We start from the raw sequence: 113,094 nt of genomic DNA, 5'->3' as shown, positions 1-113,094 counted from the left end.
AAATCCTTGGTCCTCTTTGGTCTTCAGCACTCTGGTACACTCTCTAAAAGTCTAAAATAAAACAACAGCAAAAGTCTGTTACTGTCAATATTGATACAATCTACAGATTAGTATCATCCAAGGCTAATTATTAAATGGACTGGTTCTTATATAGCGCTTTTCTACTACAATACAGGATTTTTTTTTTAACTGTTCATTTTTTGCTTGTATTAATAAAGTTTTACTGCTTCCTTTAAGTTAAATGAGAAATGTATGTTTTGCCAAGGTGCCTTGTGTCTTAGCAGTGCTACTTCATATGAAAAGGGTTCCTGAAGTCTCCATGATTAGAAGTTGGCTCTATGTGCAGATGTGAAATAAGTCAAACCTCAAGTAGTCCAAAAAAACAACAAAATAAACCCAAAACTAAAAGTGCTTTAAAAATTCCAGCCCTTTGCCCCTGTAGTAATGAATAGTAAGAATGTATATTAATATCAAACCTTTTTTATAAGGTAAGCAAGTGTGTGGGTTGTTTAATAAGAAATTCATTTTAAGGCTTTTCATTTTGCATTACTGTAAAATAATTTTGTTTTATGCTAAACCTACAAAAAACTAAATTTTCAAGGCCAAGCAGTAATTCAAACCTGAGCTATTATGATCCAGCAGATGCACTTTTCAGCTGAATATGTCAGAAGTCACTGTCAAGGCTGTGAGGCCATCAGCAAAGGTGGACCCAAACGCAGAACCAACAGAGACTGGTGTCAAGTTTCACAGTCTTTACATTTACACACAAAACTAAGCGTGAAGGTAAGTAGCACAGGTACACAGACAATTTTTTCTGATTACCACTAGCAGCTGTAGACGTGGGCAGAACGATCCAGATATCAATACCAAGATTGGTATCTGATCGATACAGCGCAATAGTATCGATACTTAGTTTCTATCCTCTCGGTTCAGTATGTAGCTCACTGGTGCAACACTAGCAGCTGGTCTGTTTGAACTGGAGTGGATAAACTTGATGGCAAACAGGTGCTACGACCGAAGAACGGGAAACTATAGAACTCCACCCTAAAGGGGAGGAGAAAGGCAGCATGCCCTCTTAGGTTGGAGGAGAAAGAAACTGAAACTATGACAGCCATGAAGACATTTTTCTTTCAGTTTACTGTATGATAAGATGATCTTTTTGATTTTTGCTTTTTTTAAAAAACACAATTTATTTTTTAAATTGAAATAAAAGTGTCAAATGAAAGGAAATCCCTTTATCATTGAGCTTTACAGGGAGGGGATCTGGTAAGTCTGTACTGTTGGTTTTGCAAGCTTTTTGTAAGTTTTGATATATCTTCTTCCTGTCAGTTTGACTGTGCCTCCATTGAGCAAAAGGGCTGATTTAAACAAAACTAAAATATTGATATTATCTGATATTTATGCTTTATTTAATGTTAATAAAGTAAAAACAAACAAACAGTATGATTGTAAAGAAAACAGCTTAAACTGAGAAAAAAAGTGTTTAATTGTATTTTTACTCCAATTTATAGGTACATATAAATAGTTTCTACAGCCACTGCAAACAAAATTCACCCTTTTGTGCTGCTTCACTTTTCCCATTAACTGTTTGAGAGGCAAACTTGACTCTGTAGAAGTTCACAAGCAGTCGAGAAGACGGCCCGGTCCATTTTAGCTTCCTGAGGAAGTACAGCCTTTGTTGGGCTTTCTTCACAAGGTGCGATGTGTTCAGCCACCAGGTCAGGTCAGATGTTATGTGGACACCCAGAAACTTGATGTTGTCCACATGCTCTATTCCTGCAATCCACAATGGCCTCCTTGTTCTTGCTGGTGTTCAGGACGAGGATGTTGTCTAAGCACCACTGTGTCAGGTGTTGGATCTCCTTTCTATAGTCAGTCTCATCATTGTCTCGCAAACTTCACAACTGTGTTAGTGAAATGAATGGGAGAACAATTGCGAGTAAAGACATTGAATAAGGCCGGGCTGAGCACACAGCCCTCTGGGGTGCTCGTCTTCAGGACCAGTGTGGAAGATGTCCAGCTCCCCATTCTTACCGCCCGAGGCCTGATGGAGAGGAAGTCTCTGATCCAGTAGCGCAGCGAAGTCGACAGACCCAGGTTATGAAGCTTCAGAGCCAGCTTATTCAGGATCACAGTGTTGAAAACAGAGAAGAAGTCAACAAACAGCATCCTAACATAAGAGTTGTGATGTTCCAGGTGGGTCAGAGCTTACATCCTGTGTTGAACTTTCCACCTGTATGCAAGCTGATGTCTGTCCAGACCAACATGGATGCGCTTGGTCCTTGATGTGCTTCTGAACGATCCTCTCACAGCACTTCATAATTGCTGAAGTCAGGGCCACAGGACTATAATCACTGAGGCAAGAGACAATCTTTTGGGTACAGAGGATTTAAGGCAGACAGGTTGAAGATGTCCAGAAAAACTTCTGCCAGTTAGTCAGGGCACGCCTTCAGAGTCCTGCCTGACAGCTAACACGAGAGTGAGTTTAAATGTTTTGTTAATAAAAACATCCCCGTCTGATTCTGCATTATATAACCCTCCGGGGCTGCATGTTCACATCCGTCCGCTAGAGGGTGCTGCGGGCCCTCATTGTAGAGCCACCCTCGTAGGCTCCTGACCCGCGTTCACCCGTACTGTACAGGCATGGGGGAGGACCGAGCATAGAGAACTAGTAAACGCTGTGGAGTTCCCTGTGCACACCGTGGCCATGACTTTGACAGTACCGGCTAGCGGACGTTGCTCTCCCGTCTCCAGGCACCTGAAAGCGGACCGGTAGAGGAGGCTACACCGGAGGGAGAGGCATTAGCTGACGCCGGCTCGAGTCGGTAAAGCAGCTTTTATTTGATTTTTTAACGTGTTTGTTGAGCTTGTTTCTTCACGTGATAACTCTGCCGCTCCTCGTTCAGCGGTTTTACGTGGACGCTACCGGGAGGCGTTTTTATTTGAGCGGTGGGGTGCAGTTGAGTGAAACAGTTTGACACTTCCAGCGAAAACAGGCTGCAAGCTTCTCCTCGGGGACGCCGGTGCAAGGTGAGCGCTGTCCTCACGTCAACCCCGGGCTGCGCCGGCCTGCTCCCTGCCTGCTGTACTCCAGCGTTAGGGAAACGCGTCGTCGTCGTCTGGCCAGTGCACTGCAGCTCTGTGACGTCCCCACGTTCACCTACACCGGCTTCCTCTTATTGTCACCGCGCTGTGTGAAACTAGTTACTCTACATTCTGCAGTCAGAGGTGAACGAGGAAGGGGGAAAGATGTGACAACTATGTTGTGTCTGCGTGTGTATATAGTGTAATCTTCACCGTCACTGTTCGCTCCTTTGCTGTGACATGTCCCCATAGGTCGGTCTGTCCGTGGGCGCTTGCGTGCCAAAGTTTGCCTGAAAAGCTGCTGGAGGATTCAGAGCCATACATGTCTCATAGGGCGGTGTCATGTATGAAATGTGGCTCCCAGCCAATAGCTGCTTCTATAGGGAGAGGCCTGGTATGTGTGTTTATGCCATTATGCACTGGGTTGCACATATAGGTATTATTAGCAGTCTGTTGTACTTCTCTGGAGTAAGAGTGTGCGTTTGTTTGTCGTTAATGTGCGGCCTCACAATTGTTATTGCCATTAGTATTCATGTGACCGCCCTCCAGGGTTCCCTGAGTGTTTGCTAAACATGTGGACCAGTCAAAGGGGGGCTCAGTCACTTATTTTCTATCCAGAGTTGTAGTTCCAGACACCTTTAAGTCAGGGATGTCAATGTCCTTTTCTATGGTTTGCCACTTACAGCCCACATGATAAATGTGTAAAACTGGAGAAAAAGTTCTCACAGCTGAAAATGTAAAGTTTTCATAATATTGTATGTAGAAAATTCCCTTTTTTTCTTTTTGTTTTTTAAACTGTGGACTCACTGTAAAAAGCTTTATTTTTTATTGATATCAAGTAATGTTATTAGTGTTACATTAATAGGCTGTAAACCTTATCTTGAAAAAAGACAGAGTAAAACCTGATTTTGGCTTCTTACTGATTCACAAGGGGTTACCACAGCAGGTAGCTCCACATAAAAATTTTGTTAAAAAAAATGTATGTTTGCCAAATGTGTAAACCACTTCACTGAAGAAAAGAAATTACTCAGTATTATTCTTTTATATGTAATGTAACATCCGCCTTGAGCTAATCAGTGATTCATAACTTTGTAAAGTTACCTGCTTCAGTGACTACTCAGTGCCTAGCAGAAGCTCCTGGCTACAGCTGCCTGTGTCGGCACACCTGTCAATCACGGCAGCCACCCCTGTCTTAGAGCCTTAACTTAATCCAAATGGGTATGTCATAGAAGCATCTGAGGTTGTTATAGTGGAGGAATTAAGATGATATTCCTCCACCGTATTATCATCATTAAAATCATATTACAGTATATTTAATCAAAGTATTCACTCACCCATCCAAATAATTGAATTCAGGTGTTCCAGTTCCTCAACCACAGGTGTATAAAATCAAGCACCTCGGCATTTGTGAAGGAATGTGTTGCTCTAAGGACCTCAGTGAAATCCAGTGTGGTACTATGATAGGATGCTACCTGTGCAACAAGTCTGGTCAGTACACTCAGTGACAATCAGTCGCTACAGACCTCCAAACTTCATGTGGCCTTCAGATTAGGTCAAAAACCGTGTGTAGCTTCATGGAATGGGTTTCCGGGGCTGAGCAGCTGCATCCAAGCCTTACATCACCAAGCACAACGCAAAGCGTCAGCTGCAGTGGTGTAAAGCACACCACCACTGGACTCTAGAGCAGTGGAGACGTGCTCTCTGGAATAACATATGGCACTTCTCAGTCTGGCAATCTGATGGATGAGTCTGGGTTTGGCAGTTGCCATGAGAACGATACGTGTGACTGCACGTAGAGGGGGAATTATGGTGTGGGGGTGTTTTGGGCTCGGCCCCTTTATTCCAATGAAAGGAACTGTTAATGCTTCAGCATACCAAAACATTTTGGACAATTTCATACCCCCAACTTAGTGGGAACAGTTTGGGGATGGCCCATGAAGATGGATGAGTGAGTTTGGTGTAGGAGAACTTGACTGGCCTGCACAGACTCCTGACCTCAACCTGAAAGAACACCTTTGATAAATTAGAGTGGAGACTGTGAGCCAGGCCTTCTCCTCATCCCCTTACAAATGCACTTCTGAAACAATGGTCATGAATTCCACAAAACACTCCTAACCTTGTGGAAAGTCTTCCCAGATGAGTCGAAGCTGTTATAGCTGCAAAGGGTGGGCTGACATCATATGAAACCCTGTGGATTAAGAATAGGATGTCACTCAACTTCATGTGTGTGTATGACAGCAGATGCTTTTGGGAATATAGTGTATCTGTTGTGACTTGTGTGTCTGCGGTCCATTTTCATAGATTTGTAGGACTGAATGTGAGCTTGTACAAAGACAGTGATGAAGAACTGAAGGACTATAGGAATTTTTTTTACACATCTTTATTCATTTATCATTTTAAATAAAATACTGTCAGAGCCACAGCTGCGTATGAAACAAATTAATTAGTGTGAATGCTTGAAAAGCATGTGGCACTGAATCTTTATTATTATTTTTCCGTACGTTTTTTGGACTCTATCTCCTTCAAAACCGTTCAACTTAGAAAAACCATTCAAACACCATTAGATTCCTCTTCTTTTGGACATGTGTGCTTGTATTTTTCTCATTTTTAACATTTATATTTTTAAATTTATTCAACTTTGTTTCAACAAAATTTCCCATGTATTCAAGGGAGATCCTTCAAATTCTCCTTCAACTTACTCCTCTTTCAACTGTATCTACTTCCACATACGTTGACATAGAGCCACCATTCAAACTTTAAAACGAAGCCAAGACGTTCAACTATTCAACTTGTATTTATCTTTTCAATATCTATTATACTTTTTCTTCAGTTCCAGTTTAAGTTTCATGATGTTTTTCATCCGTTTCAGAGTTTATAATGGGTGTGTATGGGACGGAATGTTGGGGCTAGAGTGAGACAGCTCAACTGCTAGAGTGAGAGGAGGGGGGGAATTAATCTTAAAATCTTTTCTTAAAACTGCTGCTGTGTCCACAATGTTCGCTCTACAGCCATCATTTTACCCTCAAAACGTAGCCATCGCTGTCCTGTTTCATCCAATGTGTTTATTATTGTAATAGGTGTTATGGTTCTTTCATAAATGTCACCAATGCACAGCCTCCTCCCTCCAACTCTTCCATAGACTCCAATGTTAAAATGGCTCAGAAGGTTTGTCTGAAAATCAGAAGTACAGGCTGTCTTTACACTGTCACCACATCCATATAATAAACTCCACAGGCATGAAAATTGAGAATTCAGTAGACTAGACATTGCTGCCGCTCACTGTGAAAGAATTTTGTCAATACGACTTGTACTTTTCATTTGGGAGCGATTTGTTTCGGGCTGACTTTTCTGTTCATTTTAAGCAGCAAAAGTGAGGCGCATGTCTGTGTGCGTGTGTATGGAGCCATTGGGTGCAGTCACTATAGCAACCAAGCTTACACCTGCCTGCCTAACGAGCTCTGTCTCTCACTCTGCCAAGATTCATCTTAAACACTTCAACTACTTTCAACTGCTGCTGTGTCCACAGTGTTTGCTCTACAGCCATCATTTTACCCTCAAAACGTCGCCATCGTTCTTCTCTTTCCAACACCGTGTCTTTCAAAGCTCAGACATTTAAACTTTTTAAACTGTGTGGATCCAAGTGGAGGGATCACATTTTAGTCATTCAGTGATTTAAAGAATATGAACTTTTAATATTAATTCAGATGTTTTCTGACTCTAAATTTTCTTTTCTCATTTCTTAGGTTTTTCTAATTTACATTTAAAACTTTTTCAGCTATTTTCCAACTTCTTCTGTGTGGATGTCAGCTTTTAGCAGTTCAGCACTTTTTTTTTTTTCAGGTGAAAACTTCTGTATTTTTCATTTCATTCAAAATTTTTAACTTAAATTCAGCAATTAATACATTCAGATTCAAGCATTCACACTGCAGTTTCTTCAGAAAATGCACTTTCTAGTATGGAACTGAACCCCCCCCCCCCCGAGTGCAAAATCCAGACCTACATACAATTACATAGGAAGCACTCTTGAGTTCCTTCAGTTATGAATTTCGTAGCTGGTGTTTTTTTTATTAGTTTTCAGCAGCCGTTTGAAAATGTATTTGTCTTCAGGAGTCTCCCCTCAGCTTTGGTTGCACCTCAGTGCCAGAGCTTAATAAATCCTTTCCAGGGTGCTTTTCATATATTTTTTCTGTGTACAAAGCAACTCAGAGGCTTTCTTTTTACAAAGAGTTGTTTTTTTTCTTTAAGGAATATTGCTGTTCTTAGTCCTTGTAAGGGAATTACAATGAATGAGTGGATGGAAGGAATGAATTACAAAGCAAAGAAAGGCCATGTAAGTTTAAGCCAGCGTACACGTACAAAGCTTTAATCCCTGCCAGCAGCTACAGGTGACCTCTTTGTGATATCCTCGTTCTCCCTCCTCTGCTGCAAGGCCTGCGTCCTTTTTCTGAGGTTCGGGGTTAATGTGTAGCAAGAATGGGATGGAGGCGGAAGTGGCATCCCCTCCATCGCCTGTCCACCCTTCACCCACTGATCCAGTCTCAGCGTGAGGGTTGCTGAGTGTGTTTGTCCGACCTTGGTTACATAATGTGTGGAGGCAGCCGTTGCCCCAGTCCTCTGAGGTCCCTCTGCACGCTCGCATCACACAGATGTAGACAAGCGTGTGCGTTGGAGGGGTGGGGTTAAGTGTCAACATGGACCACAGGAATGTTGTTGAAGTGCTTTTAGATGTACATTTAGAATTTCACTGCAAGTAGTATTTAGGTGGACAAAGTCAAGGCTGATGTGTTTCAGGCAAGAAAATGTTAAGAAAAGCGACAACTTGAGTCAGTTTTGCCCTCTGCAATTGTAATTCAACCTAGGACTGGGCGATATGGCCCAAAATTCATATCTCGATATTCTTTTAGCTGGATGGCGATATACGATATATATCTCGATATTTTTTTAAAGCCATAAAGTAAGAACAAAAAGAGAGTTCTTATTTAAAGCTGTGTCCCAGATGTCACACAGGCACTTTTATTAACATACAGCGTAGATGTACATGAAAAAATTACTCAAAAAGAAATTATGAGCATTTATTAAATAATGATGCTCCATAAATAAAAGAAAACAATGTTGTTTTTGTGCATAACAAAGAGCTCACAATTGTGCAGTCAAAATGTAAACTAACAGACGCTGAGCATAATAACATAGACAGATTTCACAGCTGCTCTGTTCCCAACTTCTACTGCGTGACTGACAGCCTGGAGTTTGAAATCCGCTTCGTAACCATGTCTCTGAACAGGTGCCATTTATGGTCCTTATACACACACAGTACGGTAATATTACCTTGAAGCACAGTACGTATCACTCAGCGAGGCTCCAGACTACGGTAGCCGTAATGCTCCGACAATCCATCAAGCGGTGCAGCTCCGTAGCTTACCAAAGTTGTACTAAATCATTTATTGACGTATTGCTGAGCGCCGTGTATCACATAAAATCGGTTCGGGGTCATCAAGCACAACCAGAATTCATACATAAGGCGCACTGTCAACTTTTGAGAAAATGAAAGGATCTTAGGCCGTGCAGCCCTTGTGGGGTGCATGGCGTTAGCGCGGTTAGCTCGTTAACACGTTAACACGTTGACGCCGTCCAGCCCCATGCACGGGGCGATGCGCGGTAACTCGTTAACGGAGATTTGCCGTGTCCATCTTGTCGCTGCCTGCAGGTGAAGTGATGGGGGAGGAGGGGGAGTTGTGTTCAGTGAAGGAGAGAGGCGACGAAAGAGAGGCAAACTTGGGGCTCCACAAGTATAATTATAACGTAACATATACTATATCAATATAAACGATATTGTCACATCTTATATCTCGTATAAAAATATATTGATATTTTTAAAAAACTCGATATATCGCCCAGCTCTAATTCAGCCTGGGTAAACTAGCCTGTCTTCTCTAGGAACTCTCTATGTCGACATTTTAGTGCAAACAATGGCAAAAAGAAACAGTTTTAAATAGCTCCATATAGCATTATGGTGACTTTAACCTTCAGGTCAGTGTATTGACCTTGAAGGAGAGGTCAGAGGTCAAAGGTGACATATTTTAGATCTTTATACAGTGCGTTCTGTATGTTTATGATACACACCACTCTTGTAAGAATCACATTTTCCAAGTTCTAAGACTTTTTGTCAATATTTGATCAATAAATAAGTTGATCCTGAAGAGCTTGGTGGGTGTAAGGCAAATTGTTAACATGACCCACTCCACACCCGTACAACGTTGATCAGAATGACTTACACGTACCAAAAACATAACCTCCTTGGCAGACGTAGTAAGTTATTAGCAGCTCTGATTCTTAGTGTACTTTTTCTGGGACCTCTACAAGCATTCATGGGCTTTTATTTAGAGATCACGAATGTTTCAGTTGTCCTCAGTCTAAACGTACATGCAGATACAGCTGGCTGATAAAGTCAGATTTCACCTATGCAATCATTCTTTGGAGTTCGTTTTAACTGCAAAGGTGTTTGTACATTTTATTGTCAATAAATGAAATGCTTCCATTTCTTTACAGCAGAGTACTTTTTCTCAACCCCAAAAGTTGTCAGTCGTGGTTTAGTTCAGCTGGAATGATTAAAAAAACAAGAACTTGGATCAACAAGAACCATCAAGAGGATTTGATTATTCCTATGGGGGTAAAGGATAAGATAATTATAAGCCACAAGGCTTCAGCCTATTCCTTTTTCGGTTATTGTTTGATTGAGTACTTTTATGTAAAATGATAATCTGTTGTTGTTGTTTTTGACCAAAATAAATATTTCACATTTCAATTTTCAAATTTTAATTTCAAGATCTTTCCAAATCACCCCCTAAGCAGGGCTTAACCCCCCGTGACCACTCTCATCTCTCTCTGTCTTTTTAAAATTAATTAATTAATTTTTACTCTGTGATGTTTATGTAAATAAGTAATTATTTAAAACAACCGAAATGACAATATAGAGCCGAATAATCGTGATTATGTTCCTTGCTGTAATGGAGCAGCATTCACATGTATTACAAAAGCTCACATTTGTGTTTTTTGTCACTCACAGAAAGGAGTGTAACACGCCCAGACACGGTCAGACGACTAATAGTTTTATAGTAGTTTCAGTGCCTTTTCCCTCCTGCAGAATGTTAATCCCTCATATAAGAAACCATATAAACCTCCAGCTTAACTTTCTCATACAAACCTGTTGAAGGGAAACACTAACATACTGCAGATGGCTTTGTTCTCTTGGAAGGATAAAGGAAAAAAAATGGGTTGCCAAATAAACTTTGGCAGCCATTATCATACCTGGGCAGCAGCCCAAGTAAAAATCTGTGTGGGGAAACATTTTTCTAAACTTCATCAATCCTAGTTTGGCATTTTTTACTGCAGCTGTTGTTGCTTATTTACCAGCTTGTACATTAACACTGATAAATCTGCTAATCTTAAGTCCTGGCTGATTGACTGGTGCATCTAGAGTCCAAAGTTTGAACACCGGGTTCTCCCAGGATAATAAATTTAAGAGGTCATTACGTTAGCATTCTTTCCCAACAGTTCCCATTTAGTCTGAGCTCTCGATGAGTGCTTTTCTTAAACCCTGTGGTTCAGCTCCGCCCAAGCCATCTTGGCTGAGTTGAGGTTGCTAATTGCGGACTGCAACACGGCATTGCTCTGCTTTTTGGTCAAAGAGGCCTTACAAAGTGTAGAGATGTTTGGTCCAGCTCTGCTTGGACTTTAAATGCATTAAGAAGGCAACAAAGGAAACCGATAATTTTTAAGATGCCTCACCTGTTCACTCAGAACCATTCCAGGGGATGACATATGACCCTTTATCATTATTATTATTATTATTATTGTTATTTTATTTTTATTTTTAATTGATTTGAAGTCAAGTTTGAAGTGGTGGTTAGCACTGTTGCCTCACAGCAAGAAGGTTCTGAGTTCAATTCCACCAACAGGGCAGGGTCTTTCTGTGTGGAGTTTGCATGTTCTCCCCGGGTACTCCAGCTTCCTCCCAAGACATGCACTTAGTGGTGATAGATTAATTGGAAACACTAAATTGCCCATAGGTGTGAATGCAGGAGTGAATCTGAGCGAGACTGGTTGTCTCTGTCTATGTGTTAGCCTCACAACAGACTGGCGACCTGTCCAGGGTGTACCCTGCCTCTCGCCCTATGATAGCTGGGATTGGCTCAAGCGCCCCACGTGACCCTGAAAAGGATAAGGGGAAGCGAATGGATGGATGGATGATTTGAAGTCAGTTTTGTCCTATGATATAAGAACTGTAAGCACTAGTTAGTGTGAGCGCACTTTTTACAAAAATAGCTGTAATGTTCTCTTTTATGGTTGTTCACCCACAGACTCAGGTGATTATTGGTACTTTTCCACAGCTTTTTTGGAATCATATTTTTCTGTTAAAGCAGCTTCTGTTTAACATGCCACATTCACATAAGTACTTTCTTCTATGATTTTAAGTGCTTATTAACTAACATTCACACACTGATGGATGCATCAAAGTGCAACCTAGGGTAACATCTTGCCCAAGGATATTTGGCACGCAGACTAGGGGGAGCCAGGGATTGAACCACCAACCTTCCGATCAGTAGATGGCCTGCTCTACCTCCTGAGCTACAAACACCCACTGTTGAACTGTACTTTATTGTTTGTACTTGAAAACCAGTTGTTGACTGTATACAGACACTGATACAAAATATACTGCACTGAAATGAAATGCATGTCAGTCTGGACCTTTGTTTGAGGAAATTCTCTCTAACTGGAGTTCCTATAGCAGTGCTATTCAGTGTGAGTTGAATACCACTGGTGTTAGCTATGGTAAAATGTGAGCACAGCCCAACTTTGTTCAAATAATGTAAGCCCTGTATATTTTTACCTATTGTGATTAAGTACATAAATGAATGAAACTTGGTGTTAGTAGTGTGAAGCTGGGTTGTTTAACAAAAAACTAAAGAAAAGGGACTTATTGTTAGTTATTGATACTCTTGCCCGATGTTGCATTATTTGACACCTGGGAGAATCTTTCAACAGCGATGGGCACAAAGGAGCTGAACTTGACAAATGTTTGTCTGTCTTTGTGCCACAGCTAATATTTTGCTCACTTTAATCAGCTCAAACCTTGGGGAAATCATGCATCTCATCCATGTGTTTCCACATTTGCTGTTACACAGTGATTGGTCAAACGGGGGCATTTATGTCGGTCGTTCATTTCATCAGTTGTCATGTGACAGCCCCGATCACCAGTGCGGTTCTGTTTTCCTTTGAACTGCACTGGTTGGCCTGTTGCTGTGTTCAGTCTTCTCCCTCCATCCTTGGAGCTGTTGCAGCACAGTTGCTGCAGCTCTCAAGGGCTTTGTATTGTTTCAGGGCAGAGGAGGAAAACCAAAATTTGAGTGAGATGAGAGAGATTTTATAACAGGCTTTTGTCTCCCCAAGGGAAGTTCTCGCTGACACAGTTACTTAAACATTGTCAGTGAGTAGATGCACGTGCATGTAGTAAGCCACACACACACGCCCACATTCACTCTCTGGAACCAAGACTGGCATCAGGAGTGGCCACAACGGGAAGTTGCCCCGGGATTAGATTAACAGGACAAGACTCTCTGCTCTGAATGAACTTCTGCAGTGAGCCAGAGGCCTTTGCTCCTCCCTCTGAGGATTTGAGCAGTCCTATACAGTAAAGTTCACACTGTGAGTCTTGAAAGAATATTTTTCAGGCAGCTTGCTGTTTTCAAGATCAGAGACACAAAGAGAGAGAGAGAAACTGACTGCACAGCTGGGAGATCAAAATGGGAGGAGATGGGAATAAGTGCAGGAAAGATCATGCTCCGCACGTGGATCCACGGTGCTGGAAGGATTTGGGGTAGCTCCCCAGCCCCAACTCAAAGAACTGCTGTACTCTGCTGGATTTAGTGAATGTTATCAGTTGCACCATAGCAACACTGTTGGATATTTTAGGGTCACTAATTATTTCAGCTCTATTCAAAGATCATTCATAGAGGCCCTGTAGGCCCATCTGTCCACCAGTTCTTACAACTCGTTGCAATTCTTCCTGAACTTCTAACTCCATTTCTTATACACTAACAGGAGTGTGTTGTAGTATTTTAACAGTTTTGCTGTGGAACCTCAGCCTGACAGTGCTGTCTTTATAGTTCAGGAATCACCATAGGCCAGCAGCTTTGCACGACTTCTCACCTATGCAATATAATGAGCTGCTGCCAGTTCACCAGTTTGTAGATTCAGTGTGTTTTTCCGCTTTGGGTCGACGCCGGCAGCAGCTATTCAAAAGGAAGACTGAGGAGAAAAGTGTTAAGGTGGCTGGTAATGCTCCCTGATATCAGAGCCATGTGATCTGACTTGAGGCACAACCTGTAATAAAGAGCCTTAACTTCCAGAAGATCCATGGATTTTTCCTCCCTTTTTTCTCCTTTTTAAAAGAGAATTTAAACAAAATAAGCTTAATTAATCGTGTACACACATAGACAGTGGTGACCTATATGTTCTCCAGACTTGCAGAAATTTAGTGAAACATAATTAAAGCAGTGCTTTCTGGTCAATTCAGTGATTAAAAAAAATCCAAATTATAATCAAACTGCTCAGTTTCACATGATTTCTATTTCCAGAACACATAAGAAAACATCAAACTGAAAGTATTTTAAGCCTGACTGTGTGTTGTAATTTGACACTGGCTGTCTGTTACTGGTCTACATAGTGTTAAACACAATACTGTAGGCTAATAATAAGGTTTTTATATCTCTATGCAAGTGTAGCACAACTTTAAACTAATCTTTGAAAGGACTCACGATGTTTTCTACTGAGCATGGGTTTACGGGGTCCCAGACACCAAATATTTGAACTCTTGAAAGATCAGGATTTCTTCTATGCAAGTGATTCAAACCATGCTGCAAAATATCACTGACTGTCCTCGTGTTGTGGATGGACTCATCTGTCTGATGTTTGGTGCATTTTGGCGTCTTCTTCCTGCCTTATGGTAGCTTTTGTCTTTGCTGATTGGGAACGCTGGACATGCTAAGTTGTTATTAAGAACAACTGAACTTGCAACATAATTACTGCTTTTGCCACTTCACCTCAACGTAAATGTGTTTCCTTACATAGAGAAATGAGGTTGGAAGTATGCAGGTTTATTCAGATTTCCTGTCTGTTTTGAATTATTCTAATTCATTAACACGGTGGTTCCCAAAGAGCCATTGCATGGTGGGCGCGGTATGAATAAAAAAAAAAAAAAAAATAGAGTGCTTGGACACTGCTAGCATAATGGACAGTTTTTTTTGACGGGGCTCCCACACAAACGCAAAGCAGAGGTTGAAGCATCACCAAATATGCTTCCAAACCCACTTCCTTCCAAGCCAAAGACTAGAACATGTGATGAAGCGTATCTTGCCTTTGGCTTCACCTGCACAACAGCTGTCATGCCAAGGTAGGTCTCCCCGACAGAATTCGTTTCTCCTGCGTCGGGAGCACATGCTGGGCTCTCCAAATCACGGACAAACAGTATCCCACATTCTTGATTTGTAGTTCACAAACACTTCTTATAACGACTAACTACTCCTGAAATTTTTGGAGATTTTGGAGAAATTTTGGAGCACATACAGGGGACATCCCTGAATGTGCTCCTCTTATTATTGATCATTTTTGTGCATTTTATGGGAGGTAATTTACCCAAAAAACATGCAAAGAATATTAGAACTTCACGATATTAGAACTTCTCCTGCTAGCCTCAGAAATGACAAGCAAGCCATCTGGAAATACTGGAACAAAGAAGACTAAGCTGGCCAAACTAGTTACTTTTGCAGTTGGGATATGCAGCAACCAATGAACGGAAGATTAAGGAGATTGAAACCACTATTTTGGAAACCTGGGGGGACGTGGCCCCCTTAAACACTAAGAATACACGCTTGCAAGGAGGGACGTCACAATACCAGAAATTTAGTAGTCACTGCCAGTAGCGTCATTTTGAAACAGTAACGCAGTGGTTGATCATTTATCTAAAATGTTAAAAATATATGTTTTTGACAAGCACATGAAATGTTATCATAGTTGCCAAGTAGCCTTCTAATATTATAGTTGCATTATGTTCGAATAAAGATTTAATATTGGCTATTAAAAACATTTTAGCCTGTGGAACAGAGTGAAGGAGCCGCTGGACCCAGACATAGATAATCACATCAGACACAAGTGCATTCAGACAAATGGCATTTAGCTAGTCAGCTAATAAAGACTTTAGCCATTTGAAACTGACAAAGTGAAAATTCACTCTGTTATTTTGAAAGGCAAAAGGACATCTTCCTGTTTCTCCCAAATTAAAAATATGACGAGTGGTGTTGCTGAACCTCATTTTTTTTTTTTTAAACCATCTATCCAGATGCAAATTTGAAATCCTTCTCCTCACATACAAAGTGTTGAATAATCGGGTCCCATCTCATATGTTAAAGACCTCATGGTTCTGTATCAACTCACCTCAATAGAGCACTTTGCTCTCATACTGTCGGCTTACTTGTATTTAGAGTATTTAGAAGTAGAATGGGCAGCTTCAGTTTTCAGCTTTTTAGGCCTTCACAGCTCCCAGTTTGGATTCAGAAGTCAGACACCCTCACTACTTTTAAGATTAGGCGTAAAACATTCCTTTTTTTAATAAAGCTTATAGTTAGGGTTGGATCAGGTGACCCTAAATCCTCCCTTGGGATTTTGCTTTAAAAGAAAACTGGTGATAAATTGCAATATATGTTGTTGCAATACTCTGCATATTCAGCCTAAAAATTACAAGAATATCATATTGTGGGGTGTCGGTGGTGTTTATACACCACTCTGCATTTGATCATTAATTATTAATAACCTATGGCTCTCTTCCTCAGTGTGTCTTTTGTCCTGCCTCCCTCCCCTCAACCGTAACTGGTCGCAGCAGATGGCCCCGCCCCTCCCTGAGCCTGGTTCTGCTGGAGGTTTCTTCCTGTTAAAAGGGAGTTTTTCCTTCCCACTGTCACCAAGTGCTTACTTGGCGACAGTGGGAATTTTGGCCTCTTCTCTGTGTTATTGTAGGGTCTTTACCTCACAGTATAAAGCACCTTGGAGGTGACTGTCATTGGGATTCGGTCCTATATGAATGGAAGCATAAAAATTGGTATTGTATAATATTTGTTAATGGAAAATAATCATCATGAAATATTTCTGTTAAATGCATTTTGCATTTTTTTCTTCTTTTTTCCCCCAGATTTTCTGTGAAGGAAGACGCTTTGCCACATGATGTTTTCCAGTAAATATGTTGGTGAAGAAAGCCGGCCTCCATCTTCATAGCAGCAGGTGGGTTGTCTGTTATTTCGTCTTCATAGCTAAACCGTTCGCTCAAATTCATGCTGATGGTTGAAATTACTCATACTTTGTGTGCCAGTAATTGCACCAACACAGTGCTATTCTGTAATTTTGTTGAAGTCGTTTCTTTATAATATTAAAGATGTTCTGAAACCATGCACCTGGATGTTAAACTGATTCCTACTATGCATGCTGCAGGGCCCAGGCTCAGGAGTGAAATCACATTAGATTGCATAAAACTAAGGAAAAGCAGATTAAAGAACGTTTAAATAAAATACATAATTGTCAGCAGCTCTTTTTATGTCGCCTCTGTATAACTGTGACACAGTCTGCTGGTATGATTGGTGATTTCCAGCAGAAACTGGAAGTGAACTCAGTGTGTGACGCCTTCAGGGCAGAGGGCTGAGCACATTCAGACTACAGCTGAGAAAAGTTTTTGCCATTGAAAGGTCTCAGAGAGAACTTTTTAATTAGGTTGTGAGATGTGTTTTTTTGTGAACCGCTTCACCTTTTTAGTGTTTTCCTTTTCTGCAATAATGAGCATGCTCGTGTTGTAGTGTCAACATACAAAGCAAAATCAAACCAAGAAAAAAGAGGAATCAGAATTAAGATGAGTCTTTGTTATATTTGTTACATCAGCTTGTCTGCATACACTGTAGCTTTGTCTGGCCTGTGTTATTCCTAAAGATTAAATTACACTCAACTTTCTTTCACATTATGAGAAGTCAAAACATCTCCTAAAATATTTTTTGCATTTTAAAGTCAATTATTCTGATATAAATGTAAAGTTTCCAGTTCATTTTAAATAAAATGCAGACAAAATGTAAAAAAAAAAAAAATGATAAAAGACTCGAACTTTCTTACTCTGATTTTCATTCTGATATTTCTGTTGTTAGAGTCCAACAATAAAAATATATAACAGCAAATAAGCAGAATAGGTTTTCTTTAAAAAGTGAATGTCTGCTAATCAAGAATAAACTCTCTAATCTGTATATTAACAGAGAGACCGTAATTGTGATAGGAGGAAAGGTGTTTTGCAGTGCAAAAGAACTCATACAATAATATTAAGGTTGAAGGTAATCAAACTGTAAAAGTCTACACAGCATAGATTCCTCATCTTTCTTGTGGGTGTGCTGTTTCACCTGCTCTTGTACTTCCTCGTTAGCTCTGCTGAGTGACTGTGGGGAAGGCAGAGCACAGAGAGCAGTGCAGCAGCAACACTCAGCCAGATGTTCTCTGATGTGATTCCCCACAACAGGACATATTGTGATCTGACATACTGTGTAATTGATGTGATTTTTAATTTTAGTTCTCACGTAGCCTCAAATCATTTTCACACCACTGAGTCCCCAACGATGCAAATTTACAACACACATTCAGCCCTTCCTGTCTTCCCATTATCATAATTTCCTCACAAGCAACCAAAATCTCATCCAACTGATGTGCCAGCATTATTCAGGAGTCAAATGTAATTAGGGTTTGCCTTGAAAACGCTCACTCACCACTAACAGCAACCCAGCTGTGTGGCTCATGCTTTATGCAGAAACTGCTGGACTGTGGTCATGCAGATGTGGGATTATTGGAACTCTTCCCTGAACAGGGAAACGCCACAGTCAAGTATGGGTCTGAATTTATAAATGTCAAGCAAAGCCCTAGTTGACATATAAAGTGTGTATGTTGATGTTGGTTGTTTCTTTTTTGTTTTGTTTTGTTTGCATGCATTGAAAGCAGTAGACAGGGTGAGCAAAGCCCCCAGCACAGAACAGAATAGGCCTCAATGAAATTATGATCACCTGCCTAATGTCGTGTCGGTCCCCCTTTCGCTGCCAAACCAGCTCTGGCTGCTGGACTCTACTAGATCCCTGAAGGTGTCCTGTGGTATCTGGTACCAGGATTTTAGCAAGAGATCCTTTAATTCTTGTGAGGGTGTACGTGGTCTGTAACAATGCTTAGGTAGTTGGGACATGTCAAAGTAACATCCACATAGATTTCCAGGCAGATAATTACTTAAAACATCACATTATCTCTGCTGACCTGCCTTCTTCCCATATTGTGTCCTGGTGCCAGGTGTTCCACAAGTAAGCAGTTAGAATCAGACAAGGCCGTCTTCTCCCATTGCTCCATAATCCACTTGTGATGCTCATGTGCCCATTTTTGGTGCCCTTAGTGGGGAGCAGGAGTCAGCATGGACACCCTGACTGGTCTATGGCTACACAACCCCATACGCAGTTAACTCTGATGTGCTGTGTAGTCTGAAGCCTAGCTCGTCTGTTGGATTGGACCACAGAGGCCAGCCTTCGCTCCCCACGTGCATTAGTGAGCCTTGGCCACCCATGACCCTGTTGCTGGTTCACCACTGTGCCACTTTTGATAAATGAATTTTAAAGCTGTGACAGTGTTTTGCACCCTGAGCTAAATTAAACCAAAGGTTTAATTTATGGACCTTTCTTGTTGATTAGTTAAGGGAAACCGTCTTCTTCTTTTGTAACACAACAGCAAAAATATTATTTCTGGGGACATTTGAATCGGATATCAGTCGGACCTTACTCACAAAGCTAGATCAATAACAAGTTGGTCTATATTTAGGAAACCTATACTAAAGAAACACAGTACAATTAGTTCTACACTGTTTATGATGCTGACAGATGGTAGTTTCAAATTTGTCATCTATAAACACAGACTGTAAGATTTATTCTCCTCTGAACTTACAGTGTCCTTTAGTGTTGCATATTTTGGTTCTGAGGACTACATAAATGTGCGAACTCAGACCCTGACCCAGTGGCAGAAATGCTTCAGCCTATATCAAAGAAGATGCACTACTGCAGATTTATAATTACATTCTTTTGTATTTTACCAAGTGCGGAGAAATAAAAGCATGGCCTACTTCACTCTCAGGCACATGTTTCAAAAACCTTTGAAGGTTACCACGTATACAGACAGCTGCACTCTCTAATGGTCATGGTAACTACCTGGATGTCAAAGAGTACATTCATTTCCACACAAAGGCTACGTTCACACTGCAGGCGAAAGCGCATCAAATCCGACTTTTTTGACCCTATGCGACCCGTATATCCGATCATGGTATGACAGTGTGAACGGCACAAATCCGATATTTTCAACTGATCTGGGTCACTTTCGTATGTGGTACTGAATCCGATACATATCTGATGTTTTAGAAAGCGACTGCTGTTTGAACGGTCATGTCGCATTAAATCCGTCTTTTACGTCACTGACACAAGACAGACGCCAATTATCAGCGCCGGAGAAGACATCGCGAACGCTTCCTGGCCATCCAGTGTAGATGTCAGTGAAACTGTTGGGAAGACAGTATGAACATTTTATTTGTACTGTATAATCTGCAGATTCTGACAGAAATCTGCAGCTATCCTTTGAAGCACCGCTCCTCTAAAACAGCAATAAGGATCATTATTAGGTTATCTACATTATTATGTAAATAACAAAATAACTTAAAGCAAAAATTGGGAAATCTAAAGTCTGAAGTCTTTATATTAAGGGCCATCAGTCAAACAATATTGTTTGCTCTGGGTCTAAACAGAGCGCGTTGTGTGTGACATCTTCTTTTGTGCATGCGGGCCGCTTTGAGCGTTCACACTGGAGCGCGTTTGCTGTCGCATTTTATTTGTAGTGTGAACAAGCAGACAAAAAAATCGGAATTGATCGAAAAATCGGAATTGAGCATTAAGACCTGCAGTGTGAACGTAGCCTAAGGGTTCTTTGCAAGAGCTTTTTTTTTTTTTTTTTTTTTTTTTTAATAAAACCCCCACATTACTCAGAGTATGTCAGGGAGCTTGTCAGGTGGTCCTTTTTTCAGCTTCTTCAGATTCTTTGTCTTCACCCATGCTGCCCAGCCTCTACCTGTAATAGCCTGCTAATGGGCGCACATCCTGCATACAACCTAAACTGTCCTCTGACCGTCTCGGCTTTCTATACTTTTCGTTGATCCACACTGATTCAGACATTGTCTGTTAAGTGCAGCTGCTGCAGAGTTATATAGGGTTTTTTTTTATGGGGGTCAGTACACATATATATATATATATATATATATATATATATATATATATATATATATATTATTACACTGTCACCTGTAAATTGATGTAAGTAAATTGTTCCACTAGCCGGCACATACTGGAGCTTTGGCCGGCTCCAATTGGACAAGGTAACAAGCTTGTCCAGTTAGACATCTACTGCACTGCATTGATGGGGCCTTTGTAAATGTGGCTCCATTTCTCATTTTGTTTACTAAAAAAGAAGAAATTAGTGAGGCTGGTCTCTGCCTGTGCAGCTACCCTTGGAAAAATCCAGAAACTATGAGTAATGACCATCAAACCACAGCTTTACTGACAAATACTGAGGCGTCAGAACAGGTACAGGGGAGGCTGTTAAATGTTATCTTTCTGGGAGAAAGAGTTAAAGCTGGTTATCTTTGAATTTGTTGGACAAATGTATAAATGACAAAGAAGCTGAATTATTTTAGAGTCTGACCAAAAAAAATCTGTCTTTATTCACAAAGCTAAAGAAATGTAAAACAAAACTGGAGATCAGCTTGATGGTGTCATTTGTTTATGCTGTGTGATCGTTTCCCTGTTGTTATTTTGCATGAAATTAGTTGCAATTCATTTACATTTTCATTTGCACCTTCCGCCATGTATAGCCTTACCAAAGAAGACACGGTCTTTTCATTTGATTAAAATCCATCTGGGTTTTCTCACATTGCACATAAATTAGATGAAGCTTTACAGTCACTCGCTGGAAGCTGTTAATGCCTTTGAAGCTTTTTCATGAATGCCAAATATCAGCAGGGTTCTTTCTGCACAAGCTAGAGAAGATTCTACATACTGTAAAATTGCAAATTGACTTCATTATGATAAGACTTTTTTTTCCACACTGGTGAGAATTGGTATATTTCAGCATTGTTTGATGTACTTCATTTAGCCTAATATGTTTAGCAGACTGTGTGCTGTGTATGAGTTTAGTTCATCCTAAAGTCATGTGATGATGCCCCCCCATCGTCAGCTGATTGGCTGAAGAGTAGATATGAGATTTGTTTTTATTATCTGTGCATCTTATTTACCTCATTATCCAAATCTGATCCACTTTGCTGCCAAAATGGGGGAAAAAAACCTCCTTGTTGCGGCCACAATGACTCCAATAGGAAATAACTCCAACAAGTAAGCACTCAACTACTTGGGATTACCAGAAGTATGGGTGATAAGTAGCACTGAAGCAGGAAACCAATAGCACTTGCCATTTTGTCAATATTTTTGTCTGAAGTGCCTACATGAGCCTGAATCAATAGAAAATTATGTTCATCACACCACAGTTGCAGGAAGACTGTTTGTTTTGTTGACAGATCTCGGGGGTTTCTCACTATAATGTCATTCACAGGCAGCTCCAGAGTACATCAGCATTCTGCGTGAAACCGCTGAACAGAATCCCTGTAATCGTTTTTTACCTGGGGGATTTCAGTTGCATGAGCTGGTGTGTTTATTCAGTAATCCCTCCTATTTCCTGAGCAGTTTTAAAAAATAAAAACAATCTCAACAAAGAATTGTTCAAACAAAACGCGTATTTGCACACTTGATCACACAGGAGATCAGAGCCGCCGAAGACAGCTTCTGCCCATGGGTGATATCCTCATTCACATTTCTCTGTTTCCAGTGTGTGATGTGATTAGGGCCGTACCCCAGCTGTGCATCAGAATATCCTCAGGGGAAACTTGTTGGTTTTTCCCAGCATGCTTTAGAGTGGTGGTGGGGGAGGGAGGGTGACACTGTGGGGGTCCTCACAGAGCAAAAATGTTTATATTCCAGGAAGGAAAAAGAATTTTAGTTCTTGACTCTATTCTTAATGAACACTGGAAAAAGACCTATTGTACTCATTTCCAGCTGTACATTTTTTTTTTACACTTGGACTCTACTAGAGTAGCTTTGCATGAGTCATGGTTCAAAATAATCCTTATTTATCTTATACTGGCACTTGGTGCAGGAGCTCAGTTCAGCTGCTGCGTTGGAGTGGTCTCAAGCTCGGGGGCCAGAATCAGGTCAGTGAAGGAGTCAACTTGGACCACTGGGGAAAAAAAGGCTTTTTGGAGGAGTGAGTGCTGTATGGCGGCTTACTGGTCCGACACTCTTGGGCTGTACGGGCCCCTGCAGCTAAACTGAGTTTGACAGCCCCTGTATAAAACAAAAGAATCAGACTTTATGCTTTTCTGAGTAGACGGACGTTTATCTTTTGGAAGGATTTTGGATCTTTCATCACACCAATGGAAACTTTGGTGTCATTTTTATTTGCATTTGGAGATGCAGCGACAGACTGCGATCATTGCTAGATACATGGCTGCGTGACAGAAAGCCCATCTGACTCAGGCTGACAGTCCTTTCCGTTTCTCCACATTCTAAATCCTCAGCAGTGACTTTTGCGGCTTCAGGCGCGTCTTTGATTGCTATGATTCGGATCCATTTTCTTGGTTGCTTGTGAAATTGGAAACAGCTGGCAAACACCAGAACAGAGCAGCGCATGTGGCTCTAATATAAATGATCTGCTGTCACCAGAGACCCGCGAACAGGAAGAGACAAGCTGTTGATCTCGTAGAATATCAGAAGGGTCTGCCGCTTGTGAAATTGACAGCATTGCCACTTGATATGTCCATCTCAGTGATTTTTCCGGGGCTGCCTCATGAATATTAATCATCTCAGCTGTTAGTCAGCGAGTGGAATCTCAGTGTGAGATTGAGATGAACCCAGAGAAACAATTAGCAAATTAAAAAAGATGAGCTTGTTTGTTTTCTCTGGCTAGTTGCTTTTTTCTTGGGTTATCTGGGGAGTCTCAAATATTAATAAGCATAAACAGTCCATGAATGTGAAAAGAAAGTGGAATAGCAGCTTGAGGCGTGAAACTTTTGTTCGAGTGTCATTTTGTTTATTTTGTGTTTGTTCTAAAAGAAGCACTGAGTAGCACCAGAGCCAACGCAGAGCTGTAAAAATGAGAGAACATGCATGTCTGCAGTGGTGGAAGGCTAGCTATTGCATTAGCACAATAACTAATTAGATACAATTACAGTCTATTACACTTTATCCCATGGAGGTTTTATTCACATGCTAATCAGGGTACTGTGTTTCAGCATGTACTGACATTAATAGCTGTAAATAATGATATATTTCAATAAAAGATTCTTTTATGGAATACAACTTTACATTTGCGTTATAATAACATCATGTGTTTGTTATGAATATTTATGAAATTAAAGAAATACATTTTAAAATGTGTTTACTGTGCCATGAAAAAGGATTTAGCACTACCTGATTTCTTCTTCTTTTAGCTTCTTTTGGGTTGCCACAACAGATCATCTGCTTCCGCCCTGTCCCCTATCTTTCCTCTGCATTTCCTCCTTCACTACATCCATGAAGCTCCTCTGAGGTCCTCCTCTTCTCCTCCTGCCTGGCAGCTCCATATTCAACATCCTATATCTGATATATCCACCATCCCTCCCCTGCACATGTCCAAACCATCTCAGCCTTACCTCCAAACTGCTCAACCTGAGCGGTTCCTCTGATGTACTCATTTTTAATTCTGTCCATTCTTCTTACTGCCAATGAAAATCTGAGCATCTCCACCTGGACCTGCTGTCTTTATGTCAGCAACGCCGTCTCCAAAGCAAACTCGCAGCAGGTCTCAGCACCATCTTGCAAACCTTCTTATTCACTCTGCTGCCATCTTTCAGTCAGAAATAAAGCCCTGACACTCATCTCCACCTTGCTCACACTCTTCCTGTCCTCTCTAGTGCACCATCTCTTACTTTAGATGGTTGTCCTTAGGTGTACAAACTCATCCAACCACTTTGTCTCTACTCCTTGCAGCTTCACCTGTCTCACTCTTATTTACTCCTGTAATCCGTCTTGTTTCTACTGACTTTCATTCCTCTTCTCTCCAGATCATACCCCCTCCTCTCCAGGCTCTTTTCCACCTCCTTTCTACTCTCACTGCTGATCACAATGTGATCTACTATCATAGTCCTGACCTCATCAGTTAGCCTGTCCATCACCACTACAAGTAAGAAGGGGCTCATAGCCGATCCCTGATGTGATCCCACCGCCTTGAATCCATCAGTCACTCCTACTGCGCGCCTCACCACTGTATCCGTCCTGCTCCACCTTCACATACTTCTCTGCCAATCATGCAGTACCACACTTCCTCTCTTGGCACCCTATCATATGCTTTCTGTTGATCCACAAATACACAGTGCAGCTCTTTCTGACATTCTCCATACTTCTGCAAGAAGCCATACTGCCCATCACTGATCATCACCTCTCTTCTTAAGCTAGCTTTATCTTAACTTGGCTTCATTCTCAGCTCATCAACTTTATCCCAGTTGCAGTAACTGTAACTGTGACACTTCAGCAGTTACTGCAGCTCTGCACATCACTCTTGTTCCTGAAAATTGTTACCAGTATAATTCTTCTCCATTCCTCAGGCATCCTGTCACACTCCCAAGATTGTGTTTAAAAAGTCCTCTGTCCTCTGTCCTCTGTCCTACACTCTCGATACCTCTGAAATCATGTCATCTGGACCAACCATCTTTCCACTTTTCCTCACTAATCCGATTCACTGGCTGTCCTTTTTTTTTTTTTGTTAAAGAAAAAAGGATAAAAAAACCCCCATTGATGAGTGCTGACAAGACGAAACATTGTTTGCATTTCTTGATATCATGCAGAAATATATGAAAGTTGAAAGAAATGTTTGTCTATCCTTCTTATTCCTGAGCCTGTAACCTTAGTCTGTTTGCACCATCTAAGCATAGCCAGCTATTGTTTAAAAGCCGCTACACTGACATTTACCATGCAGACAAAAGCACAGTGAGATGTCATGCTCCTTTGCTTCCATATCCCTGTGAGTAAGTAAAAACTGACCGCTTTACGTCGTCATGTGTCATAGTTTCCCTTAAAATGCACAACGTTTGTGCTCATCAAACTCATCGTGCCATATTTTTCTGCACTTGGACGAGGCGTGACTGAGGCGCCGAATGCTTTGACAACACAACAAACACCCCAGCTCATTTAAAAAAAACATTCGGCAGCATGAAGAATTAATGAAGCAGATCTGGGTATCCAGTGTCTTTGAGCGATGCCTGCTCATCTGTTCCAGGCCTTGTTTACAAAACCATAAAGTGCTGCGGGGTAGTTCTGGATACTGGCTTAAAGCCCAGATGATACGGGTGAACTGCAACACAAGAAAAGCCTTGTTCCCATCTAAGGGCGAGGCCCCCAACCCCAAAAGAAAAGAAAATATCACTGTTATGATAACTGTCCCCCTTTTAGCTTTTGGATCTCTCTTTTTTTAACTTATTTTTTCTTTTCTTTAAGCTATCAGAGAAAGAATCTGTCATCAGGCTGCGGTCAACCTTTGGGGAGGTTGATGCTTTTCCTGATTACATCTGTCCAGCTGTGATTTGACAGTTGCACGGACAGTATCAAACTTGGCTGAGTTGTCACGTTAAATCCAGACATATTGCAGTGCTGTTGTTAAAGACGCACTCATAGGTGGAAAAGACAACACACAGAGTAGTGAAGCTAATAAGTCAGACATCCTAAGTGGGTCATTGGCTGCTCAAAAACACTGACGCTTCACTGCTCGTTTCTGAGAGTGTGGACATAACAAGAGGCAGCGAAGCTGCCATGTTTCATGAACAGTTCCCTGGGCTTGCTGAGAAAAGTCATTGAACAGATTGACATAGATGCATTGGATGGAAGTAGAAGATTTGATTTGCTTTGATGTTTCAGATATCGCCCTCTAATGTAGCTCAGTATCAAAAAGACCTCAGTAATGTTATGTAAAGCTGCCTAACTGAAGATTTTTCTCAGGGAGCCTTATCTGTGACAGCAAGTTAATCAGTCACTGAATTAATGACAGCAGCTGTATCAGCAGTGCTTTCACTGCAGTGTTCCATTATATTATACAGTGCATTATACTGACTCTGTAATCAGAGTAATGCCTTTGAGTGTTCCTGTTTGCCATCAGCTCTAAAAAAAGATAAACGGAACAGAAAATGGCGTCTGAGAATGGAAAGGGATATGATCTTCATCTGGATTTTAAATACAAGATGTTTTATGGCAGCAGATTAGCAGTTATTTGAGCTCTGCATAAATGGAGATCATGGTGTGGAGGTTTGGGGTTTGGTTGCTTGATGAGTTAAGTCAAGGTGAAAAAGTTTTTATTGGCGTTTCCATTTTGAAACAGTGCTGGAATTTGCTTACAAAACTGTCATGTCTATTAAACTGAGCTTCAGGTCAAAGAACAATAAGATGACCATTTAATGACCCTGTTCAAGTATTCAAAAAACCCTTTGTTTGCTAATGACTCCGGATTCTTACCTATCAAAATGCAATCAGCAGCATCTCAGCTTACACCTTGCCACCACAGTAGCAGTCACACTTTTATCTCTTTTTAAATACGAAGCTCTTGAGATATTCAGAACTTTCAAAAGCTGCATTTGAAACTGAAGGGTGGTGACAGTCGTTTATAATAATGCTTATTTGCATAAATGTGTTTTGTGTTGACATTCCAAATTTTTCATCTGGAGAGCTCATACTCTTCAGACTTTTCCCAAATTATTCAGTCAGTTGCGCCCTTCCGTACAGCTCTACCGGGTCATTTCTACCAATGCTGTGTGGAAACTGCTTTAGGGTTTATGAGAAGTATAAACCAAGCCAATAACGTATCAAGAGCCCTAAACTAAAGCCCCATCTACATATCAAGAGATTCTCCTGTTGTGCATTGCTTTGTAGCTGACACTTGGGCAGTCGTGGATAGGGCAGTGCAATACTGCCAAAAATATTTATCACGATATATATTAGAAAATTTGCGATAACGATATTACTGATGATATAATTGATGCAAGACAAAATACTTTACAACTCCACAACTTTATTAGTGCAGAAAACCCCCATTAATTTATTTTCACTTAAACAAGCAGCTTTTTTATGTGCATTAATGCTATATAAAACTTTAACAGTGCAAATTCCTTGCTGACAGTTTAACCAAAAGGCATTTCCAGTGAAAATGGGCTGACATATCCTCAGCATAACCATGTATAATATCCACAAAAGTTAAAAAGAGGCAACATGAAACTGCAGCGTGCCAAATAAACAAGTCAAATACTTATTTTTCGGACCATAAGGTGCACGGGATTAAAAGGCGCATTAAGCGAAACAAAACAGTCAGATAAGTCAAACTTTACTCAGCTCATTCTTCTTGCCTCCTCCACCTCCGTACCATTGATTCATTAATGTTGAATTCTCTCGCAGCTGCTCTATTCCCATGTTCTACTGCGTGACTGATAGAGTTTGAAATCCGCTTTGTAGGCATGTCTCTTAACAGGTGGGCTCTTTATACACACACAATACGGTAATATTATGTTGAAGCACAGTACGTATCACTCCGCGAGGCTCCTGATTACGGTAGCGGTAATACTTCAAAAATCCATCAAGCGGTGCGACTTCGTAGCTCACCAAAGTCGTTAAAAACATTTTTTTTAATATTTTTGAGCTCCGTGTACCACATAAAATGGGTTTGAGGTCAGTAAGCACAACCAGAATTCACACATAAGGCACACCGGGTTATAAGGTGCACTGTCGATTTTTGAGAAAATTAAAGGCTTTTAAGAGTGCCTTAAAGTCCGAAAAATATGGTAATAACGATGGCTGGCTTGCATGTTCTACAAAAACGATGTGCTTTGGTGGGTATCTGACGGACAAACACCAAACCAGTTCCACACCACTGAAGTTGCACCATTTTTACAAACCAATTCTGGTTCATCTGTTTCATTCTGTTTTCATTCAATCTTTCGCCCTTCTCATTCTCCGTTGCCACCATGCTTTTTCTGCCATGTGCGTATGAAAACAAAGGCACTGCGTATGCACGTTTTACCCATATTCTATCGCAACATTTCATTTTCTTATCATTGCCTAACAATATACCGGTATTACCGTGAACGGTATAATATGCCCCAGCGCTAGTCATGGACATTGCATCATGAAGCTGTGTTGGTAGGTAGCTCGCTTCAATTGTTTGCATCAAAAGTGAGAGGAGCTTAACTCTGTACCCACTTAGATCGTCTCGCTAATGATTATTATGCCATTCCATCATCTCTGGTATTCAATTCAGTTCAATTCAATGCAATTTTATTTGTACAGCTCCAAATCACAACAACAGTTGCCTCAAGGTATATATATACCTTGAGGCAACTGTTAAAATATTCCCTACAATAGACCCTACAATAATACATAAAACCCAACAGTCATATGACCCCCTATGAGGAAGCACTTTGGCGACAGTGGGAAGGAAAAACTCCCTTTTAACAGGAAGAAACCTCCGGCAGAACCAGGCTCAGGGAGGGGCGGGGCCATCTGCTGCGACCGGTTGGGGTGAGAGAAGGAAGACAGGATAAAGTCATGCTGTGGAAGACTGAGAGTATTGTTTCAGTTTCTGTAGTCACAATGTCTCCTGCTTTTTTCCATCATCCACCTGGAGCTAAACATGTTTCTCTATACAGAATAAGAACTGAGTCATTCTGTTTCATAACAGTAGCAAGAACAAAATTGGCCGGTTTGCACGATTCAAGAATCTGATAGTTTGGTTTTTTTGTGCAGGGTAAGAAAGGGTAAGGTAAGTTTATATTTTTCAGTACTTTTATTCATTTTATGTTTCTTTTTAAATGATGGCTTAAATAGGAGCAGCGAGCTTTTGTAGTGACACTGCTTTGACACCTTGTGTGACTTCAATGAGCTTTCTGTGGAGAGAATGCTTCACCGAGCGCACAACAAGGAAAATAAAACGGATTTCAGTGTGGATTGATCCGTTCGGCAAATGGGAGCAGATCTGTTACGTGGGATGAGTGATCCTTCTAAAAACACTTTCATCATGGCTCGATGGGAGACTTTTTGTGGCTGGTTTTTCCCCTCGGCTGTGTGAGTGTCAGAGTGACACTTAAGAAGCAGACAGAGATGAAGTGCTCCCACTCTACAAAGTGCAGTCTCATTATCTCAGGCATGTCAAAAAGCCGCCTCTTTCTGAGGGCTTCTAACTGCTGCCTTTATGCATTATATTTTTTTTTTCACACCAAAGCGACGGCACTTTAAAAACCCATTTAAAGCAAAAAATGTTCCACAGACGTGACTGATGTGGCACCCGCTCCTTGCCATTAGTTATGCTGTGGAGAGAAAATGACTGGCTGAGTGGAACCCAGCCTTGGATCTCGAGAGTATCACAGCCACGTTCCACTTGGTAAATTACAGAAGGGCATATTTGCATTTAATAAAAGCGTCATTGATGTCGCCTCAGAGCTAAATGAGATAACTTTTCGTACATGCCTTAACCCCTTAAGCCCAAGGCTATTCTCAAAGCTACCTGGAAAAGACATCCCAGCATTCAGCCAGGAAGTATGAGCCCTGAACAGGTCAATGGATATGATAAATGAATCAGTACTATCCTGGTAGTAGCAGTTGTAGTATAAAGGTGAATCAGCAACCCTTTAAAGTAGTACAGCTTTAGTTCATACTAACCCTTTTTGTAATTTCCTTGTATGTCTGGATCAGATTTTTATACAACTTTAAAGCACAAAAACAATATATATATTTTTTTCGACAATAACACATAATTCAGCATTATTGTTTTATGTTAATGAACATAAAGTGTTATGAGTCGTCCCACCATAGGCTCACATAACCCCTTCCCTCTTTCCCCCTGCACTTCAAGCTCGCTCAAGTTTTCCTCAAGTTACAGGGCTAGTCCAACAAAAACTCAGCAGTAGATGACTAGTTTTGCAAGGTAAAATGACTGTTTTCAGTGGAGTGGTGTCATGGCTTTACTTGGTTGTCAGAAAGGTCTGCCAGTAAAACTGAAAATAATCTAAAGATGGTGCATGATTAAGTCAGAACTGATTCTTTTAGGTGCTAAAATCTATGTATCTGCTAATCATGTCCACAGCTATGACTGGGTCAAAGCATCTCCAAAACTGTAGCTCCTGTGGGCTGTTTCTGGTCTGCAGTGATCCAAGGAAGGAACGGTGATAAAGCAGTGACGGGGGTCATGGGTGGCCGAGACTCATTGATGCATGTGGGGAGTGACATAGGCTGGCAAATGTTGTCCGATCCAACAGACCAGCTGCTATAGCTCAAACTGCTGGAATAGTGAATGTTGTCAGAATATACAGTGAATTACAGTTTGTTGTGTATGGCGTTGCATAGCTGCCGACCAGCTGGGTTACTGACCCCTGTTCACTGCTGAAAGCACCAAAAGTGGACATGTGAGCATCAGATTTGGACCATAGAGCAATGGGACAATGTTGGCTGGTGTTTGCTTTTTGCTTACTTGGGGAACACCTAGCACCAGGATGCACTATGGGAAGAAGGCAAGCTGGCAGAAGCAGTGTGATGCAGTGGTCCTGCCATACATGTTGATGTTACTTTGTCATGTACCACCGAGCTAAGTGTTGTTGTAGGTGATGTGCTGGTATTTCCTCATGGCTGTGGCCTCTTTCAGCAGGATAAGGGACCCTGCCACAGAGCAAAAATGTTCAGGAATGGTTTTAGGAGCAGAGCAACGAGTTTGAGGTGTTGACTTCACTTCCAAATTCCCAGATCTCAATCCAACTGAGCATTTTCGACTTTCCAAAAACAAAATTCAAGTCAATGAAGACACAATATTCGGTAGATGGTCATAATATGTTTTTGTTTTTTTGTTTTTTTGTAGTCATCCACATCTGGAAGCTTCGCAAGGTTTGCATGTGCAAGTTAACGTGTGTGTGTGTGTGTGTGTGTGTGTGTGTGCGTGTGTGCGCGTGTGTGTGTGTGTTGCACATTTGGGAGAATTATTTGGCCTTTGAGCGTTTGAAAAAGAGAGCTGTATGTTTTTTCCCCTTTTGGCAGATTGAGCTCTGTTTTCAAATAGTTGCTATGCAACCATTAGAAGAACCTCTCCAGCTAATTCATATACATTTTACATCTACGTCCACTCTATTTTCCCCCTCGTCCTCCTCATCCTTACCTCTGTTTCTTGTTCCGGGCGTGTACCGCTTGTTTTCTTCTTGTTCCTATTTGCTTTAGGAGAGCCAAATGATCCGCCCATCCTTTGGCTCTCCTGCCTCTCCTCCTTTCTCATCTTTCTGCCAGGCAGCTCTGCTCTCTGTTTTGATACTGGATGCTGGTGAAGCATCCAGTATCAGTTTGACGGGGGGGCCAGTGTCAGTATATTGCATGATGGTGTGGAGCACACACATCTGTGTGTGTGGCTGTCCCCTTATTGTACGTGTGGATGTTTGTCCTGCTGTGGGCTGCTTGTATAACTATTCTCTGTTCTAATGGAGGCACAGATGTAGAAAGCTCCGTGAAACCGACTTTCTGTCTGCATCAAAACTCGTCACTCAGCAAATATTGACCTCTGACTCTGGTTCAGAATGTAAGCAACGGATTGTCATCATAGTCTAAGCAAAGAATGGAGTTTGAGTCTATGCAAGGTACGTTATCAGTGATTATTAGTTCAGTAATCCTTTTGTACACTCTATGTATAAATCTGTACATGACAGAAATTACATAATACATCGCTGCACTGTTAGAAATGACAAGAGTCTAGCAGGTCAGACTAGCTTCCAAAAGTATTTGGACAGTTTTTGAAAGTAATTATAATTATTGATTAACTAATGAATGATAATATAATTCAATATAATGACCAATATAGCCACCTTTCTTTGCAAGGACACTCAAAAGCCTGCCATCCATGGATTCTGTCAGTGTTTTGATCTGTTCACCATCAACATTGCGTGCAGCAGCAACCACAGCCTCCCAGACACTGTTCAGAGAGGTGTACTGTTTTCCCTCCTTGTAAATCTCACATTTGATGATGGACCACAGGTTCTCAATGGGGTTCAGATCAGGTGAACAAGGAGGCCATGTCATTAGTTTTTCTTCTTTTATACCCTTTCTTGCCAGCCACGCTGTGGAGTACTTGGACGCTGCGTGTGATGGAGCATTGTCCTGCATGAAAATCATGTTTTCTTGAAGGATGCAGACTTCTTCCTGTACCACTGCTTGAAGAAGGTGTCTTCCAGAAACTGGCAGTAGGACTGGGAGTTGAGCTTGACTCCATCCTCAACCCGAAAAAGGCCCCACAAGCTCATCTTTGATGATACCAGCCCAAACCAGTACTCCACCTCCACCTTGCTGGCGTCTGAGTCGGACTGGAGCTCTCTGCCCTTTGCCAATCCAGCCACGGGCCCATCCATCTGGCCCATCAAGACTCACTCTCATTTCATCAGTCCATAAAACCTTAGAAAAATCAGTCTTGAGATATTTCTTGGCCCAGTCTTGACGTTTCAGCTTGTGTGTCTTGTTCAGTGGTGGTCGTCTTTCAGCCTTTCTTACCTTGGCCATGTCTCTGAGTATTGCACACCTTGTGCTTTTGGGCACTCCAGTGATGTTGCAGCTCTGAAATATGGCCAAACTGGTGGCAAGTGGCATCTTGGCAGCTGCACGCTTGACTTTTCTCAGTTCATGGGCAGTTATTTTGCGCCTTGGTTTTTCCACACGCTTCTTGCGACCCTGTTGACTATTTTGAATGAAACGCTTGATTGTTCGATGATCACGCTTCAGAAGCTTTGCAATTTTAAGACTGCTGCATCCCTCTGCAAGATATCTCACTATTTTTGACTTTTCTGAGCCTGTCAAGTCCTTCTTTTGACCCATTTTGCCAAAGGAAAGGAAGTTGCCTAATAATTATGCACACCTGATATAGGGTGTTGATGTCATTAGACCACACCCCTTCTCATTACAGAGATGCACATCACCTAATATGCTTAATTGGTAGTAGGCTTTCGAGCCTATACAGCTTGGAGTAAGACAACATGCATGAAGAGGATGATGTGGACAAAATACTCATTTGCCTAATAATTCTGTACTCCCTTTAATAATACTAATAATACTGATAATAATAATAATAATAATAATGATAATAATGATAATAATAATGATAATAATAATAATGATAATAAACACAGCTTATCTGGCCATCAGTTTTCCAATAATTTCTAATAATGTTGTTGAAATGGAAACTTTACTGACTTCTCATAATTCCTCAGAAATGTTGCTTTCTGTTATGAGATGTGTTCAGTTGGTGGTGAAGTGCTGTGTACCTTTCTGAATTCAGCCCCAACACTCCTACCTATGAGTTGTTTCCTCCTTGTTTTCAATGGGCTTCCCCCGGAAGTCACCTTGAGGAAACCTACCTCCGCTGTCAGGCGGCACAGAGGGCATGGAGAGATGGGTTTCAAAATGGCTCCGAAACACAAAGGCCACATTTTGGTTCAGAACTCAGTGTAAAATGGTTTGATTTTTAGTTCTTTTTTTAACTAGTTACCGTGGATCGCCCGTGCGTGGGACTGCACGGCGTCAATGCGTCAACTTAACGCATTGACTAGTTTAAACTCCTTGTTTTGCACAACGGAATACGGCCACCCGTCAGCAGCTAAACACCCCAATAGCTTTTGTAATAGCTTTAGCCCGGTCGGATTGGGCAGCAAAGGGCTGCTTAAATACCGCAAACTCCTCTGCTCCTCCACTTGGACCGCTAGCGCTGACCATAGCTATCGCTTGACAGACTGACCACGCACACCATACACATACTTTTTTCTTCTTTTTTGAATCTTTGGATCACGTGCGTGCCGAACTGTGGAGTGGGATTGGTTCGGATTACGGATCAACCGTGATCCGTTGCACCACTAATGTAAATTAACTCATTTTTAATCTAATTATTAAAGAATCTGCTGGTCCAGCTATGTGATATTTCTTTATCATATCAGGATTTTGCTTGCAGATCAGATGTACCGTCTATCAGACAATGTGATAGAGCTGGTCTTTAAATGAGCTGCCCCTTCTTCCTGCCAGATCAACACCTGTTATATCCTATATGCATTTCTTTCTATCAACAAAATCTATGTGGATGTCTTGGAGAATCGAGTCATAAAGTCAGCTCTTTACGTGCCTAGCATAATAACGTTTTTTTAATGGAGTCAAGTGAAATACAAATGGATACCATATTGATCTCTGCAAAGACTTGCTCAGTTATTTTCATCTACCAGATCTAATATCTATCCGTAACCATGTGACTCCCACTCCTTTTCATCCCAGACCTTTGCTAGATGACATCCAGCTATCACTGAAAAATATGCATTTCAAATAGAACCAGCCCAAGTCATTTGGCTGGAAACCAGTCATTTGTAAAAAGGAAGAAGGGGAAAAAAGCCGCAGGTGCATCTTTTTTGCAGTGGTTCATGGAAAAGATGATCAAAAGGAGTCAGAAGTGCTCAGTCGATTTTAATGCGAAGCTTAAAAAAAGATAAGAGTACAGATGAGAAATGCGGCTTTACTCAGTCCCAGTGGCACACAGGCTTAGTAGAAAACCTATTTCCAATCAGCTTTTATATAAGCATAAAACATGCAAATATGTACACACATATATGCATGCAAGCAAGAAATACAAAAGCACAAGACTTACATGCCTTTAAAAATAAACTTTAAGCCCTGAAAAACATTTGGTAATAGATCGCCTGCACATAACGTAACATTTCCTGAAGGATTCTGGGTAATTACATGAAAGGGGAAGAAGCAAACTAGAGTACATAATTACCTCCTCCAAGGAGGAGATGTAGATGTAGCTTTGGTGAGCCTGCATGCGTGCCGTCCTCTCTTATAGCTCAAAATTTTGAATTAATTCTGATACATTGTAGGGGTGTACAGTGTGGACATGTTAAATATCTTTTTGTGTCCTATCTCCTCGTCTCACTCTCAGTCAGTCACATCAGGAAGTTTGTTCCTGTTTAAAGGGATTTTTTTCCCCCCACTCTTGCCAAATTCTTGCTCATAGAGGGCGTCTGATTGTTCGGGTTGTTTATCTTACTTGACCTTACAATATACTGTAATGTGCCTTGAGGTGGGCATCATCACATATAATTGAATATAATTTCATTGTCAACATATAGAAAGTGCCGTATAAAGCTTTAAAATATAATGTCACATGTTTTCTTCAAGGCCTTATTACTTATGGTCTAGGTCTTATTACTATATGCATTGCAAGTGGAGGGTATACTTGTGTTTACCTGCTTTTCCAGTCACAACCGCTCATTTAGTTCTTTTAGTTCTTTAGTTTCATTTTGATTTTTTTTCTGTTCACTTTGGTTTTTCGTCCAGAATGTGTGCTCACATTTCACTACTCCTTAAAGCTTCTATTGTTCAAAAACGTGTTGCACAGGAAAAGCCAGACTGAGAGTCTCAGCTGTGCAGAAAAAACAAAAGCCAAATCTCTAATATTTCACGTGTTTCCTGTTATCTTTGCTCCGTCAGCTGCAAATATTTCTATAAACTGTGTCCAAATAATACAGTTTATTGAATAGTCTCTGATGGATAAACTACAAATAAACAGCACACTATTTTATTTCTCATCCAGTAAACTTCCTTCCAGTGAGGAGAAAACCCCGCTAAGTGCAGCCACACACACTGTGACCTGCCGTGTGTGTTGTGAGCGGTCGACTGTTTGAGACGTGTAACCCGTTATGAACGTACTACAAATGAGTATTCATCTATTTGCATCGTTACTAAAGCTCAACATGTCAAAGAATGGACACAGTTTCACATCTTCATATGAAAAATGAATCATTTCTATATAAAATTGTGTTTTTCTTTATAATCATAATTTTTATGTATCAAAGCCTCCTTTACAAACACAAAGAAGTGTCACAGTCACAGTTGTAGTTTGGTTTTATTGAACTACAATAACCTTGGTCACTAATCACAACACTGATTTCAACTTCCAAGCATATTTAATTCTAATAGGTGAGGGCCAGTGTTACAGCATCGTGCAGAAAACAGGGTGACACACTTGCACATGCACCACTGAATACCCACAGTGTTCGTAGGCAGGGCAGTGGGCTTTTTCTAGGCTCCAAATCCGCCCACATCCAAAAGTGTAAGAGTCGTGAGAAAGACTCAAATACAGTGTGAGCTTATCACCAACTGCTGCCAGATAGAGACAGCTCTTCGTCTCACTGACTCTGTCACTGTGACACTCTGAGCAGTAGAAGTGCAACTCTGTGACAGTCAGTCGATGGCTTAAGGAAAAGCTTCTCTTGTTCTGTTTTCCATCATCTGTATTTCTATACAAAGTAGTTACAGTTTTGGTGATGTGGCTTTTTGTTTACTGAAACAAAAGGATTACACCCTTAATGCCCCTTAACTGTTTCTGCTGGGTTTTGTAGCTTTTAGCAAATATTAGTCAAGAGAATGAAAATAGTTTATATGTGGCTCACTCGAAATCCACAATAGTTCTTGATGCTAAATAAGAGACCGGAAATCACTGAAGAGAAAAGGGAATCTCTCCCTCTGAAACATAAATCTACTTCATTTTATCAGCTTTCACAATCAGTCTAGCAGACGCTGAGATATTAACCCCTTTACCCTGCATTATTTTACCGTAAACAATTTAGTGCCGTTTGTACTGTACATCTGTCAGTGTAACTGTTGCTGGAGGGAAGCCATTTTTCCTCCTTTGTACAGAATGATGCATGCTGTATCAGCTCGCTCTTCCCTCACGCCTGCTTTTGCCTCCTTCCGTCTTTACAGGATTAATCTCGGTGTCTCTTTCATTTCATGTTTCCTGCTGCTGGGTAATTAAGCCCTCTGCTGATCTCTCATTTGTTTGCTGGGGAAGCTCGTGTGTGTGTGTGTGTGTGTGTGTGTGTGTGTGTGTGTGTGTGTGTGTGTGTGTGTGTGTGTGTGTGTGTGTGTGTGTGTGTGTGTGTGTGTTAGAGACATGGGAATCGTAGGGCAGATGTTGTTACCACGATATAAAGGTGGATGAGGGGTGAGATGAAGCATTTCTAAAAGAAAAGTCAGTGAAGAAGCAAAGCAAACAGATATTTTGAATGAGAGTAAAGAGAGGGCAGAAAGATGGACAGCCATCATGATGGGACACAAGTCTGCAGGCTCTGTGGCTGTGACTCACTCTTACTGTGAGTAATGTGAGCGAAAGCAGAGGTTGTTTTTTAAACGCTCTCTTCCACCATGAGAGTAGAGCGTACCAGCGATGGACCATGAACCACGGCTAAACTAGTTCAAGTTGATGTGCTGAGGCACACAGCAAGTCCAGGTGTGCCTCAGTATTTTTGTGTAAACCCAACTTATCATTAGACCTGCACAAATCACATCCGTCTCCATTTTCTTCTGCTTTTCCAATTCAGGGTTAGAGGAGTCTGGAGCCCAGTAACAACTGTGGGTAATTTACAATCACCAGTTAACCTAAACCCACTAACTGCATGTCTTTGGCAGCAAATGTTGAGTCATCTTTTAGTTTTAGTCAGAATTTCAGCATCTAAATTTGACTAAATATTGTAAGATTATTGTAGACTAAATCTGAGTGGATTCAATTAACTGTAAAAGTTGGTGAGTGGGAGTTGCTCCACGCATTTTACCAAGTGTTTTATTTTTCGTGACATCAAATGCGAAATGTGTTGTCCGTATGTCTGACTCTTCTCTTCCTGTGTTGACGTTTGGTTGCGTTTTATGAGAAACAAGAAGCATCAGAACAATTGTACCGTTTCCTCTGCGCAGATCAGCGAGCGTCTGACCTCACGAGGCGGTTCTGCTCGGCTCACTTCCAAACTTGCATCGCTTTTCTACACAGATCTAATCTCACTCACTGATGAAAGTGCCAGTACATTTCATCATAGTTTTTTTTTAATTATTTTTTTAGTTGTCGTCTTGTTCTTGTCAGGATGAAAAATGGTCATTGATGAAAACTGTGGGTCAACAAAATTAACTCCGGTCTCTGGACTGTGGGAGGAAGTCCCCAGTGAGACCCTGTGTAGAAGAACATGCAAACTGCACACTGATAGGCCCAACCAGATCATGGATTTGAACCCACGACCTTCCTGGTGTGAAGCAACAGTGCTAATTACCATGAGTGTCATGCTCGGTGCAGATGCTACAAATATGCAAAGATATTTTCATCTGACAATATATCTGAAGAAGAATTGGTGCTGTTGCATGTTGCAGGCTGTTTCCTGTCAGAACATGAAAAGGTCACAAAAAACAAATCTGTTTCCCAAATTTCTTAGCAGTATATTTGAGATGGAGTATATCTCGTGTTTGCCTACACCTTGGTAAGATGTAGCAAGAGGTGCATTTGACCTCAAAACCTAGTCAAGTTGTTTTTAATGCCTAAACTGAACCGAGCAATGCAGCTTATATTAATAATGCACTGAGAGTGATTACAAATGCAGGGTGAAACTCAGTGATGTGTGTGACTCAAACTTAAAAATCTGGTTTGGGGGGGTGAAGTGAGCCCCTCTGAAATATGTCTTTATTTATGATTTTGTTTACATCAGTGGATCCACGCTGGACAGATGAAAACTCACTGAGGGACACAGAAAAACATCCAGATATGTGTTCAGAAGCAAGATGGAGACTGTGTTTATTTCAGGAACTGCTGTGAGACCCCATTGTTTCTGCAGACATGAATGCACAGGGCACACCTTTACATATTTGAAATTTTTATACATAAGAGGAACCTGCTGGCTGGCTGGAGGCTGGAGCTTTTCTGTGTGGGGTTTCCTTCTGTGGGGCTTTCCCATGCCTGTGTAGGTATCTGATTATACAACACTCTTTAATTGGTTTATTTTATGGGAACGAGAGAAATTGAAAAATATAAAGGTAATACAAATAGAGAAAATTAAAGGCTGTAATTTTAATCTGTGTGCAGTCTGATGGAGGACCCTCAATAGAAAAAATAAAATGTGGCTCGAGTTTCACATTTTCTCTGGAGAGAAGTGGTGACATGTGTCTTTAGCATGAAGTTGACTTGCGTTATTCTAAATGAGCCAGAGAGTCACACAGTGAGATGTGTGTCTGACAGAGAACCCAAGGGCAGCTCGCACAGATGGAGGGAGATTAACAGGGAATATGTGTGTGTGTGCATTGTGTGCATTTAAATGCGGGGTGCCTGTAATAGACTTTCCACCCTGTAGCTGCTTTGCATACTAAATAAGTCCTGTAGCTCTCGCAGATGCAAAATGACCTCCATACATTTGTTGCTTATGAGCTCTATCGACACTACAGAGAAGCGCTGACGTGTAAGGAAGCATGTCATTGCATACTGCTGCTTTGTTTTTTTCTGCTGTGCATGAATCACCGTTCTTGTTTAACATGTCTGACATGAACAAATGTATGTAAATGCAGCCACTGTTGAAACGTCTTGATTATGCTTGAGAGCGTTTCCGTGAAGTACTCTGCCACTCCCAGCGCGCCTTCCTGCTGTACAAGCAACTCAGGGGTTTACACAGGGTTGGAGTTATGGAGTGTAGCCTACTGTACCTTTACCTCATTGTATTGTGAGCTATACTGGTAGCACCTCCTCCCCCACACTTTGGCTGAAAGATAACTGTAGCACCCACACGGAGCTCTTCTTCAAGCTCAGAACTGGATACGCTCCACAGGTACGTAGCAGGGTTATCATGGCTGACTAAAGCAAAACTAAAACTAGATGTGAGAAAACATTCAGACTTTTGAAGTAAAACTAACTAACTAAAAATAGAAATCTGTTACTTTGATTAAACTATTATTATACATTTTATTATGTCACTGAGTCGGTGACAGATGTGTTTAAGACTCTGGAAGTCTACAAGACTGTGAGTCAGCTGCTTTCAAATAGAGCAGTAACACCTGTGCTGATTTTCCTATAGGCCCTTCACACAGTAACAATTAAATGGATTTGTTCTTATATAGTGCTTTTCGACTCTCACTGAGCACTCAGAGGATTTTTTTATACGACTTGTCTCATTTACACAAGTGTCAAACCGCCAAACTTCAAATTACTAGATGACTCTGAGATACAGCCACCCCTAAAAAGATCAATTAAAAAGACTAAAATGAACACTGAAGTGATTAAAACGAAGCTAAAACTAAACCTTTTTAAACAATAAAAACTAAACTGACAGAAGAATGAATTAAAAAAAATGATTAAAATGAAATAAAAATAAAAACTTATTAGAAATGACAAAACTATAGTACCTACAAACAGACCGAGTCAGAAACACTGCCTTTACACTGGGGATCGCTTATTTGAAAAAGTAACTAAGCAACTGATTACGCGACTTGCATAACCAACCCTGTGGCTACACTCATTGTAATGCACGCAGACTTGCAGAGGATGGTGCGATATTACACTTCAGCTAGAATCAAATGAAAGCATCCAACAGTGCTAAATTGTATGTGAGGCACTCTTGACCTCTTTAAGACCCCAGATTCTGCTAATGGGCCTTTCTGCCCGACCTTATAAAGCATTTCCTATTGCCACAGTGACTTCTGACAAAAAGGGTTTGCTCTGTTTGTTGCTCTAAGAATCAAGATCAATGCACAGCTGAACAACAGCCAAAACAAATATTTATTGATCTGAATATTTGTTGCCAAATCTTAACGTGAGAGAATATAAATTTGCCAAAAAAACAAATTATAGGAAATAAAATGTAGCAAATAAGAGCCCTGACCTCTGATGGTGGAGTTCTTTTTTTTTTTTTTTTTAAATCTATTTGACTTAAAGCACTTGGCAAAAACACTTGGGCACTGTGACTATTGTGGTTGTTGTGGTTTGTTTATTTATTTAAACCAACATACTGTTTAAATTAAAATGGCTAAAGATGGATATGATTGGCTTATAAGACGTTACAGTCAGTAGTTAAAGTAAGTGATATATCAGGCCATACTCCACACAGATTTTTCTCTTAATATTTACAACTAGTGGTGTGTTATTTTATACCAAGCTACCTGTGCTGGTAAAAACAATTAGGGTAAGAAGTAGTTGAATAGCAGCAGGAAAAGCCCAGTTCAAAGAAATGTTTTTTTTCACTTGATGCTAACAGTGGAAATGTTGCCAGTCGAATGCACGAGGCCTAGCACAACTGCTGTTGTGATTTTAAAAATTCTTAGAAATGGTCAAAAATGATGGCTGGGTCAACAAAACGTCACTTTAACACTTGAGTCTAGTTTTTCATTTTATCCATTGGGTGACATCGCTGCTGTGATCTTTCCCAAGAAGATTCTTCACCTGTACAGACCTAATCCTCAACCATAGCAGCAGCCCCGATAATCTGTCTAATCCCCTGTCACACAAGCCTAGAGTCCAGTCTTTGAGTAAAGTGTTTGCTCAAGGTTGCTTGCAGCTTCTAGCATGAAATTGGTTGCAAGGAGGTATACAGGTCTGTACCAAAACCCTCCTTGCAATTGCTTTGGTTAGTAGCTGGTTGCTGAGGTTGCCCGCCTTGCAAACCAATCTCTAAGCTAGGGCTGGGCGATATGGCCTAAAATCAATATCACGATAAATTGAGCAGTTAACCTTGATAACGATAAATGGACGATAACCACCCCAAGTGCCAAAAAAACAAACTTTTTTTTTTTTTTTCATTTGATGGGGCTGTGGCAGGCAGCATAGTTCCTCCAGTTATTTTGATAATATTATTCCCCCTAGACCTATTCATTGCAATTATATTATTACCATTTTAAAGGACTGTAAAATGTCACTGAAAATAAATGAAGACAATAGTAGTAAGTACTTTTAGTGGTTAAGATTTATTAACTGAACAAAATAAAAAGTGTAGGATACAATATGTAACCATGCTCTCTAAAAAATGTGTATCCCTTGTAAACAAAATAGTTTAATAATAAATATGTTTCACATTGGCTATTCACAAAGTAAACAATGATTGTGCAAATGTAATGCCATCATGGACAAAGGCCTATCTCTGCTAAGGCCTTGAGGTACTATAACTTGTAAACAAATAATGTCACAAACACAAATGTCAATTGAACACAGAAAAAACTATAATAAATACTAAGCACTGCCATGTGACTAGTGAAAACTATAAACTCTTGTGCTGCAGGTGGTGGAAGAGGTTGGTTGTGTTACCTTGACTTGACGCAACAGTCTTTTTGCAGAGTTTACATTTAACAATTTTTTGATCAATATCATCCTTGTTGAATCCAAAATGTTGCCAAACGATTGATGATGCATTTTTTTTGTTAACAAGCGTCTCCTCTTCCTCCTCCACCAGCTCTACCTCCGTCGCTGCTGCTTCAACATTTAAATCGTCCTCCATTTGTTCACCCGTGTCTCGTCTTGTTACAGGTAGTAGAGTCATGTGACTCCACCCCGTCAAGTCTGTAACGTAGCACAGCGTCTTAAAGGGACATGAACATCGCCAACCTGCACATGCCTTTTTTTTTTCTTTTTTTTTTAAATACCGAATTTACCGACATGGGCAAAATGACGTCGATGAGAGTCATAAATTTTGGTAACGATAAATTTTTGATATATCGCCCAGCCCTACTCTAAGCTGCAGTGAACCTGAAGAACATTCGCCTTCAAAGTAAAAAAATAGTTTTATGAAAAGCGCAGGCGACTGTGGAAATTTGTCTCCTTTTTTCTCTGCTAACATTTTATCTCCTTCCTAGTCTGGTTTTAGGAAATTGCACAGTACTTACTGTCCATTTTTGTGCAGATGATACAATTTATTTTTGCAGCACGGTGGCACGGTGGTTAGCACTGTTGCCGCACAGCAAGAAGGTCCTGAGTTCAATTCCACCATCAGGCCAGGGTCTTTCTGTGTGGAGTTTGCATGTTCTCCCCGTGTTTGCGTGGGTTCCCTCCGGGTACTCCGGCTTCCTCCCACCGTCCAAAGACATGCAGTTTGAAGGGATAGGTTAATTGGATAATCTAAATTGTCACTAGGTGTGAATGTGTGAGTAAATGTGAGTGTGAATGGTTGTCTGTCCCTGTGTGTTGGCCCTGCGACAGACTGGCGACCTGTCCAGGGTGTACCCCGCCTCTCGCCCTATGACAGCTGGGATAGGCTCCAGCGCCCCCCGCGACCCTGGAAAGGAATAAGCGGAAGCGAATGGATGGATGGATGGATACAATTTATTGTTGTGCTTGCACCGTCCACATGGTTTTTGAACAGTTACAACTAGCTTGTAATTATGTAGAGTCCCACCTCTGTCAGCTCAGACTGCTTTTAAATGCTCTTCTCAAATAGGAGAGTGTGCCTGCAGTACTTCCCTCTCTTGTATCTGCTCAAGGCATCTATTGAAACCGTGACCTCATACGAATACTTGCGTATTGTGATCTTTTCTAATCTTTTCTTTTGTAATTTCTTTTGTACCACTTTTTTACCCCTCCTGGATTACGGTGATATAATTTACATGAACGCCTCTGCTCATTCTCTCCATCTTTTGGACTCTGTTTATCACGGGACACTTAGATTTATGACTGGTTGTAAACCTTTAACACATCACTATACTTTATATTCTCTGGCTGGCCCTCATTGGCCTTATGCAGGATGATTCACTGGTATAATTCTATCTATAAATCTATTTGTGATTTACTCCCTGCTTATTTATCAGATTACATGTTACATAAACATCTTAGTCATAGTCTGCAGTCTCAGGACTTGATTACATTCATCGTTCCATCAGTTTGTACAGAACTTGGAAAACTATGGGCTCAAAATGTGGTCATAAATATTTTGTACTTGTAAATCAGGATTTGTATGTGTAAAAAGAATTTGTGCGTCGTAAAAAAGATTTGTATGTGTAAAAAGATTTGTGTGTGTAAAAAGATTTGTATGTGTAAAAAGAATTTGTGCGTCGTAAAAAAAGATTTGTATGTGTAAAAAGATTTGTGTGTGTGTAAAAAGATTTGTATGTGTAAAAAGAATTTGTGCGTGCGTAAAAAAGATTTGTATGTGTAAAAAAGATTTGTGTGTGGACTTAGCCAAAAAAAACCCTGCAAGTTACAAGTACAAATTTTGACCCTATTTTTCTTCCTGTCATCTGATTGGTCAATGTCATGTCAATCACAAATGTAATAATCCAATCAGAGAACAGATGGGTTTGGCTGTCGGAGGGCACTTTTTGAACTGCAGGTCCTTGAAGGAATAAACGCCTTTTACATGCCAACCCAGCGTTTTCCTTCATCACCACGAAGGAAAACAGTCTGTGGTCGTCCGAGTTTGGTGATTTTTGTGTCACAGGTCTATGTGCTTAATACAGGGACTTCCACAGCCTTTTCAACAGCGCTGCGGACCGCGGGGGGGCAGTGTTTTGGAAATGACAGTCTTCATTACAAAGCTTTCTTCGTTATGAATTAGCATACATGTTTTTATTGAACATTTGAAGAACTAGCAAAAAACCAGAAACTGTTGTAGAGGACATAAAGTCAGAGATAGAAACGACAAGGAGCAGGTGCATCTAGTACAGGTAGAGCTGCTGCAAAACCCACAGAGCTCAGCAGCCAGCGCAACAAATTCTGGATCCTTTGCTTTTAGTTAGCAGTTAGCATTAGCAGCACATCCTGCGTCCGATGTGAAAGGACCTTTATGCTGCGCACTGTGACTCACAGCAATGGTCTACTTTGTGTTAAACTAATCCTAAAGTAATAATGGTATTTCTAACCACTGACATACCACAACTTTATCCTTTCAACAGCTGCTGAAAGTAAGGGGACCTAGCTGCTATCGGATATTTATATAGAGATCCTCCAGCTTCAAACTGTATTACCCTTCAAGGACCTGCAGTTCAAAAAGTGCCCTCCGACAGCCAAACCCATCTGTTCTCTGATTGGATTGTTACATTTGTGATTGACATGACATTGACCAATCAGATGACAGGAAGAAAAATAGGGTCAAAATTGTACTTGTAACTTGCAGGGGGTTTTTGGCTAAGTCCACACACAAATCTTTTTACACATACAAATCTTTTTACGCACGCACAAATTCTTTTTACACATACAAATCTTTTTTACACACACACACAAATCTTTTTTACACATACAAATCTTTTTTACGCACGCACAAATCTTTTTTACACATACAAATCTTTTTTACGCATGCACAAATTCTTTTTACACATACAAATCCTGATTTACAAGTACAAAACTGAGTTACAAGTACAAAATATTTATGACCACATTTTGAGCCCATAGAAAACAGGCATTCTCGTTTTCTGCTCCATCTTCATTGAAAACATTACAGAAGGATTTGCAGCTCTCTGTTGATTTCACTTGCAGATGTAAAAGACGTACAAATGACCTTGTAAAATCATCACTAGGAACTTATTCCTGTTTCTGATATGACTATGTAAACATTAGACTATTTCTTATATTTGCTATTTTATTGCTGTTGCATTTTTGTTGTCATTTAATATGTTTGTCTCTCTTGTAAATGAGACATTGAGTCTAAATGGGGCTACCTGTATAAGCAAAGGTAAAATAAAAAATAATTTCATCATCTAAATTCTGGTAATTTTAGTCTAGTTTTAATTAACTAAATATAATAAGATTATTGTAGACTAAATCACAAGTTGGTTCATTTGACTGAAATTTAAGGTTTGTTGTGTTTTTACCGGTAAAAGTTGCTCCATGTGGTTTAAACAGAGTCGTATTGTTCTTGGCATCAAATGCAAAATGTGTCCATATGTCCAAGTATTTTTATTTAACCTCCCAGGACCTGGCGTCCACATATGGGGACATCACATTTTGGGTTGTCTAGACCACAAACTAAATTTTGCTCTTTCAAATGAGCCATATGGCTCAAAGGGACACAATTGTTGCTTCACATTTTGTTTTTGTACTTAGAAAAAATGCTGCTTTGTTCAGATACCAAATGAAGACATTTGAGTAAAGTTCCTTTGACATTTGAGTAAAGTCACATTCCTCAAATGTGACTTTATGGTGTACTATCACAGCGGTCCCCACGGACGGTTTATGCCCGACAATATTTTCATGGACCGGCCTTTAAGATGTCGCCGATAAATACAACAAAATAAAGCCAGTACTGGTACCAAAAAAAAGAAGATATGTTCATAACACACGGGAAAAGACCCAGGGAAACAGAGTTAACTATAAAAACGATAAAAAAAAAAAACCCTGATTAAAAACCCCGAAAACCATAAATTTCACACCCGAGCCTCAACTCTCGTAGCCCGGTACCAAACGACTCACGGACTGGTATCGGTCCGTGGCCCGGGGGTTGGGGATCGCTGTTCTATCGAACACTATAAACCCAAATCGCAAAGAGAAATTAGAAATGCATGCCATGAAAGAGTTCAGGTCTTAGGAGGTTAATCACTGTCTTGTTTTCGTCAAGGGAAAAAAAGGTTGTAGACAAAAATTGTTTGAAACTGGATCAAAGTAATCACAGGGAGGTTTTTTTGTGTACCCAGCGACTGCCAGCAAGCACTTGCCAACCGATTGTGGGCCTTTGCTGTGTAAATGTGGCCTTAGTGAGGTCCTCTGCTGCTGTGATCCAGAGGGACATCTTGTCCAGACCCTACTGACTTTGTAGTCCCTGTCTTTTCCTCTGCCAACACAATGTGGTTGCCTCTCTAACTTGTTTTTGTTTTCTTTTTTTCTTCCATAGGCGAAGCCCCTAAATGACCCTATCTACTCTGAATGAGAGGGCAAGATTCGACTTGTTTCAGACTCTGGCAAACCACCAGCATTCTTTACCAGTATAGAAGATTAGACTTGACAGCACAGTTTTACCTCCTGTCATTGGTTCCAGTCAGAGAAAACCACATCTGCTTTCTACCTCGAAGGGAAATAGAAAAGGAAGAAACATCCATTTACTTTCCACGATTAGTTTCTCATCTTCTTTTCATTGCAACGTTTTACCATTTTTACCTCAGGGATCCTCTCCCACTGTCTACCTCCACCACCCAAACAGCCAGCCCGGTGACTGGAACACGGAGCAAAAATACACCCGTGACCTGCCACTGTTGTTACCGTGACAACCAGTATTGCCTCTCAAGATCTCCTCAGTGCAACCGTGACGTGAGCAAAGACCTTTGACCTGTAACCACCCGCCAGCCCTTACCTGTTCACTGCCTAAATAGAAGCGATCAACACAAACCTGGTCTGCTTATTACCTAAAGGAAAACCCTCATTAACCTCATACTTTCTACTCCAGGCAGACAACTGTATACCTCAAACACAACTTCTGGATAGTCAGGAAACAGAAGTAAACTTTCAGTCACGACTCACTATCCTGGTGCTTTAATCTACCCAGCAGGCAACACACGCTCACTAACCTGATGCTTCAAGCCACGCAGTAGACTTCTCACTCTGGAATCTTCCAATTGCCTTAAAGGCACGAGTATAGCAACAGTAGCCAGGTACTTGCACAAAACATCAGTTCATCTGATCCTCAGCAAAGTCACATCATACACAAGCCTCAAGATCTGAGCAGTAGCAGAAATCAGCAATCGCCCAGGGGACCCCTTTGGAAGTACCCCCATCGCCTTGAGTTTGGACGTCTCTTTGGGACACCTGCGGAGTAGTGAAGCTACCCCAGGAAGAGCAGAAAGTATTGGGAGCCTCATGTTCTGTTACTACTCTGCGGGAGGATGCAAAAAATAAAGAACTGACTGTCAGATTTAACAGAGAGTGTTATATGCCCGAACGACGTAAAGACAGAACAGATCTGTATGGCGTGACAGTGAAGAATAAAAGAAGGAAACAAAACAAGCTTCTCCTACAGATGAGAATATAATGGTGAGTCATTTTTTTTGTTTCACCCCCCACTCCTACCCCCTTTAGTCTTATATTTTTCATTTCTTATAGGTATCACTAACTGACATTTGAATGGCATTTCTGCCTTATTAAATGATACAGAGTGGAGCCAGACAGAAGATTAGGGAGAGATGGAAGGAGCGCTGTGCAGTAAAGGTCATTAAATGAATTTGCTTCAATAAATCTTAACAAAGAAACATCACACTACTTTCTAGCCACACTGAGGTTTATTGCTTTAAGCAATTGAAAGTTAAATATTCCAAATTATCAGTGGCTATTTCACATTTTGATGCCTTATACGGTGCGTTTAACCCTTGTGTCATCCTTTAAAAATTGTTACACTTATCACCCTAGTGGCGGGTTAAGTGGTCCTTAACATTGAGCTTGATGGGTATAATAGAAACAAAGTCGACATTTAGGGCCATTTGTCTAAAAACTTGACTAAAACGTCTTCTAGTATTTCTAAATCATGCGCTGTGAGATGATAAAATGTTCAGAATATCGATTTTCTAGTATGACTCCAGGAAAGGATGGAAAACACAGTGTTGCTCTGTCACTGAAACGTCTCAGTGTCCATCGCTATGAAATCTTGTTGAGACTTTTATGGTTCCAAGACACTGTATCAATGGCTTTGGGAAGCTCCTGACCTTTTCATTTGTCACTGAAATAGCTCTGCAGTTGTTGGATTGGATGGTTTGGTATAAAATGTGGTGCGTTTATATTCTCTATGGTGAATTGTGACAAGTGTGACCTTTCATTTTGCACCAACATCACGTTTAGCAGTCGAAAATGTGCCATTCCTGTCAGCTACAGTAATACTTTGTGCTTGTGCTAATAGTTAGCATGCTAACACATTACACTAAAGAGATTATAACCAGCATGTTGACATTGGCAGTTTGCTCAAGACTCTGATGTGCCTAAACTGACAGAGCACCTAGGTCATGAACATGTTCTGAACAGATCTGTGAACAAAGCTCATTTGAGCTCTACGAGATTGATTTTAAGTTTACTGAGATTCGCGTGTGTTTCACCTGTAAGAACATAGCCTCCACCTGCAGATGTAGTTTGCTATAGAGTTTGCTATAGAGAAAGATTACTACTTTTGTTTGGGTCCTGCTCAGAATAATAATTTAGTAGGACTGTGAATTTTTCATTTAGGAGTTCTCCATCCTGCACTCCTGAGAGATTCAAAGGTCATGCGTTGCATCTGCTGTCTTTTTTTTGGTCTTTTTCTTTCTTTTTCTTTCTTCAGTACAGCAAACGACAGCTTGAATGTACGGCCGCGGATGCAGGGTTTGTTTATAGCTGTGATGATGGAACTGATCATGCTTAGCTTTAATCAGCGTAAATCACTTTTTGAGGATTGAGACGATGTGTTCCACTAACATTAAAGGCAACTAATATTCATCAGATTAGCCCACCTGTCCCATGTTCTTGTTCAGTCTGGTCTTATATTAAGATATGTTTGCAAGACTTGACATGGGTTACATATGTCTTCCTTTTAAAAAAAAACATCAAAAGAAAAAACAAAAAACGTCAATTTACCTGTAAACTTTTGCACCACCTAGTCTTCTAGTATATCAGAGGATGTCCATGAACCTAACCAAAATGAAGTCAGGCTAGCATTCATTAATTTATGCAGCAAAGAGTGACTGACTGAAGCTTTCAGGACTCGAAAGAGTCTAATGAGAGTGATGGAACAGTTTGGATGGCATGGGTGGAGCAATGGAGACAATTGTATCGAGCAGCCATTAGAGTCATTTAGTATAAATCACTAAACCAATAGAAGTACTTTGCACGTCTGTAGAGTCCAAAATCTTTATTTTCAATCTGTCAGTCGAGCTTGAAAATCATCTGTCTTTTATAAGGGAACAAGAAAGAGATGCAGGATAACGACAACAGAGCACACAAATATTCAAAGCTTGTTAAAAGAATTTTTTAAAAGTGTCTAAGATTCTGAGGAGTTGAAAATAGATTGGATATTACTTGGTATCTGCAACCATTTCGCTCAAGATAAGTGTGCAAATCAGGACATTTATGGTTGGGAGTTTGGATGAACTTGAGTTATAGATTGAACTTTGGTAGTAGAGCTTTATAAATGGGTAACGTGAGATGTTTTTTCTTCCCAACTTTCCATCCAACCTTTTCTTACAGAACAATGGTGAGTACAAAATGTCACTGTGATATATACAGAGTTTCATTACTGAGAATATCTCCATAGTGTTGGACATTTGGTTGACTGCACAATAGTTTTATGGTTGGAAGGAGGCAGACATCCTTTAATTCTTTACAAAAGCCTTGTTTAATTTTTAATTTCAAACATGCAGAGAGGGGTTACTGTACCGGATTAAACTCCTTGCAGAGCTTTCAGATGTTTCATTTGATCATGGTTAATGTCAAGGGTGTTGCATGTCTCTTTTATTTTTATTTATTTGTTATTAGATTGTTGTCTAACATGTTGTGGCTAAAACTATAGTCCCCACCAAAGTGCTGTGACGTAAAACTACATTTGAACTGAGAACTGGTAGTTGGAGGTCTGGATTGAGCAATGTTACATGCCCAAAAATGAGGTCAGCTGACTATCTGAATATTGTAAATTAGCATCAGTGGACTTTTTTCTTCCCTGATGGTCTTCCAAAATGACAACACCAGGATTCATTAGGCTCAAATTGTAAAAGAGTGATTCACTCATGGATCGGCCACCACAGTGTCCACAACTTAACCCCATTGAGAATTTTTGCGATGCACTGTAAAAGTAGCAAACATGAATTTGAAATGTCAGTGGGGTGGGGACATCTGACTCCTAGCACAGCACAACTCTAACACAATCTTCACATAAGCACAAAAAATACTTTATTTACATGTATTTTAGTGATATTAGCTAATTAGATGCCAAGTTGAGTGTCCATAATTTCTCTGCTCTTGCTAAAGTTGGCTATGATCCTAGCCAACTAGGCAAAAGCATCAGTATCAGTAGAGCTTTCAGATCAAGGAAGATTGACATGTTGAGCTAATGCTACTGTGACTGCTAACATGGATGAATTTCAAACTACGTTACGTAGCAAAAGCCGTGTCTTAGATGGATAAGACTGACTAATTTCCCCCAATTTGCCATTTTTAGCTAACAGCGTAGCATAGCAAAGATATGACTAACTGGCTAAACGTCTTTTGCTTGTTAACACTATCACTCGTGGAAATTCTAGTTAGCTTGCATCATTGATGATCTCAAATGGCATTAATTTGAACCACAAGTATGTTGTGCAAATGCAGCAGAACAGGGATATTTGTTTTTTGCAGCATCTTGTTAGCCAACATAGGGAGCAGCTTGATACTCAAGCAGAGAGTGTATTTGCTGGTCTCCCAGTTGTACATGATATGACACAGTACATAAAGTAAAGCAGTTTTGCAGAATAGTCTCAAATGTGTCATCACTGTTTTGGCTAAAACCAAATGTGCAAACGTGAGCAACGTTGCAGTCTGCTTGATAACCCTGGCAGCGGTTTACTGAGGCAGAGTGTAAGTGTCATTAGAAAATACAGGTTCTAATACTGCAGTATAAATAGACTTAACATGATCCTATGTGTATGTGTCTGTAGCTGTCTGTGCTGCTGTTATAACAGGATATATGCTGCTTTAAATGAGTGTTGCAGAAGACATTTAAAAAAACGTTTCAGCTGTTGGTTCACAGTAGCACAGGAGATTTAAAAAAGCTTTACTAAGTCGTAAGGTGACTGTTGAGATACATCTGTAGAGATAATGCATAACATTGGTCCTGCATGTTGACTGTTGTCTGAAATGCACTGACACAATACAGATATTTATTGATGTGGCCACACGCTGTTTTCTTTGACAAATTGTGAAGATGTAGTGCAGGGGATGAGTTTGAAGAGAAACAGGAATTACAAAGACAGATTACAGCTGCGGTTTAGAGAACAGGAAAGATGGAAAATGAAGTTTCAGGGAGGACGGAAAGAGACAAAGATCAATGTTTCAGCCTCACCTGAGAACCTTTGTCCCGTCCATTCAGCTCCCCCACAGGCAGACAGGCAGTCTGAGTCATGCATATTATGCTTCATCATTGATAGTCTCCTCACGTCATGCAGTGATGTATAGAACACAAAGCCAGCATTAGTCAGTCAGGTCAGTGGTTTATTAGTGTGGCAAGCACAATAACTGAGCACTTGTGTTTTTGTGTTGAGTTTAGGAAGAGTTGGCCATGTTGAACCAGTCAGAGGGCTTGAAAAAGCACATAAGTATGTTAAATGGCCCAGTTGTTCTGTTGCTGCAGAAAGGGCACATGGGGCAACGGAGGCTGCATGACATCCCATTATCTCATCATGAGAGTGTGTGTGTGTGTGTGTGTGTGTGTGTGTGTGCAGATACAGGAGAGTGGAGCTTTGAATGAGTCATCCATGTGCTCACTAAGACAATTGCTGCAATCATGCAATTGTCTCTATATATGTGTGTGTGTGTGTGTGTGTGTGTGTGTGTGTGTGTGTGTGTGTGTGTGTGTGTGTGCCCACCAGAGAGAATGAAAACAGTCCGCCAGTGAAAAACCTTTTTAAGCACATAAAACATTTACAGTGGTTCGCTGTAGTGTTGTGTGTTTTTTAGTTTGATGTTGTTCAATCCGAACAATTAACATGCAGCAACTTCATGCATGCAGACACGTAGACGTGGTGAAGACGACCTGATGAAGTCCAAACTGAGCATCAGAATGAGAAATAAAATGATGATTTAGGCGACTTTGAACGTGTCATCGTTGTTGGTGCCAGATAGGCTGGTCTGAGTCCTTCACAAACTGTCGATGTGTCAGAAAAGAAGCAAATATTCAGTGGGCCGCAGTTCTCTGGGTGCAAATGTCTTGTTGATGTCAGAGAAGAAAGGATTGACTTCTTCAAGCTGTTAGAAAGGCAACAGTTCAATCAGGGTATGCAGAAGGATATGTGTTTGGAAAACACACCAAGCCTTGAAGCTGACAGGCTGCAGCAGCAGGAGACCACACTGGGTGCCACTCCTGTTGGCTAAGAACAGGAAACCGACTTTCTGTCAGTGCAGTGGTTCAGGCAGGTGATGGCTGTAATGGTGTGAGTGCATAAAAATATAATGAAGAGGGCTTTGAGAATTTTGAAGCCCATTCCAGCGCTCAGAGAACAGGTATGCAAGAGTTTGTTGAGTTATTTATATCTTCTAAAATGTCAGCTCTGTGAAGTTGGCGGTTAAAGTTTGTCGAAGCCGGCCTGTACAAAACAAGTGTGTTAACAAGGTGATTTGTCTGTGACCAATAGGACCAGACTTGGTTACAGTGACTGGTCAGATTTCAGGGAGGTCTCAGGTCCAGCTTTTAGACTTTATAACAGGACGGTGCTGAGGAAGGCGACCTCTGTCATGTTATGTCTTTTATACCTGCTGCTGTTATCATGATTAATAACACTAAACCATGAGCGTTGTTGCCACTACTGCACATTGCACTTTGTTGATGATCAAATTATGCCGTGGTTTTTGTGTTGTTTCATGTGTGGACATACTGCAGATCAGTTTCCCATTGGGGACCATAAAGTTGAACTCTGACTGCTCACAGCAGCTACATAAAAGTGACTGAGTGTGCTGATAGTGAAAATGGGATTCCTTTTTGAACTCCGTATTGCAAAGACCCACACTCATATATAATGGGACACCACTGATGAGCCATTGATGTTTTATTTTTATTTTTTTTTTGAAGAACAGGACCTTAAATGGAGCCTTAGCTCCTGTTAGTTCTTCTTAGATCTTCTTCGATTTTCCAGGTTATCAAACAGCAGCAGATACATTAGAACAAGTTTCTTTAAAAATGTTTTGTTTTAATTCCTGAGACTAGGCCTCGAAATCAGTTGGATATACCATCAACTTTTAAGTGTTTAAAGCAATGAATGAATAAGCAAATAGGCAACTCAGTTACACAACAGTAGAAATATGATGGACACCTTTGAAACAATATTATTGACACACAGTTTGAATTTCCTTTTGGAAGAGGTTAAAATATAAAGCTTTTTTTAATAAAAACATTTCTCACATTTTGTTATTTCTCACATTTAAAAATCCTTAATGTTGCACAAAAATTAATCACATTGCTTTTGAAATGAATGAAGATCCTCTTTTAAATTTAAAAAACAAAACAGACAGAAAAATAATGGATGGGCTTGTATGTCCTACTTCAAGGCAAGTGAAAAGAACCGGAAAACTGCTGTGCAGCAAACAAACTGCATCACATAATTACAGCAAATGTCCAGAAATGACATAATCAGAACTAGAAGCAGGATATATGATAAACAACACAAAACACCATCAGCTGTTCCGCTTTTATGCTAATCAATATTCCCCAAATTTAATGTAGAACAGGAAGAAAACAACAGCAAGGATGTGTCTCTGCTGAACATTGTGAACATGCGTACTAAGGCACTCCAGAATAAGTGACTGGCATGATGCTACTTTAGACTCTGTGTGAAAGCAAAGACTGAAAAAGTACAGCAAGAACTTACTAGACCAACAGCTGAAGTTCTGCTGCATCCACCCTTACGGTGGAGGTCATTGTCCTCGATCTTTTCTCAGTTCACTACAATCTGTAATTTATTCTTCCACATCCAATAGGCGAGAGATAAGGAGGGAGGTAATAGTTTTGTCTCCACTGCTATGATCCTGGTTTGAAAGAAAATGTCAGTGAACTTAAGAGTAAGTACAGAAATCTCATTTTCAGCTGTTCGTGTCCTCGGTGAGAACACGAATGCCCTTTGTGGAAGCCAACTCCTAATAAAAAAAGGATAAGATAGCAGATGCATTGTATCGAGTACAGAGATCAGCAGTTATCAGTGTCAGTTTAGGGAGCCAGCATATACATGAGGTTTGTGTGCTTTAAGCCAGGACAGGTTATCGTTTATGTTGATGTCTTATGCTGTTTCATTTCCTGACACCTGCTCTATCAGCTTTAAACATGTTCAGTCTGTTCCCTTTAGAGTTCCCTTTGTCTCTTTCTATGCTTCTGTATCCATGTAATGAAACCACTTTTAATATTAATTTTATATTTACAGTATAGTTATCAATATTATTATTCATTAAAATCCCATTCTTGTTTTTCTCTTTTTTTAACATGTGCATGTTACTTATATTTAAGAGTTAGCTCTGTATACAGAAGTTTAGATTACTAGTGACCGACCTGCCCATCCTGTGTCGATCACATCATGATGTAATCACGCTGATATCAGCCTCTGTGTTTGTTGTGAGTAGTATTAAAAGAAAATATATATTATAACCACTTATCTCTAGAAGTCATTGTGACCTAGGGCTGTGTGATACGATCAAAATCTCATATCCCGATATAAGACATTTATTGTCCCAACAACGATATATATCACAAAATTTTTACATTTTCCGTAAATTCTGTGAATCTCAGGCAACTCGACTTGCATGAAGTGTTTCCAGCTGGGTGTCGTGTACCTGGAGTCGAGTGTTTTGACCGATGCACGAAACTATACATTTTTAGACATAAATTGTAACGGCTGCCATTTTCTTTCTTGTGAGTATTTATTACATGGCGTGCTGCAGGGAAAAGCCTGTTCTAATGTTTTAGTCTAAGGTTTTTTTTTTGGTAGGGGGGGGTTGAGCATCTGTTGGCTCTTTTTTGCTCCTCATCCATAAACTCTATGCATACTCTTTGACGTGATTCTTGTGTAGGTGGTAGCAGAGGTTTGCCGTGTTTGAGTCTGAGGTGGGGACCGGTTTCCTGCATAATTTGCATAGTACAGTTTTCTGGTTGTGTCACACTTTTCATAACCAAACCATGTCCATGCTACAGAGGTAGCCCCTCATTTAGAAAAAATTTTGCGACACCACAAAACAAACGATAGCGTAAAATGAAACGATAGACGTTTTCATATCGTCATCTGATATATATCGTTATATCGAACAGCCCTATTGTGACCCATAGAAATTCATATAAAAGAATAATAATAATACAGCAACCTTCAAATCAAAATGTAAGATGAGCCAGAGGAAGACAGATGGGATTGATAGATATGCCGGGGACTGTAATTAAATAAAAGAGCAGTGATTACTGCGGAGCTCAATGGGTCGAGCTGAAGAAGACCAGGGTGTGTGAGGTGGAAGGAACCGGGCAAGTTGCTGGCTGTGTGAGAGTGTGGAGAACTAATCCGAGCTATGAAGGAATAAAATTTGTCTCCTGTAACTGCTTTGGAAACTTTTTAGTTCGATACGAAGCTGATTTGAAAATATTCAATTGGCTAAATGCTGATGGTGTTTGCATGTATTAGGTTTAGTTTTGCTCTGTTTAGATGAAGCAGCTGTCTGTTCTTGTAAATTATGAAGAAGAAGTAGTAGTGTAATTATAAAGTCTTCGTTGCTTCTGTTTCACTTAAGTCTCATATCAGAAATGTAAATCTTTTGAGAAATAGTCCCAATCAAATGGGATCGGCCTTAATGGTAACACTGCTTGTATAGTCTGTTGCTCTACTGCATTGTGTTTTGCCATGTTATATATATAATGTTAATGCTTGCCGATCACCCGCATTAACAGTAGTTTTGCTCGTTAGCTTGTACATTCCGCTAAAGAGATTTGTTAAGTCAGCTGACAAAGTCGAGGGCTGTAGAAACTAGAAGCTGCTAGCGATTTACCTCCACTTTAAATGAATCAAATATCATTATAATTCCATGCCCTGCTTCTTGTTCCTGCTGGGTCAGCAGGGCTGAGCATCAGAAGCTGATTGTTCCTACGTGTTTTGAGCAGCGGGGTCAATTATGCGGCTGCAGCAGGGCCGCAGCTTGTGAATGAATAGCACCAACAGTTGACGGAGGGACGAGGCAGAGTGCAGTCATTCTGACACATCCACAGAAACATAGAGGAGAGGCGAAAGGAAGGTCAGCCGTGGCAGACTTACATTCTTGGCAGCCCTCACACACTGGCTCATCATTAGAGAGGTACACAAAGGAGCAGAGGTGGAGGGTGGAGGGGCTGCCGGGATGTGGAGAAAGCTGGACAGCTTTGATTTCAAAAGGTTGGTCTTTCGTTTGTGTGTGTGTGTGTGTGTGTGTGTGTGTGTGTGTGTGTGTGTGTGTGTGTGTGTAGTTTTTTGTGTTAAGCAGTTGGTCTCTCAAACTGTAAAGTGTCAGGGGAAAAAAAAAATCAGGTCAAAAAATCAGGTTCTCACTAAACAACAAAACATCTTTAAATGTGGTGTTATCCGTCAGATTACAAATCCTCACATTCTCAGGTTTTAGTAATTAATTTAATCAAACACGAGAGCTAGAATTTGGTTACTATAGCTTCCAAATTCTAGGTGCTATTTGTTTTCAGACATAACTATAGCTCAGGGAAAAACTTTTGACTTCTAAATCAGTGCTGTGTAAAATCAGAGTGTTCATGTTATCCGATTAAGATGCTACTTGAGAAAAATGTCTTTGAACTCTTGTTTCTTTTTGCTTTTTTTAATCTTTTTTCCCTCTCGCTACTGAATAACTACTAAGAAGTGCATGGTACTCTTTAGACTGGTACTTTTCTACTCTATTTGACCACTGAAAGAACTTTCTTACTACAAGGCTCACATACACATTCATACAACATGCAGACTCGAGGAATCAGGGATCACACCGCCAGCCTTCTGATCCTTCTGAGGCACAGCCTTTCCTATTAGGAATCTTATCTTGATTGATGAGAACTAGTAACTATTAAAGGTCCTTTGCAGACAGAGTACTGTGGAAAAGTCTTCAGCTACTCTTGTTGAAGATCTTTCAAAGATTTTCTTTGGACAATGGCTACCTGACTATTTTGATAGGAATGACGCTTAACACTGGTTCATCCCTTGAGTTGGGCATGTTTTTATGCTTGATTGAGTCAGTGTTGTCTAAACAGAACTGACAATTTGGCAAAGAACCAATTAATTTATAATAAGTGAAAAAGAAGCTGTACATCATGCGTAGCAGGCTAACCAGGGGTTGTCCAGCATCGTCAGCCCTCTATCATGGCTAAAGTAGTTTCCACTTTTGGGATTTTCTGTATAGAAAAGGACAGAAAATTAATTGTCCTTTTCAGATGGAATAGTACAAAAGGAAGGCTTTGTGGCTGCGCTACATTAAACAAGCCGTTCTATTTTGTGTGTTTGCCATTTGGCAGCCCAGCAGACAAGGTCTGGACTACTGCTGGATATTCTGGCTCGAGCACTTTACCCCGTGCCTTAGCCAAGCATGAAAAGTCGGTGATCCACATTCAGAGCCAGATTTCTCTGAACTCATTTGGACACAGCGGCATTGACCTGGTTCCGGATGGTCAATGATAGTTTAGTGTTAGCACGAAAGCAAGAAAAAACTGAGAAATCTTAAAACGTCTCATAGATGCTTTGTGCTTTCTAGGAAAACTGTGGCAATCTCATCCATGATCAGGGTGACATTGTTCCTCCATCGTGGGGGATTTCGTCTAACTATTGTACCTGATGCTAGCTAGGATCGCAATGTTGCTGATATTATAGAAATATCTCCTGTGCATCTACCTTAAACCTTGTTCTCAATCCCAAGTCATCTCATGTTGCTGATGCTCAGGACCCCTCAGCATGGTGTTGGACTGCACCGCTTACCCACTCTTACTGTCTGGACATCACAGTAGTAACCAGTGAAATAAAATTGTAGGAACCAAGCAAGGATTAGAGGTAGAGTTGGGGTTATGTTTGACTCGTCTAAAATGCTGCCTAGTTATAACACCACCCCATCATCTTCATCCACCAGTTGTTTGCTGCTAGATGTAGAGAGAGAAAGAACAGGCAAACATGTTTCCTTAAATCCAAAGCTTAACCACTCGAGCTCATTTGATGTGCTTTGTGAAAAAATGACTTTCTGTTCTCGTTCATATATCCAAAAGCATTGCAATGAAATTCCATTTTATTGCTTTCAAAACGACACATTTACTGTAACCTAGCTCCTCAGTTGTTCAGGTATCATCTGACGCCCACACAGCTACTTTAAAATGCAAGTAAACAGATGAGGGGAAAATGGGGGGCGATGCACGCACAGATGCAAACTAAAAGGATAGGCATGCATACTGACTCAGTGCATACAGAGACAGTTAACTAAATTCACCCACACATGCACACTCTTCCAACAGCCCGTAATTGCAGTCGCTGGCAGAGAAAACGGCAGCCGTACATAGTCAATGAGAGCGGAGGAAACAATGAACACACAGAGCAGATGACTGCTGTAAGTAAAAGAATGAAAGTGGAGCAAGGGGGGAATGGAGGAGGGCACGATGCTGCTGGCACCTGGAGAAAGGAGCGCTGAAATGAACAACGGTGGAAACAAACAGGGTTTGAGTTTGAGAAAGTCGAGGCAGAAATGAGCAGACCAGGATTACAATGTGAAAAACATTTTCTGTGTATTCACGTTTATTTGTAATCAAACCATTACCTAAAAAGCCACAGGTAGCTTTAAATGTGCAGAGGGCTCTAAAGCATTATATTAAAAGGTAAATGTCGAAGCGACTGTGATAATTCCATGTGGTTTGGGGGATGGAAATGAAAAGGGTAACAGACATGATAATGCTGAGATGACCTTCAGATACCTTATTGTGATCTTCTGAGTCTGGGCTGGCTTTCAGCACCGTCTTCCTTTTCTTCTGCTTCATAATTCTTAGAACGAGGTTCACGTATACAGTACTGTGAAAAAGTCTCAAGGCACTGCTTTCTTTTCACATTTTTTGTAGGAAAATGGGAAATGGGTGTATTATTCAAATAAGCAAACAAATGAAAATACACTATAAATGGTAAAAGCAGAGTTTTTAGAATTCTTACAAACTCAGAAGTCAATGTTTGGTATGACGAGCTTTATTCTTCACTCAGTCTGAACGTTCTTAGTCAAGCTTTCTGCTTTTTTCTTTAAATATTATTCAGGAATAGTTCTCCAGACTTCCTGAAGGACACATTCCAAAGCTCCTCTTTGGATGTTGGCTATCTTTTGTTTCTTTCTCTGTAAAAATGATCCCACACTGCTTTAATAATGTTGAGGTCAGGGCTCCGGGGAGGGCGAGTCCATGACTATGAATAGTGTTCTATTGTGTGTTTTTCTATCCTGGTATGTTTTTACTGCACTGGCTGCGTGTTTGGGATGAACAAATGAGACCTTTGCCACTTCAGACACTTTCCCGATGGTGGATCAAACTCTAACAGCATTTTTATGTGTTTTAATTTCTATCAATTTTGACCAGATCGCCCAGATCGACTGAACTGTAGAGGTGAGCAATATATCGAATGTATTTGATGTATCACGAGTTTTTCCACGTGCGTTGGCTAAAATGGCTTTATCGTAACCATCGAGCATGTTGCCATAAAAATATTAAGCTGTAATATTAAGCACTTTATTTTTTTATCTCACACGCTGCGAATATCATTAACCCCCATCCTTCCCAAAGAGAAAATGTTCTACCAGGCACACTGCGCTGAGCATGCGTGTTTATGTCCTACCAGATAGGGACAAATATGGCGACAGCAGGAGTTTCAGACGAGCGAGGGAATGAGACTCACTCGTCATTTGGATTTAAGGAGGAGGATGTCAAAAAAAATGTGGAAATTTGCAAAACATGCAGTAAAACTGTTGCCACTAAAGGTAGCACTACCTGAATTTATTCCACCAGCTGAAAAGTCTTTCACTATAAAATTAAGACTGTTCTTGGTCAGTCACTGTTTGTAGTCACTAGACTTTTGTTTCTGTAATTTGACCTCATCAAAAATTTTATTTAACAGTTTTCTTATGTTAGAAGCACAAAAGACGCCCTTTTAATTTCAGTTGGTTTGTTTGTCTCATGAAGTCTTGCTTGATGTACTTTTTTGTTGCTGTGATCTTTTGTTTGTTAAAGGTCTAGTGTTGATCACAGAAAGACTTGCTGTGAAAAACCTCTGTGGGAAACTGATGGTTAAAGAATGGTTAAAAATAAAACATATCAATTCATTTAGATTTTTTATGTTCACTAGAAAAAAAGTTTGAGGGGATAGGTTAATTGGATAATCCAAATTGTCACTAGGTGTGACTGTGTGAGTGAATGTGAGCGTGAATGGTTGTCTGTCCCTGTGTGTTGGCCCTGCGACAGACTGGCGACCTGTCCAGGGTGTACCCCGCCTCTCGCCCTATGACAGCTGGGATAGGCTCCAGCGCCCCCCGCGACCCTGGAAAGGATAAGCGGAAGCGAATGGATGGATGGATGGATAGAAAAAAACACTGAATGATTGATTTGAATGAGTAAACCAGTGCAATTCTAGGCACGATATGACTGAAAGTAACATTGTTTTTGGAGGTTATGTAAACATATCATGATATATATCGTGTATCACGATACATTTACATTTTCCTCATATCGCCCAGCTGCAGCCCTGAACATGACAGAGCCTCCACCATGTTTTACAGATGCAAATGTTTTTGCAACAAGCTGCTTGTAACAAAGTGCCTAAAGATACAATTTAATGTGTTACTTGCTCATTTTTCCTGCAACAGTGGAACATCCTTTGTGTTTGGTGCCTTTTTCATGGTTGCATGACTCATGAACCAGAGTTAAGTGGTTTAACCAAAAAAAATCGTCAGGTACAAGAAGTAGACTGACGTACAGTGAAAAAATTATCTTATTTATCTAATAGGCGAGTTCAGCCCTCAAATAGTAAGAGATGCATAATCAGTGGTACTGACTACAGCGTCATCACATGGTTCATGTAGACTTCAGATACTTCCCAGAAGTGCTTAGCTGGAAACTGGAATGTATAACTGTAGAGAGCTAACCCAATTTTAGATTTAGAAGTAAAATATTCAAGAACTTGTGTTAACAGCAAGCCTACCTGCCCTTTTGACATATTCTAAGCTTATATTACCATACAAGTATACATCTTTTCAAAAACCTGTTTTGGGGTGAACTGTCCCTTGTAGGTATATGAGGTTAAAAGGTTATATTATAAGGCTTATTCACAGTTGGGGTTTTTTGGATTCAGGGCTGGCATTGCCTGTGTCTTTCACCACTCTTTAAAGAGATTCTTCCCTGTTGTTACTGACTGACTCTTCTTAGATATCTCCAACTTGTTTAGTGTAATTAAATATACATCTCATCCACATGTCCATAAACACAATTTTTAGTGTGCACATTAGTTTTGGTTTCACTTATACCTACAAAGCTAACAACGTTTCCACCATCATTTACTTTGGATAGCCTAGTTCAGTTGTCAACAACCTTCAATGTCAATAGAACTACCATAGCTCCTCGTACCAAACAACGGGGTGACAGCGGGGGTGACGGGGAACAGACAGGTTGAAGTGTATAAGCTAAAGCATACAACATATGTATTAATAGGATTATGGTTAACTCTAGTTAGCTCTAACCCGTGGCTTGCGTGCCACAGGTTGCTGACCTCTGGCCTAGTTAGACTCTGACAGCTGAGTGTAAGCCCGTATATGTCTGTAGTCAATGCACAGAACATTCATCAATATGTCATCGCTGAACCAAGTGATGTTTAAACCAACTCTGTGTGTGCGTAATGTGGTCGAACAGGTTTGACAGGAGTTTTACACAAATGAGTCTCTTACTGAAACTTCTTTAGTTTTAGTAACGACAATGCAATACAAATAGAATTAATGATTAAGAATTATTTTTAAAATCCACGTTCCAATGAGCATCTTAAAAAAATACTTTTTAACTGTAAAAACAGTATATTTTTATATTAGATTTATTATATTTGACTAATTGTTAGGACAAACATCTAATGAGCCATCACAAACATCTCAGTGTAGTTAGGCACGTAAACATGGTCAGGATGATCTGCTGAAGTTCAAACTGAGTATCAAATGAGAGATTTAAGTGACTTTGAATGTGTCATAGTTGTTGGTGTCAGACGAGCTGGTCTGATCTGAGGTCTGTAATCGTCAACAAGCAGCAGCTCTCTGGGTGATAACACCTTATAGATCCTAGGGCAGAATGGCTAAACCACTTCAAGCTGATATGAAAGTTTACAGTAACTTGAATTACCATTGATTACATCCATTGTATACAGAAGAGACTCTTTGAATGTTCAACACGTCAAACCTTAAAGCAGACGAGCTACAGCAGCAGAAGACCACACTGGGGTCCACTCCCTTCTGCTAAGAACAGGAGACTGAAGCTACAATTCACAAAGGTCATCAAAGTGGAACGATGGGAAGATTGTAAAAATGTTGACTGCTATAACAAGTCTCAATTTTTCTACGACATTGAGACAGTAGAGTTAGAAGTCACAGCATGAATCTATCCAGCCTTGTATCAGGGGTTCGGACTGATGGTTGTGTAATGGTGTGAGCACACTTTGGGTCCTTTAGTACCAACAACACTCAGTCTACCTGAGGATTGTTGCTGACCCTTCATGAGGACAGTGTGCCCATGTTCTAATGGCTGCTTTGAGCAGGATAACGCACTGTGTCACAAAACTGAAACCATGTTAAACTGGTTCTTAATGAATGATGAGTTTACTGTTCTCAGATGCCCCCCAACCAATGCCTTTTGTTACAGCAAGCCTCCAGATGTTACATTAGGTTACGCATACATTAAAATAGGCTTTTGCAACATTATTTTGCAGATTTAGATAAATATAAAATTTGAATATACAAAAAATTATTAATGACATTAATCATTAACATCTGTCATGGTGGGACATCTGTCTTCTGCTGCAGGTATTTTGCATCAAAGCACAGGACGAGCCTCAGAGAACGCTGATGTGCTCGCTTTTCTTCACTGCTGCCACCACAGGCATGCCTTTAAAGGCTCAAACACACAGAATCACCCATGTGCTAGCAAACTCACACACCCAGACACACAAGTACACATGTTCACAAAAACACAAGACCGTCAAAACTCTTTTTTTTTCTCCTACTAATGTGAGGAAGCCTTCCAGACTACATGTCTGATTTTATGGCTTTGTTTAAGTTGCATGCATATTTGCCATTACTGTAACTGGTGGTTATTTCTCTGCACTTAACAAAATGTTTTCTTTAAGAAGTGATTTTAATGTGACGTAAATGAAGATGAAATCACGTCTGCCAGTTGGAAATGCTGGAATTTGAATACTATTTGTGTTAAATCATTTTAAAGATATTGTGTCCATATATTTTATAAAATATCTGCGTTGTAGATACATTTCTAAGCGCTTGGCTAAAAATTACTCTTTTTTTTTTTATCAATAACAATTATCAGACAAGGCAAGGCAGGATGAAATTCTCTCTGTGCAGGTCACCTGGATTTATACATGAAGAGCGGATATTGATTTAATCCTACATGTTAAAAAAGTCAATAATTCATAAGAGCTTTCAGTGAAATCATGAAACAACATAAACATTTACTGTTGTTGTTGCTTTGATTCACTGAACCGATAAATAATTTATAACATGCAGATGATGCTTTTTGCAAATGTTTTTTGTCTGTAAATGTAATTAATGTTTCATTGCTCCACTCTACTCTCTGGAGATATTACTCTGTAAACAGCTTTAAAAGTCTTTGAGTTCTCCTGGGCACTAAAGTGTGTGTGTGTGTGTGTGTGTGTGTGTGTGTGTGTGTGTGTGTGTGTGTGTGTGTGTGTGTGTGTGTGTGTGTGTGTGTGTGTGTGTGTGTGGTTACAGTATTTGTACTGTTGGGTCAAAAGGACATCACATCTATAGATTTCTCATACTCTGATGCCACCTAGTGTCATATCTGAAGAAGTGAAGGTGCTCAGGCGGCAATATTCAAATCTGTTCACATACAATCACTGAGACGGACAGATGCCGACTTATTCCTGTGAATATTTATGAATGATGGGGTGAATGATGAAGACATGTATATAACCAGTTACTTAGTATGGAACCATTTGTGAAATTAGGCAGAAACTAAAAAGAGGCCAAATCTCAAAGTTTTACTGCTTATATTGATTCCAATAATGAAAAAATGAAAAGCAGTAGATCAGGTAATAATCTCTTCTGTTCCTGTTATATTTGTGTTCTCACAGAAATGAACCCCCCCCCCCCCGGTGGTTGCTTGTTGGTTTCTAGGGCTGTGTGATGGCCAAATCAGTGAAGTTAAATAATTTTGATGGTGCTTTTATAATGACGCACTGATCTGCAGTGGAAATAACTCAGACTATTTTCTCTTTGTTGCAAGTTTTACTTTTGGATTGTTGTTCGATTGATCTGAGGCTTCTGAAGACACGAGTCTGAGCAAACTGTTACCTTCTGATATTAATCTGGAGTAGAAAAAATAAATTCTTTAGTGAATTCTTACACAAATTCTAATCATGACAAAACTGTTCTTGAAGTCAGTCTAAGGAGCTTGGAAAGAAAAGCGGATGGAAAGTTTCATGAAGACGTTCCCATCTCATCCACGAAGCTTGAGAAGGTCTTCAAGAAGCTTCCAGCCATTCTTCTTTTCAGCCTGCTGAGATTACCATGAGCTCGATGACTGAGAACCTTCACAGACAACCTCTGTATTATTTTCTGATTAAAAAGAGGGAAAATTGTCCCTCATTTCTTTTTAATGCAGTTCTATTAAGGTTTGTTTACAATGTTATCAGAAGCCGTATAACCCCTGTGTGAATAAAACTTGATTGTTTAGCATTTTAAGCGTCTGAGCTCTAACACTGTGATGAATTTAGTCTGATTACATTTATACATTTAAATTCATGAGTGTGTATTCAGACCTCTCGGTTTTCTTCACATCTAACTCAATCTTTAAAGTCACACTTCACAAGCTTCAAGTTCTCATTAGACTTGCTGCATGTGACAACACAGCGTCTCTGTGCAGGAATCAGGTCAGCTCAGGATACACAACCAGAACAGCAGTGCTGCAGTGACTCTGGTGCCCTCATCTGGCCCTTCTGCTTCCCCCACAGTAATACTGTAAGCGTGCACTGACTGATGGTGGGCTGTGAGAGGTTTGTGGTTTTAGTCATACATAGTTACATGTGTCTGTATAATCAGCTGGATCACAGTTGTATTCTGGTTTTTATAGTTGAGTTTAAAAGCCTCAGTGAGCTGCCAGCTTTGAAAGGAACAGTCGCTGTCCAAAAGGATCATGACTGTTGCACCAAACTATTAACAGACAGTAATATTTTAATCCCTGGCAAGTGTCCACAGTGTTGACATGCTAATCCGTGCTGAACCCTGCAGCTGCTGAAACATGACTCAGTTAATAATGAATAAAACTGAGAGGGCATTGTTTTTGTGAGACTTTGGAAGAACATGCCTGTGTTTACGGTCCTGTAAACACAAAAGGAGAGTAAAGACGGGAGTGGAGGAGCGCTCCCAGGAGCCTGGTTCCTGATGGTTCCTGATCACATGGTGCACGACTGAGTTTGTCAAAAAGGAAAGTTTGAAGTCTTAAGTTTCCTGAATCGAGTCGGTTCGACAGCTGAAGGCTCTGCTTCCTGTTCTTCCCTTGGATGCTTTCAGTACACATTACAATGCACCGGCTCCAACTTTAGCATCATCTTACAAAATGCAGGGTTGTCCATAGACATCAATAGAAGTGCTCATGACATCATCAGACCTCATGAGACCAAAACGTTATGAAAGGCTCCGTTGTAGCCCGAACCAGGATCCTTCTAAAACCAAACCAAGTAGTTTGTTTGTTTTTTGATAAAACATTTTGCTTGTCCCCTCACACCTTTCTAATTTTAGCAACAAAAACATAGAAATGAGTTGTACAGACCTGACCTTGTGAACCTGAACAGCAGACTAATTGAGAGCCTGATGATGCTCTGAACTGTGAATCTGTGAAAGTTGTCGAGGATTTTAGTCGACATGTCAAATCTGAGGTTGCTGTGGTGGATTTGACTTGAAGGTGAGATGGCTGTGATTTCTTTGCAAGCTCTTTGGTGTTGTGAAATCTGGTGAGATCCTGATTATTTTAACAGTTTACACCTGTAAATGTTGAAGTATGCTGCCGTGTCCTCCTCTGGTCTTTTGGTGGTCTCATTTTCCTGACACCACTCCTGCCACTTCTCTAGTATTTTCTGTCTCCTCCCTGTCAGTGATCAGCACAATGACTGTAGTGTCATCTGTTAAGTGTATAATGCTGCTGTTGGTCTGGGAAGTCACCCAGTCATATGTGAAGAGGGTGTATAGCATCGGATTCAGCACTTATGCCGGGGGGAATCCACATGGTCACAGTTCTTATGCTTAACTGGGTTCAGACTCTGATTTGGGTGTATGTGATGGATCCACTTATCCACTTCAGGGTCGTTTGGGGCTGGGTACACCCTGGACAACGTGCCAGTCTGTCACAGAGCTCACAAAGAGACATATTCATTCATGCTCACAGTGATTCACACATGGCAAAATTTAGACTCACCAGCGAACCTAACATGTATATCTGTGGGCTGTGGGGGCAGCCGAGGTGCCCAGAGAGACCCCACACAGACCAGACCGGCCCCGGCCGGCCGAGGGATTTGAACCCTGGACCAGTGTTGCTGTAAGGCAAGTTACATGTATGAAATGGCTGTTAGGTTTGTTCAAACCGCCCATATTTGAGAATATTACCAAGTTTGTGTTTACAACATTGAATTGCTGCGTTGCTGCTGAAACAACAGTTGTTGATATTTGATGTGTTCAAAGCATGAAAGCCTTTCTTACCCTGCCTGAGATCCACAAACTGTATATAATCTATATTATACAGATCTGTCTTTTAGGTGTGATGATTTTAGTAAGCTGTAACAAGGATTGCAAACAGCGTTTTAATTGCACACTTTAAAATGTAAATAAAAAGTTAGATAAAAAGTGAAAAACTGCAGACTAGTAGAGAAAGTTTCATTTGCTGCTCTTGCTCAACAGGGTTTAAATGTAGCTGTGTGAGGGTGCAATTTAGCCTAAATTCCTTTCAGAGGACGTGTAAGTAGCTTATAGTAAATTAGATTTGGCTGGAGTCGGTTTCCTCTAATAGAAGCAGGATTTCTGCCGTTAACATAGTAGTGAGAACACAGATGTTGTTTTTATAAGAGCAAACAATCCCTGAAGTCTGAAGTCGGCCTCAGAACGTTTTCAGATTAGGACGCAGTAATCTGTGCCCTCCCCAAGTACCACTGCCCCTCCCTCCTAACTCCCCCGTTGGCCAGCGCTCCCATTACATCATTGTTCTGGAACCAAGTACCCTTTACATCATCATTCACTCGACTCTTGCGTCCATGCTACGATGTACACCAAAACCAGTGATGCAGTTCCTGATGCTGCCTTCACAGTCGAGTGCTGCCTCTGATTTGGATGCACCAACAGTGAGGACGCATTCTTAACTGTCCTTAAACCTCGTTTTGTCACACGAGTCGATGCAGGTGTGAAGATCTGCAGAGTTTTCACCAGTGTTCTGTTTTTTTAATACACATCCTGGAATTTGAGTTAAAAAACATACTTGATAGGAGTCAAGAGAAGCCATCGTCAATCACCCCTGAAAATGTAATGAAGTAATTAAAGCACAAACTGGGTCAGAGGGTCTGATCAATAAAGTCAAACATTACATCGGAAGCCTGTTCACGAGCTGAGCTCCTAAAAGCCTCCAAAAATCTGAGGTGAGCTGCTGAGCTGGGCAGATTCATGCATGGAAGATTATTGTTGTTACATAACAATAATAATAATGATAATAATAATAATAATATGGGAAAAATAATTCTCATTATAACTATTTTTTGTGTTTTTATTCTTAAGATAAAAAAAACCCTACATGAAGTAAAACACAGCGGTTAGCAGTGTCAACTCACAGGAGCAAGTGTCTGGGTTTGAATCCACAGGCCGGGCCTTTCAGTGTGGAGCTGCAGTTTGCATGTGCCTGCCCGAGTTCTCTCGGGATACTTTCCTCCCACAGTCTTGGCTGCTTGTGTGTGTATCCTGCCAAAAATCACATTTTATCCTCATTTCTTCTCAGACTTTCCTGCCTTTGCTTTTTATTTCCTTCAGAGAATTGATTCAAGGGGTAAAAGTGTGTAAATCTAACACGACGCTTAGCTTTGTGGGAATCTGTGTGAAAATCACAAATCAGATTTAAATCTATCGCTGTCTGCATACACAAGTTTGCATTAAATGTGGGCACACGGCAAGCTTGCTTTCATATAGGAATATAAGCATGATACAAAAGTTTCAGCCGCTTGTCTTAGACGTGTTGCGCTCATCGGCTCAGACTGATTACAGCTTGCTGCCTCGGTCTGTGTTTATAAATGTAGATGTCAGTTATTTGCAGACCTTCAGCAATCTGTCTGAGAGTGAGTGCAGTCGGGCCAACCTGTGCGATCTGCTGCGGTCACAGTTAATTATTTTGATTTGAATTACTTCGGATTATAGATAGAATTAGCTAAGCGTTACAGACATTAATACTACAGCTACCTTAAATAACTGTGACTTTGATATTGAAAAAATAATGCATTTTTTAATCCAGCCTTTCTTTCACATGATTGGATAAACATCCAGCGCTGAAAACAAATGAAAAAATCTGGTTTGGAAACAAAAGAAGAACCTGAAATATCACAATCACAACATCTGTCATTATGTAACGCTGTGAATTAAAAATGTAGTGAAATATTTTATGATCCACGTCATGTGACTGCCTGCTTCTCACTGCATCGTTTCTCTCCCCTTCCAGCTTTCTGCTCCGCCCACTGCGCTCCTCCCAGCCAACCGCTGCCTACAGTCTGGGATGGTTAGCTACTGAGCGGGCTGCCAGTGAACGCTGAGCAGGCTGGCGAGCTCAGCATCTGCCTCGCTGTCCTGTGATTGGCTGCTGGATGGGACTGAGGCCGAATGGAGCCAATGTCCAACAAGCAGGATAGCAACTCATCTGAGGGAGATGAGAAAGGGTGAGACAGAGGGGTCTGGTGTGTGTGGTAAACAAAATGTGATGGAGTGTACATCTGCCTTTGGCTGTGTGTGTGTGTGTGTGTGTGTGTGTGTGTGTGTGTGTGTGTGTGTGTGTGTGTGTGTGTGTGTGTGTGTGTGTGTGTGTGCATTTTTGATGTAAACATGAAAGGAAAGCAAAGATTAATGGTGTGGAGGGACAACAGATAAAAGCAGAGCTGTAGGCATAGATGGATGGATTAATGAAAGATTAAGAGCTGCAGCAACACATTTTTTTTTTTTTAGCTACCAGTTCAAATAATTTGAGGTATGAAGTGAAAAATAGAAACTGAACAAATGATTCAAACAGGCTGTTATCTCAGCGGATGAAGAGAAGGAATGCCATAAATTTAGCAGAATTTTAGGAGCGGTAAAAGGGACGGCTGAGCGCTGTCACGCTGCCTGCTGTACTCACTGTTGCTCCTGCACGTGCAGCTGCACACACACACACACACACACACACACGCAGCACATACTGCCTTTACCGCTTCATGAGACAAATTCACAGAGACTCACATCAGGCCTGATGAAGAAGAAACTAAAGACACAGCAAACTGAACCCACTGGTGTGTGGTGAGGATGTTGGAGTACATAGACCCAAAGAGTGTATTAATTAAATGAAACTAAACTAAATTAACAAAAGTATAACAAAACAACGGTGAGCAGGACCTCCAGCTGAACCTTTAGAAGGGGCAAAGTTTGTAAACAAATGAAATAAACATGGACCAACAAGAATCCATAACTTCTCCCACACGTCCCTCTGGGATACTACAGTCATGTATCTGTTTATAAATAAGTGATTATCATGTCTCAGTTCTTTTCTTCATAGTGCTTTCATTGTGAAGCATTTTGCCATATGTAGCAACAGTCACATGGAGTTTCTTTCCCTCTGGGCTTTATTAGTCACACCCACTGGTTTTATTTGTCTCCATTGGTTTTATTTGTAGAGATTCAGGAAAGGTCGAGAAAAAGTAAATTTACTGAGCTTTCCTTTATGTCGGCACATATAGAAATCGATATTATATATAATCACCACCAAATTTAGCAGAACACTATTATCGCGCGTTCCTCCAACAAGCTGCACTGTATCCCCTTTTTTCTTTTAGTTGCCAAATATATTTTCCTTTAATGAGAAGCTTTTCATGTGAAACTGCTGTCAAATATTGAGAGTTTAAGGCTGTCGGTGGGCCAAAGAGATGAAACATAAGTTCCAAATCAGACACGTCCATTATCACATCCAAACTTCAAACTGGTAAACTTTTATATCTTGTATTTCTATTGCACGTAAAGCAAAATCTTTATTTTTTTTTAATAATAAGACATGAGCTGACTAAACTGTCTTCTTTGGGCACTTTATTTAACAGAAAGGATATTGTAGTCAGTCAATATATACATCATTACAGCTTCCAACAAACTGATGCGTTCTGATAGTTGAAAAAAATCCATAATAAATACATTACAGCAGGCGCTGGTTTGTGGAAGCCACCATGTTGCCCCATCATTTGAATACAAACTGGACATTGCGATGGTCCCTAATCGTGTTTTATGTGTGTGGCTGAAGAGAAGAGGAGGAGAAGAGAACTCACGTGTCATCGAGGCGAATAATTTGTGCACCTTCAGACTCCAGATGTGAAGGTTCATAACTATGTTTTATCATCCAGCGGTGACCTGCATCTGGATAACATGTCAGCCTCTTCCTGAGCAAAGTCAGGGCTCTAACGCACAAAAATGTGCTTAAATATCCTTATTTATTCCTTATATTGTACTTATTGTCAGCAGATTAGACATGCGGACAGCTGACCACAAACAAAAGCCAGAGTTGTTTGTCCTACTGCGGACAATCCACAGCTAAATGCAAATTAAGAGTGTGAGCTGGTCTCCACCATTCAGTCATACAATCATTCTATTGCTGCTATTTATTGTGTTTGTTTGTTTTTTTTCTCTCGTGCAATATTTTGTTCTGTGCAATATTTCGGAAGATGTGCAATTTCTTTCCCTCAACATATCCTTAACGACCACAGCCCTTCCACCCTTATTTATTATTTATTATATTTTATTATGATGCCTGGCACACACCCACAATGCTTCCTGTAACCCAAACATTGTTTATATCGTTTACATAGTGTTCTTACTTTTCTTGTATATTGTTTACTTTCGCATCTTTGTGGTCTTGCTACCTAATTTCATTGTGCAAGCAACTGTACAATAACAATAAAAGTAAGTCTAAATCTATAGCTATGATTTTCCACTTGAACCAGGAGATGGTAAAAACAGAACTCAGCTGACTGCACTCTGTGATCTGTGGTGAGATTTTACACACTGTTCCTTTAAATATCAGGGTGTGGCTCGTTTAATGTTACTGTTACTCGGACCACATCACACACTCTTCAATGTGAAACACTGACTATACCTTAAAGTGACAGTGACAACTATTATAGATGTTTTAAAGCTGTAAAACCCCTCACTACACACTTTATGCACTTTTCAGAGACAGGCGTGAACATTTTCACATGTTTCTCTCTTGTTTAAACACTCTCAAAGTTCAAACCTTCGTAGAAAAATAAGTCCAGTATTATAGAATGAAACCAAAGATCAAACCTTGTTTTCAGGTCCAGAACATGGGAATAGACCAGCTGCCAGAGAATTCAACATTAATGAATCAATGGTACGGAAGTAGAGGAAGTAAGAAGAATGAGCTTAGGAAAGTTTGACTTATCTGACTGTTTTGTTTCGCTTAATGCGCCTTATAATGCAGAAAATACGGTAACTTCTACCTTCCATGTCCAGAAGTCCAACTTTTTGTGCGATGTGCATCTTCCTCTGCCTTTTGGGTGCTACTGCAGGTGCCTTTGATGGTGCAAAACGTTTCATCGACATTGTTGTGTTTGTTGTGCGATATGACCAAAATCTCATATCCCGATATAAGACATTTATCGGAAATTCTGGAAATTCTGTGAATCTCAGGCAACTCGACTTGCGTGAAGTGTTTTCAGCTGGGCGTCGTGTACCTGGAGTCCAGTGTTTTGACCGATGCATGAAACTATACATTTTTGGACATAAGTTGAAACGGCCGCAATTTTCTTTGTATTTATTACACGACATGCTGCGGGGAAAACCCTGTTCTAAGGTTTATTTTTTAGCACCTTTCAGCTTCTCATCCGTAAACACTCTGCATACTATTACACGTGATTCAGTTTATTTTGAAAAATCTCCGAAGGATCTTCAGCTTTATTGTGTAGGTTTATTTGGAAAATAAACAAGCAGGCGGCGGAGCCTTGCAATGGTCTTACCATCGGTGTTGCTAACAACAACGCATAAAAGCAGTCGCTCGTCCCTCCGTAGTGTGGTTATATTAAATATAAGAGAAAGAACAAAGTAGAAATTAATTCTACAGTGACCATCAAAATGATGAAAAAACTATTGCCATAAACAGTTTTTTTTGCGACACAATTAAATAAACAATAGTGTAATACGTAACGATAGACGTTTTCATATCGTAATCCGATATATATCGTTATATCGAACAGCCCTAGTACAGCACTTCAGAGTCACACTGCTAGCAATCAAAGATTTGTGTAAATTTGACAGGCTGAATGCATTCTGTACTGACAGGAGGCACATGGTCTAGAGCCAATCAGGACGCAGAACACAATGTGCTGTTTTTATTTTTTTTTAAAAAGCATGCACAAAAAAACCCCTTCGAAACAGCGAGGCTGCAAAAGGTGAACTGCGTTATAGCGAGGGACCACTGTACATTCATTACACATTCTCATATTTGAAATTGTAATTATGTATTTGGAGTGCTAACTATATTTCCTCAGACATATAGAAGAACATCCAGACAACAGTGTCACAGCATTTCCTCTTGAACAGAGCACAGCAGAGAGCCGTCCATTAACCAGAAGGAAAAAAGCCTCAAAACAGAGCTGCTGTGAGTCTCTGTTTATCCAAGTCACATGAGCAGAAATGTTGCTGGGACAAATCAGAGTTATTAAAGTGTAGGGGTTTATAAATTCTAAGAATTTATCATTGAGGTGAACAGATGTCATATGCATGGTTACTTCCTCTAACAGGAAAAAATATCAGCCTGATATCAAACAGAGCTGCCAGCTCTTTACACCATGGACTCACCCAGACCGCCACCAAACACGACACAGGTGGGGTTTTGTGTATAAACAAAGACAACTCTGTCATAAACGGTATAAAGATGGTCAGAAATGAACACATGTCTCCCCCCAAAAAATCCTGCTTGTTGCCGTGCAGAGTTACTCGCCACTCTGAGCCAAAAAAACCTGATTAACTTTCAAAAGTTGCACGTGCCATGTACCTACCCAGCTGTATGAATAATGTATGCATGTTGGCGTGTGTGTGTGTTTACATGCATGCCTTGTACGAGCGCACGTGTGCGCATCTGTGTGGGGATTAGCGGAGTGAAGAGAGCTGGATTAGGAGCAGTGAGGGCAGATGGAGCCGCAGAAAGCAGAGGACAGCTTGGGACGCCTCAATATGCGACATCAACAGGGGATTGTCGCTTTGTGTTGTTTTTGCGCATGCGCACATGTGATTCTCAGAGTATCATTGGGCACGCACGTGTTCCTGTGAGTGCTGCCTCATGCCCTGACCCCTCCCCTCTGCGCTGTCTGAGTCACGGCGTGTTCTTGATACAAGTGCTCACACACACACACACGGCTTCGCATAGCCTGGAGTCGGGGTGCTGAAATAGAATTTGGTGTGTGTATGTGTACCAATTTGTTTGTGTGTAATGTCTCAAAATTAACCGCAGTGCAAAGCCTTTGAATGTTTCAGGAGGCAGTTAGCTTTTATCACAGCAATTCAATTAATGTCTACAGAGCAGAATTGCAACTGAGTGATTGGATGTGTGTTTGAAGAAGTTTGCATGCAGAAGTTTGCGTGATTACAAGGTTTTCGGTGCTTTTCTTTTTACTTCTGTGCTTAGAATAACCTCGTATGTTTGTAATGCAGAACTGAGATCAGTGCTTTCATATCACTCTCAGCTAGTTGAATGGGGGGGGGGGGCTTGGCATTTCATAGATACTGACTCCAATATCAAAAGTAAATTCTTTTAAACTCCTTATCGAGCCCACTTCAGATCAGCTTTCATCATCTATGAGTAAAAGTTGAAAATAAGAATAGAAGGCAGTGATTTAAGATGTCTGGGACGCTGAGATATCGTAACACGTGCTGTCTGCTTTCTTTGCCGTAGCTCTTCCCTAAGCTACTGAGTAACCAAGCTGGCTGATTTTGACCACTCCCACCATCTGTGTTAACAGATTACACTGGGAGAGCTGGTTATGACGGAAAATTGTGTCTCCATGCATATTGGAACAGGAATTGCAGTGAACGCAGGCTCCAAATTATCTGAACCTTTGCAGTCATTTCCCTCAAGTTTTTCACTTTAGTTTATCGGTGCCTATAAGTCAAAGTGGTAGTGGAGCCTTTGAATAGCTGAGACACGTGGAAGTCTTTGGAATGCCGAGATAATAAAATTGTTTAGTTTGGTCTTTTTTTCCACACACAACTCATCAGAAAACAATATGGGAATTGAGAATTTGTAAGCAGAAAAAACTAATGGCAATGATGGTGGAGAAATCCGCTCCAGTGGATGAAATGAGTTGATTGACACTGACTGGAGATGACTCACCACTCATTCAGTGTCACACTTCCCCCACTTGAAATGCCTTTGAAACGTCAGCACAGTGAATGACTGCATTAAAAACATGCTTTGTTTAGATATGATAGTGTATAAAGGTTCAACCTTTGCCAGGTTTGCCACCTCCAAAGTCTCTTGGATGCAAAGACTTTGGATCACTGTTATATTTCAGAGTGGTACCTGCAAATGTTTTAAACAGTCTTTGGTGTATTAGACCCAGAAAAGAACAAATTAAAACAGAGTGCATTAAATATTTTACCTGTACTGATACATCCCAAGAGTGTCATTGATTCACTGGCATAACATTTTGTCCACCTATGGTTCCCATTGGGCGAAACACTTAGCGTTAGCATGATGCTCCTTTTTGTGTAAAAAGGTGTAAAAAGGTGGATTTCTACATGTGATATTTAATTGGTGTCAGTATTTTTCCTGTAGTCTATCATGGCTGAATGCAGGCACATCGTCACATACGGCACGCTGTTTTGAAGAGAATCATTTCTGCTGAGAGGAGCTCATGTCCTTCAGATCACAAAGCTGATTTTTCAGCTCCAAAGAAATAGCACAGTTCTCTGGGTACTTTTGCTAGAGAAGGGCACTGATGGTGGTACTTGCTCTGCGCTCTTCCGATTGCTATAGGCAGTCAGACTTAAAGAACATTTCTGTGCAGCTTGTTTTGGACATGAAAGACCTGCACTAGATTTAGTTTTTCTACTCTTTTATATGTGTGTCATTGATGAGTATTTTTTTTTATCCTGACGGTTATATCAAACTGCATGGCTCTTTACGGCTTCCTTCATATTTTAGTAAAAGATTAAGCTTTTTGTAATTTTGTAGTTCATGTGCACGCAGTTGTTTGAAATAGTTGTTCTTACACTAAAATAACAAAACACTAAACAAGAAACAGAATTAACCATTGAATTCTGGGATAGCTTGGGCCACGAAGGACACACCCGACCCATCCTTCAAATCTGGGGAAATGAAGGACCCATTTGTCGGCCACATTTGGAGGAGTCTTTGAATTTGGACAGCCTTCGTCACTATCACGTAATCGGCCTATTAATGCGGCCTCCGAAGGATGCGGCCCCTGAATTTGGACACAGCTACGATACCGGACACTCCTTCTTCTTCTTTGGCATTTAACGGCAGCTGGCATCCTTATAGATGCATTGCTGCCATCTTCTGTTTCAGTCCGTTATTACACTCTTAAATCCTACTACTTATTCCTGCTTCTTTCAGGATCTTACAAAGCTTCAAACAACGCGTCGGCTATTAAATTAGTCGTTGACGATTTTGATAGACGGCGTAATCGTGACTAGTCGACTAATCATGGCAGCCCTACCTGTAATTTAATTTTAGTGCAAGAGTTATCTATCATATGACATCCTGTGTCAAATCAAGTATTAAAAGCAACTTTGCAGCTTGGTTTTTAGGTACCCACTTGTGCTGTTTGTCACCTCATTTGGCCTCACATGCCTGCAGCGTCACTGTGAAGAACAGAAGACAGATCAACAGCCTGTAGGGCAAACATAAAGAGAGATGTCGCAGCAGTGACACCCATATGACCCCCCTCTTAACATCAGTAAGACCTAGCAGGTGGTGCCGGATTATAAGCATTCCTCTATTGACAGAGGCAGAAAGAGAAAATTAGCGCTTTGAAGTTCCAGGGTGTTAACAATACTTAGAACATGTTATGAGATCTGCACTCAGGAACTGAAGGCACAGCTGTGAATTAGTTATCTGAGTCACCTCAGCAAGCTCTACTCAGGCCTTGAGCATTTCAGTCCACTCTACAACTGGAGAACATTCATTCGCTGTCTTCTACAACAGAGTCGCTTCTCTTAACCTCGACGCTTCACAATTTGTCTTTAGGGAATGTTCCACCAGAGCCACAGAAGACAGTATTCAACTGTTGCCACAGGATTATTGGTCCACATTTTGGGTAGAGTGAAATTCACATGTTAAAAAAACAACACAAAAACACTAGCATGCTGTTCTTTAAAAACTGACCTTTACAATGAACTCTCAAGTCATCACTATTTATATCAAATATACAGATTAAAGGAGAAACCACCATGAAAAGGTCTCAGTGACGGGTTGGGCCACAGCTTTGGTATTGATTCTTCAGATCTCTGGTGTACAATTCCTCCAGGAGAGCTCAAATGTTCCATAAGCTATTTCCTTATGGAACATTTGGATAATATGGATTATTTTGATGGTGATTGAGATTGACCAGTGCAATCTATTCAGACCAATCTGCCACCCATCGCCTACCTTCCTGTCTACTGTAGATTTAATTGATAGATTCCGTGAAAATTTCCATAAACAACAACACAATATCTGACCATTCCACTGCTATTTACTGAAAAACCATGACTGTAAACACTTGGACATTGAAGTTCTGATAGTTGGTCCTATTTGTTTCAGAAACACATACACCCGGTGTTTCATTGTTGAGGTTCTTGAGGTTATTCTAAAAGGGGATGGTTTTGTCTACACCAAATCTGTCTTCTATTACTCTGGCTAAACAACCGTCTTTGTCTCTTCTATTTAAAGCACATTATTCCAGAAGGCCTTGCCTTCGTTTTTCCCATTCATCTGCTTTCGTTTTCCTTTTGGACAGCAAAGGCTTTATCCCAGCGTGCTTCCAGTGTTTTACTTTTGCTGCCTCTTTTTTATTGTTGAAATGCTTTGATACCAAAAGTTTTGAAGAGTTCCTCTGAGTTCCTTGGATGGAATTTTGGATTTGGCATTCTCACTAAAAATGTTTGGTATAATAATAATTTCATGGCAGGCGTATCTAGCGGCAGCTTTGGCTCTATAATCTGCTGTAGCAGCAGCTACACCCAAACCAAGCCGGAGGCGTAGTCTTCTCTGTCATTAAACACTACATGTATAAAGTGTAATTTACATTATGGAGCCCTACTCTTAACTCACATAAATGTAATACTGTCTGTGAAGTTGGGTTTAGGAAATAAATGTTTAAACTTTAAGTTTTAAGAACATGCTTAACGCCATCTTGTGCCAGTACAGAACATTACGGTTGGTTGGTTGTGGCTAATAGACTTACATTAGTTTATGTTAGCTAACTAGTGACAGAATCGATAACACTGTGAAAAGTAATTGACCCAAGTATGTGAAGTGGACTGGACTATACTTTTCTAACCTGTGTTATGGATAAAGTCGTCATATTAAGAACTAGGACTCCACTCCAATTTTGTACTATTTAATCTGTCTTCTTTTACCACTGTTTTTTGATCAGTTCAACCAATCTCTGTTTCAAATTTAACTAAAATTCTATTCGACACTGTGCATCATGAAATATTGATTTCCCATTTTAAACATTACATTGGTGTCTGTGGTACTACAGTAAATTGTTTCAGGTCATATCTGACTAAACAGTCCTTTTCTGTCGGTATCGGCTTTTGTTTTAAATCAGCTGCTTTGACCTGTGGTGTATCAAGAGTCCATTTTGGGATACATTGTGGGTTGTTGTTTTTTTTTAATCCAAAAAGCCTAATAATACCTATCACTTGTTTTGAGGTGACACCCAACCAACTTCTGAAACCAGACACAGATTTCTCAGTTAAATCTTTAAAATGTTTGATGTTTAATCTTGGCTTTCACAGAATATCCTCACTCTGAAAACAAAACTGGAATTCTGGTTTTTAACCTTCCACACTGCCAACTAGCTCATATCACAAATATTAATGTGTGCCTTTAATCTCTGATGTCGTATTGCAAAACTCATGTAAAGAACTTTGGTATAATCTTTGATTCCACTCTGAAATTAGATTAGCAGATTAAATCATCAACAAAACTAGCTTCTTTCAGTTAAGAGTCTTAGCTAAAGTCAAGCTTTATTCATTTTGAGAAGGTGATTCATTTCATCACATCCAGACTGGATTAATGCAATTTGTTTATATCATGGAGTGGGCAAGGCACTATTATCTCAGTTGCAGTTGGTCCAAAAAGCTACTGCTGGACTTGTAGCAGGTAAATTGAAGCATCATTTATAAAGGCGTACATGTGCTTGCCCTTAAGTATCTTTCATACATGTTACAGCTGTCGAGTGGGTTTGTGTCAGTGAATCGGTAGCTTTTAATAGTTTCAAGTAGGGCTGCAGCTATCAATTATTTTTAGTAATTGAGTATTCTATCGATTAGTCCATCAAATTATCGGAGAAATAATAAGAAATACTTTTGTCTTATTAATTAGCAATAATAAACATTCAAAATGAATGAATGAATGGAATGAACTGCTCATTGCTTTCCATTTTAGAAATTGCAAAACAACATCTGTCAAGAAAAACCTAAACTGTTAGATACCTTCATCCCCGCCCCAGATTGGGTACCAAACTGGGGCGTTGAAGGCGTTGCGTATGAAAGCAACTGATCTCAGAAATAGGATCATGGCTAAGCTGGAAACCTGGACCCTCCGTGACTACATGAAGTACCCTCTGAAGGTCTACTAGAAGGTGTGAATGGAGCATTATGGGCAATACCTACTTGCTACCATCATGAAACCAACCAGCTGATCTACACCACAGCAGCAGTGATCACTGAGATGAGGCTACAAGATGAACAGCAACAAGGAGACTAGACTTTATATCTCAAGATTCAGTTATGCTTGCCTATTTTATACAAGTAAATATATAGTCCTTAGTGTGGCAGTTATCGGTCCCCTAGGAAATAATTAGGAAGGACACCAGCACTGCAACATGAGTAGGCCAGCACTGATAGTGACATAACACTGCCTCTATCTGTGTGTGTTTTTTGTGTAACCACCAGAGGAAAGCAACTGTATGACCCTTCCACAGTCACAGAGGTCAGACCTCTGCATCATTTTTTAATGCTGCAGAGACAATGACACTTACGGAACCATGAAGGCTTTTTAAAAAGTTATCCGGGTGGGTAGATGCATACTGTGGCGACACATTCCTGCATCAGACGGGTTACCTAGTGTGTCTAACAGCAGATTCAGACATAAAACTGAACAACTGCTCCGTCAACAATAAACTAAATGTACAAGTATCACCACAGTTTTCTATAAAAACCTTTTCAATGCTGTTTCCAGCTCTTCAAGTCAGCGACGCAGTTGACAGATAGCTGACGCTGTGGAATTTACCTTGAGGTGTTGCTAAAACTGTCAGTGGTTTGTTGGAGCCTAACAAAAAGGGTGACATTGTCAGTAAAAAGAAAGACGTTAGCAGAGGTGGGGAACTAAGGAGAGGAATGACAGACAAAAAGACACGACGCAAGATAGATATAAACTGAAATATTCTATTCAATAAAAGTTACATTTTATGCATCACTTGAACGCAGAATCACTGAAGAACTGTTTTTAAGAGAGAAAGAAAGATGAACAGTAAAGTGGGGAGCAAATATAACGCTACCTGAACTGTAGTGACTTTTGCAATTCTTTATGGACACTTCTTCCTCACCTTGTAAAGAAAACCATAGGAATTTTTGCTTTTGTGTACATCAAGGACTTCTCTGTGTAGTACAGTGTACCCTCTGTGCCAGCACGGATGTCCTCGTATCCACTCTTGCCACTGCAGTTAAGCTAATAATAAATCTTTAATAGATTAGTATTTTTTCCTCTCAAGCAAATCCATTTGACGCACAAATTGCATTAACTACTTAATTTCATTGGTAGTTTTGTGGTTCTGCAGCATTCCCTTCTTTCTGGTGGGGGTTATTTTATTAAAAAGAGCACGTATTATGTGTACCGCCTTGTTGTTTTTGGATGCTGTTTTATTGTTCAGGGTAACACAAAGTGCAGATTGTCTGGAAGAATGGGTTAGTGATGATTGGATCTTCTTAAACTGAAAAAAATTAATTAATTGCATTATTGGATTTTGCAAACTGAATAAGCAAATATTCTGTTTGCTCACCAGGAGAAAGAAAGTGATGTCCTTTCATTTCAGTGTGCTACATCAGGACTACAATTATGTTGCCGTTGTTTTGTCTTTTTAACAAGTCTTAAGCTTCGTGAAACAGTTTTTCACCTCATCAGCTGTCCTAAGGGCTAACATTTTTTGGATATAACCCTTGTTGATTGGTTTATTTATTTTACCAGGATTTAGTTTTAACTCTCTTCCTAGCAAATGTCATAATTCTAAGACTTTTCTAAGAATTTCGTCATGAGGAGTTAATCTTAGTACAAGGACGCTTTGTGAATACAGGCTGTGGTTGTATTAGTCCGTTTAACAGTCCATCAGTCTATTTACAGCTACAGTCATTCAATGAAAAAACAAGATTTGGAGACTGCAGCATGACTGAGATTAATGCCAGCATTTATAGGGAACTTGACATCTTGTTGCCTGTAAAGAAAAGACCATACTGTAGTTACAGGCCAGCAAGATGCATCTACAGGCTGCATGTGTGCAAGGCAAAAACACACATATCTGATAGTGCTTGTTAAGCAACATATATATAAAATACTAGAATTTCATGCATGCAAGTGAGCGAACATTTCCTCACATGTTCTTTCTCAAATTTGCTCCAGAAACCACCAACACGGCAGACGTGATGGAAACGTGTAGTTCAGTGGAACTTCTTGTACCTCATGTACAGTATTTGAAAAGTTGGAAATTAGCTATAGCACTAACTAAACTAGGGTATGCACATGCTTTTTAGCAGTGTAAAGTTCAACATTATAAGAACTCTATTAGCCAGTGGATGGTATGCAGTTTTTGTCTCCATTGGCTTCATGTTTCAGGCCACAAGTTTCTGCTTGTCTCATACCCAGAATCACCATTTACTTTATAGTAAATCAAGAAAAAATAATTAGTTCCACTTGGAGTTGGACATCTCCCTCTTAATTTTAGTGATGTGGTTGTATAGATCTACAAGTCAGTCGACCACTTTTACCCTGATCTCTCATACTTCTCTCCAACTATTGGATGAATTGCCATGAAATTTTGGCATTTACATTCTCCAGAATATTAAGTCTTATCACTTTGATGCTGGCATTTCCCTGACATTTCCCTTTGGTGAAACCAGCGAGGCTGAAATGTCTTGAAAAATAATAGCTTAAAGCAGAGCGTAATAAATTTTATTGAAGACACACATGATCCCCTCAGGATAAATGTTATCACTCTGGTAGTCCCCTGACTTCTTTATCTGGACCGATCATTACTTCAGCATTCTCGTTTGCCAAATACTGATTTGTTTTGTTTAATGGTAATTACCAAATTTTGCCACGCTAAAATGTCAAAGCAAGCTGTTGTGCACATTATCAAAATGTTGACATCGGTTCATATAAAACCTTCATGCTTAGTTGCTTTTTTTTAAAAGTTTAACTGCTGCTGTCAATAAAGGGCACCAGAGCTGATCAGTCGTAGATGTGTCTAATATGTTTAGCCTTTAATGCGGACGACATGCTAGGAGTGCACATTTTGCACTCTCATATAAAAACAGGTGCCGTGATTTATTGCCACAATAGCAAACATAAATGGAAACATGTATAAGCCAAAAGAAAAGCCATCTTTATCATTATTTACAGTGGCAGGAACTCTCTTAGGCAGCTTTCTTTGAGTACTCTTCAGGAAAAGTTCGACAGGCTTCTAGAAAGGCATTCAAAGCTCTTCTCTGGATGTTGGCCACCTTCGTGGTCCTTTCTCAAGAGTGTAATTCCACACTGCTTGAATAATGTTGCACTCCAGGCTCTATGGAGGGCAAAAAAACACACCACTGGAGCACTATCCAGGTGTGCTTTTACTGCATTGAAAGTGTGTTTGGGATCATTGTTATGGTGAAAAATGAAGCCATTGCCAATCAGATGGTTTCCAGATGGAACTGCATGGTGGTTCGGAGTCTGATGGTACGTTTTTATGTTCATAATTCAAAGAAGAAGAAGAAGAAAAAACCTGAACAACAAATAAAGTGATGTCATTATTATGTAAGCAGTTTGTGTTTTTGAGAATGACAGAGTCGTGGATATTGGTTAAAGTGGGACGTACAGTAACTCTACAGTAACCTGTGGAGTCAGAAGGTCCTGTATGAAAATGCAAGATATTAAATGACAATATTTTATTTTGAACATAAACAGAATATTCATTTAAATAAAAGTTTGACAAATACATTTGCATGCTGTCAGTTATAGTTCTGCATCTCTAAAGTCAAACCAATCCATCAGCTGGAAAGGCAAAGTCAGTTTATAAGTCATTCCCTTTCATGGTCGGCCTTTAATGTTAAAGCTGCTGGAAGTGAAACTGGGAAAACAGCAAGACGAAATAATGAGCAAATGAAAGCGTTACCTCTGTATTTATGGTTTGTTGTGGAGCTTGTTGTTTGGCTCTTATGCCTCAGATGAACCCTGTTTGGGATCATTCAGCTAAACTCTTCGGGGTAAATTTGAACCAGCTAAAACTTATGATTTCACATGGAGCAAAAAGAGATCACAGACAAGTCTAATTCAATTGATGAGATATCTAGCATCTCTGTGTCCTCATAAGACTTCGCTTGGCTCTACTGGGGAGACTGCATCAGACTGCTGTTATGTAATCAAGTTAGCATTAAAGCTTAAGTGAGTTTGGATCCAGAGAGGCAACAGTTTTTTTTTTCTCTTGGGGAACAAAATAAAAAGGGCAAAGTAGAAGGATGCTAGCAAAGAGGTCATGCACCAGAAAAGTGACAGGAGTCAAATGTAAAAATATCAGCAGGAACGACAGGTGCCAGAGCCGGAGAGGGAGAAGAGGGAAAGTCGGGCTGCTCGCTGAAGAAACACGTAACGTGTATAATAAAGCAAGGACAGGAAGTTAAAGAGACAGAGAGAGGTTGTACAAGGTAAACCTGGGCATGACGAGTTGTGTTGTGATGACAGAGAGCATGACACTTAGGGGGGAGGAACTACACCATGCCGTGCAGACATGGAGGGAGGGAGGGGAGGCTGGACAAGAGCAACTAGAAAGAAGGGAGAGCAAGAGGGAGGGAGAGGGGCGGGTGGCGGGAGGGAAATAAACAGAGTGGCCGTTCCTCCCAGCAGCCAGTCTGAGGCACAGAGCTACTAGTGAAGTCTGTTTCAGTTGATTGCAGCAACTCAAGCTCAGTTCTTCTGCATTTGTCTGGGATCAACTCATTGCTGAGTTCAGTGGGAGGCTGATAGTCAGGGATTTGAGGTCTGCAAACACAGCTTGTGTTCATGTGAACCAGGCTGAGTGGGACACGTGCAGTAACTTCCTGGGAGGCTGGATCAGCAGACAGTGCTGCTGGGCTGCATTATCTCCTGCTGATATTCCTTCAAAAGGAGCAACATGCATATCTTACAGCCGTACTGCATCAACAGGTTGGTGTGATTGCAGGATTGCATTTCTCTGCGATTGCGTGCATGTATGTTGAAAGTGGGTGTGTGCTCTGCTGGCATCTGTGCTCCCTGCCACATGCTCATAACAGATAAAGTATGAGATGTCTGTGTGTGTTGAGGGATAGCGTCTAGTTCTGTTTATGGTCTTCTCTATCTGTAAACCAGTTTATTAGTCACGAGTTCATAACAGTAGTTCAGAAATTGGATTTCCAGGGGATGATTGCATTAATTTACTTTCATCTGATGAAATGTGTGAAATCCTCAAAGAAAGCCTCAAATCATCGTCTTATCAACACGATTCTTTTGCAACAAATTTATTGCTATCATGTTGTTTAAAATGATTTATTTAGGGAAACAACATGAATACAGTTCTTTCAGTGCAGTAAGAAGATCTATAGCCTCGTAGTCAGCTGATTGTAGATGTGTCTTTATTTCTTTTTTGTTGTTTTGTTGGAAGTGCTATCAGTTGTTCATGGATGTTAGTGTCAACTGATGCCCCCAGGACAGAGCTCTAGACCAGCTCCTGTGTCTGTCTTTGCAACCACATAATTGTTTCATGTATCACAAAATGTATGTTATATTTTAACAGAAATGCACTTTGGATAGTTGCTATTTATTTCTTTGTCAAAGGGAATCTCATTAAGGCAAAGGTTCTATTTAAAGCTGCATTAGCATGCATGCCAAGTAGCTTGTTACAAGAGTAGTAACATTAACAAATCAGCCTAAGACTGCTTGTTCAACTAACTCACAAAGCTATCAATTAATTAATTATGTAGTTATAGCGTTTAAATTCTAACGAAGATGGTAATTGTTTAAAACAAGCCCATCAGGGATGTCACAAGAACAGATCATTACAATACCTTTCCAGACCAAAAGCCAGGGAAGAAGAAACAGTAAAAACTTCTGTTATTGGAAGATGGGCTAGTCCAGCTGTCGCGGTATCTCTGCCCCAGCTCGTTCATAAGAATGGCAGTCTAAGTTGGGTATGGTGATATTTGATTTGCAAAAGGCAATATGCAAAAGATGCTGCCCTGCTTTTCAGAGCAATTAAGGCTAACTTTCAGTTTATTTACGCATCTGCAAGAGATCCATTGTAAGAACTCAAGCTGACTGAGTTTCAGCTCAACGTCCAACAATATGTAAAATAATCTGTGCATTCCTTTTTATCCTAAAATTATCCAAAAATGCGTGTTACCGTTTTATTGTCTGTCAACAAAACAAATGTTCCTGTTTCAAATGAACATCCTGCTACCGCCCTGTCAGGCATTTAAAACAAACTCATTAAAGGGTTTATGTTTAAGGACACATTGGTTTGGTATGAAAGTAAATATTAAGAATGTTATTGGTACTGGCTACTGAATTTCTGGTATCACAACATGCTTACATACTATCATTAAACAGCATCAAAAACACAAGTTTACAAATACAAGGAATTCTCTGCTCTTGCTGTCTGAAATCAAACGCAAAGATTTGCGCACTAAATGATAATTTCTATATATGACTGATTGTTTGCTCTAGCTGTCACCTTTTACAGCTTATTAAGGTTCACAACATACCTGGCTTTTTTCTCATTGATAAATGGCAGACACCTCAACACCTATAACAGCTGTTAGCTAGCTACCGTTGGCCCTGATATTTACAACTTCTTCTTCTCTTACTTGCTAAAAAAATATATATGTATAATTACAAAACTGTTAATTGTTTACCCTTCTTCTCTATAACCACCATGGGGACCACTGAGGGCTGGATTTCTTCAGCCTGTTCTGTTCTGCTTCCCCCATAGCAGTCAGGAATAAATGGTTACAGCTTTATGATTGCAGTTTTCAAAAGACGTAAACTTCCTCTACCCTGTAGATTGTCATTTTTTAAGTTGTATAAATTGGAATTCAAGTAGCGCAAAGTCATTCTCGGGAAATTTTTCCAAACCTCACCATTGTGCACATTTGAGTTATTCCCACATTGTAGAAAATGCATACAAGAGCTGTGAACACTGACATAAACTCCAGTTCAGTTTACATTGATCAACTACCAGAGCAGACAGTTTCCCACCATGTTACTGCCTCACCATGTGCACTGCATTAAAGATAATATGTTTCATGGACCGTGAAGAGCAGCAAGAACTGAGAAAGAGACGTCAGAGGATTTTTTTTTCTTCCTTTTTTTTTTATGTTGGAAGAGCAAAGTGGATTTGACAGCCAGTGAGCAGGGGGAAGGAGGGACGACGGTGGTGTTACCTAATAGTGTTGATGGAAGTTGAGGGAGGAGAAGAGTGGAGAGGAAAGAGGTGGAGCGGAGGGAAAGACCGAAATCACTGGGAGGATCGAGGGAATATAGCAGTAACTCTGAGTCGACAAAGTGGCGGTGGTTTGGAGAGAGAGACAGAGTTTTTAAAGAGACACAGAGAAAATGGGAATGGGAGGGGTGTGGGGCAAACAGCCAGACATGTGGATAGATAGGGGAAAAAAGGGGGGGATGGAGAGAGTGTGGTAATCCAAATCTGCTGCTAGGAGCAAATAACAGAATGTGTCCTGTGAGCGTGATAAAAGAGAGGGATACAGAATTATAGAATGAGACAGAAGGTGGGGATGAATTGTGTATGTGCAGTCTTTAAGTGTGGAGGACAGAGTGGAGTAGCCTTCATGTCCATGCTTGGGAAGCATTGGTATGATTCAGTTTTGAATCAGTGACCAGAGTTTGTCAGTAATCCCCCAAAAAGTGTTTAGGTTAAACTTTGTTGCCTATCAGTTCATTTGTCCACCTATCCATCCAGCCATTCATAGTATGCTAACATGTGAAGAATGCTAACAGTACAAACTGACATTAGAGACCAACATAAATGACACAACAACACTCGATAATTTGTAGACTATCCTGTTCTTATCCTATTGTTTTATTTGTTTGTTTTTAAACCGGTCATTACCATGTATGGTCGAGTTTTTGAGCTGTGCCGTTATCGACTAACACTACTCAAGCTAGCTTGGGTAGCATAGTGCATCAAGTAAGGTTAAACAAGGTAATAATTTTGTCTAGCAGCAAAAAAGAAACAGGCTCAAAACAAAGTCTATTTGCCAAACAAACTCAATAGTGTAGCGAAATAACAAGATTCAAATATACCAACCTGTTTCTTCTGTAATCATAGAGCAGCCTAAAGTGGTGATTGAAGAGACTGGATTATGCTGGTTTTGGTTACCATGCATAATGTGGTGGTTTGGATTGCTAATTAGCGCCACGCTCAAACCATGACTTTAGCAAATTTATTACAGGAACTCATTTTGGGTCCACAAGTTGAACATATTCCAAAGCAAGCAAGACAAGGAGACACTGAGATCTTGAAAGATCTTAGAAATTAAAAACATTTTCATGACAAGCTAACACCTCTTATTTAATGTCAAGTGTCAGGCTGGTTACCCAACAAACCAAATGTAAAATGTAAGTCTGTGCTGTGAATGCAGACCAACATTTTCATGAAGAGGATTCCTTTAAATATCTAAAATGCAGCATAGTTTCCATGTTTTTCTACCAGTTTTTCTAGCAGTGTTATCTTATGTCTTATTTTAGCTGGAAAATTATGGTGGGCATTTTTTTTATTACTGTAGTTAATCACAAGATTTAAACAGAAATCTGTCTTTGCCTTATCAGGATTAGAAAAAGAAATCTTAGTAATGAAATGTTTTTTTCCTGAAATTGTTATAATGTTATCTTTTTTTAATCACTTCTGTCTTTTTTTCCTTCCACCCTCTTCTCCTCCACCCTCCCAGGTGGCCAGATGTGCCGAAAAGAAAGAGAAAGAACAGCCAGTGCTCAGTGAAGAGCATGTCCGGTAACTAACTTTATTATCTCTACCTCAGTCTTGTTGTTTGTGTCACCCCCCACATGGAAGTGAACACAATTCAAAGCGTATTTGCTCTAAGACGATGTCTTTTGATGTACTGCTGGATTCGGCCAGTGATTGGTTTAAATCCGTGACTCGGCAGCTCCCCTGGGTTTTGAGTGGTGTCCTTATTGTCAGGAATATGATTATACAATGGTGACAGGGAATAGTTTCCCTCAGAGGCCTTGTTGAACACAAATTAGCTAACCAAGGGGGATTGGTTAAACCGGACTATGAATGTTCAGGACTAATCTTTAATGGATTAAAGCAGAAAAAAATCAAAAGATCCATCATTATTATCCAAACAATTCAAATAGATGTATGCAGTATTCATTATTCATGTTATGGATAAATAAACAGAATCAGCATTTATTTCTACCTGTAAACGTTGTAATTGGTTTTTGGTTTTTGGTTTTTTCCTGATTTAAAATGCTAGCCTCTGATATCGTCGAGCCAAATTAATGTAGTGTTTTCCATCGTGTTAGCTTGTGGTGTAGGGGTGCTTAATTAAAAATCTGGATTATGAATTGTTTGTATTGAAATTGCAAAATCACTTAAGTCTTTGAAACTAGACATGTCTTTAATTGGGCTCTTCCTACACACTAAAACTGGAACGTTCACGTTTAATAAAAGGTGAGCCTTACTGCTGGAACCAGTGCGATTCAAAAGATGCAACTTTTACTTGATGGCTAATCGTATGGGTGACACTTTTCACAGTAGTTCCGTGTGGTTTCAGACAAATTAACATTTTACGAAGAAACCATAGTTGAGTGTGTTAGTCTACTAACGACCACAACAGTCACAAGGAATTTTTGGTGCATCACTGTCAGGAAATATGCATTTTTCCTGAGATCCCAACTAGTTGCCAGTCGCCAACTAGTTGGTAGGTCTGCATGATTGGAGCCTTACAAGATAACTGTTACATCACGACCAAAGCTATGTCGCAAATCATGTCTGTGATGAAGATGCAAACGACTATCTGTAAAACAACTTAACTCAGCAACAACATTGTTCGTTCACTTTTATATGTTTATTATACATTATCGCATGAAATTATACAGAATCAGAATGGATCTACTTTTTTCTCTTCTTCGCTTCAGTAGTACAAGAGGATTGACTGAATAAGTATGCTCCCTGTGGAGCAGACTTTACTTTTGTGATTTCCAGAAGCCTCTGTACATGTGGGTTATTGTTTGTACCTGTGCGTTGGGTGGTTGGTGATCCTTGTGCAACTACATGACAGCTTAGAGGTTAGAATTCTTATGTTTGTTACATATATTCATATTGTGTGACTTCAGAGGATCAAAGAGTTCAAGGAAACTTCTGAAGAGAAATAAATTAGTCAATGAAATGCGAAGATGAAAAGCATATTTCATGAATTCTGGGAATGTGAGTGTAAACCTTATAAGCTGGCATGATATCGGAGTCTGCAGGAAAGACTGCCTGTCTTAAAGTTGCAAGAAAAAGGTTGTTATACAAGGATTTAATTAACAGGCTTTCCCCTCTTAATCTTTGACCTTAAGTCTAAGTCACATTTACAGACAAAAGCAGGGGGGAAAAAACGAGCGATTTCTCCAAAAGATCCTGGGAGTGAGGTGTTCCTATTAAGGAGACTGCAGCTGTCAGTTATAGAGGGCCCCCCTCCCTATTAGTAAAACCATAAAAACTCAGTTTACTGACAGTCTTATCATCTTTAAAAAAAAGGTTGGCTGGTGTGAACTGTTCCTCAATCATTCCTCAAAACTTTTTGAGAACCTTAAAAGAGGCATGAAGCTGGGAAAGGCTACAAAAGCAAAACTTGGCTGTACATCAGTCCATGGGTAGGCAAACTGCCCACAAATGGAGCAAAGTTCAGGACACCGAGAACACAACATGCAGTCCTGGCAGATTGGAAAGAACCCAACGTTTGGAGCAAAATGTTTGCAGAAATCCCTACACTTAGCTTTAGTCTTTGTTCATGAAAAAACATGCGACGTAAAGAGACAAAAGCTGAACTTTTGCCTGACACTGAAAAGGTACTGCACCAAAACATCATCCCCACTGTGAAGCGTGGTGGAAGTGGCATCGTGGCTTAGAGTATGTCTGTGAAGGTTCTCAGTCATCCAGGTCATCGTAGTCAAAGGAATTTGCAAAGAAAATTTGCAAAGAAAAGCGTCTGGACTTCTTTAAGTTGCTTGAAGACGTTTCACCTCTCATCCGAGAAGCTTCTTCAGTTCTAAGGTCAAATGGCCGAGAGTCCCAGATACCGGAAGCCCACACACACGGACCAGTACCTCCTCTTTGACTCCCATCACCCTCTGGAACACAAACTTGGAGTAATTAGGACCCTAGACCACCGGGCAGAACTTGTTCCCTCTAAGCCTGAAGGGAAAAAGAAGGAACACACACACGTAAAGGAAGCACTCAAAACATGTGGTTATCCTAACTGGGCGTTCATAAAGTCAGCAAAGAGGCACAGAAAAGAAGAAGATCAGAAGCTCATGTGACACCAGCGAGGGAGGATAAGAAAGACAGACGCAACAACGTTGTCATCCCCTATGTAGCCGGTGTATCAGAGAAACTCAGGAGAGTTTTCTCCAAGCACAACATCCCAGTGTACTTCAGACCCAGCAACACACTCAGACAGAAACTGGTTCACCCGAAAGACAAAACTCCAAAACACAGACTTAACAACGTGGTGTATGCTGTACAGTGCAGCGAGGAATGCCCAGACCTCTACATTGGAGAGACCAAACAGCCACTTCACAAGCGCATGGCACAACATAGAAGAGCCACCTCCACAGGACAAGACTCAGCAGTCCATCTGCATCTTAAGGATAAAGGTCACTCTTTCGAGGATGCCAATGTTCACATTTTGGACAGAGAGGACAGATGGTTTGAAAGAGGAGTGAAAGAGGCCATCTATGTCCACTGTGAGCGACCATCTTTGAACAGAGGCGGTGGTTTACGACACCAACTGTCTGCCATCTATAATCCAGTTTTGAGTTCCCTCCCCAGACGCCTTAACGCCCACTCACATCCTGGGCCATCTGACCTCAGGAATTCACATGACAAGGTGGGGCCAGGTTTCACAATGAGCTCACCCGAAACCCTGGCTGATTAGGTCCCACACCCGCTTTCACACCTGGGCGCATGTGATTAGAGGATCACCAGGGGGTCCTTTGTCCCTCCTTGGGGGGATACTCCCACTGGGTTAAATCTGGGACTCTCGGCCATTTGACCTTAGAACTGAAGAAGCTTCTCGGATGAGAGGTGAAACGTCTTCAAGCAACTTAAAGAAGTCCAGACGCTTTTCTTTGCAAATTTTATTTGCAAATTCCTTTGACTATCGTGGCTTAGAGTTGATTTCCTCAAGGTCGGGATCCTTGCAGTCTTTGAGGGATCTGGGAATTCAGAATTGTGTCAAAACATATAAGATTATAGGAGAATGAAGCTCCTGAGCCTAAAGCACACAACTGAACAAATATCAGAATGGCTGAAAAAGAGGAAAACTCGGGTTTTGGAATGATCAAATCAGAATTCTGACCTTTGAGATGTAGCTTGTTGTGTGATGAGAAGAAATATTGATGAACTGAACTCTCTCTCATCTTGATGTGCAAGTCTTGGCAATAATCAGGTTGCTTTGTCTGTAATTGTGACTAAGATGAAGCTTAAGCTTCTGACTTCAAAACTGACATGTTACTGGTATACTGTCTTATTCTTGCAACTGTGCATATGTTTCATCTTGTATCACAGTCTGTAGGGGCCGTGTTTGCAGGTCTTTCATTGAGGCCCCTGTGATAACACTCATCCTCGCCCCCCCTTTCCTTCTCCACTCCTCTTCATCACTACTCCTCTTCTTCTCTTCCTCCCTCTCTGACCCCATTCATCCCAATCCTCCTTTATCACTCAAACTCTTGCTCTTACGTCATCACGCCTCACCATCCATCTTGCTTGTACTGCCTTGTTCGCACTCCTTCACCCATCTCTCATTCCATCCTATCTTTCTTTTCGACCTCCTCTTCCTCTCCTATAGCTCTTAGCGTCTCTGTTCCAGGGTACATCCCCAGCTACCTGGAGAAGGACGAGCCGTGTGTAGTGTGTGGGGACAAGGCGACTGGGTACCACTACCGCTGCATCACGTGTGAGGGCTGCAAGGTACATAACATCTCTCAGTTGTATCAAAATGGTGCAGATATTAGTTTGTCATGTATTACAGGTCGCTGAATAGTTAAATGTGAAAAAGCTCAGTGTTCGAAACACATAAACATAAACTTTGGTATTATTGTGCTGTATTTCAGTATTTCTGCAGATAGTGAACAGTGTGATTTGTAAGTTCTTTCACTGTTAACCAGCTAGCCCCAGCCCGTCATGTCTTCTGTTGTCCTACCAGTAACTCACTACGTCACTGTTGTGATGACATTCAGCTGTTTCTCCAGGACGTCTCTTGTCTTGGACAGACTCCAACTCAACCTCATAGGCTGCCGCCGGCTCTGTAGGGTAAACATGACAGTCTGCATAAACCAAAATCTATAGCGGTTGGAGAAATTGTTCACGTGTCCCTACGCCAAGCTAATTGAAGCTGCAGAGGAAAACAGTACTACAGCTTTTAACCCAAGACGACGAAAGTCCTTCGGCTCCCTGACGAGGCAGCTACGATTACTCCTCCTGATTATGTTTCCTTTCACTTGCATGTGCCCCCACTCCCACCCATTTCTATATATAAAAATTGCATTTAGTTCTTTGGAAAACACTGAAGGATCAGTAAGAAAGAACAATTGTCAGTCACAGCTAACTGAATTATTCTGATGAGGTTAGCCAATTCCCTCAGGAGTCTTTTGTTCAATCAGGAGTCGAGCTGAAAGCTACCATTACAATTCATTCTCCAACCTCAGATTTTAGTGTGTTCAGGCCGTCTCATTCTTAATGCCTTGTATTAATCCACCTCAGTAATATCTTACACTATTTCTTTCACACGTACTGATGCAGAGCTGTCTTGTTGTGTAGATGAAGATGAGCTCATTCTGTGCAGCTACAATATTTATGCTCCAAGTCAGAGAGCTGAATAAATGCTCTGCAGTGGAGAGGAGCTTTTTCTCAGCATAACCTACAGCAGTTACATAGCTCCCAAACGCCCCTGCGGTGTTGCTATAATTTGAGTATTATGCAACCTTTGAACCATGTTAGCTGCTAACAAGTGTTCGTGCAATTTCAGTAGCAATAGCCTCTTTGTTGCTTTCTGGTCACACCACAATCCATCCTACACAATTTAGGTTGTTAAGGATCCTCATGTGACTGAGCAGCATGACTAGTTTAAAAATATTCAGTTTTTACTATTTAAAGGAAATCACTGGCTTTTATTCTTTATTTAGTCTGTTTGGTACCACAGTTGTTGTACTCCCAGCATGAGTAAGAATGACGACTTTGTTTGGGACTGATTGCAGCCCAAGATGAAAACACATTTGGTGTCCTAATATACGCAGTAGGTGGGTTTGACTGAAAATCTGTCACTACAGTTCACATCAGTGCTGTCAGACTGGTCTCAGTTCATAAAACCAATTAAAGTTGAGTTTGATGTGAAGTAGAATGGACCAGTAACACCACTGCCTCATAAGCTACGCCAAATTTTCTTCTAATGTAAACAAGTGCTTTTTGAAAACGCTCACATTTATAAACCCATTCCACAATGAGCAGATGAGCAATCTGACATGTGTTTAGAAAAATAAGTGCAGTTTCACATTCACTCAAAGCAGCCGGCTCTTTGATAGTATAAGAAGGCTGTAAAGTTGACAATGATTCATGCACAGGAAATTAACAGTTCCACCTTAAATACTCTAAATGTTCTTTAAAAAATGGAGTTTCTCAGCACATAACAACAGTAAAAAGTCCATCTCATACCAATGTACCCTACAGTTTTACACAGCTCAGCCAAACAGTGGAGAAGATTGGTTCCTTCCTCATGTCTGACACGTCTGATAGCATCTTTATTTGTCCCTTTTGATTTGAAAAAGAAAAAATAAACAGCCTTTTATGATGTTTAGAATCCAGCTGTTTGGCAGTTTGACATTCAGGGAAAAAATCAGTAAAGGAAACATCAATCTCCTGTTTCAAATACAGACATATGTGCCATACTGTACATTAGTGAGTTGCCAGCAGACTCCTTGATGGCAGGCACAGAGGTGCTGAGAACAGATCTAGTATCTAACGACTGGCAGCCTGACAGCAGCCCCTAAAGCTGGCTGCAGTTATTCTCAATATAACACACTCACAGGGGAGAAACATTTAAATTTGTGTGTTTCCTCAGGCAGAAACACTTGTTTCGTATTCACTTAACTTTCAAATAACAGAGTAACATTTCCTACCTCGCTCCACTTTCCACTTTTGCTACAAACCAGGCCTTTGTAAACCACGTCTGCGGTGTTATTCCAATCAAACCGTCTCGTGTTAAGCTTGCGAGAGATGTTCAGTCATGCCATCAGTTCATTACTTCACGATTTTTGGCAAGCAGGATCTTGGCTCACAGTCACCAACATGCCTTGTGATGTGACTCATTTAATGAGCTTGTTTTATTGTAATCAGAACACAAGAACATTTAATTGGTGGATTTAATTTTGACATCAGTTCAATTCATTTTTATTTATACAGCCCCAATAACAGCAACAGTCACCTTAAGGCGTTTTATGCTGTAAGGTAGAAACTACAATAACACATACAGAAAAACCCAACAATCATACTGACTCCCTATGAGCAAGCACTTTGGTGAAAGTGGGAAGGAAAAACTCCCTTTTAACAGGAAGACACCTGTTCCCCTTTCCTTCTCCTCAGGGTTTTTTCCGCCGGACCATCCAGAAGAACCTCCATCCGTCCTACTCCTGTAAATATGAAGGTTGCTGCATCATCGACAAGATCACGCGCAACCAGTGCCAGCTGTGCCGCTTTAAGAAATGCATCTCTGTGGGCATGGCCATGGACTGTGAGTTTTTTTGTTTGTTTTTTAAGCTCGTCATAGTTTTTAGAGAAGAGGTAATGATTTTTAGTTCACTGAGTTTCATTTATTTAAAAAGCAGCCTTCTTACACAAAGGCAGATTGAAGGTGCTGTGCAGAGAAAGTAACTCACACTAGAAATCACAAAAGAAAAGTAAAACAAAAAAATAATATCTAATAATAATCTTACAACTTTTACTAGTCTAGTAAAAACAAATATTTCACATAGAAGTAAAAAAGTAAAATAGATTGTGCCTGGCAGTTACGGTGCTAGTTGAATGTAACTTCTCAGTTTTATCTGCCGTGTTGGACTTTTAGAGCCAGAAGTTACCCTGTTTAGAAGAGAAGGTGATTAGTCGTTAATCTGTTAATGCCTGCAAGTGTGCTTAGCTACGGGCATTCATGAAATGTACAAGTGCAACACACAAGTGCAGATAGCTGCTAACCAGTGCTGAGTAATACATTGATAAAAATAATAGAATTTTACTCGTAAAAATCAGATGCTCTGTTCGCTGTGTTACAGTTACCCCACAGTAAGTCAAACTGTTTCTCTGTTAATTCCATTAAAATGTTCCGAAAGGCAGCAGGAGCACAAACAGGCTCCAGAGGTGCAGTTCAGAGGCTTGAAGCCTAGCAGAAGGGGACACCTGTCAAATTACTGCACCAATCTCAGCGTCCAGATGGATTGATTTAACAAAAAAAGAAGAAAGAAATCATGCACTGTGTAGTTTTTATGTGAAGTGAAGCTATGCAGAAGTTTTTGTTACTTTTGTGTTGGCTTTATCTTTTTTAGCTCACTTGAGCAGTGCACATTGTTACAGTGTTTGGCAGTAGCCATGCCTAAAGCTGTGCTGGCATAATCTTCAAAGCATCTATAAAAATCCTTCATAAAACAAGCTAACGGAGCTTTGATTAGCATGAGCTAAGCTAGCTATCGGCATCTAGTGTTGTTCGCATACAACTACAACGATCAGTCATCCTTATCCTCAAACACTCTCTCGATAGAGAGGGAAATATTCATCACAAACAAAACAGAACCATGGATCCACAGCTCCATTCAAAGTAAGTGAGAGGCAAGAGCATCGAAGCGTGAAACCCGTGCATGCGTGGGTAGCCTGAGTCTTTTGTTCTCGCATAAAAACTTTGGACTGGACTCTAATTTGAGATGAACAGTACACCCTTTGAAAATTTGCAAAAACGTGTTACTGGGTGTTCACACAGATTTCTGCACAAGGTTGCAGTCTAACTAGTTAGAGCGATGAATAATGGGGAACACACTCACATGCTCATCAGCATCTTTGCAAGTGCATCTGCTTGTGTGGATCTAGGGAAAGGTTTGTTTTTCCCAGGATGTTTTTTAAAAAAAACCTCACACACACACATTCAGAATATTTGTAGCATCTTGACTTCTTTATGTTTGTTTTAGTATTTGTTTTAGCAGCAGTAGTACTTTAAATTTATAAGCTATTTACTGCAGTGGATTAGCAGAGGAGGAGACTTGAGTCACGTCTGATAAACGCACTCAGTGTCACCAGAGCTCCTTGCAAACACGAGGATGGCAGTGTACACAAAAGTAGGTGCTTTTATTAGCACTGAGTGCGTAACCAGGATATCATCTGTGCAACCTTGTATGCAAGCTGTTTGTGCCTTTATACAGCAGCGTATATAGGATTTTACTACAAAGTGTTATGCAACAGAAGTAACATCTCTTTGTGATTATTCTGAACACATTTGCTAAAACTGATTTAGCCCGTGTCCTTACAGGACGGGATTGATTATTACTGACACTGAATGTGCACAGAGTACTCATGTTGGAAGAGAGCTGTGATTATAGGCACTCGGTGAAAGAGTCATCCAGGCGTAATGCATAATTAGTCTATTAGCCAAGTCCTTTCAGTGTAAAACCTACGATCGACAGCTGCTGCATTGAAAAGGTTTCCAGCTCAGCTGTAGACAAATATATCAGAGCTTCTCGGTACAATAATGCATGTTCACTGTGCCTATTTTTGACTAAACTGGTAGGCTTTCCACAAAGACTCATCTCCCACAGAGAAAAGAACAATTCCATGTTACTGTGTCCTTCCTGCCCCTGTCTGATAGTGGTGTTGGATGACTCAAAGCGCGTGGCCAAGCGCCGTCTGATCGAGGAGAACCGCGAGAAGAGGAAGAAAGAGGAAATGATGCGGATGCTACAGACGAGGCCAGAGCCAGACACCGCAGAGTGGGAGCTGATCAGGATGGTGACCGAAGCCCACCGGCACACCAACGCCCAGGGCTCCAGCTGGAAACAGAAGCGCAAATTCCTGGTAGGCTTTTAGTTGAGTGGACATCGCCTTCAGGCTGAGCACTGTTGCATAAACTAGAACAGAAATGTTTCACATGAAAGTCAATAACAGTGTCATGTTCAGTTCAGAGATGGCTCTTTGCAGAGTTTTACATCACGCTGTGTCAGCCGTGGCTGTGGCACACAGCCCGTGGAGGAAACCGGGGTGCCGTTTGCACCTTAATTGCCAACAGTTGCTCTTTTGCGTCATGCAGAAATGTATTTATTACACACGGATCTATCCAGTGTGACCAAGAAGGATCCTGTGCAGGAAAAAAACTTCCAGACGGTCCAAGAATGGCTGCCTGCACACCCAAGGGTGCTTTAGAGATAACAAATATGAAGTTTATAGAAAGCAAAAATTTAAATTATACAGCAACAGAGATGGAAAAAGTATAAAGCATCATCTTAGATTATGAAAACGCAGCAGAAACTGCAAAAACATTACACAACACAGATCTGGGCATTTGAATCAGGCTGCTGTTTGGTCCTCACAACAGCTCCTTCCTTCTTTCATGTAGCTCGTTATTCCAGAATTCAACAGCGCCTTGAAAGTCAGTTCCACTTCAGATATCAAGCTTCAACATGAAAGAAGGCGACTTCTCTTCATTTCAAAAGAAGCCGTTTTGAGAGCTCTCCTTTTCATCATGGCCAGCTTGCTCTGTGGCGTCCCGTGTGATCACTGTAACGTGCGGGCGCACGTGCTTTAAACCTCCCAAGGTTACCTTGACGCAAAGGTCAGATGTTTGTTACCAGGCAACGGTTCCATGAAGGTAAAGACAGCTTTAAAGTTTTTAACAGGCCAAGGTTACAGTTCGATTCAGCTCACTTTTATTTATGTAGCGTTGCCTCAGAGCGCTTTATGTTGAAAGGTAAAGACCGAACGATACATGAGGAGGAGGACACAAATCACAGCTCATGCTTTGGATCGCCAGCAACTGGAAATAATTTCTTAGGCATTGTGCTCATATTACAAAAGAGTGAACATTCATGTGCTTAAACTAAAACAATGCAACGACTGTGATGTGATTTGCATCTTGCACACACCGCTGAACAGTTGGCATCAAAGCCCAGAAATAAACATGCAGTTTTAAATATTTGTTTCCATTTTGTAACATCATAACGTAACATCGTATATGCTGCATTTACATTTATATTACATCGTGTTCTTCTAAAGCTGTAATCTCCTAAACCGACTCCATTTTTCCTTGAGCTTCTTTAATACGCCTCCTCTGTTTGGGGCCGCTTTTGACTGCACAGAGAATCAAAGTCAACCCACAGGCCGGGCGTTAAGCGTCTCATTCAGCAGATATTCCTTGTGATATTTAAAAGTTTCACAATATGAAAAATTTTTCCTTTCCAGCCCGATGATATTGGCCAGGGTCCTATGGTGCCCACTTCAGATGGAGATAAGGTGGATCTGGAAGCCTTCAGCGAGTTCACCAAGATAATGACCCCTGCCATCACTCGCGTCGTCGACTTTGCCAAAAAACTGCCCATGTTTTCAGAGGTATGTGGTATGCGTGGGGCTTTACATCACTCTTTGTTTCATATTTATCTTCAGTCTTTGGTTCTGCTTGCACATCACGCCGCTTTCCAACTTTCCGATCACTCACGCCTTTTATTCAGTGATAACTTCACAAGTCAGGATCCTCTGTCTTGGTTGCTGTGTGCGTATTTCAGACAGACTCTTACTTTTCCCCACATCCTGCTTACACAGGACTAGATTTATAGTACAATAAAACAAATCTGCTTTTTATGTGGATATCTTTAATATGAAACATTAGCTGTAAGATGGATTTCGTCTGCTATCAGTTTGCAGTTGAACAGGATTAAGTTAGCATGCAATCTGCTCGTGATGACAGAGGTGGGATAATCGCAGAACTGTTGCCGTTTATATAGACAAAAGTTTAAATTACACAGAATTTCACATTAACGGCGTACATTCCAGTCCAGACAGAACTTCATCAAAGAGAAAATCAGATATTTCTCTTTAAATTGTGACATAGTTGCTGCAAGACTTCAATTTAACAGTAAATCACATAGACTCTTGGCAGTATTGCTTTTATATAGGAATATAAGCAGAATACAACCAGCTGAGTCAAATCTCTTATTGAAAAGAGATGCAGACGAGTTGCAGTCATCAGCACAGCCTGGCTCAGATTGACTGCAACGTGTTTGTGTTTGTTTGCCGACAGGTCGCTTCCCACCAGGCAACCTGTGCCATCAAACAGTTACCTGCCATCAAAATCATTTTACCTTGAAGGTCATGTTTTCGTGCAGCTCTGGACTGCTTCCAGTTCTGCTGCTATTTTTAGATCACTGCCTGGAAGTCCCGTTCTGTCCCCCCTTGCAGTTGTGCCTTTGCATTATGTGCTGGATCTCCTCCAGTGTGTCACAATGGCAACCCTTCAACTTAACTTTCCTTCAGCTGACCCAGTGTGTTGCCTTCTGGCTTGGATATCGTGAACTTATGGGTGACCCCAGCTGTCATCAACAGAAATTACTCTTAACAGTAAAGTCATGTCAGTTATGCAGTACAGATTAAAGAACCTCAGTGAATAATCTGCAACATTCAATTGAAGAGGCTTCTAAAAATCTGCAGTAGTATTGTTTAAGTTTATGCTGCATTCAGTGAGAGACAAATTTTAAGAGAAACATCAGCAGCAGTCTGATTTCTTACTCAGTGCCCCAGGAAAGGTTTCCAAACCCCCATTTCAGTCTTTTATGTCTTTCCCCAAAATGTCAGCTCACACAGTACCTAAATATAGCCCGTCTACTTCAAAGACAAGAATTCAATCCAGCGGCTTTAAAAATGTGTCGCTCTCTCGAGCTTCCACTTTTACTGAAATTAACACTGTGAGTTTTTTTATCGTCATTTCTTTAAATTCTGATTTCCACTTTAGATTTAGACAGCTATAAATGATTTAAGATATAAGATTGTTATCTAAACTACACATGTGCATACTCTGGTTTCACTGTAGTAATGTTTAAAGGCAGGCTGTGAGCGTAGCGCTCTGTTAAAACACTAACAAGCTCGTTAACCTAAGCTGGGTCTTTTGATTGGGAACTTCCTCCATCTGAAGCTTTTGTCCTGCTGCTTGTCAGCTGGGATTACACCGATTAATCCACCCCACACCCCCACCCCCGTCTCCCTCTCTCTCTCTGTATTAAGTGGTGACTCACCACTTACTGATATTGCTTTGCTCTCTGTGCAAACAATCTGTGAGCAAGTGCCATCGCATGTCTTCCCACCTAACTGAGTGCACTCATCATGTATATTGTAGGGGCTTCCTGGTTACATAAAACCTGGCAAAGGACTTGTTGTGAATAGAATATAATAACCCTTTCCCTCATATGATGGGGTGGAGGAAAAGCAGTTCTAATCCATTTCACTGTGTGTTTCTGTTTATTTTCAGTTATTAAGAAATACAACCACAACTGTGAAAGAGTCGGGACACTGTGTCAGTGTAAATAAATACAGAAAAGATCATTGCAGTTTATTTTTTCAAATTGCTTAATGTTGCTAGCTAGCTTTTAGTTATTATTATATCATTAATGTGTTACTAGTTTAGAAAACAAACACAACTGTTGACTTCCAGGGCAGATTTTTCTGGTTGAAGTTCAGCATTGTCTCGTTTCCTGACGAGCTCAAACCTTGTTTCCCAGCTGCCTTGTGAGGACCAGATCATCTTGCTGAAAGGCTGCTGCATGGAGATCATGTCGCTGCGTGCTGCTGTGCGCTACGATCCCGACAGCGAGACTCTTACTCTAAACGGCGAGATGGCCGTGAAACGCGAGCAGCTGAAGAACGGCGGGCTGGGCGTGGTGTCGGACGCCATCTTTGATCTGGGCAAGAGTCTAGCACAATTTAATCTGGACGACTCGGAGGTGGCACTGATGCAGGCGGTGCTGCTCATGAGCTCAGGTGAAAAATGAATATTATTACCATCATCTAAAACCTGTTTGAGTGAAAAGATGTGATGTTTGTCATTCGACATTGGTTTTGTTAGATTTCAGGTTTTATTCCCACCTAACATCTTTACACCAAAAATATATTCATAGATGAACCAAGTGAGGATTTTTTATCTTTTGTGGTCTTATGAAACACAACAAAAATAATTTCCCCCCGAAAAATCAACGACGATGATTTTTTTCACATTAATGTGACACTATGTTGGAAACAAAGTCACTGTTGCTACATCACACAATGAAATTGCTCCACTCACTGAGTACAAATCAGCCTGTAATAGCAGGATTGATTTGTCTTCTATCAAGTCTTTTTTTTTTTTTCATTTTATGGTTTGGTAGGTTTAAAAAAAACATTAATAACATTACTTCATGTTAAATCTCGGGTGTAGTGGTTCTGACAGTCTGCGAAGTCAACCTCAGGATGTTTCAGTCTCATTATAGTTGCTGTATGCTTCTGCACGCCACTTTGCAACCCCACTCCACCTGGCTCTTTTGTATTGCTTATACAGTTTTAGTGTAAATTATTCAGTGCTTCAAATGTTCCACATTTTATCTTTTTTACAGAGTAATTTTGCAAATTATTACAAACAAAAAGCTAAAATATAACATGTACAGTGGCTTGCAGAAGTATTCGGCCCCCTTGAACTTTCCCACATTTTGTCACATTACAGCCACAAACATGAATCAGTTTTATTGGAATTCCACGTGAAAGACCAATACAAAGTGGTGCACACGTGAGAAGTGGAACGAAAATCAGACATGATTCCAAACATTTTTTACAAATAAATAACTGAAAAGTGGGGTTCACAGACGAGAGCATTTTCTCGTTGTCTTGGAGGTGTCTTTTGTCAAACTCCAGGCAGGCTGCCATGTGCCTTTCACTGAGGAGTGGCTTCCATCTGGCCACTCTACCATATAGGCCTTACTGATGGAGTGCTGCAGAAATGTTTGGCCTTCTGAAAGATCCTCCTCTCTCCACAGAGTAATCCTGGAGCTCTGCGGTCATTTTGAGCGACCATTGGGTTCTTGGTCATCTCTAAGGCCATTCTACCCTGATTGCTCAGATTGGCCGGATGGCCAGCTCTAGGGAGAGTACTGGTGGCTCCAAACTTCTTCTATTTTTGGATGACAAAGGCCACTTTTCTCATGGGGACTTTGAATGCTTTTGATATTTTTCTGTACCCTTCCCTAAATCTGTGCCTTAATACGATCTTGTCTCAGACAGTTTGTGATCTTTCCAGATCAGGTTTAATCAACTGAGTTTACCACAGGTGGACTCCAATCAAGTTGTAGAAACATCTGACAGATGATCAGGGAAAACAGGGTGTACATAACATGACACAGTGTGGAATAAGTAACATGAATACTTACTGTCCACATGCACTGTAAATAATGCAATTGACTGTCAGAAATACCTGTTATATTCTGTGGTGGGTCTTGCTGCTGCTTTCTCTTTAGTCTGTCTATATAATTGTTATGAAACGGCTGTTTGCAGGCAGGAAAAGGACCCAAAATGCAGACTCATGGAAACAAAAGGTGAACTTAAATACAGCTTTAATGCTGGACAGCAAACAGAAAACTGGCTGAACTAGAATACAAAAACGAACTAACTCGGCAGGCTGGTAGACAGAACACACAGCATAGCAGACGGTGTGGATAAGGGTAGATCGCGACACCAACAACCTGAAACACAGGGCTTAAATACATACAGGGAGCAATCAGGGAATGGGCAACAGGAGGGAAACACAGCTGGGGCAAATCAGGCCTAACGGAACAGGGGAAGCAAAACCAGATACAGTAACATAAGACATGCACCTCCAAAGTAAAACAGGAAACATAACACAGACTGAACTTAAAGACACAGACTCACAGGCAGGCACTGCAACAGAGGGAACAGAGACGTAAACCATAAGACAGAACTAGAAATGATAAATAATATAATAAACTCAAAACTCTGGGTCAACGACCCAGGCATCCTAACAATAACTGCATAGAAGGGCAGGGTGCCCTCCAAAAAACCAGAGTTGTCCTGATATATAGTAGTAATAATAGTGGACTGCTGTTCTTCCACTCTGTAAGGAGCTTTCTGACAAAATTTGTTTTGTGTCGCGGAAAGATGGCAAATAGTCAACTTTGCAGTTTCCAGTGCATTCATGGTCAGTCCTTATACTGGTGCAGGTGGAGTTGCTTATTGCCATTTAAAAATATTTTCTAAGGAAGTTATTTGCTTCCCATTTTTCAACCATTCAAGTGAAATAACCCAAAACCCAAGATGTGACTGGCCCTGTAGTTTTAGCTCTGCTCTAATGCTAAAAGTCTACCATGGTACCTACAGTTTGACGGACTTTATCCACAGACATAAAGCTGATCACACCGGCTTTATTTGCACACTGATGGAAAAGGGAAAAACACATCTACTAAATTCCCACACTCCCTAAACAACCTGAATGGGAATAATCTTGTCTAATCTGCTTTTAATCCTATCATCACACAGCCCTAATTCCTAGACAGCCACTGTCTCTGAAGCTGGGCCACAAAGCCCCACTTGGGGTGGATTTCTTCAAAGTGTGAACTAAAAGACACCCAGATGCAACCTTAACATTAATTATATTAGATGCTTATTCACAAAATAATCTGTCATAAAATAAAATGCCATAATAGTTTCTCATAAATCTTTACTTTAATTCTCTGTTTCATAGTTGAAATGATGTAACTAGTGTGCAGTGATACACTCAGAGGATGGACAGAATATTATCTGAACAACACTACAAGGGAGGGACAGACACAGTATCGGCATGATTGATAGTTGGAAAGCAAAGAACTGTGCAGCACTGCAGATCAGAAGAACAGATCCTGCAGGTCATTCAAGGTCCTGGAATCTCTCCAAGACCTACGATGACCTAAGGCAGCTTATTTATGGACATGCTGCTGCTGGAATTCTGTTAGGATGTGTTTGTTCCTGAGTACTTTTGAGATATTTTTAGGGGTAAAGACACTGAATACAGCAGCTTTTTTCCAAATTGTGAATATTGGGCTTTTTCCTTGTAGCTGATAGGTCCTAATTCTCTAGTCGGTTGCAAACACACAGTTCCAGTGTTTGAACTGCCACATTTTTGCCACTTTCAATTAGGACTGCCACGATTAGTCAACTAGTCACAATTACGTCGACTCAGATTGACGCGTTGTTTGAAGCTTTGTAAGATCCTTAAAGACGCAGAAATAGGTAGTACGATTTAATAGTGTAATAACGGACTGAAACAGAAGATGGCAGCACTGCATGTACAAGGATGTCAGCTGCCGTTAAACGCCAAAGAAGAAGAAGTAGAAGAAGCAGTCTCTGGTATTGTAGCTGTGTCCAAATTTAGGGTCCGCATCCTTCGGAGGCCGTATTTGGAGATCGATTACGTTACAGCGACGCGATGAAGGCTGTCCAAATTTGAAGACTCCTCCAAATGCGGCCGACAAACGCGTCCTCCTTTTCCCCAGATTTGAAGGATTGGTCAGGTGTATCCTTTGTGGCCCAACCTATCCCAGAATTTAGCGCGGCCCAGCCAATTCCAGTTTCCAACAATGGCGGCAGCTACTTAGTTTTAATATTACTCTTATTAAACTTTCTGGGTTACAAAATAAACTTTTAAGATATTCTCAAGCGAGAATGTAGCTGTGTAAACTTCAAATATCTGCTTGGTTTATCAAGACATCACGCATTTGCAAAAGTGTTCCGATGTTTTCAGAGACGTCTGTTACCCACCAGCTCGTAGCTAGCCGGGGTTCAAGGCTCACTACAGCCGTCGAGAACAGCGAACTCCCGGCACATCGTTTTTAGACCCTACGCAGTCTTTCACTACTCAGTTTAAACATGATGTTTAACTAAGTGATAAAAGTCACTTAGTTAACTAAAAAATGTTCTTGTTTGGCTTTTTTCAGTGTTTTATTTGTTCCTCAGTAAATCGGTTTGGCTGAGATTGAAGTTCTAGTTTTCACACAGCTGAATAAACATCAAACAGAGAAGTGATTAAACAGAAGTGTAAGATGGTCGAGAGTTTACGCCAGCGTCCTATTTGTTATATTTTAGATAGCAAGGAGCAGACGGCTGAGTTTATTAAACTTCACTGAGACAATCTGCAAATTTCATTAAAAGTTTAATAAACTATCATCTTGTCTTTATTTTTAGTTAGCACATACCTGAAACACTTCAAGCTGTAAGTTAATGATAGTTATATAAGAGCAGATGCATGCTGGTGCAATAAGCTGTACGTTTTACGTCCAATGGATGCACGATTAGTCGACTAATCGCAAAAATAATTGGTGAAAAGCTGACTATCAAAATACTCATTTGTGGCAGCCCTACTTTCAATAAACGAACAGCTTCATTTATATAAGTTATATATAAATACGATGTTCTGTTCAGAGATTTTGTTTCCAGTACACACTGTCACACCAGTTATTCTGCCCTCTCCAAGAAAAATGTATGCATCGTTTCAATTTTCAATATTTCTTCTATTTTAAAAGGAACCAGGCAGCTGAGGGCACATTTCCCATGTAATTGTTCCTCTGTTCTTTATTGCCTGCAGACCGTTCAGGGCTGACCAGCATGGAGAAGATTGAGCAGTGCCAAGAGGCTTACCTTCTGGCGTTCGAGCACTATATAAACTACCGCAAGCACAACATTCCCCACTTTTGGCCCAAGCTGCTGATGAAGGTGACAGACCTGCGCATGATCGGGGCTTGCCACGCCAGCCGTTTCCTTCACATGAAGGTTGAGTGTCCCAATGAACTGTTTCCCCCGCTCTTCCTGGAGGTGTTCGAGGACCAGGAAGTGTAACTGTACATCACCCTCAGAAAGAACACTTTTGTGGTGGCTTTGGGAGGAGTGGAAGTTTGGCTGAAGGACAAGCGAGGACGAAAAACTGGATTTTTTTTCTCTTCAAGGAGAACACACTCTGTAAATTTCTTTTGTTGCCCCTTTGTGTGTGTTCTTTTGTTTCGTTTTGTTTTTTTGATTTGTCAAGCAACTACAACATCCGCCACCAGCAAGCACACATCAATATTATCAGAGGAATGCAACCAGTCTCACTAGGCACACACACAAAGTACAAGCAGTGTAAATACTTATATAGCTATTCACACATTCATACACCATAAAAAGTGTATTTATATGCAAACAATTGCATTGCCTCTTTTTGCACCCCCATGGATACACAGCTGTACTGTTCCTGCGACTAATGCAAACTGAGGGGCTTGGTTACGTTTCTACTAGCTGCACAGCCACCCATCACCTCAGATAAGTGCTTTTTTTGTTTTGTTTTGTTTTGTTTTAATCTCTGGGACCTGATCATAAGCTTCTCTTTCAATCCCTCACTTTCCTCACATCTCCTTAACTGCAAAGGCATCCTCTGTCCGCAGCCTAGCCCTCAACCTGCCAAGGCCCCGTGAGTCTTTGTTGACCTACCTCCCTCACGTACTGACCTCTCTCTCTCTCATGTATACACAGGCACATGGTGTACATGCACAAAAGACACCCCTACAATATTACCTCAAACAATATTACCTTTCTGATTAGAAAACACAGATTCATGTAATATTTAGTCAAACCATATGCAAGCTACATTGAGAAAACTTTGTATGAAGCCCTTATTTATATACAGATATATCTTATAACTGCAGACATGAGATGTTATGGCTCAGTTTCCCAAGCAGGGATTAAACCCAGTCTAAAAAAAACACTAAAAACTTTGTTTTCAGTTGAAATCTTCATTGAATTTTCCTTCAAGTGTGGAACTGGGCTAAATCCATGTCTGGGACACTGAGCCCATAGGTATTAAAAACTGTAGTGCATCAGAGGTTACAAGATGTCATGAACATCACGGTGCTTTCTGTGATCACTGAGTGTTTTGCTGTAGTGGATTTGATATCCATCAATGTGCAGTAAATTCTCTTTGTTTACTGACATGGTTCGATATTCTTGGAAACAGGTTTACTTTCTTTCTTGCTGTGACTTAAATATAAAGTTTGACACCATTCTCACGCAGTATTTGAAGCTAACGCTAGCGACTGCTTAACATAGCTTAGCATCGTCACTGCCAGGTGATGAAGGCTGTCCCAATTCGAGGGCTGCTCCAAATGCGGCCCACAAATGCGTCCTCCTTTCCCCCAGATTTGAAGGATGGGTTGGGTGTATCCTTCGTTGCCCAGCCTATCCCAGGATTCATAGCGCGGCAGTGGCTGTGGATGATGTTTTTATGTTTAGCCTAGTTGTTGTTGTTTGTTGGAATGTTTAAAGCCAGATGTTTTATTATTTCCTGTTTTGTGCTAAGTTAGTGTTTTTATTGGCTGTAGTTTATTTTTTAAAGGACAGATTTGGAAATTGTTATTTTCACCAAAGTAAGAAAGCAAAGAAAGAAATCCTGTTTCCCAGAATATCAGTCACTATTACGTTATTGCTTCTTCAGGAGTTATAGGACATGTTTTTATCATTTCCATGTCAACAGTAGCAGCAAGGAGTTATAAGCAGATTTACTCTAAAACGTATTTTTCATTCATGATCTAGCAAAATAAAAAATTAAAATAATACTTTTTTTTATTGTTCATTGGATTCAGTGGATTTGGATCATCTTTACCTCCATTATACCCTAACTGTGCTTAAAGTATGAAAGGCTAATGGCCAGCTCTAGCACCGTTCCTCATTGAGAGCCTACAGAAAGCACTGATTTAGTCGTGGCATCTTAAACATCCAGGAAGAGAAAAGCTGATTGCGACGTTGTTTTTCTACTAACTATAGCATACACAGGACGTCTGCTTATATTTATACACAGCTGGAATACCTCTCCAACACATACCTCCTGTTGTCTTTACCTCACATACTCATATGCATATTAAACACCTATTTAGTTATTATCACATGTATTACCTCAGTTGTTTTGTGATCAGCACTTCCTCCTCCCTAGTCGTGCACACTTCCTGTGTCTGTGAGTCGGTGTTTGAGTATCCCATTGGATCCCCCTGCACTATGGTCCGCCCCCTCAGCTTCCCACTGATTTGTGTTAGGTTCAGCACTAGCACATGGTGGTGGTTGTGGAAACCTCTTCAGGCTTCTCCCCATCGCCTGCACCCATTTCAAGTCCCGCCTGAAACTGGCAGATTCTACCTCACCTCTCATTTAAAAGGAGCTAGCCCTCTGCCTGCAGCGCATACACATAAACATGCACAGAGATATAAATATACAGATATATGTACTGAGAGTGCACAAAGGACTTGCAAGCATGGACCCAGTGAGTGTCTTTTATATGGGCCACAGATCAACAGCTGAAATTCAGTTCCCCCCCTTTTTTTCAGACTTTATCACACAAAATTTGGGACCAAGAGTCATTTTGAATTTTTATTTAAGAACCTAAAGTGACAACACTGCAGATATGAATCTGTGAATCTGGATCTGTGTGCCGATTGAACTTGGAAGAAGCTGTCAGGACACGGGGACAGCTGGAAACTGGCACCCCAGTTGAATTTTAGCCCTGTCGGGTCAGCCCAAGAGACTCTTGTGGGTGGTGACTGGAAGGTAAATGAACAGCAACTGAGTCAGCAGCATCCGCCTGAGGATATGACTTTTTGTCCTGGCCGAAGCGAGGGAAACGGCGAATGTGTGACCGTTGCAGTTTGACGCAGTTCAGGCCACCAGCAAACATACGCAGACACGGGCCGAGCGATGCGTCCCTGAATTCTTCCCTCGCCATCGCAGCATAAATGGAAAAGACTGGCCCAGAAATTTACAACATGAATTTGACATTGCTGAGACGATCTCCACCAACCATATCCCGCACTGCCATCCTCTATAAATGATTATCAGGTTTTTTTTTCTGTTGCACTAAAACCATGCCTGTATTCTTCAGCAGCCCTTAACTCCTTTCCTTTATGACCTCTCCTAAACCTTTCCCTTTCCTGCTAGTCTGTAGCATTCCCAATATCCTCCCTGATTATCTTATATAACCAACAAGGACTGTGATGCGGCGCTGCCACTCTCAGTGTTACCAATCTATGTTGCAGGGTATTTAAATAGAACGTGCTTATACAGGGATACAATTGCACACACACACACGGCAATAGGATGATTGAGCTGTACAAGTTCAGAGCGGCCGTCTCCAGACCTGCTGTGTTTGTACTGCACTCACTATCACTGTGAATGAAAGCCACGCTGCAACCGGGCTAAGGCTCAGACAGGGTACTGCTGGCTTTCTAATTCACACATGTAAATGTGCCTCACAGAGGTTGGTAGTACAAATATACACAATATAGGAGCAAATATTTATACACAGACACAATACAGTTATTGTATGTGGCATTCGAGCTATCAGTGGGTGAGTTTATGCTGCCAGTTCCAATCAGATCATGAATCTGTCTGACCGCTCATGTAGCACAGGTATCAATGTCTGTAATGTTAATACAGTTGTTTTTAATACTTTGGACCTGATGTACGTTTTCTTATATTCTGTAACTGTAACTTTAAACAGAGAAGTTTCAGATAATGAGTTCAGCGTATGTACAAATAATCCTGCGAGTCAGAAGTCTTAATATGCTCATCCCAGAAAAACAGCAAGTTGTTTATCGGGAGGGAAGGAGAGCGTAGAATCGCTTGTTTCAGGCAGTGGATGAACTAAAGTGTTACACCGAGCAAAGGACGTTTTTTAAACCAGCTAACGTAATAAAGAAACAGAGCTTTAAATAAGCATAACAGGGTAATGTAATTGACATATGATTTGCAGTAAATACATTAAAAGGTTACCATATTAGTTGGCCATCTGTAACATCTGCTAATCACCAACGTTCAGCTTCAAAGTGATGCACTTCCTGTGTGGATGCATACATATAATTTTTATAGATGCCTTGTGGAGATCATCAACTCATGGCTGACTTGCTTTTTGCAAACCTCTTGGTGAATCCCCCCCGAGTTTGAGACTGAGGTCAGCTTTGTGATTTAGATTGGAGCTGGCAGCATGGTCTCTCTGTTTCTCTCTTTCTCTCACCCTCTCTCTCTCTTTCTCAGCCAAATGATCACTGGGGAAATCCTCTTCCTGTCCTTTAAAAAGAGAAAAAAAACACAGCACACCAGCACCACAGAGCACACTGCCTTCAGCCGTGATCAGCTGCACCAGCATAGTGGAGAGACAGCAACCATCCTTCTCACCTTCCACAGTCATCATCACATAGCAGACATGTCCAGGTCGCTCTTTAAGTCTGATCTCAGTGGTTGGAATTTTAAACTCTAATGAGAAGTAGCTGCACAGGACGGTACCTTCATTTGTTGTCTTGATCGTCATAGTGACCAAGTATCCAAGCATGTTTTCTGCATGACAGCTCTGTTACTAATAGCATGGAGTGTCTTTTCTAACTTTTTTGGCTTCATAATCTCCAAGCAGTGCTTCAGTGACGAGACAAAAAACCAAAAAATCATTTTACATTAAGAAATCAGAATAAAAGAACTGATTTGTTCTGTCTGCTTGGACATGGCTCGAGTATTTGGTGCACTCATGCAGGCGAGGCAGAATGGAAAATTCTTTCACCTGTGCGAGCCATAGAGTCTAAAACACGTGTTCTTGTGGCAGTGTAGCATTGTTTGACATAATTGAGGCCACTCAGAGGTAGGCTACCTCCGTCCGCTTCATGTCCCAACGTCCCAGTCAAGCTGTAGAATAACAGTCTCCATGTTTTCCACACCATCACCACAGTTTGCTTTCTGTGTCTGCCTCTGAGATCAAAGGAAGGGTTATATTACGTTTACAATCAACTCAAATGTGAACTTGATGCTAAGCTCTGCAGCTGCAGCCTGGCACAAAACTAACAAATACTACTGTTTTTATTACTTACCCAGGGAAAAGATCCGTAAGCCAACATCATTGCTCTCATCCTCACATCCACCTTTCCCCATCCTTCCATCTCCAACCCCCCGGGTGTTTCCTCCGTATGCCTCTCCTTCCTTTCCCACACACTCTCCCAGAAACCTGCTACGGCTCATGCTAGCACTCTCTGGTGGAGAAAGACGACAATCCCTGCAGGAATATGTCCACACGTGGAATGTAAAATACTGAAATTGTATAATTAAAGACACGGTGTGAAGTCCCACACTCATGTTGCTTTCGATGTTGTTGATGTTGCTTTTGTTGTGCACCAAGTGTTCGTCGTTCTGCTTTTTCTTGGGCCGTTGAGCTTTGGAGGTGGACATGAACCACGTCCTGTGACAGACTGCTACTGATGAGTCCTTTTAAGAAAAAACTAGTATGTTTATGAAAGAACTGTGTGATGACTGAAAACGTTTGAGTGATTTAAAGGAAGGGATGAAGTGAATGTTTTGGGTATAGAGGAATTTTTTAATTTTTGTTTTTTTAATGATACTTTTGTCTTTATTTGCATCTGATTTTTCTTGGTAAGTGAATGTCTATCTGTGTTGATGCTTTACTGTGAGAATATGGCTGTATATGCACTTTCACATCATCATTGGTGCAGTGGTAGCTAGTGCTCAGACATCACCCATGGGTCGGGTTCAGCTCATCTTCAGTTTAGCCAACTGAAAAAGAAGCCATATTAATAAATACAATTGAAACTTCTTGGAACAGGCGATTGCATTTTGGCACCATAGTTGGCTGTATCTAGCAGCTGTACTGCTTGCACTGTAATACACACTGCTGTATAAGAATGAATGAATTGCATTATTCAAAAATATACGTTTAGTGTGATAAGCTAGTCAGTGTTTTGGATTCATACTTTTTTTTAAGGTTTTGAATCTTACATTTTTCTTATTTCTGACCTTTTTTTGTTTTGTTACTACTGCAAATTCTCATACGCTAAAACGTAATGTACCACTGTGGGTCCCGGTCACACAGGCTTAGAGACCAGTTAGTGAATGCCTGGCAAACACAAGTTGTTTGAGAAAAATGTATTTTCTCTGAACGGCTGCTGAAGTTTGCTGGCAGTTGCTGTGAAATCGGTTCCTAAAGGCTTAGTTAGGCTTGCCTACACTAGTCGGT

The 113,094-nt window shown here is 40.6% G+C and overlaps 1 protein-coding gene across 6 annotated transcripts; it reads left to right on the top strand.

Moving 5' to 3' along the window:
• The first annotated feature begins 1,249 nt into the window (after positions 1–1,249).
• On the top strand, positions 1,250–112,810 carry LOC116309961 (thyroid hormone receptor alpha). Of its 6 annotated transcripts, none has more exons than XM_039611039.1 (11): positions 1,250–1,266; positions 16,325–16,413; positions 46,949–48,081; positions 69,722–69,935; positions 88,708–88,769; positions 92,836–92,957; positions 95,625–95,772; positions 97,885–98,090; positions 99,471–99,617; positions 101,777–102,035; positions 106,654–106,904. In XM_039611039.1, the coding sequence occupies exons 4-11, from the start codon at positions 69,880–69,882 to the stop codon at positions 106,902–106,904; spliced, it is 1,251 nt and encodes a 416-aa protein (XP_039466973.1). In that variant the 5' UTR covers positions 1,250–1,266; positions 16,325–16,413; positions 46,949–48,081; positions 69,722–69,879. The 6 variants fall into 6 exon arrangements, with proteins under 6 accessions (XP_039466973.1, XP_039466975.1, XP_039466972.1 ...); XM_039611041.1 differs by lacking the exon at positions 1,250–1,266 and adding an exon at positions 1,509–2,825 and having other exon boundaries at positions 92,857–92,957; XM_039611038.1 differs by lacking the exon at positions 1,250–1,266 and adding an exon at positions 1,510–2,821.
• The last annotated feature ends 284 nt before the right edge of the window (positions 112,811–113,094 follow it).

Source organism: Oreochromis aureus, linkage group 4 (assembly GCF_013358895.1).
Source record: "Oreochromis aureus strain Israel breed Guangdong linkage group 4, ZZ_aureus, whole genome shotgun sequence".
Taxonomy (NCBI): domain Eukaryota; kingdom Metazoa; phylum Chordata; class Actinopteri; order Cichliformes; family Cichlidae; genus Oreochromis; species Oreochromis aureus.
Note: the sequence above shows the minus strand (reverse complement) of the source record. Positions and strands in the feature narration are given on the sequence as shown.

Coding starts and splice junctions, on each gene's coding strand:
- LOC116309961 (XM_039611040.1), top strand. CDS start 69,880: ATGGAGCCAATGTCCAACAAGCAGGATAGCAACTCATCTGAGGGAGAT. Junction 69,936..88,707: donor TCTGAGGGAGATGAGAAAGG/GTGAGACAGAGG, acceptor CCACCCTCCCAG/GTGGCCAGATGTGCCGAAAA. Junction 98,091..99,470: donor AACAGAAGCGCAAATTCCTG/GTAGGCTTTTAG, acceptor TTTCCTTTCCAG/CCCGATGATATTGGCCAGGG.